Raw genomic sequence first — 128,774 nt, 5'->3', positions numbered from 1 at the left:
TAAATTATGAATTACCAGACCAACTGTAATTATTTACTCATCCCTAATATGCATATTCTTAGGGATTAAGAGTTATTTTTTTTTACAATGTTCCGAAAAGGAATGTTGACGAAAACATAATTAGCTCTTGATTACTGAGAAAAACATTCTCCTAATGACCACCATGAGCATACATTACGAAAAGTGGATTAAGATCGCAGCGCGATCTTCGCACGGAATTGTCTTAGAATGCCGTCTGTGAGCAGAGTGGGGCCTCGAGTAAGACGATTTATAATGTCTCCATGCAGTTGAAGTTCTTGGAGGACCTCAGACACTTTCCGGGAGTAGGGAGGAAACCCTCTGTGTCTGTCAATCACCTTAAGTCGGCCTGCAAGATAAAACCAAGTCCATCAATTGCTTACATAGCAAGAAGATGATCAAGTTCCATCAGTAATTCCCAGGGATCTAAAAAAACCAGGAGGATCCTGAACCACCTCAAGGAAACCCTTGCACTCATTATGATTTTTTCTGATGAGAAGACCTTTACCATTGACCCAGTCTTCTAAAAGCTGAATGATCGAGTAGTGACATTTGGGAATGTTGCAGAGGAGCACTGATATGTCTCTTACACCAAACACACTGCTTCAGTGATGATGCTAGGCCTGGTTGCATCCAACAGAAAGACCATAAATCCCGTGTGGTTCCCTTTAAAGTACAGGATGATGGCTGATGCGTGCGTAAAAATTCTGGACAGCAAAGTTCTCCCATGGATCATTTCCACCGTCGGCAACTCTCCCAACAAAGATGGAGTACCAGCCCACACTGCAAAGAAAAAAAAATCCCAAGAGTGGCTCCAGGCCAACATTCACTTATATGAAAATGACTTCTGGGCCGCTGCAGAGCCCAGATCTCAACTATCTAGACTATTCCATCTAGGCGCACCTGTAGTCCAAGTCCTGCATGAGACGCCACAGCAGCAACTGCGTCCTGAAGACCTCCGTAAACAAGGCTTGGGCCTCCATGAGTGCCGAGTACATCAACAGGGTCTGCAGCAGCTTCTACTGCCGCCTGGAGCTCACCATCAATTCTGAGGGCGGATATATGGGCTAAAACTTGTTCTTTGGGTTGCAATTAATAATTTATAAACTTTTTTCCTAATTCCTAATTCCCCCAGGATCCTGTCATGGACTTCAATACTTTGTGTGTCAAAATGGGGTAATAATAACAGTTGGAATTATATTTTTGGAAGGGATATATATTATCAATAGTGGTCGAGATTTTTAACGTGCAAGTTGTCCCTGCTGTAATCTTAAACAACCAGTGGGGGTCCGACTCGCAATTTTGTCCAGGGTTATTTTCCTATAATAAATCAATCAATCAATGATTGATATACAATTGATAATGCAAATGAATCTGTCATTTACAACGAATATATTGGAGCACTTATGTACCTGGTAAAATCCTGACCGGCATTTCTATATTCTGAGGTTGTCTCTGTCTATAATTATCACCAAATATGTTAATTACTTTTTTCCGGCAATGAGTCCATTCGGGAAAATGAGATTGGGCAAAGTGTCTTAAAACCGGTTAAGGTCGATATAAAAAATTTAAGGGCTTAAATGGGCTGTAGGAGCTATATCTAAAAATTCTTTAAGGATGATAAAATGCAGGGACATGGCACAGTGAATTTGAGGAATTTTAAAGTTTATGCAAAATAAAATCTTGTTTGCACTTAATAAAGTGTCATGTGCTAACTTTTAAATTATGTCTATAGAATTCCAAGACAAAAGGGAAAGGAAACATTTGGAAAATACAAATGGCCACTAGGGTCCTGTAATTTTCTTGCTAACAACTGTTAATAACTATATGGAGAATAGTGCTTAATTATTATATACATTAAATGGATATTTTTGATATCAAAGTAAGGGGTCTACGTAATAAAGCCTTGAACATTTTCGCCGCTGGTTATTTTGCCACATTACCTATTCGCTGCCATTTTGTACTTTTATATTATCAGTTTGAACTTTACTATTGTATTAATTATTTAATGGTTATTTTCCTTTTTTCTTTTTCTCTTAATCAAGAGTAAAGTTCGAACCGATAATATAAAAACAAAAAAAGTGGCAAATAAGTCATTTGGCAAAATCTCCTTGAGGCAAAATTACCGGTCACGCAAAATAAGTATCAATGATTCTATGAAATAACACAAATTCCAAATGAAGACTCATGATTGATATAAATTAATGAACTAGCTATCTGTGTTGTGCTAATGATTTTTTTCAAACGCAATTTCTCTCCAACCAGTTATAAAATAAAGCAGATTCTGAAGGCTTGATGGATTGTGATTTATTTTACATAATACAATCTTCTCCGGCCTCGATTACAATCTCTATACGAGGCCAAAAACGAGTACAGGTATTTTTCACTTGGTCACTGGGCAAATTGTTAAGTGGAACCCAAGGAGGGATCCATACCCTTCCCAAATATTTGGGACAACTTATTCGTCATTGATTCCATTTCTTTCCAACTGGAGCAGTTTTGAAAAAGCTATTTAAAAAAAAATCAGCTTCTTAAGAGTCTAACAGAGCACGCCAAATTAGCGGCTCAAATAGCTTAGACACCATGTAAAAATAAAACTCCTAATAATACTTTTTTTGTGCTCCTAAGCTGTTTTAAATCATACAAAAATCAACTCATAAAAATTAATGAAAATAGTTGAAAGAAAAGTACACTACATCTTTACATACATTTAATCAGTGTATCTCAATAGGATCAATTAAAGGAAAATAAGGAGTGTCGAGGAGGTGATCGTAATAGTGGATCATACTACTGTGGTAACAGTAATAGTCGTTAAAGGGTTAATGGAGATGGAAGATATGGTGGTAGATGGGGTTCTCAGAGGACAGGAGGAGATCGCCGTTGGGGAAGCTTAAGTACCAAAGACTAGGGATATTTAGATTTGGACTTACTATTCCATTCTACAAATCCTATTGTCCATTACTTGAACAACAAATGTATGAGTCATGCTTATCAAAGTATTTTGTGTCCAAAAATTTTTATTCTTTACATTTTTCCCCTATGATTATAGAGGGAAGAAAATAAAGATATTTTTTGTTTCAAATAACTCTTCAAGATAAATACGGAGGTGGTTGAAAAATTTCCGACACCAACGTAAAGATGGCAGCACTCATTAATAAAGTATGCATCAAGTATACTTTTTGCAATTGTAAAAAAAATCAAACAATAGCAGCCATATAAAGGATTGTTTGGTTAAAATTTGACACGTCTCAGCCTATTCAACTCGAAGTAATTGAGGCATAAACAAAAAAGTCTTGTGAATAAGTATTTTGCAAAGCAAAACGCCGAGTACTATTTGGACGGGTTACAGAGATGGAAGCATCGCTGGGAGAAGTGAGTAGAGTCTTTCATTGTAGGTGGGAAACTTTTCAGACAACCTTCGTATTATTTATGTAATAGTTTGTGTGTTACGTATTATCCCTCGTATTATTTCAGAGTGAGATTATTATTACTTTTATTTAATTTTCAACTTTCAAAAAGATAGAGTACATATGGAAATAAATATTTTTTCGTCCTTTATGTATTTTCTGAAATTTATTTCATAAATTAAAATATTTAAACAAATAAAAAATAAAAAAATAAAGGAAAATAATATATAAAGAAAAAAAAAAGACACTTCAAGCATATTAATAAATGAAAAATAACTCCGTTAGAAAGAGCTTCAGTGTTTAAAAAATTGTTTACTATCTTCATCAGAAAAATGGCTTAAGCATAAAACACTTTCCGGTACTATGGAAGTAAGGGTGAAATTGTTTTACTAAGATAAACGTAAATCTGGCTTTTGTCGGACCAAGAACGAGACGAACAATCATTTTCTCTTTGAATGCGAGAAGTTTTGTCCGATATATAATTCCATCGGTGAACTTTTATAGCAATATTTGATTTTATATAACATGAAGATTTCTTAACCTATTACTCCGGGAAAAATGGAGTAGATTATTGACAATGCTATCAAGAAGGCTCATCATATTTTGTATACAAAATCTGCTCCCTCAGACTTTGATATCTCTGGTGTTATATCCGTTGTGAAACTTCACCTTCATATTTTAAAAGGAAATATTCCTTTTATAAACAAACTCTACAATTCAGAATTTCAACAAGTTTTAATTCTATTTTGTGTGATGTATGCATTTTTGTATATTTTATCCCTATGATTAAATTTTAGTGTCTTTTTGTTTTTTGATGACGTATGTATATATGTAGGACTTTTAAAAGAAGACAGGTTGAGATCCCTTTTATAAGTTATTTGAGAACTTTGATGAAATACATTCGGCTATGTTAGTAATTCTACTTGGCGTGTTCCTTCATTGGTGACCACAATTTTAATTGCAACGTACACTTTACGTTACTCGGGCGTTCAAATTCCAAGCCTGTATGAGGAGGATCCGGGGACAGGGTTCTTGAGAGCAGAGTTCATTTTCAAATCTCATAAGGTAAAGGAGCGTTCTGACGATCTAAACATTTTCGTATCTGTGCTTCCCTAACATATCCTAAGACATATAACTTCTTTGGATGCAAATTTAAAATTGTAAGTCCTGAAACAATTGGGCATCTCACCTCAAGAACGGGTAAGGAGAGCCGTTGTTTTTCTCACGGACGAATGGATATTGGGACGGATTAAAGATTAATTAAATTCCAATTAGCGGATATCGGAGGGCTGACGTCAAGTCTTTGACCGTGAGTGTATGTCCTGTTAAAAAAACAAGCCCTCAGTGCACACAAAACTTATGGAACAACACCATATAATCAGAATCCCGGTAGGCTAAGTACCATCAACGTCGACCTTGTTAGGCCACTGCCTCTTTCAAAGGGATATCAATTCTTATTAATGTTTTTGGATAGGGTTACGATATAGACAGAAGCACTTCCTTTAAAAGATATTAAAGCAGAAACTATAGTGAGTGCCTTTTTCGAGATTCCCTCAGACCTTACACTCATATAAGGGAGCACAATTTACTGGTTCCCTATGGAAACGCTTGCTGTAACTCCTCGGTATATATAGCTTTTTCACCACATCGTATCACTCTGAGTCCAACAGCATTATTGAGAGATTTCACAGGACTTTGAAGTCTTCTCTCGCTTCGAAAATGAACCAGGAAGATACATCTTGGGTAGACACTCTTCCATTCGTGATGTTGGGCCTTCGCTCTGCCATCCCAGCTATTCCAGGAGCAACAGATTATCAATTGCACAATGTTTTAGGTTCAGCTTCGAGGCCAGCGTTATCTGTAACCGAACGCACTGGTGCTTCTAACGATTAGAGCTTTTTTGAGAGCTTAATGAGATGAAACTTGCTCCCCAAAGTGTTATCCCTGAGAGTGAGGGCCGCGTTGGAAGCTCTTAAGAAGTTGCATTATGTTTTGGTCAGATAAAAGCCGATTAAATAATCCATGGCTCCTATATATTTGGTCCCTTTTAAAGTCTTGTCTAAATTGGACAGACCCTTAATCTGGACATGAGACATCGACCTGACTTCGTATTAATAGACAGTTTGAAACAGGCTTTCAGAGTTATGAATATTCTTCCTTCATAAAAGACCGAGTCTAAATGTTAAGAATCTGCATCTTAAATTATATTCTCTTATTTTATCCATATTTCGTTTTATCTTTTTAATTTATTCGCATTTAACTTTTTTAATTATTTTACACTGAATTTAATGGGTCGTACTTGACATAAACTCTTGGGGGAGTATTTTATGACTTTTCAGACAAGACAGTTTGAGATCCCTTTTAGATGTTATTTGAGACCTTTGATGAAATACATTCAGTTGCTTTTAGTAACTCTGTGTGTCGTGTTATTGATTTCGATAATTTTAGTTTCATCTGATTATTGAAGTGAAATATTGATGTCCAAAAAAATAAAAAAATAATAACTTATGCGCTATGTTCATTTTTTTTTGGATCCTCCATCATTGTTTGGGATATGCTTTTTGTTGAGAAAAATATAAATTTAAAAAAAAAATGTGAGCCCAACTCATTGTAATTCAAATTTGTGTATCCAGATTTCATCAATGGATGTACATAATTTTGACACATGTCTTTTTATTTCATTATAATTTTAACCGCCTTGTCGCCTCTATCCGTAAAGTATCTTCTTAGGTATATCAACTTTCAGAAAATATATTATTATTAATGTATTTACGTATCTATTTATTTGATTTTTTAAAAGATATCACCTTTCATTCTTAATTCCCGAAGAGAATAGAAAAAATAGATTGCATTTGTTGTGACATTTCAAATGAATCAAAAATTGCATTCATTTTATGCCTTGAAATAATAAAGAAAAGTCATAAAATGCAATTTTGTGCTTCTTTAATTCTTGTTTGCAGCGATATGCTGAAATGAGTTATATAGAAGCTTGTAAGAAGTTGTAGAGTTGTGGTAAAATAATGCTATTGAAATCTTGGGAATTTAAAGAATGTTTGGAAGGAGAGCAGCCTAGCTGTCATGACGTTATGTTAGATTACTTACATGCACTAAATATAATTAATTAAAATATTTTTATTATACATTTGATTGGAAAAAAATTTCAAAAATTTTATATTTCAAATTATTTCATATTATTTTCCGAACAAATAACACATATCCATAAAAAATTAAATTTTTTGGAAAAATATTTCAAAAATGTAATTTCTAATACTAAATTGTGTCAAGAAAAATTTCAAAACTCATAGCTATTTACAGAAAATTAAATATTTTTGAATTATTTTTTTTTTAAATCAAATTAAATTTAGTCCCTTCAGCCACCCTCTACGGGCGGTTAGTTTATAAAAATGAGCGAAATCAGTTTAGTTGAAATAAAAAATTAAAATCGGCCGCCATTCAGAGGATTCAGTTTTAAAGTTATGTGACTGAATTTTACAAGTTTAATTTAAGTTCCTTTTCTGAAATGATACAAAAGAATATAATCCTGATATTTCATTTTGAAAAAAATAAAAATAGCCTAATAAACTACTTTGGGTACTCAAACGATCAGAAACGCTGTACTGACCTCCAAATCGAATCAAATAGTATCAAAGCTCATTCCTAAAGATTATTTGCAAGTGATGAAAATAGAAAGAATTACTGGTATCATATATACACATATCTAGAAATTAAAAACAAATATTTGCTGGAAATTAGATTCATAACGAATATTTATATATTTATAATATTTGTAACGTATATTTTGGGATTGACTTGACCAGAAATTCAGGATTAATTTTTGGAGAATGCTTAAAATTTGCACTTGCATCTAATAGGACTAAAATTATAGTTGATTTTAACATCCCCCTTACTAATATTATATATTATTTCCTCAATAATAATAAAAAATAAAAAAACACTGTTCATATTGACAATCCTACACATTTAAGAAATAAATTTAAGGCATATTTTGTACAGTTTTAATTATATTCTTATTTTTTAGTATTACACATTATCTCTTAATCTTAAGATTTAAATGTATTTAGTTAATGACGACAATGTGATTTTTATGACAAATGTCTTGGGAAGGGATCAAATATTCTTTCTTTTTATTTCTAGAAACAGAAAATATTCTAAAATAATGAAAAAAACACGAAAATGATATATTAAAAAATATTCATATATTTATCTTGTTAAATATTTAATTATAAATATATTTTTCAACTGAGTTGTAGCGGATATATGCTAGGAATTTGAGACCAAGTGGAGAGGGAGAAAAGAATAGACTCAAAATACATTTGAGAAACTTGAGGTTTGACATTTTATTTGAGTTTCTTCAATGGATGGGAAGAGTGAACCACCACGAACAGGGATGGATACAGCTATTTGATGTGGCTTTTTATGACCATTGGATACCCCGTTTGGATTCATGTGATTATAGGAATGTGTGTCAATCATGCTAAAGGAACTGCATCTCCTTGGGTTTTGACGGAAACCAAGGGATACTTCTTTGCAGGGGCGATTCAAATTTCGACTCTCTTTAATTTTCTTCCATTGAATGGAAAGAGCGTTCCATACTTCTCCATTGAGAAAGCAGAAAAGAATTGACACCACAGTACCCTAATGTAATACAAATATAATCAGTCTCCCTTCATAAATATGTACCCTTCTTACTTGAAATGCAACAATGGTGTTGAGAAACAAGTCGTAAACAAACTCATTCGTAGTACCCTTGTCAGGCCTAAATGGAATGAGAATATAATGCAATCCTAGAATGGGGAAGAGAAGTAAAGTGGTTTTTGCGATTGTCTTGGCTTGATGATAGTACACGACTCCGTTGACGGAATGAAAGCTTGAAAGAGATGATAAGATCCTTTTTTAAGAGCATGTTCATAATTAAAGAAATTAAAAGTAAAGTACAAAATAAGTCTATATAAAAAATGTTCCCTACTCAGGATGATTCATTTTTGTTCGAACGATTCGGAGTACATTGATAAAAGATGCTGCGTTGAGAATTACAATGATTGAGATTGGAATGGAAAGGAAGAGTTGAGAGTCTCCATAGACCATCCAGCAACTAATTGGAATATAATTATGAAAAGATGAAATTAAGATTCATGGAAATAATATGTGAAGTGAAATAGTTTAATTAGCGATGCATCAGTCTCAAAATTCTGACGTCCCGTTCTAAATTTTAAGGACGCAAAAACCATCACAAGGAACAATTTTTGGAAAATGAATTAATTAAATATCTACCAGTGATGTCATCATAAATAAATAATTCTATAAGCCTAATTAATTAAGCTTAAATAAAGAATGATAGCAAAATATTTAAGTGCTTTAAAGATACTCAAAGTTTTACTACACTAATTCAAATGGTAAAGGGAGATATTTTACTATAATATTATTAATAATTATACTTTTTATAAGGTGTTTTAAAACTTAGGGAAGTTTTTCAAGGACAAAACAGTACATGACCGATTTTAAGTCCCATATTAAGGATTGATACAACCCCTAAGTTTTTGTTTATAATATGTCCTCCAAAAGAATAAATAGTGGGCTGGAAACACCTTAATAAGATTAAATCATACATAAACTATTTTTGAATCCAGTTAAATTTGTAATATTATATTACAATGATTTAACATATTATTATTTTTAATAATTAAATTGATATATAGAATATAGTTTGACTTTAACTTTTAAATACTTTTCATAGATTTTGTACATTTGTGGAATTAAATATTTGAATCTGACTTGAAACTACCATTTAATTACAGTAGGTAAGTGATAATATCTCATTTAAAAAAAATCATATTGTACAATTTGAAATAAACCAACGGTATGTGGTTTGTTAATCCACAAACAAACTCATTCTTATGTAGGTTGCTGTTGTATTATTAGAAGATAGAATAAAAATAAATAGAAATTATACTTACTGCTGATTCTCAAGTGGAGAAAAGAACCGATATAGTGAGTAACTGAGTACAATTGGCAGAGGACCCAACCAGCCAATCATTTCTATCCACCATATACTGGTAATAAAGAAGAAAAGAATGACGGATTTATCTAACTCCTAAGAAATTGTGTACACAAAATCCACCGTTTGGAATGTTCATCACCCGGAACTTTCATTGTGATAAGATTAATATTTGTAAAATCTTTGTTCAAGAGAAATAGATGTGATTCCATATTTTATTTTATATTTCAATAAATAAAAATATCAATGCTGATTATGAATAAATATATATTATAATTGACTTCATTTGAAGTTTCGAGTGTTTGAAACAAACATCAATAAAAATAACACAAATAATTCCTTACCTGAGTAAATAGATCTCATCAGCTATTAAGTATGTATAAAAATGAAAGGTATATTGAGTAAACCAACTGTGTGTTTAAAAACTCATTTAACGCATACTAAATTGCATTTTTGAAAAGGGTTTTAAGATCTTTTATAGCATCAAAATTTATTAAATATATGTAAAGCATCGTCAATCATTAATATTATCTCCATTGGATTCAATAATGACTTCTAAATGAGGCTGGAAAGTTATTCAAACTTTAGAAAAGTAGTCCTTATGAAGTGTATTTATCCTTTGTTAACAAATGACATGAAGTCTTCAATATCACTATGGCGTATTTGAAAGCCTCTGGACTATATTTACCACCAGAAAGAGTAGTCCAATAAGCTGAGTTTAGGGGTCTGTTTATGGATATTGCAAACCGTATATCAGCTGATCTCTAGCTGATCAATGATTCTAGTTGCAACTTAAAAATCTTTTTAGCTCTTTTTTGAAATTAGTTACAAATATGTTTAAGCTCATATTTTAAAGATAAATTCGTTGTTTCTATTTTTTATTTACGCAGTAATATCATAGAAGATCGATAGACCCATCAAAAAACAATTTGACAGGTGTCAAAATACTTTTTTAAACCATGTAACCAATCTAACCAGATAGCATATATTTTCTATTATTATAGTTAAATTTATTTAATGTGAAATGATGTTTTTTTTACTATGAAAATTATCAGCACAGAGAATAATTTATTTTTTGAATATTAAAAAATAAAACAGATGTGTAGATAGTGAACGGAAATTAATGATATTCAATAAACCATTATCTAAATATTGATTTTCTTCATGGTGTACTTTACGTGAATAAAGATGTACTAACATTGGACGTTCCATAATTATCTTTCTTACAATTGTCATCCAATTTTTTGGGTGTTTTTTGACAACTTTTTCAAAGTTTAAAAAAAATAACTACTAGAACTGATAGTTGGCTATCTGTAACACTAAAGGTGCTTGATATTCTCAAAAAGAGTGGAGCAATGCGAAATCCATTCAAGTTTTCACCACTTCCCTGCATGAGATTGCATATAAAAAATATTTATGTGGTGGGACAATCTACTCTGTGACCAATCGCATAAAAGTTAAGAAGGCCCTATAACAGAGTCATTAAAATAGCCATAACACTAAATAGTCGTAAATTTTTCCATACTTTAATTGGTTAAGGTGTCAAAAGTGACACCAAGCTTAAACTTGCAATTAAAACTAAAAACGAGATTTTTTTTTAATGAGATGTGATTTATTTTCCAAGATAATTTCTCAAATATTAATTCAAAAACACCAAGATTAAAAAAATGTATAACTGTCATGACATAAGTCAATTTATTTCCGATCATCACGAACAAATGTTCCACTTATGCCCCTCTAGTGTGACTCAAGGTTAATAGAAATACAAGGTGAGGCCATCATGTAACTGTGCTTGCTAGAATTTTCAATATGATGTATTGTACCGAAAGTGAAAAGTGAGTGGAATTTCAAATTTTTTAATTTTAGAAAATTAATTTTGAATTCTTTTTTTTTAACCCTCTGTTAATGAATTAAGTAAAACAGATAACTAAAAATAACACTTATTTAATTTCATGATGAAGAGTTAAAAGATTATAATAATTACGTCATTTAATTTTTGTATCTATTTTTTATCCATTCTCTCCATTTTGCAATCTTAATTATAAATTAAAATGCTGAAAATACTTGTATCCCTATAAAATAATCTTAACAAAATGACAAGATTTAATTTTTTATTCTTACAGGTAGTAAAAGCATTAATTTTTACATTGATATCCATTAGTTTTATGAGTTTGTATCTATTATATAAAATACAATATTATTAGTTTCAGGAGCTTACTGAGCATACGGCCTTCTGCTGCCAACTAAAAAAACCATCATTGCCACTAAGTAAGGTTAAATTAATTACTCAGAGAGCTCAGACACACATCTATTTATAGTACTAATTTTGTGGAAATTCTATTTCTAATTAATAAATTATATCTTGTTGAAGTATAAAATTAAAAGTGTTCAGATTTATCAGAATAGACCACTCGGTAAAATGTAGATTCAAAAACACTTTTATTAATGCTGAGGTGTATAAAATCCCAGTTCACTAAAGAGGAATTAAGATAATAATATCAAATCCGCGTTTTATTTGAATAAATGCAGTGCCTTTTTTATGTTTTTTTTTCATAAGACCTTTTTTTAAAATAAAATGTTGATTAATTATGATAAATCTACTCTCTGCAGGGTCAATGCAAGTCTCTCTATTACTCCACCTAAAATCGGCCCTGAGGTTAGGCTTCCATTGGTATCGAGTACATTGAAAAAAGAAGCAAGAACTTTCAATCACATTTAATCTGGATGATAATAATATCAATAATGAATACATTGCTTGAAATGGAATCTCCATAATATCAAAATTGATAATAGTTATTAATTATTTGGGATATTTGTATTCGCTTCATTTAGTTTGATGTCATTAATGCTATTAATGCAAGGTTAGTCGGGAAAAAATTTCAGTTCTTACTGAAAATTTACAAGCATAACGGATGACGTCATTAGGACACCAAATACAGGTGTATAACGATGAAGAAAAAATTGAAAAACCTAAATGTAGCGTTAATAATTAAGGAGTCAATGATTTTTTTTTTTTGAATGACTACATTTTTTACATATTATGTATTACATTTACCCAAACAAATTTGCCCATTGACGTCATCAGAAAGAAATAGAGTTACTTAATAAATCTGCAATATTTGCCCTGTGATTTTCTAGTTGCCTAACGTTGTTCTGACAACATTGGATTTGATCATCAAAAGATAATTATGCAACAGTAATGAGTAACTATGACGTCACATGATATGTTATTAAATGAGTATTTGTAGATTGTTAATACATTACCGGTTATCATTTGAAAATGCAGAATGTAAAAGAACTTGTAAGTACAGACCCTCGCAAAACATCCAAAAGTAGTTTAAGACCATAAGGTAGGTTTTAATAATATGTACTGAAATACAAATCACCTATATTTTGGGAAATAAACATATAGACTATTGTGATATATTATAGTAAAGTTTAAATTCTCACGTGATTATCTGATATAAAGACAGGATTTTGTAGGATGCTATGATACCAAATAAGCCAAAATATGTTACTCAAACAGTTTGACATGAAGAGATTCCGATGCATTTTGACTCGTCCACTTTTTACCAGTCTACATTATATTTATGAATATTTGTTTGAGCGTATGTAAGTACAGCAATACCCCGTACAGTCCGGCAAATTATGAGACTGTTTGAATCTGAGTTGTTTGATATGAAGGGGATAGAACTCTAGATATATGGAATAAAGACAGCAAAACTCCTTTTCCTACATGAGTCAATTTTTTTTATTAAATAAACTAATATATGATTGTAAAATAGGAACCGATTATATGCCATTTAACATTTTTAGCATATAAAACTACAGATTTCAGCAAAAAATGGCATTCTTCACTTTTTGTATTAGATATTTTTATCTTAGCAATTTTCTTTGACAAAAATTTCATTTTTAAAGTTTTAAATAAAAACTCATTACTTACAGCGAATATCGTTTAATATGTATATTTCCAAAGAATTACGAACGAAAAATGTAATTAAATACAAATTATGGACTAAGAAGAATCAATGACTTAAGGGGAGGGAAGAAGGAAAACAAAATGACGTCGATACGTCTTCTATGTATCTAAAATTCCATGGCTCAACTTACAATCAATCAAAAAAAAAAAATATATAAATCAAGCAAGAAGTACTCTCAAGTACATTCTTTTATCCTTGTGAATGGTTAGAAATATGCACTGTCCCTATTTTGTTGTTAACTTCATTGAAACTTAGACTAAGAATGAAAAACTTCATGAAGAGTTTTCTTTTTTATAGGTACAAATCGTAAGCTGTTGCCAACATTTTTTACGGTATGTGTCTTTTTAAACTCGTTTCACATTGCTTTCAATCAATAAATTCCTCTTGAAAAACACTTTTGCTGAAAGATAAGCTAAAAATCATCAATTATCCATCAAAAATAGGATCTAATCTAACACTGGTTGCCTCGACATAGGGAGTCGCAAATATGCATAAGCATTTAAGTTATGTGATTTAAAAAAATATATATTTCAGGCATAAAATAAATCTGGATAAAGTCCACTTTTTATCTGAAAAATAACAGTTTTCATTTATCCAGATTTGACTGTTTATCAAATAAAATTGATCAATTATAATGATTAATTTTTTTCACAATAATTACAATATAATTTTGTGGTTATATTTTTGGTGAAGACAAAGGGCCGTTATGCAACTGTCTCCGATCTTCTTTAATAATAGGTATACCAAACTCGGATTAATCAAATTTAAACTAAAAGGGGTATTGCTGTATATTGCTGTAAATGAAATTACCCAAGAGAATGAAATAAAATGAGAGATATGATGAGGAATATTAGAGACAATGAGAGTCCAATTGTCATAAAAGTATTCAGTGATGTGTGATACTGCATATGTAGAAGCGGAAGAAAAGAGTATTTTAAAAGGGTGTCTATTAGTTAAGACAATGTACTTACTTTGTGCTCTTCAGTGTCTATACATTCCGTATAGTTTGACCAAGATTTATTCGATGAAGGATGGATCCACCAGTGACCATCAGGGTCACAATATCGTGTTGTACTTCCTGTATAACACAACATTTCAATTGAAAATGTACATATATAATGTATGTAGTAGGTAAATAATATATATATATTCTTTAAAATAATGTACGAAATAAAATCATAAAAACTTTTGCAATAAATAATAAATAAATGTAGATATGAGTTTTTGCAAAAAAAAAAAAGTATATACAAATATATATGAGCTATAAAGATCGAAGAACAAAATTATAATCTTACTATATGTTTGAAATGCTAGGATAGGAAAATCAGGACAACTATTCTCTGCAAAATCTCCTGATTCTGTCGAAGGCCAACACGTCCACCCATCAAAAGCTGTTGGGCACATGAATTTTGATTTCTCAAGGATTTTTGATGAGTTGAGAGATGCAATACATTCTTCTAAACGTTTATATATGTAAGCCTCCATTGTCACATAGTTTGATTGGTATGAAGAATTTCGTTCTAGTTGCTCTCGAAGAGGATCTAAATGTTCTGTAAAAAAGATAAAAAAAGTTATTTCTATAATAATTTCTATAGAGTAATTAAATGTTGTACTTTATTAATATCAATGTTTAAAGGTACCAATAGCCAATATGCTGAAAGCAAAATACCCTTTGACACTAATGTAAATTAATGACCTTTTATAATATTGTTATCATTTTTATTATTGAAATATTAATCAAATAAAAGATGTATTTTTAACACCGATATTAAGAAGCCATTGCAGAACAAAAGATTAGGTCTATGACCTTAAATATTGTTTGTCAAGGTTGTTTTTTTAATAAATAATGTATACGACAAAAAAAATATATATAAAATAAATTTGCTGTAGACACCAAATTGATTGCATTTAATCCTTAAATAAATTTTATTTCAGATCTGGTTGCACCAATTCGATTTAAATTAAAGTTAAAATAAATGCACAGACGTCATAAAGAATTAATTTAAATTAAGTTAAACTGGTACAACAGGGATTTGTGGAGCAAATTACAAGTTATCCCTCCTACTTTTTCAAAGAAAGGTGTCAAATTAACATATACAGAGTGGGGACCCAAAAATTGCGGTAGCACTTAATTACAATTTCATCCATGTTATATTTCATTACACAAATGAACAAGAGTTGAAACAATATATAAACAAGTTTTGTTTTTAGCCTATGCCTCTAAGTGTAGAAATATAGGAGCATCAACAAAAAAAGGCAACATGTGTGCCATCTCGTCAATGTCAAGAAAGCTGTTGAGTCCATTTACATCTACGGACTATAACATCAATAAGTCAATTTAGTAGTGCTCCCTTCAATAAAACAAAGAAAAACCATCACTTCTGCAGCAACAATATAGCAGACTTTTGGACTGTATACATGTGGATCTCCTCCACCCTTGATCGCGACCCCCCTTGGAGATAAATATATTTGTACAAAATGAGTGTTCCCCTGTGTTGTCATTCAATACAAATTCTTTTTTTTAGAAACAATCTTTGTGTCAGTTTTGACATTCAAACACTTCTTTCCCACACGAATATTACTTCTAAACGCACACTCTCTTATTAATAATCACATATTTACTAAAAAATGAGACAAAGAATAGTTCTTTAAAAAATCATTAGAATAACACTATATTAAATCTATATATGGATTGTATACACATTGTTTATATAGTAATACTAAAAATTGCATGTGACTTTGCAATTAAAACGTACACACATGCAAAAAGTTCCTATCAATCCCTCTCAACCCATTTACAATAGAACCATAAACCTAGAAAAGTCAGTCTATATATACAGGGTGTTTTTTTTAACAGTCCCATAATCAATTTAAAATTAGTCATATCTGAATGAGCCGGTCGACAAATTTTGCCAATAAATTTTTAAGAAACAGTTATGTTAAGTGACTACTTTTGACCTGGATGACCTTTTTCGAATGCTTATCCCAGGAAGAATTAATATCAGTACCGCAAAGTAGGTAGATAAAACGTCCAAATTCGAATCCAACTCTGACTCCAGTATTTTGAATGTCACCGAGTCAACTCCAAGACAAAATTTTATAATAATATATTTCATTGGCTATATAAGCCCTATTGATATAAATATATATTTAGTTAATAACTATATGTAGTTATTAGTTATATGTAGTAATTAATGGTGACTGTTTTATGAAAATATTTGGAATCTAAGATATATACAACAAATAAATTCAAAAGTTATATTAGTTATACCTATTTCTAGTTTATTCATAGGTTTCTGAACATCATTTATGCACTCAAAATCAAGGAACGAGAATAGACTCAACCTTTCATTGCAAAGTTAGATATTACGCTGATGACAGTTAATATTTACTAGACTAAGTAATGAAATAGTATGGCGAGTGGCCACGCTCTATGCAACATAATAGTTAAGACATTGGAGATGTTTGGAAATTGTGATTGTATAGACTTAATATCATGTATAGAACACGTTTGAAATTTCTTAATTAAACTAATAAATTAGTTTGAACTTTCAAGTTTCATAAATTGCCTAAAGTGCCTAATGCTTATAATTATAACCATTCAGAAAAAAGAATAAAAATACGAACACTCAATGTAAGCCTTATATTATATGTAAATAAGTTTTATTTATATAAATTATGAAATTTTTTGTAGCCACAGTCGGAGTCAGTACACATTTTCCGACTTCCTACTCTGAGTTCTACTCCCCAGTCCTACTTAGTATAAACAAAAATTGTTGTTATTCGTTCTGGAAACAACTTTATTTGCCTTTCTCTGAATTATTCATTTCTTGATAAAACCATATTTCATGAAAATAGAGACAAAGTCTTGGTGTTACATAAAAGATTTAAAGTTGCTTTTGCACCAAAATTGCACTTTCAAAACGGTACGAGTAGGCGGTCCATTCTGTGGGAAGCTAACCCCTAACCTTTGTTTTCAAAAATTCCCATTATATCTCTTGGTTTATTCTCACATTTTATGGAGTACCATATTTGAGAAGCATTATGACATCATTTCTCTATCTTTTACCTTCCATTTCGCTTCTTTCGTACATTTAAGGGGGAAAAAAGTTAAAACATATTTTGATTGCATTGAAACCACAAATATTTGTTATAATGGCAACTGAAGTATCAGTCCTCATAAATACTTCCAGTGATATTCCTAATTTCAAATAGGGAGACGTTTAAAAAAGCCACCTTGCTCATACAAATCTATTAAATTAACTTCTTTTCATATAAAGGGATTTTAGTCAAAGAGATAAACAACTATTTATGAAGGCAGATCTATATTGAATATATGGCTCAAAAATGTAAATTTTTATATTACATATACACAATATTATATATGTACATATAAACAACCATATTTAACAAATGAAGACAAATTGAAATCGTTTAGAACCGTATTGTTTTTTTCTTCATAATGTATGTACTACGAGTATTATTTTTTATTATAATAAATAACATTTTATTAAAGAAATAAGATGAGGAGTTCAAAATATTTGGCCTTGCTTTTTTTTCATTTTTTAGTTTTAAATAAGACTCTTATTTTTTTTATTGATTTATTATATCCATATAACGTCAAATTTAATGAAAAAAGGAATTGAGTAGAAAGAAGCCCTAATTTTGACATTCCGTAATGGATATTAATATGACATATATGTGATACTATAGCATAGAAATGCACAAAGGAGTACATATCATGTTTACGTTTAAATTTGTGTACGATCATATATTTTTCTCAGGAATAATTTGACTCCATAAACGATTTTTCATAAAAGTATTATTATAGAGCTATAAAAATATGCTCTTTTAAAATTAAAAAAAACCAAGATTTAAATTCCGAGAATTTATTCACGCGTAAAATTTTGAGTTCTTGGCATTTTGTTATCATAAATAGCACTTTCAATCGTGATCATTTTTCAGTATTAGAAAAGAAACCGAAAGTGAAGGATGATTCAGCCGAGGATGATTGTAGTAATAATTTTCTTTACGGTTTTAAGTCTTTAAAACCTTTTTATTTATCTGTTGTAGATCTAATAAATGATAATTTAAAGCTCTATACATTCATAAGCAGCGATATTATTTATTTTGGATGGAAGGTAAAAATATATAATCAAAACAGTCGGGAGTAGTCCTCAGGGTTATATATATATATTAGCATGAGGGAGGTTCTTTAATTTCGGATTTTTTTTGAAAAAATTTAAAATATTCAATTTTGTCGAACAAATCTGAAAAATCCACAGCTATTAAAAAATCTAATTTTTTGGAAAAACATTTCAAATTTTCAATTTTTTTTTTTCAAAAATCAACAACTATTTAGAAAAAATAAAAAAACAATCAAAATAAATTGCAAAAATTAAGTTTGTTTCATTAATTTTTTAAAAAATCAACAGCTATTCAGAAAAAATAATTTTATTTAAACAAATTTCAAAAATTAAATTTATTACAACAAGAATAAAAATTTAAATTTATTCACAATAAATTTCAAAAATTAAGTTGAAATTTTTTATATTTCAAAAATCAACCGCTATTCAGAAAGAAAAATTATTTAAAAAAATTATTGACAAATTTTTTTTAACAATTAAGTTTCAAATAAAATTTTTCTTGTAAACATCAAAAGTTTCTTAATTTTGTTTTTGCTTTTTGGGGAGGGTTACATCCCCTCCAGCCCACCCCTGCAGAAGCCCCGGTTGTGGAGGATAAAACCATTTCGCAATTTTTTGTGAAATGACAAAGATTTTTTGTCCCTTTTCATTTTGGAAAACCCCGCCTAATCCCTACATTTTCAAGCAATCTTGTTATAAGTATACTAAATAAATGTACATACAATATACATGCATGAATTTCTAAAGCATATATCCATAGTACAAATGTATACATATATAAGTAAATACAAGCTAAAGAATATATTAGCATCAAGTAATTTATTCGTATTTGATCCTAGATGAATTGGGCTAATGAATCCAAATTTTGCTATATTAAAAAAAAAAAAACTGTTTCATTGTGTGATGTATACAATTACCAAATAGTTTATAATAAAACTCCCAAAAGTCCATTTAGAAGTGTGAAGTATGCTTTTTTTGTAAGTACATAAATTGGAGGAAATACGTAAATGATCCCAGACAGATTGTGTATATTTGCTCACGATAAATATTGAATATAGGATTGGGATTCTGTGACTGGCTAGGCTCGAAAAAAAATCCCAAATCTGAATTTTTTCGGAAAATTTAAAAAATATATAAATATTCAAAGAAAATGATTTTTTTAAAAATTTAAAAAATTACATATTTTGGAAAAAAGAATCAAACACTTATTGCTTCTTAGAAATTTTTAAATAATGTTTTGAAAAAATAAAAAAATCGGAGAAAAATTTCAAGCATATAATTTTAGATATTACCTTTTTTTTAAAATCCATAGCCTTTCAGGGTAAATTTCAATTTTTTTTTTTAAATAATTGAAAAATTAAATTTTTTCCTATATAATTTCAAATTTTTTTGCTCTGTTGCATGAATTGCTCGATTTACAAAAAAATCTAGTAAAAAGCAGAAATTCCTTAATTAAGGGGGCTACACCCGCTCCAGCCTACCCGCTGGAGACGTTTCTGATTACAGACCCATTTTCAGTGCCTAAGACTTTTAAAAACTATAATGTTTTGACGTTGGGGATGGTCATCTTGGGGCTAAACTCACCCTTTTTCTTCCCTTTGAACAAGGTTTTGTCTGTTTATATAATGTATCTTAATGTTAAAAACTACCTATACATTATTGCTTCACTATTGAAGTATAAAGATGATAATTGAATATTGGGAATTATAATTAAAATAATTTTTAAAACTCGTGACCCTTTGTTCATGGTAAAACTTAATGTCCTCCCAATTTTAATCTGTGGATCTGAGATCTGGATTCCATCCAAAACTACCTTATTAAGTCCTTAGAAAAGGTGCAAGTTAGGTTTGTGTTGTTTTTTCCTTGATTGGGAGAAAACGACAACTACGAATGCCAAATCAAAAGTACTTTGTATCACAGAAGTGCTATTAAAGATGTTATTACGCTCAACCAAATTTTAAGCAAAAATATAAACCTTTCTGTCCAACCATGGATACTAAAAAAAAGGCTTCCTCTTCCACGAAACGAGACTCTCTGCTCATAACACCATATATCTCTCAAAACCAAATATTGACATTTTTAAGCATCGTTTTTAGATAGACTAGTCTTTGGAATTCTATACCTTTTTGCTTTCACCAGGGAAGTGATTTTTAGTTAATTCTTTTTTTTGTGTTACACATATGTATACATCCAGGGTCGACGCAATATTTTTGACATTAGATATTATTGCACAATTTGACTCTTTGGTAGCAATAAATTATTGTAGCATTTTTCCAAAAACATTGGGCCAGTTGTTGATAATACGTGGTGTTGACAACAATTGAATCGAATGACTTTAACCCATCCAACCAGTGGAAAAGAATAATTGCAGTTATGATGATTCGTGCCTGTTTGAAGGACTGTGACTTCATGAAGTGTGTGGAACACAGTGAAGACCATTGTCACGTTTATTTTAAAAATTATGCATTTGTATCTTAAATGCATCACTTTTACTAAGAGTGATCATTTTTATATTTTCTAAACACTAAATATAATTTGACCTTTATAGTCTTTGATTATCGCTGCTAGTCGAAATGAATAAAATGATGATATAATATTTAACAGAAAATACATAATAAGATTTCTGAGGTCTATGGTTTTTTTTTAAGCAAAACCATTTGATTATACGAGTCAAAGTTTTTACAGGAATCAAATGTTTTACCATATTTGTCAATAATGAAAAAAAAAATATATTATAAAAACTCAAAAAATATATAAATAAAGTTTCAACTGAATTGGCGAGTCTCCTCAATACGAGTAAACATTCTGAAATTTGGTATGGAACAGTCTTTAATAGTATTACAAATCTTGAAGATACCCTCCCCCCCATTATCGATTTCTCAAATTGTGATTTTTGATCAATTCTAATAAATGCATTCGAGGTGTGTTCATATAGTAGGGTTACTTTTCAAATTTTGGGGGTATCGTATATTTAGTATACTAAATTTTTTTGATTTTTTATGTTAGTTTTATTCATTCTTTAAAGCTATATAATATGTTTTAATTTGTTTGTGAGAGGTAGAATGGGTAGAAGTATTTTGTGGTCTGGACGATTTTTTTACTATTAAAAAACATGGATAAAAGAATTTGCATCAAATTTTGCGTAAAAAATGAAATTAAGTGCTTCAAAATAACTTGAAATGTTGACTCAGAAAAAGAAACATCTTCCATGTTTTTTGTTTTAAATTGAATATCTTGCAGTAATAAATTTCTCCGTTAAGGATTAATTAACCCCTGAGGAAATTCATCCGAAGTTGACAAAAGTGTATGGGGATAGCTGAGGCTGTGGGGTTATCAAAAGAAAGGGTGCTAATCGTCATGCATTCAGAATTAGGGACGCGAAAGCTCTGCATAAGATAGGGGCTTCATTTGTCACAATGTATGAAATTTTTAGTAAACCTTCGAATATGAATGGTTTTTATTAAAATAGAGATTATATTCTGCTGTAGGAAGGAACTTCGTAAAAATAACTATATTTCACAATGAAGCACAAAAATACTCCAGGAGCAAATATGGGTCAAATGGAGCAGGTTATATATTTCCTGGTATTTCAGGGGTCAGTAGGAGGGAAAATTCAACTGACAAATTTCTCTTTATGAGAGGAGAAAAAATTCCCGCCTTTCCTTTGTATAACAAACAAAGCCTTTAATTATTTTCCATGCCTCTTAATGAATTAACTCAAAATACATTCCCTACTTAAGTATATTATCCTCATTTCGTAAATAAATAAGCTCATGACCCCTTTATCAAAATAATTTATTCATGAATAATATTAATGAATTAAGCATAATTATATAAAAGTAAGATCGTCACAAAGGAAGTAATGATAAGATTCAATTTATTTATTGATATTTATTATCCTATATAATTAACTTATTACTAAACAATAACAATAATAAATGTGGACTTTCGCCGGCGGGAAAAATTGTGTTGCATAGTGTTATTAGTGGAAGAATTGCCTTTAAACGGGATCCTGGGAAACAAATATTTAACTAACAGGGTTCCAAGAAATATTGAAATACCGGTGTTAAATTATAAATAATATGAAATTTAATTATTTTCTTTTATCCTTTAAGACGAAATAATAAATTTAAAGCTTGTGCAACTCATAATATATTCTCAATTATCAAATTGATCATTTGTATGTAATCCTTCATAATCCGGGGAAAATAGGATCCCAAGAGAGAAATTCTAGTACAAATATATTTATAAAAATACATTTGCTTGATTTTATGAACTCCGAGTTCGACGAAGATTGAATCTTATAACTCTGCATCAAATCCTCAGTTTTACTATTCGTCTTTCACGTACAAAGGATTACTTTATATTAAAAGGGTGGCCCATTGAAATCTAACCCACATACTAATTCAGTAATTAATAAAGGCTGAGAGATATAAATTAATTAATATTTCGATATATTTAATCATAAACAATTATGTAAATAAAAACTTAAAACTTGAGCTCTCTAACTGACGTACATGTCAAGAAAATAACCCATGAACGTCATTGACGCTGGGCGTCTCTAGGACCACCATCTACGCCGTCAGCAATTCCAAAACGTTGAAGTGAAGAAATAAAGAGCTCTGTCAAAATAGCCAAACTGGACTCGTCCGAGAGATCTCGGGATTTTCTCATCAAACTGCCCAGAAAGCTATAAAAAAAGTTGGTGGACAGAGCATTTTGAGGGCGCAGAGGTAGTTTTTAAACCAGCAATGAAAGAAACCTATCTACTCCGTCACAGAACTCTTTTGAATGAGTGTCATGAACTCTTTTTTTACTCTCTTGCCCCCCACCCCTACAGCCTTGATGCAACCCCTCTACTACACCTTTTGGGTGCATGTCGAGAGAAAGGCCTGCAGTGTCTATCATCGAAACACCGAGGCTTCATCCAAAATGAGTGTCAGGTCTTCTGCTGCCGACTGGAAATCATCATTCCCGAAAATGGTGGCTACATTAATAATTAAGAGAGCTCATACACACATTTATATATAGTATTCATTTTGTTGAAATTATTTTGTTAATTATATCTTGGTATGGTTCAGACTTTAATGGACCACTCAGTAGATCCTCCCTTTCTTAAAATTAAAGAGTAAGGATAACAGCATTGGAAAAAAAAACTGTTCAAGGTGGAGCTACAAAAGCGTTCCAACTCCTCCAATATCATATTTATTAAAATTATACTTATTTCCACCTCTTTAAGCGTCGAATATTAATTTTTTTTGGGGCTATCCTAGAAAAATAATTTGAAGGACCTTTTACTATATTAATCAACCTCTTATGCTCATTTTTTCGTATTAAATAAGCATAAGAGGTTGAGTGAAGACAATCTAATATTGCTTAATGAAAAAAACTATGTAATCTTGGAGAAACGTGACTTTTCTATTGGTTTTGCAAAATGTAACCCACTTGAATATTTTTGAATAAGATATACATCACTTTTAAGAGCACTTTGTTGTGTAAATACCTGCCGAAAATATTTATTAACCTATTCAATAAATTTTTCCCCTAAGATTGAGATGGTATGTTCTTCATTGATTGTATCTCAAAAAGCAGGAAAATAACGTTATAAAACCCAATTTGTTAATTTTTTTTCAACTAACAAATCTTAAGTAACTTTGAAATATTAATTTTTTGAAGGTCGTATTTTTTTTTAATTAAAAGTTTATGTCTTCAATTAACATCAAACTATTTCAAGAAAAGAATCTATGTTTCCTAATATGTTTTTGTATTTACAAGACATTCTCTCCGATTAAGAAAATATATATAAATAATTTATTAAAAATTGAATTTCAAAATTAAATCTACAAACAATATTTCATGTTTTTTTTTCTGTAGATCTTTCTAGGTGAGAAATAACACTAAATCATTTACAAAAATATTTTGACCAACAAGTATTCTGTATGACAAGATTTTCAGGAGTATTATTAGACGGAAGCCTCTCATCATTATCACTATTGATAATTATATTTAAAAACTCATGTGTTTGGAATCTTAAGATTTTGTAATTTGTGGCAAAAGTATTTTAGCTTTGTTTCAAGATTCCATGGGAATTATTCAAATGTCAATTTTGTTTTAAATTTCCCGTTACTCTCACTGACTGTTTCAAAATCTGGCTCCCTCAAATATTTGATCGTGTAGCCATTACCTTGATTGCATCATATTATGTATATAGTTTTCCCTCCTAAAAGAATGAGTATTATTTGTATTTTTATCTTGCCTAATGAAGGATGGATTTTCTCTATTTATTTCATAACGGTCTAAAAAAAAAATGAGTAATTTATACACAAAAAATGTAAGAATGAGAGATTGTGCTCAAATCCTAATTCTAGTTGTCCATTTTGAGTTTAAGTTTGAACCTGTTTTTGAATGGTCAAGAAATTTATAAGATACAAATACTTTTATAAATCGCTTACCACAACCCTCCTACTTTTACTTAAAAAAATATTTTGCTGAATCCGTCTGTAGAAATACAATTAAATGAAAAGTTATAAAAGTCAAAAATTATATTTAAATAGGAATTAAACACAAATACATTCAGTGATGTATTTTGTGAAACAGTTTAATTTATTTCTACCTACCTAATTTAATTATGTTTCCTTGGAGATATTTTAATTAAATATAAATATTGGAATGCACCATTTAATTTATTTATCGTCAAAGCTCATTGAATTAAGATTGATACTATAATTAATTAAACTATTTAATTAGTTCTGGAGCCCTAAAAGATTATTTAGGTAGTGAATATTAATTAAACTCCATTGTTATTTTATATTGAATTAATACCAAGTAATGGAAATTCTTAGTGTACTAATTAAATACTATAAACTTTTTGGAAATTAATTTTTTCTTTTAATTGCTTTTCTACAATTTACTCTAAATTATTCTTATTTATTCTACTCCTAGAATATGTTAACCCGTCCCAATTTTAAATATTAAAATGATCTACTCATCGGGAATGAATTACTTTTTTGTTTCGATCCTGGTATTTCATTATCAAGGTAAGAGTCCACTCTATTCCCTATGAGGTCTCGTAGTTTCCCTTCTATTAATTCTCCTTCACTCGTCCGTCGAGGAATTTGGAAACCAAATTCAAACATCTGTTTAGGTGGATGATCAAGTTGGAACTATTTTTCCTTCGATTGCCTCAATCTTTTTTTACATGGTATGCCGTCATGAAATTGGCATTGAAATCGGAAACAAATATGATGATAATGTTGAATATTTGCTTACACAGCCGCATAAAAAAATGGAATCACTTAAAAAATACAAAATGGAACAAAAATCCTACGAGATTTTTGATGTCCACATTACTATGTATTAAGAATAAGTAATAGGAGCCTAAAGAAGTGTGTTGTTTTTATCCTTTTTCAGCCTAAAAATGAAAATATAGCGAGTTCTGAATAAGGTAAACAATCAACAATAACACTTTTACATAAGTTTGATTAATTCTACTCTTAATTATTCTTGATTGTTTTAAGGCTAAAAACTGACTCTGAAGGATAACAGTCCCAAATAACTACAATCTCAGGTATTTCAGAATTCAGATGACTGAGAGAAAAACTGAGATCCATTTTGGTTTTTGCACTCTTAGATTATTATTGTCCTCAATACAATTGTACAAAATCCCCTCGCCTTAATTGTTCCCCTGTATTATGAATGCAAAGGTACATAAAATAAGTGAAAAAATTATTCAATTGTTTCACTGAAGCTTATAATTTCATAATATTTAATTACTACTTAGGATAAATGAAAAAAAATATTGTTAAAATGTTACTATTAATATTGGGGGGGAGGGGGCTTCACTCCCCAAGGAAAGTATTTGCTTTAATATTTGAAGGGAAGTAACGGAGATTCAAGAAAAATCTATTCTGTTTATGGTAAGACTTTTTGAACACTTGAACATGTTTCTATATTGGCTGCTAACATAGGAAAAGCTGTATAAAATATGACCTAAAAAGCTGTTACTATTATTATTTATTCCTTTCGGAGGGAACCTCTTATTATAAAGTGTAACCCCCTAGTGAGTGTGCTCATGAAAGACGGAGAATAAAAATGAGGGGTTGTTTCGGAGTTATAAGTGTAACGCATTTTTGTCCTCGTTGTATAACTGAAGATCGCTCTTGAAGCAATTCCTGCCAAAGCCTTTGTTCCATAGCTTGTAACTAATCCAATGAAACGTCATGACAGCTAATCTGTTCTCCTTCCTATCATTCTCCAAATTGTAAGGATTATCACACCATGTTTAGTTGTTTTTTTTTACGTAGCGAAATACTTTAGAATTTCCAATAAAGTACTCTAGTGTGAGCGTAGACATAAATGATTCATTGTGAAATAAAAAAAAATTAAAAAATTCCCCACTTTGCATGATAAAAAGGCTTTATATTTATAAATAGGTATAAAAAACTATATGTTCCGTCATAAAACGTATAGTTTATTTTTCTTATACTACTATCCGGAGTATTTTGCATAATCTTGGAGTCATTAGGCGTAGAACAAAATGCATACAAACTTTGATTTAATAATATGACCATAGATATGTACTCAACTTTAAAATATATAAATAACACGCTGAGCTTTAGTTACTCCAGCTCTTTGCTATGTTATTATTTCTTAATCAAGTATTCACATAGTTCTAAAATATTAAGGAAACACTCAAAAATCAGGCCTCCACATTCAGACACCCTATGTTATTTTAAAGTAGACTAAACCTTAGTTTTTCTACTTTTTTTGTAATCTGATGAATGAATATAATCTACAGGGACAGTTTTAAGGCAATCACAAAGGTGGGAAAAAATGATGTTAATAACAACTCTTTCTCTAGAGTTTCTTAGTATGATGTAGTACACATTTACTCGTTCAATGTTTTCGAATCAAGACTATGACAATATTTTTCTATTCAACTCATGACAGGATTGATGATTTTCGAATTATTAATAGAATGGATTTAGATTCTTCAAATGATGATTGCTTCATATATATTTTTTTTAAATAGCGCGTTGAACGTATGACTATCTTTAATATTAAGATAATTTGATATAATCCTTCGATTAAATAAAAATAATAAAAGCCAGAGTAACATGTTCAATAGGAAACTCACGGGTTCAGCAACCTTTAATAACTATCCCAATACATTTTTCTTTTTTTGTTCTTCATAACTCCTAACTAAGGATGGTGACGCCCACTATCCTTGAGGGATGTATTGGCAAACTTCTAAATTTGAGGGACACGTCCAAATTGGACAAAAAGGTCATCACAAGGAAAAATCGTATAAAAAAGATATCATCATCGATTTTTACTATTAACATAATAATAAATCAATCTTCTATCATCTTAATATGCCTCAATACACTTTAATTAGGCCTAAATCAAAAATAATATTCTCGTGTTTTAAAGATATTTAAAGTTTGATTAAGCATATTCCAATATTAAATGAAATGATGTAGCTAAACGGACAACATTTTACGGAGAAATTATTCTATTGAACTCAATATGTGTAGGTTTTTATCTCAATTTTTCCTAGAGAAAGAAATATACTTATTGTACATGTAATTATAGACTTCAAAGACAACTGAGATACTTGACTATAATATTAGTGAAAATGATGCCATGTTGATGGAGTTTTAAAATTTGTAAAGTTTTTCAAGAAACGATAACAGGGACAAGGCAGAACTGGAATGGAGGTGGGGGGGACCGATTTTAAGTCTTATATTAAGGACATCCTTGGTGTTTACTATAAAGAAATCCTCGTGCCAACGTTGATTTCAAACACTAATATCTCGCTAAACACTTAACCGAATTACTCCAATTAACAACAAATGATTATGTTTTCCTAAAATATGAGAGTTTAATAATTTAAGATAAAACTTGACCTTAAGAAGAAAATTAATGAACATAAAAAAATTTCTATTGTTCACATCATTAAAAAATGTGTCAGAGGTCAAAATTGAGTGCATCCTTCCTCTCCCTCAAAGAACTGGAGCAAAGACACCGTCCATGCAAGGTCAGAAGGCCGTGTACTAATGTTATATCTAGCTGCGGCTCAGCTTCTGCTACTCTTTATTCACAGATGAGTTGGGGTTGGCATTGTCACTATTGCAGACTCAGCAGTATTTGGAATTTACTTGCACTAGATTATGTAATACGGAGGGTTGAAGTGTGGGATCTGGGGTGGCTAGAAGTTAATGAAAAAGTCATTAAGAAGACTCCTACAACACTTCATACGGAATTGTTGATGCTTGTGAGTCAAGAATGGCACCTCTTGAAGCCTCTTTGATTTCTCCCAATCAGATTTGACTACCTTTGACACAGTTGACCGGTCTAGGAAATTCTTTTTTTCGAATTTGGCCATGGAAATGGCTGGGTTTCCCTATAAAAGTGTTTGTTATCTTCGAAAGTTAGTTTAGCTGCCTTACCACTTTCATCGATCCTTGAGACTGCATCCAGGCGCTTAAGAAGACAGTAGATGATCTAACAGTTGACCCCAAGCTGCTTGACAATGTTCGAGATGTCACAAGTGTCGCATATCAAAGTTGTAATCGCCATCCTTTTTATTTTAATCTTTGTAGAGAAGTGAGATATATTTGTTTGCAATATCTCGTTTGAAAGATAACGACAATCACCTTATCATTGATGACCAACTCTTTAATGTATCTCCTTATACCTCTAAAAATTATAGTTAAATATATGAAGCAAGTACCATTTAAATTTTGAAAGGTTGGACTAATTATGAGGGGTTTTCCGAAAATATTATGTAGCAATTCACGTGGAAACTTGCTAGCAGTTAAAGAGGATAAAAAATTGCCCTATTCTTCTTTTATGCAAGATTGATATTTAACAAAATAATAGAAAATGCTATACTGTATATATATTTGAGCAACTAAAAATATGATAGCAATAAATTTGGAATTGTATGCAGTTTTCTACCTGCAAATTTCGATAGTATATACAAATAGGTATGATCAAAAATGGATATTAAAAAAATGAGAACATAAATACATATTTGCATATTGTGTCGGCGGAATATACTTTTTCTAATAATATATAAGCTCATATATCCATTATCACGTGAAAAGTAAAATAATTGATAACTTTCATAAGTAAGTTTCATGCATAGAGAAAGAAATATATAAAGGAAATAAGATGTGCGAATGATTGAGCAAAGATATCAACTAACAGAAAAATTGATTTGTAAATCGTTTCCTTGATATAATAATCGGCAATTCCAACCAGGACTAGAATGGGCACTGGGTAGATCGTAAAACCTCCGCATAAAATCAAATTGAGTTATGTCAATTCTCATTTAATCAAACAACATTTTGGCTGTAATAGATTGCATGAGATTGTACATTTGACGGCATTAATTCTCTTAAACATTTAAAACATATACTTAAATTTTCCTGTATCTATTATTTACCTTATATCCTTACTATGCCCAACTGCCAATCAAAATCTCTTTGACGTCATTATGTATGTATTTCTCTATGATTGAATACAAGATGTATCCTAAAAAGACACATTGCAAAAGAAAGACATATTCATTCTAAGGACAAATATACATATAAACAGAGATATCGATAATGACATGTCCAACAGCATCATCATTTATTTAGGCTTTATTTGACGTTTCTATTATAATAAACAAATCATTTATTTTTAAATATATTCATCAAGATTTTATTGTATCCCGAAAGCTTTCATCCAAAAATAAATATGTATTAAAATTGTGACTCGGCGCTAACCTTTGCCTAAATTCATTTTCCCTAAAAATGACCAATAACTCCTGCTGTATGTTATTATTTCAAGTTTGCTATTTAAAAAACTTTTTTGACCTTTTGTTTGACCTTGACTTGTTTTTTTTTATAAGAAAAGATATTTATTGCTTATATTTTTACCTACAAAAATATTTGAGCTCTTCATTTGCTTCAAAATTACGGTCAATTATGCGTTTAAAAGGGTTACCTTGACTTATCTCAATGTAATGGTCCCTTACTGCTAACAGTTATAGTTTTCCTAAATAGTATAACCAAATCATTTTTCGTAATCCTTTATTTTTTTCGTTAGTGGACCTAAAAAGATGCAAAATCATTTGCGAATAATTGGAAAATTCTTCATATATATGAAATTATAACTAATTAATTATTCACAGCTTAATATGAGATAATTCTATTTCGGCTAATTAAAATTTAAAACACAGATAAAATTGGAAATAAGATGAAAATTCTCATAATTTTATTTAAATTACATTAGAATTAAGGGCACAACCTTTTAAATGTTTACCATATTTGTAGTGACTCTGTAAAATTAAAGTATTATTGTTAGGTTTTAATCTAGGAATCCTAGATCGGTCTGAGGTCGTTTTAAATTTTTGTTGGACCGAATTAGTTCTGAATTTTTAAGAAGCTTGGTATACATAGGTCACATAGAAAAACTCGGTTTAGCATGGTCCCACAAAAAATCATTCTGGATCATACCGTACACACTATTTCTGTTCAAATGTTCCTCCGTTTATTTCTAAAAGAAACCCATTCAGGCTTTCATATCTTTCTATTCATCCATTTATTTTTTATGAACAAAACGATGACCACATGATCAATTTTTATTAAATTTATATGGCTACGAAAAAACTTAGATGCATTGTTCGCGAGATGATAATTTTGTGATACCACAGATCTCAATCATTTTTCCTAGTTCGTATATATATTTTTTGGTAGAATTTACCATGTCAATTTGTATCAGTTACATAATTAGTTACGGAATAATTAATGATACCCTCAGGGTTCAAAGCAGACAAAAATTATTCTTCTAAATTAAATTAGGAGAAAAATAAATCATCTGGCCATCGTCTCGCTACAAGGTTTTAGCTTTGGTTCTTAAGGTAGAGTAGACCAATAAAAGGAGTGAATCAATGAATACCGTTCAAAAATGAACGGAAAGCATGAACCGTGCGCATTACTTATCTGGTTTAGATAGGTCTCATATAAGAGTTAATTCAGTTCCTATATATGAATAATTATTGATGAAGTTATGTGGAAATTATATGACTAACTTATGACGTATTGAAAAGTTAATGTGCATTTAGAAGTACTGATATAGAGGTTAAAGGTGTTTAAAATGTTTTTAGGTTCCTTGTTAAATAAAAATAACGCAAACATCAGGGGGACACCAGGGGGGAGAGTGGACATTCAATAGAAGGAGATACTCTTTTTTTTCCTGATTGGTGTAAAAACTGTCAGCGGCCATTCCTATTTAAAAGGTCATGGAGCTGTTATATATATTTAGTAGGCATAATACTAAGTTTAATTGTTTAAAGAAGTGAAATTTCTTTTTCGCTAATAATATTGTTACAGTTTATTTTATAGAATCGTGATTAGAAAGAGTTTACTTAAGTAATTGATATTTAAAAAATAAATCATGTTCTCTTTAAACTTTAAATTTATTCTTAAATATCAAATTTTAAAGTAAATTATTAAATATACATAATGTAACGATGTATTTTGTAGCAGGTTTATTATTATAAAAAACACAATTTGAGCTCAAGAATCATGAAAGAAGAACCATTATAAGTTGCTTCAATAAGTAGTTTCTAATTTTTGGTCTGTCTGCTTTTTCCCTCGAGTCCTTCAGTTGGATCTAAGAAAAAATAACTTCGGTTCCTCGTATGAAATCAAAAAAAGAATTGTAGCGTAAAAATCGGTTCAAGGCCGTGGTCTCGATGAAATAACCGTTAAAATGGGTCTAGATAAAATCCTTTCAGCCTGAACCAAAAAATAATTGTTATTGGGTCGAGTCTCAACACAAATACACATTCTTATCTATTGTGCAGATTTTATACCAGGGATAAAAAATCATTTACTGGATCTTAACACTATATAAAGATATACAGCCTTCTTAAGATAATGGTTGGATTAAACAACCTTTCCATCTACTTTCATAATCCCCACAAAGACTTATAATTATCCAATATAGTCGAGAAAATTCCTTTTCATACACCAAGCCTTCATTCTTGTGTATGACAACAACTGTTTTAGTTAAATAATACGCAGGTTGCTTCTTTTGTTATTATTAAAAGATTGCAGTTATTTAATTTGATTTTTTTTCTTTAAAAACTCAACGCTGTCCAGAAAAATAAGAAAAAAAAACTTAGACGTTTGGACAAAATTATCAACCGTTTCCAAAGATACAAAAATCAATCAATAAGTTTATAAACAATAGATATATAACTTTAAAACAAAAAAAAAACCCCACAAATAATGAACCTATCATGGTTAAAATTAGTCACCAAGAAAGATGACTTCAATAGAGCTTGAGTAAACTAAAAATATATATATTGTCCACAAGATGGGCTAAAAGTCTGTAGCCTGAAGATTTTTGGTGAGTAATATACCCTTATTTTGTTTTGCATTTATTATCATTCAGAGGATTGTATTATTTTGCCGTAAGAAGGCGCCACTCACTTTCACATAGTTTACTATAAGTAAACATTGTTCATGCCCAATTTACCACGTGGTAAATGAAACTTTTGGCTCTTATTTTCAAAATTATGGGTGCAAAATACAATTATTTTATAGAATTAAAGAAAAATATTGATTTGTCTTCCATTGATATTTGTCCATGAGTCATTTTTATTCACAATATAGTTGTGTTTCGCTGAGTCCGTTCAATTCGACTTGAATCAATGATTTTTCGATTTGACTGAAGTAGTGAGTCGATTTTCAAATCTATAAGGGACAACAGCACAAAAGTCAAAAATCTCTATAGATAAATAAATAGTGATAAAAATCAAGCCGGCTGAAGAAAAAATGAATTGTAATTGTGCTTTTATAAGTTGGGTTGATTTTATCACTAAATCTCATTAAGTGTTTTGAGTTGACGCTTAGTGATTTTCTAATAAATCACGATTTCTAATGAGGTTCTTCTAATCTCTGGTGAGACAAACTATACAATTTCTAGTTCAAAATGAGAATAGTTCAATTCAAAATGATATAGTCCTATTCAAATCATTTTATCTATTTTATCATTTTGAACAAGAGTATTTCCAGTTTAAATTGGACAACTCCCATTTTGAACTGGACTGTTCCTTTTTTGAATTGGGATTTTCCCATTTTAACATGGACATTTGAATTGGAAATAGTAAGAAGTATTGGCTCTTTATGCTCTTAAATCAAGACTAAATTTGCTGTAGTCCACATGAAAAGTAGTTAACTTATACCCAAAGTACGCACTGAGAGTTTGGCATTGAATAATAATGAACTATTGGGTTATAATTATTCGTAGTTACATAACTTTTCCCTTCTTTTACTAGTCTCATTTATCGACTGGGTTCGACTTAAGTCTACACAACACTACTAAATATGTCACAAAAAAATATTTTACAAAAATCAATTCTGTAGGTTCTTTTCCCACACAAAAAGGTTTACATACTCAAAACTCACTCAAAATAACCTATAATAATTAATTTCACACATTATCAGGAAGACAGATTCCCCATTTTCTTCACTACATTTAATAATAAGTTGTATATATTAATTGCACTAAAAACCTTTTTAATTGCATACTTAAAAAATGCAATAAAACTTTTTTAATGAGTTATAGTACTATAAGTAAGAAAAATTACAACTTTTTACAAAAGTACAGAAAATCCTAATTCACTAACAAAGGATTTAAGTTTTCTTCTTCAGTAAGAAACTCTTGCAAGGAGACCCTGTAGCCTAGACAATTCATAACTTGATAGAACTTTAAAAAAAAGTATTTTAGCACAAGGGTGATCTCCTATGAAAGGGTTAGCCCGCATTATCCAAAGGATTTCGAGAAAATGGCTTCCATAGCCTTATTATTAATGGGCAATATAACTGTGATTTTTTACGGGTGTGATAAGCTAAATAAAGCCCAAAACATGGTTATAAATCCCTAATCAGGATTTACTGTTCAAATAAAAAGGGAAATATAATTTTTTTTTTCTTTTTCATTTATTTGAAAATCTCAGTGTAAAAATAAAATAAAATTGCACAAAATTATGTTATAGATACAATATAACGTTCCACAATTCAAAGTTTCAGCAGATCGCTATAAAACCAAAAACCACAACATAATAGCATGTAATATAGAATATAACCACAATGACGAAATATATAACTCTAACAAATAAGAAAACAATCATACGCACAAGAGGGATGGAGTCTAACCAGACTCTATCATTCAAAAGGATTAGAAAAAAAAAATCTAAATTGGCTATTAATTAAATCATCCAAATCGGATGTCCACAGAGTTTTACCAAACGCTCTGGTCAGGTAAGTTTTGCAAGGATAGAGTCTGCTTTTTGATGCGATAAAGTCTTGGAATTTCATAGCAACTAGCCAGTGTTTTTATAAAGTTCAAGCCTATATTCATCGTTAATGTTTTTCGCCTATAACTTTCTCACAGGTTCCAGGATTACACATTCGTAAAAGAGATGGATGAATGACTCTGTGTGCTTCTTACAAATTGTGAGAAGCTTATTTATAAATACTGCAGATTTGGCTTGATCAAAGATCATCTACTTCTCTCTTATTGTTAAGTTCTGAAATTTATTCAAAACATATATCCACAATGTTGTTGATTTAAGACGCGTGGAGCAGGAGGACAGAGAAAGAAATTTCTCAATTTAATAGAGAAACACCTATACTCAAAATTACTATCAATCTACGAATTTTCAAGGTTATAGGATTCCCTTGAACTGATTTTCTAATCAGCACCCCCCTCTTTCAGTCAATTTTTTTATCGGTACGATCTTTTTACCATTACACATTCCTAAGAATGGGTGGGTTGAATAATATAAAAACGAAGGAAAGAATAAATGTTAGCTAGATCGTCTAATAATAAGTTCTAGCCACACAACTCTTACTTTAAACTTTGTTTCTTTGAAAGATGTTATGATGAAACTTTAGCAACTAAAATAATATAGTTAGTAACTACGTCATTTCAGCTGTTGTAGTTAAAGATCAATAAGGACCAGTCCTGAACTGATAGAACTGCTATCTCTTTTATTTTTTTATAGACCGATCCAACAATATCCCTTGATTAACAATGACAATTTTTTTTATGAGTATTATTAATATAAAATAGAAATACTTAATAGAATGCTTTACGAATTCGTTATTTTTGAAGACACACTCCAAACCATTAATTGTCAATTTAGATATATTTTAAGGAAATCTTATCCTTTAAGTGTGAAGGACCTTAATGCATTACTTTATCATACTCTAAAAGACAAAAATAATTAGAAAGGGACGATTTTTTTAAAGTAGGTACATTCATTTTGTATTAAATTCCTCCTACAAAGTCCATCTATGTACAGAAACTACTTAATTAGTTATTATCAAAATGCATTTATATGACAAGGGTATTCTTTGATACATTTATCCATTCCTAGTTAATAGTGGCGAGTTTTGGTCTGAAATCCGTTATGATATTTAGTGGACCGAATTAATCTTGTCTATTAAAGAAGGTCTCTCTGAAAAAGGCCACAGAGAAAATATCTCTCTGGATCAGTTTCATTTAAAATTCTGTCTGTTCCTATTCTAAAGAGGAAGTGTTGATTACCGTACGTTGACTTTGGAATGAGGTCATTGGACAAGCCTAGATATAAGGATTTTGAAATTTTATAAACAACAATATACTTTTCCCATTTCTCTTTGGACTCATTATTTGAGGAGTATCAAAATATTATGATACGAGTGATCATCGATCTTTAGAATAGTTAAAGGTCTCTAAACTGATCGAAACTACAAAAATCAAAACCTTCATTTTTCAAATACTTTAGAACATTAAAAAATGAGCAATCCAACAATGCTAATTTCAGATGAACCAGAAAATCTTGCTTGTGGTATATAACGCTCACAGATGCCTCTCTTTGTATTCTGCTTTAAGAATTTACAGACATTTTAAAAGTAAATGGGAAGAAAAAGGAAAGCTATGCTAACTAGAAGTAAAAGTTAAAAAAAATATATATAACTTCGTTGTCTTCTCCATGAGACAGAACCTCCTACCATCCATAATGTTATTCAATAAACATTATTCTTTCAAAAAGTAAGCCTAATACAAAAGATTATGACATTGCAGAACTAATTTTTTAAGGATGTTATTCACTCTTGAATGAGGTATATATATATCCGTGCACGGAAAATTGCCCTGGAGAAAATTGCTAGTAGAAGATTGCCCTGTAGGAAAATTGTCACTGAGTAAAATTGCCCGTATTTTGTACAAACTTCACGATGAAAAATGACGCATAATAAACCTTCAGTAATTCAGAGCTTGATATTATTTATGACAAATACCTAAATATATTTGTTTGTTCCATCCCCCAAGGGAGTACTTTCAAGTGCGTCTAATATTATTGTAATATAGGAGGGGTGATAGGACCTCTTAAAATATGATTGAATACTCTACGCCCTCGGATTGGCCAGTGTTCCGGGCTAGTATGGGATTGTTAAACACTACAGCCCATTCATCCAATACATTCAAGGAACCCTTCTAACACAAAAAAACTAGTTCCAAGCTCTTGGGTTGCACAGGGTGCTTGAGGGTATCACTAGATCCTTAAAAACCACTACCGAAGCATCAAATACATCCAAGAAACCCCTTTAATGCCTAAAAGTAGTTTAAGCCAAACACGAGGGTAATTTGGTCTTTAGCAATCCCAGACTACTCCCAGGCCAACCGAAGGCGGAGGGTATTCTTCCATATTTTAAGAAGCCATTGAGAAATGGAAGAAACAAATATGTATAGATATTTTCATAAATAGTTTTAAGCAAATATTATAATGTGTTATTTTTTCATCATGAAGCTTGAAAAAAAATATGGGTAATTTTCTCACGGGCAATCTTCCTTGAGCAATTTTCCACAGGGCAGTTTTCCTAGTAACATATATATATATATGGCAGCACTGTGTTGTGATTGGATGCACATTTAAAGGTATTCTTTTCTTTTGCATTAGCGAGTAGATTTTAATCAGTGTGTAATGTGACACCCTTGTATTGATAAGAAAAAAAAACACGAATATATTATGCTAAAGTATTAATTTCAATCAACTTTTTGTTTAATAATCAACGTTGTGCCCTAAAGATAAAGAAGAAAAATAAGGGAGTTGAAGGTTATTTGTATCTGGAGACAAATAAAGCCTTAATTACCATCATCCCATGGATATTATGTGGTAAAAAAGGTTGGTCAAAATTACTTTAAGAGAGCACAATGAGGTAACGGTAGGTCATGTCAATTATTCATGAACATAATTTTGAAAGAAACACTGGACATTGTTGATGACGTCAAGTGTGTTTAAAAGCTGTGAACATTGACAAAAGAACTTCCTATTTAGTTAAATTTATTACATAAATCCTATTTGTAAAACTCCCAAATAAGGATACGGTGAAAATTGGTCCATCGTATGAGATTGTGATCGGGACTAAAATATCAGTCCAAATCGATCTAAAAAAACCCTTAAGTGCAAAGTAAAAAAAACAAAAAAAACAGTGTTTTGAACCGAGTCTCAATACATCTTTTAATTCATTTTATATTTATGCTTATACTGAGGCATTTTATTCGAAAACGACGTTTGATTATGTTTAAAAAAATTACACATTTAATATCCCAAGTGAAGCCTTTTCATTCAAATGACAAATTATAATCTTTTGATGGATATTTGTGACACACGCATTAAATTAACCATTCATTCATATCTTTTTTTAACATTAATGCCACTTTTGTGGTAAAGCCTTAGTTTATTTTTATATATTTATCGTAAAAGCAAGTAGATACATTATAATATTAATATTTCAATCTTGATCCTCTCTAATATTATAACATTACAAATTATGTTTCTAATGTTTCAATATTCAAAAGGCGTTTTTTACTTATATAGTCATTTTGAAAATGCTTTTTTTACCACATTCTCTATTTATTCAGTGATTCAGATGTTTTAATTTTTAAATTATGTTGCTAAATTTCAGAAGTTTTAATTTCAAAGTTATATTATTGAATTTGAAAAGTTTCATTAAAGTTCATTTTCTCAAGTGATATATAAGAATATAATCCTTATTTTTATTTTTGCGGAAAAACAAATTGTAGTCCCATGAAATACTTTGAATACTCAAACAAATCCAAATCATTTTACTGACCTCCAAATTGAATGAGAAATAAAGATTATATTCTTATATATCACTTGAGAAAATGAACTTTAATGGAACTTTTTAAAATCGCCAACATCACTTTAAAATTCAAACTTCTGAAATTCAGCACCATAACATTAAAATTGAAACATCTGAATTTCTGTGTAAATAGAGAATGTCTTGAAAAAAAGTCATTTTCAAGGTCAAAAAACGCCCTTCGAAGACGGAAATTATAAAAACATTATTTTTTGTTATAATACAACAGAAGATTAAATTAAAAGATCACCCTAGTAAACACAGTATAATAAAAATTTAGAAGAAGTTGACCTTTTTTCTGCCCTTAAAACTGTATTTTATTAACTTAAAATGTTATAAACATTTCTTTAAGCATAAAAAGGCTTTAATAAGCACACCATTAGCGATTTTCTTCTTATTATTTTTAAAAAAAGATTAAAAAATACAGATTTATAGGTTAAAAAGTAATTTGGGGGTAGGGGAGTTATGGCTAAGTTTTTTTTCCAGAGTGTTTAAAAGATCATTTTGCATAGAAAAAGTTGGCCTAAAATTTAATTTGCTCATTTCCATGAATTCACGCCACCCCATCCCTACTACTATTAGTATAATCATACCCATAAAACCAGCATGAGAATAATTCTTCAAATTTTATAGTCTTTATTTTTTGATTTATATTAAGCAGAAGAGTTCTTAATTAATTTTAAATTCGTAATATCCTGGGCAACTTATAATGGATTTAAAAAAAAAATTAGGCATAATATAGCAATAATGTATATTTCAGAGGAAGAAGATCCCGCACAGCCCGACGACCGATAAAAAAATGAACCCAAAAAGAAGAAAGAACACAAGCATCAACCGTTTTTCCTTTTCTAATTTTTAAAAGTCGTTTATCCATTACAAATAGGTCAACTCTACTTATAGCTAATACGTGTAACTCCGTCGACACAGTTAAAGGAACATTAAAGAATTAAAAATCATGGGTCGTTTGATGCATCCTTGCTAGTATTGCTCATCAACAATGAGGAACAAACAATAAAAATCCTCGTCATCTAATGGTCTTTTGTTTTTAGATCTGGAGCTTGCATATCTTATAATGTCTTTTAGTAAGATTCATCATTGCCTATTTATTACAATTTTATCAAATATAGTTATATCCAATAAATATTGATAGGTAATATTGGAGAATAAATTTCTTCAGTTAATCATGTCACTAAAGAAGATATCTTTATAAATACAATGTATGTATAATTGACATATATCAAAGTACTTTCTTGTTAAGACTTTCTAAAGCTGTTTGGATACTATTCTGAGAAATTATTATCCATTAACAATCCTATTATTTTCTTTTTAATATACTGTATATATGTAAATGATATCTGTATAATTGAAATAAAGTTTATTTTCACCAAAAATATATATTTCAAATAATCTAATTAACTAATAAACATACTTGTATAGTTATACTTAAAAACAAATAATCCATTTATCAAACTTAACAAATTAAAGTGATATTATGTATCCCTAAGTTTTTCTTGGAGGAATTTGGCTTAGTATTTTTTATTTTATTTTTTTATATATCCCAAATACTGTGAGTCAAATTCCCTCCAACTACTTTTTGACTTCAAACAAAAATGTCTAGAGATTTAAATCCTGTGATTTTTTTAACTGGTCCGTTTTTTTTAGAATTAATAATCTGAAGAATAAATTTTCTTTTCCTTGTCAGTTGTCATTATTATTTAATTCCTGGGTAGTGAACTTCCTTTACTAAATAGGTTCAATTATCTTCAAAACCTTATTAAACATTCGTATGTGCCCATAAAATACGGAGTGTAACCTTGAAGATTTGTTGCAGAGTTATAATCTTAGTCCTTGTTGAACTAAGATTATAATTGGGGATTGATATTGGAGTAATTCTAGCAAAAATATTTGTCTCTATCCTTCTCCCATGCCACTACCGATTGTAGCTGATCTCCTCCAAAAATTCCTCAAATTGTCAGGACTACCACATTGATTTTGGTTTCCTTTTTTTAACATGCTCATTATACACAGGATTTTCATCACTGCTAATGCCCCATCAAATACTTAATGGATTAACTATGATAAATTAACCTCAAATAATTGTACTTTTCTACAAAAAAAAAAAAAGTTGAAGAAGAATTTGAGTTAATATTTGAATTTTTGAAGAAGAATCATGGAAAAAAAAATCCTCCAAAACTCGGAAAATGAGTCAAAGCATAGGTTTCGGAAGAGTGCTAACTTAGTCTATGCGCCAACTAGCCCCGATTTTCCTTAGTTTTAATTTAATGGAATCCAGATTTCAAAATGTTAGCTTTAATTATCAATTTATTGAGTAAAAAATAGCTCTGGCAATTAAAGTTACTCATGTGATACTCATCTTTGTGCAATTATGATTTAGAATTTTCTGACACATACAAAACGTAGTCTCGAGCATATACTTTAGCCTTGTAGTTGTCATCACTAACTCGTACCCATACAGATGATCACACTCAAAATAAATAAATTATATAAAGGTATGTGCTAACTTTACCATCAAAAATCATCCTTTTGAGTATTTATTTTGAACACCTTAAGATTACTAAAATAATTCATCTGCTGTTGGTAACAAATGTTTCTGAACGATTAGCGAAAAAAGTTGATGCAATGTGCCAACATTTTATATTTCCTAATGGATCAAACAAAGTAATTTCCTGGAGAAGAATACAATGTATCAAGAAATTTAGGAAGTTTGGGTGATTTCTTTTTGGGATTTTTGAAGACAAAAAACATTTTGAAAGAATTCCATTAAAATTCAAATGGATTTTATATTTTCGTCCTAGTGTCTCAATTTGATTTTAGTCAAAGGTTTTGCACTCTACCGCCTGCCCATTCTAGCTTTAAAAAAATACTTTTTATGAAACTGAAGGTTTTTTCTTTGCATAGTTGTATTAATTATAATAAAGACCAAAGTAGTCAAATGCCTCCACAAATAAAACTGTCACTGTACAATTCCTATTATTAACTTTAAAACGGTTATAATATTTCAAATTGTAGTAAAATATGTATTATAACGAAATATACTCGTAGATATATATATTTTTTCCCCCGGATATTTCATCTCTGTTCTTATACATTCAACTACAGTCAAATATCTATTTCAATATAAACATATAAATGTAGAAAAAGCTAACGAGTTCAATATATGAATTACATTATATCTATACCTACTATGATGACTATTGATTTAATATGATTGACATATATATAAATATATATTAGGTATTTTATCATATCCCTCCCTAAATAAATTGATGAATGAAGTTTGAAGGTCCCACCTGATAATCAAATATTTATTTGCTTATAAATAATCTTCTTGATTAAAAAACACAGATTATACGACTTCAATTATTGTGATACATTCGCTCTTGGACCGTAGAATTTAATGTATATTTTAATCAATTTTAGGTTTTATGAGCGGTACTTAATGCCATTTCTTGATCGTTGAAATGTATCAAATGTCATTAAGACCGAAATTCATAATAATCCTTGACAGAGGCTAAAAAAATATAAAAGTTTGAAAGTTGCACTTCTTTTTGTTATTACTACCTTACTATTATTATTTTTTGTTCTGAAAGAGAGAAGAATAAGTATAAAATAATCACTAGTGTTGAAAGACAAAGAGTAACTCTTAATTAAGATTTATTGTTGTGTTATAAGTATAAGTCCTTGTTACACTCGGAGTAGAAGTGTAGATCGACATCCCTGTAATTCCTGTCTATATCATTGCTAAACACAGAGTGTTTTTTCCCTTTCATTTAGTTTCCTGCTCACAGCCAACTAAAGGAAACGTCATAACTGATAAGTTTCTCTCCTCCTATCATTCTTCATCCTCTCAGTGTGACCACGTTAATTTTTGATATCCTTTTTTTAAACCAATGTATCCCCTTTTATTTATTCCCTTCATAACAATAAGGAAAAATGCAACGTTCTGCTTTAAACCACTTGAACAGTTTGTGTAAAATAATATATTGCAATTAAGAACAAAAATTGTAATAAATTTGCACTAACATAAATACACTATTTATAAATAATGTGTCAGTAGTCTCGTTAAGAAATAAAAACGTGCTTAAGAGTAGTTGTTGAATTACATCCGAAAAATTTATAAGTAGAGGTCCAATAGTTTATTATATATCCCTTAAAATAATCTTTTAGGCTCCATTACTTGTCGAACTTACTAGAATAAATATGTATTTAGTCGTTCCATATTGATACGAGCTGATTTTTGAGTAAGAAAAAAATAATATACTAAAGGGTGGTACATTGTTCACATCGTTACTTTCATTGTATATATCGACCTTTGAATAAAAAACAAAAACATTAAAAGGTCCCAAAATCAGTTTGTAATTAGCTAATTATTACCAACTATTGGTTAATTATTCAATAATTGTTGGAAATTGTTCACAGATTAACAAGAGCTAATTAGAATTCAAACAATCCAAGTTCATGCTCTTGATAAGGAGAAAAGAAGCAAAATAATAACAAAGCTGTCAAAAACACATAGAGTTTTAAAAGATATGTTTAGGAGAAGAGAACCTGACCTTTAATGATGTTTCATTAGATTAGTAACAAGCAGCGTTTCAAGGAAGAAAATAAACACAAGTCCCACTTTATGTCGAGCAAGGACATAGGCAGGAATGATGCCTGTGTACATCCTCCATTCTACACAGAATCCAATAGGAACTTACACCTCTAACTCCCATAATAATATTGTTAGAAATGGTAATTAAATGTTCTCTCTTGAAGGAAAGCTCAGCTTCATAAAAAAAAAAAAAATAGACACTGTTCAGGTTCCAACAACAAAAACTTGCACGCTTAAAAATACTTACAATACCAAACATTTTATATATTTTAATACAAAAATATTCCGTTTTCCTAAATATGAGATTATCTAAAAAGAAATAAAAATTTAATCATAGCATAAGATTCGAAGAAATATAAACCAAATTTTAGAAAAAAGACATCTGGACAATATAAAACGCTCTGCTTTTTGTCCTTTCTCTTTCTCAAGATAAAACAGCCCCTAGCTATAGGATAGGACGGGGGGGTGACGTGGAAGTCACTTTTGCTTATCCTTTGGTTCAGGACAACTGGTGCCATCCCTTAAGTGGCCTTTAGGCTTTCCAAAAAATGCATTTGGTACATGACAGGTTCAAGAAGAGCATCTTAACTTTCATGACGTTTTATTTAGATATGCTACAAATAACTATGAGAGAAATGAACTAAACATAAATCTTACTCCTTATCCTGCACTTACCAGTAACTTGTACTTGTACTTGTATATATAACTATATTTTTTTTTTCAGGAGTCCATAGCCATTCTCAAAAAATAATTATTCAAAAATCCACAAATGTTCAAGAAAAGTTAAATTTTTTATAAAAAAAACTTTCAAAATCCATAGCTATTCTCAAAAAAAAATTGAAGCATTAAATTTGAAAAATAAAATTTTTAATAACAAAATTAGATATACAAAAAAATTTAAAATTTTTTGAAAAAAGTTTAAGTAATATAAATAAATTTAAAATATTAAATTGTTTAAAATTTTTTTGAAAAAAGTTTCAAAAATATAAATACATTTCAAATATTAAAATTTCTAGTGAAAAGCAAAACCCCATAATTTGAATGGGAGAGGGGCTACAGACCCTCCAACCCACCCCTGCAGATGCGCCTGAAAAATTAGAGAGAAACTACTCCGACCTTGGTTTTCAATGATAGTCTAAGTCCAACAATGACTTTCTTTTATAAGTAACACACCAACAGATCCTCCTGTAATACAAAATTCGAGTTGATGTCTAGGATCTGAGAAAGTTGCAAGAATCAAAAGATACTGTCTTCAAGACCTACTCCCGTTTCCGGCGTCTAGTCGTGGCCGTTATGATACCAAAGGTTTTTGTATTAAATAATCACATTTTTTTATTCAGCTTTAATTTTACATTGGTTTTTATGACAATCCGATGATTAGTTTGGAAGAAAATACGATATTTTAAAGATCGTTTTGGTTGTTAAGTTGAGTTGAGTACCCTATAGTTCATAGAGTGAAACAGAGGAACCATATAGCAATGGGGTGGATGTTCATTCAAATCAACAAAGCCGCAAATCTACTCGTACTTACTGAAGTTATTTTCCAGCACCCCTTTGGAGTAACTCTATGCTCCCTTTATATTGCACTCCAATTAGTTTGAGAAGCCCTGGATTTGTCGTTATCAGAGTTTAAGGAATGAAAGAGTAAAAATTATGTAAATCAATATATCAGATAATTAGTTAAATATATGACTGTAATTTATATCCAAATTGATATTCTACCATATTTGACACCCCACCTCCCCATATTTTCATTCAGACTCCATAAAATTTATGAACCATTGTTGTCTAAACATATTTTTTTTTCTGTTCAAAGAACACATAATTTATACAAACACATTCTAAATTTTATTTTTTTCATTGACTAGAAAGCCCATAAAAATGCTAATGTGAAGTGGAAATATGAGGAACTCAAACTGAGATGTATATTCTTTTTATTAATTATTATTATGTGTAAATAAAAGGTGAAAGAAAGATTTTATTTTCGATGATAAAAGTGAGTTTTTTCATTGACTTTGGAACGATAAGTTATGCTCTTAAACATGATATAAAACCTATTAACATTTAAAATATTGATATCTTTTTAAGTAATGAAAACATGAGGAAAATTTGTTATTTTATAAAGTACCTAAAACAAAGTTTATCTGTATAAATGTATGTTTGATCGAAAAAAAGGTTTATTTGATAAACCTCATGATGTTTTGCACGTAGCATCAAGGGTATATCTAAGGTGCACTCTATATATTACTTTTATTTAACAACCAACACGATTTTTTTATATATAGATTTTCTCCTTAACTAATCGTTCGTTTTGAATAAAAACCAATACTAAATTAAAGGTAGCTGAATCAAATTTTAATTATGATTATACTTTGGTGGCAATAATGGTATTGACTCGACTATATAGGTCTTGATGAAAGTTGCCATTGGCAGATTTCGGTATTCCTTCCGGACCTTAGACATCATCACGGATATTTTTGTTGCAGGAGGGTCTGTTGCTGTGTCTTTTAAGTGCAATCCACACAAAGAAGTCCACGAGGTTGAGGACAGGTGACCTTGGAGGTTAAACACTGTGTCTAGAATGACAACATGTTATGTGACATGGAGCAGAATCATTATCACCTCCAGACTCTTCCAGTTCCTTCCTGACCCTCCATAAAAAGGACCTGTATAGGGTTAAGAAGTTTACAACATTGTCTCGTTTGTTGAGGATCTCAACGAGAACACTGTCTTTTCAACGATTTGGAAAAAATACTTCGTTGATCAATTCCATTTTTTTAACTGACGCCATATATTTTTGGGTATCCTCCAAAACAACAAACAAACAACGCCAATCTATGCTTGCACAGCTGTTACAAGTACTCAAGGGTCGTTGCAAAACAAGTCAAACTAATGAAATATTACAAGTATTTTGCTTGAATCATCATGCGTTTGTAGATAAGGCTCACGACGTAGCAGTTTAGAGCAAGAATTTACAATTTGCAGCCCACGGGCCGTATTGAGGCCCACTTAATGTTAAGTGCAGCTAATTCTCACTTCAAAAATTATTGCTTAGAAAAATTGTCACAATATCATCAACACGCGTAGAACGAGCATATTTCATTGAAATATATTTCCCAAATGAAGGAATTTTTGAAAAATTATCGGTCTGGGGGGGAAATTGGATTTGACCCTTTTGTATATTATCCTAAATTTGAGATATATATGTATATGGTAGTTTTGTTTTATTTACAAATGTTTATATGTTTGACATCCCTGCTCTAGAGACTAAATTTAATCATCATTCATATTAATTTTTTCCAGTAAATGTATTATTATTATTCCTTGATTATTGAGCAGATAACATCTATGTATTGAGTAACTATATCTTATTGTGGAAAACGGTGTGTAACAATGATAATTTCATGGATACTTATCTCTTATATATTTTTTTAAAAGCTTGGCTCTTCAACGACGCCTAATAACTCTAGGTAATGCCGGATACTACCGCTAGGGACAATATGTACTAAACGACTACTTCAAGCAGGTGGCTTTTTATTGTATACACCAAAAATGATGTTTGTTTTTTCATTCTATCAGTCTCTCAATCAGTTCTAATATTGAAAAGATAATCCTGCACCAAAAATTATAAGTGGTGGTTTTTTGTAATTTTAAACTATGATTAAAATTATAAATTATTCAACATTAATAAAAGTTTTTAATATAAACACTACGTAGGCTGCTATATATACTTCTGGCCTAGGGTACACTAAGTGTTGACGTACGACCATCTTTTGTGTTGTTTACAGTGACTTGAAAAAATAATTTGGCAAAAAAATGAAATTAAGTAGTGAACATTTTCGTGCTATCAATTTTTACAACTTTCGACTTGGATTATAACGACAAGAGTGCATTGATGAACTTAAATCTTTGTCTGGGGATGAAGCACCATCCTATAGCACTGCGAAAAATTGGTTTAGGAAATTCAACCGTAACCAACACTCGCTCAAAGACGAATTCCGTGAAGGTCGTCCAAAAACGGCTGTTGTGTCTGAGAACATTGATGCCGTGCGTGGAGTGAAAATACAAGAACCTCATGTGACATACCGTGAGATAGAGGTATCCTTGGGCATTTCTTCCAATAGTATATATTTTTTATTGCATGTATACCTGGCCGTAAAAAAGCTTTGTTCTCGTTGGATCCCGCACCATTTGACAATTGCTCAAAAGAAGGATCGTGTCGATTGATGTAAAAAAATGTTGAAAAAATACGCTTGTGGTACTTCAAAAGATGTTTATAAGATAGTCACAGGTGAAGAATCATGGATCAATGCGTATGAGCCAGAAACAAAGCAGCAATCGACAGTGTGGGTCTTCGAAGACGAGCCAAAGTTGTTAGTGGAAGAAGCTCTTCGAAGCAAATGGGCGCCTGTTTCTTCGACGAAACTGGTCCTGTGGCGACTGTTCCACTTGAGCATCGTAGGATGGTCAACTTTGAGTGGTACATCACAATTTGTTTGCCTGAAGTCTTAGGAGAAATTCGATAAACTAACCAGAGAAGAATAATCATTGTTCACCATGACGATGCGAGCTCTCACACATTAGCTCAAACCAGCTCCTTTTTGACCGGCCAAAACGTCGTCATCCATCGTATGGCCCAACTTGGTAATCAATGGCTTCTTTTTATTCCTTTACATCAAGAAAAAAATGCATGGTCAACGATTTTCGTTGCCAGAAGATGCTGTTAAAGCGTTTAAAAATCATGTTTTGGAGGTGTCTCAATCGGAGTGGAAAAAGAGATTCGACAATTGGTTTGAGCGCATGCAAAAGTATATAAATCATGCTGGTGAATACTTAGAAAAACAAAAAAAACAATAAAACCATTTTTGATGATAAATAATCACATTTTCATTATTAGGCCAGAAATATATATAGCAGCCTACGTAATGAATTAAAATTTTACCACTAGCAAGAAGAAAAGAGTGCACCAAGTAATTTCAAAAACCCACAGCTGTTAACCAAAAATTTCAAAGAATTCACAACTCTTAACAAAAACTTAATTTTTTGGAAAAAAACATCGAATTTTACATAAATTAAATAAATTTTTTGAAAATAAATTTCACATATTAGATTTTTTGGAAAATATTTACAAAATTTATATTTATTTTGCAAAAATATTTCAAATATTAAATTTGTTATAAAATATTTCACAATTCACATTTATTTATAAGAAATCATATTAGATAAATTCTAAAATCTGCAGCTGTTTACAAAAAAATTCAAAAAATCACAGCTGTTTACAAAAAATAAAAGTAGAAAAAGTTTTATGGCCATCCTAACTTCAAGAACTGGAATTATCAATCACCCAAAAACAAAATGAAAAAAGAAATTTTACTCCATAAAGAACGATATACCAAAATTAAGAACTTCTAAAATTAAATATAAGAAAATTTTGATCATAAATAAGAAAGTGCTAATTTTTATATACCAAAGAGTTGTGGTTATTAAAAGACATTTTTGATAAAAAAGTGTGGTTATTTTATCCTATGCAAAATGAAGATTTCTAAAAAAAGAAGTGGATGTTCATAAATAATTCTAACCATATTTGAGTAGTTGGTAAAGAAACAAAATATTATGAACATATTTTAATCCTTTGATAAGGAAGAACACTTGTTATGTGCTTACAAGCAGGAGAGGAAGTGATGACGTCACATAATCAGTTACGTAGTCAACATTACACATTTCTAATTTTTTTTAACTATGATATTAAATTCTATAGTGGAGTACGAGTAATAAGGAGTACCGTGAAAATAACTATTAAAACTCTGTTCTACTCGACTCATAGGATCAGTCAATTTTCAAGTTCGAAAAAAAAAAATCCCTAGTCGTCTTCATATATTGAGTCATGTTTATCAATACACCTCATCATATGCTTTAGGTCCCTAAGTGATTTTCTAATTAATTACAATTTTCAAATTGATTCTTTTAATCTATGATGAGACAAACTAGACCAGTGTTTCCCAACGTGGGGCGCACGCTCCACCAGTGGGACATGCGCAGGACGTGCTTTTTGAGATTACTATACTAAATCACATAAATAAATAAACAGACAAAAACGATAATGTCAATTTTAGTTTTGATTATCATGTTTATCAAAAAAAAGTTCCGATAGCTTTAATAAATGTCGGTGCATTTATTAGACTAATAGATTTTTCTACCTAATATTTAATTAATTGCTACATAATTTTACTCTGCGATGACGTCATCACTACGATAGCATACTACATACAAAGTGTAAAACCTTCAAGGAAACATCGTTATCAGAGTTTTTGTATTATTATAGATATACCAATCCAACTCGGCAATGATATAAATTCGATTATAACTATGAATAGCCTACTTTGTTAATTGATTAATAACTTTATTTACTTCAGTAAGAAACCCTATGCATAAAATGAGTAGTGCAGGTAAAAAAAATGTTCGTTAATATTCAGAAGAATATTTAAAATCTGGATTCATCCCTGTTTTACATGATGAATAGTCGCCTTTCTGCCTCTTATGCCAACAATGTTTGACCAACAAATCAATGAAACCAGGTCGTCTTTGAGTTGCATTTGAAGGTGAAACATGATAGGTATGTAAATTCAGATTTAAATTACTTTAAGTCATTAAAGGAATAGTGTATAAAAAGATTGACCATAAAGTCTCCGTTTACTAAGCAAAGTGTTAGCGTCGGGCGTACTCTTGAGGCTAGTTATGAGATATCTTTTCTCATTGCTAAATGTGGAAAAAAACATACTAAAGGAATGGATTTAATAAAACCATCAACATCAGTATTTCTCAAAACAGCATAGAAAAAGATGACAACGTTGTTAAAGCCATGCCTCTCAGTAACAATACTGTTCCTAGAAGAATAGATGGAATGGGCAAAGATATTGAAATACAACTTGTAGAATAGTTAAAATCTGGAAATTTATCACTGCAAGGGGATGAATCTACCTTGAGAGACAGTGAAGTGGTATTGTAAGCCTATGCAAGATATATTGATAAACGCGAATTTGCTGTAGAAATAAGATTCTGCAAATCATTAGAAACCGCAACTTCCACTGCTGATATATATGGTAAACTAACTAAATACTTACACGTCAATAATATACCTATGGAAAGCATAATATCCTTTGCAGCAGATAGTTCCTGTTATGATGGGCAAGAAAAAAGGCTGCCTTAAATTGATGAAAGAATATAATCCAGAATTGATTCTTGTGCACTTTGTTAGTCATAGGGAGAACTTAGTGACCAAAAATATCCTTTTAATGAGATACCACGCTCAGTTATAAAATGTATTAATGCTATCTAAGCTAATACAAAATGTGAGCGTCTATTCAAGCAATGTGAAAATGAAAAGGGAGACTATGTAAGAATATTACTTCACACTGATGTAAGGTAGATTTCAAAGGGGAATTGCTGGAAAAGATTCCTGGTTTTATATGATATTCTTAGTGTTTTTTTAAGTGACAAGCCTGAAATGAACCACCTGCTAACCGTTGATGGTAAAGCATTTGTGAGTTATTTGACAAATATTTTTGAAAAATTGAATATGTTGAATAAACAACTTCAAGGATCAAATAGAACTCTTGTGGATGCAAAGAAAAGGATATTTGGGTTTGTTACATTTATTGAGGTATGTCAAGAAAACATTTCTCACAAACTTTTTGACCAGTTTCATTGGCTAAAAAAATGTGAGGTGACTGATAATGCTGTACTTGTCATTGTGGATCATTTGAAAATAATTGCATCTGATTTTAAAGAACGATTTTCTGATTTCAAATAAATTAAATTTCCAATATGGGTGATGCAGCCAATGCTAGTAAATATATCTGATGTTTCGATGTAGTACCAAGAAGAACTCCCGGAGATGCAAAATGTCAAGTCAGTTAAAACTTTATTCAATTTAAAAGGAGAGATGACATGGCTTTGTGATGAGACAGAAACCAAATACCCACATTCAGCCAACTTTGCAAAAAAATTGTTCTTACCCTTTCCATCTTCATATTTAGATGAATTTTGCTTTAGTGCTGTCAATGGCTTGCTATTAAAACAAGAAATCAACTGGATATCACTAAACAAGGAAACTTGAGAATTAAATTGACTAATTGGAGCCTCATATAAAATTTCTTTGCTGTAGAGATAATGCACAAGGATCTCACTTACCTACACCTTTAGGTGGGCTCAATTTTTATGTTTTATTAGTTCAATTATTAAATGGATCAAAGTATTACAAAATAAATTTCAGTAAAATAATTCTACTGCTGATTTCAGTTCTTTGTTATATGTTTGGAATCTTTATTTATTGAACTGTTTTTTCGTTTATATTCTTCTCTTCATGAATGCTATGATCTTTGGAATTTTCTTCAGAGACAAGTTAATGGTTTTTCCTTACTGTGATTTACAGTTAAATTTGAAACACCATAAATCAAATATTCCGGGGCATTAACATTTCCGAAATGCATTTGTGGGGCATGGGTTAAAATCGGTATAGAAAGGGTATGTAATAAAATACACAATCTGATACTTACTTAATAACATGAATCATTTGTGATCAGAACACCAAACAAATAAGTCGGCAAAATATAAACAATAGGATTTAGGAATAAATGTTTGTTAGAAAATCGAACTGCACCAATTGGAGGTCCAAAAAGCCATTTTTACTGGCAATCGATGTTGGATTATTAAAAAGAAACTGTTTCAAAACGTATACACTTTCATACGCTGTATTATTGGTTGAAATTTGTCAACAAACAAAGACAATGGAGTTTAAAAGACACCCAATTGCAAATCTTATCCACGCGCATCACTCTATAAAAGAAGTCGCATATACTGTGAATGCTTTTTGAAGCTTGCTCATAAGATCAGGGAGCTCTTGAACAGGGGAGAGAACCTCTCCAGGAAGAAAATATGTGGAGGAAACAACAATTTTGTTACTGAATACTATTTTGGGGCTGCAAACTTATAGCCCCCTTCATAACCGGACTGTTTGCCACTGCATTATGGAATATGGGGTTTTGTGGAGAGCAAGGCCTTCAAAGTTCCCCACTGCAATGTTGATTTTCTATAGATATTTGTTGTGAAGGAGTGGCCTGATATATCCAATGACTACGTCATCAGGGTGTGCAAGAGCTTTAGAGCCAGACTATAGACAAAATTTGGCCACAGGAGGAGAACATTTTGGGAAATAACTTTTGATATTATGAGGAAAAAAAATACTATGTACATAAATGCTGTTCTTGATTAAGTTGATTTATAGCTTACTTTAAAAAAGGATAATAAAATCTGTTTACGTACACTTTATTAGTGTTGGATCTGTCTAAAAAAAGACAAAAGTCAATTCCTGATTAATTTTTTCAATCCTAGCACAGATCTTTATGGTCTTTTAGTACTATGTCATTTCAGAGGATTCTATTCAATTTGTGTCTATCTAGACATATAATAATAATATTATATAATCTAGCTACGATACATTCTTTTCCTCAGTCCTAGTATCACCCAATAATAGGTTCTAAGACTATTGAACCTGGAAAAAAACCCCGCATGGTCACTCTGCCAAAATCCGTTTGGATGAGAGGACACATTGCAGAACAGACACATTGCTGAAAGTCCACTTTACCTAAAGGACAATTTGCCAATTGACTACTTTGCCAAACAAAATAATGAATATATTTTATGATGACTCATGCTGCAATACTATTTAATTATGATTTTCATTTATATTAAACTAATTTTGAAAATAAAATTTTTAATTATTTGCCACGAATTACAATGATAATGTGTTGCTTAATTAATAATAGATTTATTTCTTTAAATGAATGCTTCAACAGTCAACTCTTACCGCTGTAACAAAAATCATCACAGCCGCCCAATAAACAAATTAAAAAGCGAGAAAATGTTTTCAGAAGAAAATGAGTAACTCAATCAATGGATTATGTGAATGAATCAATCGTTTGGATTGAATGTGATGGAGCTCCTATGTACCTGGTTCAGATGTACACTCCTCCATCCTGAGGTCACTTTTGAGTCTATAGTTTATGTAGTCTATTAGATAGTTTCATAGTATTACAGCATAAATCATCATTAGTTTTTTTTTTGCAGAGTGTTTATTCAGAAAAGTGTCTATTTAGCATAGAAGTCATTTGACGAAGTGATCATTCGGCAAAGTATCTGTTCGGCAAAATGGCATTCGAAAAAGTAAGTTTCGGAAATAAGATTTCTGCAACGTTTCCTAGAGCCGAGAAAAAGATGAGCCCGATTACAAGAAAAGATCGATCAAATAACTTAATTTTTTATCATTGGCGAATCAACTCGGCTTGGTTCAGCTCAACTCAAGTCAACACAACACAAATTAAAACTTGACATAAATTTTGTCCTAGTCATAAGAGATTGCTTGACAGAAATTTTCTCAAAAATAAAAAAAGCGTTAAATGTATGATTTTAAATAGTAAACTCATATATAGACAGTTTGAAAATAACTTCAATGGTTAAAGAAACCCTTTAGAAAAAGGAATAATTATTTTGCCCAAAATCAAATATAAATATTAAAGAAATGTAAAGAAAATGTCATACACTTTACACTTTAAGTGACTCCATTTCTCTAAATGTACATTTATTTTGTTAAAAAGTTTACCTACGTTCAAAGAACCTTGACAGTGTCTTTTTAATTTTATTTTTTTATTAGAGCAAAACTCATAAAAATACGTTTTAAATACCTTTTTTATATTTCTCCTCTTTTATGAAGAGTTGCAAATAAAAGAGAAGCAATTTTAACGTTATTTTCATTTATTAAAAAAACCAAATACACATCTGAGAGCTGTCAGTCACAAAAACAAAATAAAGTTAACTTCATGTCAATTTAAACTGATGCATATGAAAAAGAAAGCTATATAAAATAAATGACTTTCAGAATTATTTGGTACTTAGGATCCAGGGCATTTATATTTAGTAGTTTTTATAACTTTATTTCTAAAATTAAGTTTTACTTGTTTACATAAAGGGTAGGTATTTTAAATCCGGAACAAGTTTGTACCTCAATATCTTAGCAAATCTGAGATTTATGTTTATTAAAATGTAGTCATCAGATTCAGTTGTCAAAATTGTATAAGAAAAAATACAAAATCCTTGGAATGCCCTTGGAATACATACACTGTGAAGCCATTATTGTGTGCCTTTGTACCGGATGGACGCTCAAGCACGCAAATAACTCAATTGGCAAGTATTTTAAAGAGCTTAAATTTATGTTAATAGATCTGGTGTGTTATTTTTGATAAAACAGGAAAACTACAAATAATTGAGCAATTAAATTAAGAAACATATTTGCAATATTTTAAACTAATAAATTGAATACAAAAAAAATATGAAAAGGAAGATTATTTACTCATAATATTTGGGGCAGTACAAGAGGCCTAAAAATGACGAATTTTTACCCAACTATATCATTTTTCAAAAGTAAATTGGACTGAGAGACATCAAACTTTGCCACAAAGGCAATTTTTTATTGTCCCAAAACGGAAAGGTCTTAATACCGGAGGAGAAAAATATTAAGCCGAAAACAGGACGGTGTATTGGTTCGTAAGTACAGTTAGTACTCATACAAGAGATTACATTTCCATTTTGAGAAATTCTTCGAGATGAAGCAGTTTAGGAGAAACACGTTTGTCTAATTATTCCACTAGGGCCAAGAAGCAAAACCCTTCGAAAAATAACTGGCTACCCAGAAACAGCATCTGGAGGGCTGTTAAGAAGCTGAAGACCTCCGCCAGCGTTACCAGGAGAGTTCAGGACAGGTATCAGTTAAAAAAAGCAACTACTAGCTTCAAAGCAGGCGTGAAGAAATCCATCAATGCCTTACCAGGTACTTCCATGTCTGTGCTGGCAAAAAAGCGTTCTATGCATCGCTCCAACTTCAGCAGGGCTGTCAAAAGCATAGTTTTATACTCATACAAGATGTTCAAGGCCCACCTCTTGAAATCCGTCATGAAGGAAATATGATTGAAGAGGTGCATAAAGATCTTGAAAAGCTTGAAGTCGATGTCAACGCCTCAAATTCTTCTAAGCTTATAAATTTTTTAATGTTGATCGATCCAGCAATCAACAAAATAACTGTCGTTTGGTTAAACAGAAGGATGAGGTCATATCCACTTTCTGGACCAAGAATATAGACTCTTTCATTGTCCTGTGCATCAGCAACAGCAAAGGCGACACCCTGATCCACTTCTTCAAACAGGGGAAGATAGTGAACACTGAGCTTTACCTAGAGGTACGAAAAGCAAATTGAAGGGTTTACCTGTTCTTACAGGATTTTGCAACTGCTCATGAAACCAAAGAGATGGAAGCTTGGTCGACAACCAATATGGAAGCCTTTTTGGGACCCCCAGACCTGGCCCTCCAACTCCCTCACCTAAATCTCTTAGATTTTCATGACTAGGTGTACTTGAAGAGGTACACCTTACACAATAGTGTGAAGTCCTTCAAGGCAGCCATCAAGCGTGTGGTTGCAGAGTTCCCCTCCCAAGCCTGTTGTGGATTCTGTGAAAGAGTTGAAGGAGTGGTATTACCATCTATGGTTGAAATAAAACCAAAAAAAACAAGAAAACAATCAATGCATATTTTCAGGTTTTGGGTTAGTTCAAAGTTTGCTTTATTTGAAGTGAATGACCCTGTAATGTACATATTATTGTAAATACCATTTTTTGACCGATATAAATACATTTATTCATCATTAATTGTTTTCCGAAATTACAATTGAAGGTATGATGGAAATATGTGTTTCATTTTCAATTATGTCTTGCATACATACCATTTTATAATCTTTGATTATGTATCCTACCCTATGCGTGTTTCTTTCTCATTACTTCATTTTTTTTTTTTTTGAAAAAACAAACAAACAAAAAAAAATAACATGATTCTGTACATGTAGTGTTTATTTATTATAGTTCATCTTTTGGAGGTGAATTTCGATGTTGTATTTTAAAAGCTAAGATATATAATTATTTATTTACCTACAACCTTTATAATAAACACATATATGCATTCACTGACCTCAAAAACAATATACCTTCACAACATGAACCAAATAAAAGAAGGAGGAACTGGGAGCAGTTGCAATATATGGGAATTAAAAACAGCTAAATTTAAAACAATAGTGTCTCAAATTATCAGAGCTTTGCGACTTGTACTCCTGGATTTCGAATTGATTTGGATATTTTGAAGATATAAATAAAGACTTATGACATGATTTGGACTTTATATACATTTTTTCATGTATATAAAGTACTCTCTAAGCCCTGCTTCCCAACCTTTCGAATATAACAACCCATTTTATAATTGGAAATGAGGAAGTATCTAAATATTGAGTAAGTAGCTACGTATGAGTGTGCTCATAAAAAACGAAGAGTAACTCTAAGGGTCTGTTGGGAATTATCTTCCATATTATTCAAGAAAAATTGGTAAATTCGTCGAGGCTTAATAACTCCAGGCCATTCCGGGTAATAAGACACTAGTTTGACGTATAATATAAATAAATTACATTATTTACTTAATAGTTATTATTGGGTACACATAGCAAGACTGTATGAGAAATGATATCAAAATTACATCAATTTAAAAGAAAAATAAAAGATTTGGTTTGTATTAGGGGTTGTTTAATTTTTGTAGCGAAAGGAAAAGCTCCAAAACTACCTAATTAAAATCAAACTATTTTTTTCCTTGACACTCATACAAATTTACAGCTTTCTAGTGACGGTACATTTTGGATACAAATATTTTTGGAAGATACAAATTCAACATCATGGAAGTAGAACAAACAATTTATTTCAAGAACCTACTTACCTATGTTGTAATAGTGTGTAACCTATTATTCAAAACGTCAACGTTAAAACATTCTATGAATGAGTTTTTTTGTGCTTTTTCGAATTCATTTTTGTGTTATTATTTATTGTTTTTTTTGCACTTTCTGTAAATTTGAAACAAGGGAAAGAGTTTGATAAACATTCCTAGAAATAGTATATGTACCTTTTGTAAGATTTATGCGTTATTTCAAATGAACTGGGTCAACATAAAAACAAACTTGAACAAAATTCAAAAGAAAGATACATTTTGTATACATCCCTGCCCAATATTTAATTGATATTTTAGAGTAGGTTTGCCCGGCATTGGTCGGAACATTAAGAAATTAAAATCAATTAAGAACTCTTCTTCTTATTACAAAACAAAAAATAAAGACAATAAACTTTTAAGAGTTATTCTCATGTTGGTTTTATGAGTATGAGTATACTAATATGAGGACATTATTGTCACTCTTATTTCACGCATTCAGGAAGTAGTTGCTTTATTCTGGGTTAGACACCGAAGTCCCAGTCTAGCAACGGATTCCCTGAGCACCCAGGAACCCTAATAATATTCCAAAATATATCCCTGCTCTCTGGTTCTACAGTTGAAGTACAGGGCCAAAATATAGTTTAAACTCTACCGCTGCCATGTTTATAGGCAACAAAAAACTATTCTAATATGCTATAATGCACACCAGTCCCCAGGTTGTGCAGGGGAACTGCTTGGCTCCATTCAAGTTAAATTTCTCCACCACCTCTTACCTGAGCATCATGGAACCCTTTGATATTCCTAAATATACCCCAGGTCTCAGACTGTGAAGTATTGGGCCTTAATGCAGTTAAACGGCACTGCCTTCACATTCTAAGTATCAAGACACCCTTCTACTATGCTAGAATACACCCCGCCCACGGTTTGTGTATATGAACTGTGTAACACTGATCATAAGAGATAATAAGTCGTCGTGACGTCTAAATTATTTTTACAGAATAGTGTATAAGTATTCAGTTTGCATGAATAACGAAAAGAAAGCTGGTTAAGGACAAGCCTCACCAGCTTAAATTGATTATATATATGATATCAAACTTCGGTTTAAAATTCATATAACGCACGATCAAATTGACTAAATTTGTATCTAATATGTTTGTATAAAAATTTGAACAAACATAATTCATGTTGCTAACTTGCTGGACAGTTTTTGAGTGACTTAATATTGTATTTGACTCTTTAAGAAATCATCTTCGGTTTTTTATTTGAGTAAAAAACTCATAATGCATTTTTTTCTGTTTCCTCAAAAAAATCCAGGCTTGCTTTTATGCTATTGCCACACATATTTTGTTACCAAAGGTAGTTATTTATCGCCTTCCTTGACTGTTAATGTTAGAGTACCGTTGATCTACTTTATGGCGTCAAAATTTGTCTGTCTTGCCTAGCAGGTACGGTACATCATAATAAAAATTCTGGCTAGCCCCAATACAAGATGATACAAACTTGTATAAATATTAATCTTGGTTTATAGAAATTGACAATAATTTGTCGAAGGGATCACCTCAGTTCAATTCTTCCCTCTCCGATTTTGATGAAACTTGGTACAATTCAGGCATGTGGGTAAAACTAACTCATGTGAAGTGTTATCCCATTTGTATCAATATTCCAGATTTGGCCTTGAAGACCTTGTGACCTTGAATGAAAATGAATGTTCATAATTGAAGTTCAAGGGTCGTAAAATATGAAAAATTTGACTGGCATCTCTAAAATGACATCTTGATTTGGTTACTTTTTTTAACCCTTGAACTTTGTCGAAAAATAACGTAAATATAAAAAAATATACTATTTCATTTAATTGATATATTATAGTCAACAGTATAAGCTTTAATTTCTATGGAAGAACCGCGTTAATGTCACAGTCTTCAAGGTCAAATCCAAGGTCAAATTATAATTTACGAGGTGATCACCCCTTTTTATATTCCAAGTTTAAAAATGATACCAGAATTGGTTGTGTAGGCTTATTAACTTTTCAATGATATTTCATACATCGATATCAGTCAAGTGGTTGGGAAGATATGGGATCTTAAAATTTAGGGTCTTGGTCAAATTTGTCTAAAAATTCAAAAGATCATATCTTCTAAAATATTGATTCTAATGAGATAAAATTTCCTAGGATTCAGTTTCTACCCACAAGCATCAATTGTACTAATTTTTATCAAAATCAGAGATTTTATATTACAAATTATGATTTAAAATGGAATGACCCGAAGACCAGATACGGGAAACTGTTTATGAAGTAAAAAAAGAAATTAAAAAACTATTTCGTAGAAAAATAATTCAACAGTGCTGGAAGGTATCAAAATTCCATGCAAATACCCTAACAAGATTTTTTTTATATTTGCAATGTATATTTTGGGATTGACGTAGCTCCATATCAATTCATTTCCCAGATTGTAACAAGATTAATTATGAGTTAATATGTACAATGTATATATACATACATACCATTTCATAGTACATTATAATTGAATTCTGACTTATTTATTCTATACTTTTCTTATAAACAAAGCTAAATTTATTATTGGAAGTAAATCAATCAATATTAAAATATCATAAAATATAAAACTTGGGGTTTGATTTAGAATGATTAATTTGTTCCAATAGAGTTTTATTCATCTTTCAATGTTGAGAAGAAAGTTAATAGTATCATAAAAAAGTTACCATTTAATTATAGTTTTAACTTCTTATGATGATCACCCTCAATGAACTTTGAAATTGTATTTATTGATGCTTTGATTACTTCTTCTAAAAATATAGTTTAATATATTCCTGAACCTCTTTTGGTTAGATATGATTAATTTTCTCATCATATCAAAATATTTCTAGTCATAGTCATTCTTCTGTCAATGGATTCATTTGGTTAGTTTGAGGAGAACAATTAGTTTTAAAATTCTATTTGAATTAATTAAAAAGAGGTAAGTTGGGAAATATATAAGATATCTCGAGGATTTATTGATTCCAAATCAATATAAAGTTCCTTTATTTTAAGTACTAATTTGCTGTAGTAAAGATTTGTAGATGTTGCCAATCATTGGAAAGTAGAGTGGTTCTAATTGTTTGAGTATCCCAAGTATTTTGTTGGGCTACATTTTTTTTTCCAAAATAAAATATAAAGATTATATTTTTATTTACCCATTGAGAAAAGGAACAATAATGAAATTTAATAACATTATCTGTGGAAATTTTCACTTTTTTAAAATATGTTTATTTTTCTAGAAACTGAGTAAGTTATAAATTTAATAGTAAATAGTAAATATATATACTTTTCGGGAATATGAAATATGTATTGAAAAAAAGAAAAAAAATGTCCACGGTCTGGAGTCTAAGATTACCTGGAGATTAACTCTTCACCCTTTTCATTCTCACCATATTTGTCCTTGAATTTAGGTCCCCACTAATTTCATTCTTAAATAATTAGAAATTCATTAAGAAGAGATGCTAAATTCAATTGTACCATTTCTTGCTTTTTAATATTATATTTATGAATAATTTATATATATTCCATTTCCAACTGGATTTGAATAAAATATGAAAATACCATATTTTAATTAAGAATAGGTTAGGTTGGTCTAGCTAAATTGAGTAATTCTTTAGAGGCTTATAACGAAGAAACTAGATATGGTAGAACTATATTTTTTATTATTATTTGAAAGATAAAATTTAATTGCACTCTCCAACAAGACAGAACACGGACCCGCAAGGCCAGAAAAGTGTAGTACGTCTTGCCTAAAAAATGCCCTCACTTTTGGAGCCTGGATTTTGGGACTGCAAAGAGATTGGGCATGACCCCATGCAATTTTTATCCCTGGGGGATTGTCGAGCCTGTACTAAGTTTCATTCGTTTGTGGAAGTTTTGAAAAAGTCCATTCCGCGTACAATGGCAAAGATTGATCTGCATGAGGTCGCTCAGGCATGCCAAAGTTTCTGGGACGCACCGTGTGGTTGAAGTGATAAATGAAGCTTAAAAAAAAAAGGTTTTACCACATCTCGTTCATTCGTTATAAGATTTCCCCAATTTATCTGGACGACACTAGTGTCCCTCTGGGTCCCAAGGATCTATGTTTATCAACGAATAAACTCTAATCCTTTGTGGTTGTTTTTATAAATTTGAATAGTGTTATTATGATCATAGATATCTCAAAGCAATCTACATTCAACAAAAAATGCTTTCAGATTCCCTTTAGGTTTGATGGGGATACAAAAACCTCACTCTTTCAGTAGATTTCCAATTTTTTTCTCCCCTGAAAACACAAAAATAGTTTATATTTACCTCATATAATCATTCATTTCTTGAAAAGCCCTTAAAAATATTTTTAGAAACATATCTAGATAATATTTTAGGCAAAGGAAATACAAACAAATCATTCTCTTATTCGCCAAGAATCTGTTTCTTTTCTTATAAAACTTATTTTATCTTATTTTTGACTCTCTTTCATTGGGACAGTTGATTTTCATATTCTAGTTATATATATTATAAATTCTTTCAAAAGAAAATAATGTTGGGTAGAAAATACAATGAAAAAAAAACACATTTTAGTAAAACTCCTTTTTCTTTGTAAGATAACTGAGTAGGGAACCGTAAAAGAAGTAGAGTTGGTCTATTGATGAATCAATGTCAAACATTCTTTACATATTCAGAGAGTGTTTCAAAAGCCTGAGGAAAGGGAGGAACTGATCTTCAATCCCTGTAAATGTTTCAAACTCTAACACATCCACTTCAAGGCATCGTTTGCTTATGTTTGAAGATGGGAGGTGCGTAAAGGAAAAATATAATATAGCGATTAGAAAAAGGAAAAACGGTTGAGCGTGTGCTCTTTCTTTTTCTATGTTCATTATTCAATAGTTCGAGGTGGTGTCAGCATCTCCCTCTAAATGAAGAATTTTCACCCGTCTTTGGTGTAAATTGTTTTTCAAATGCATAATAGAATAAATATAATTCTGATATTTTCTCTGCGCTAACACTATTTAAATGTAGAAGGTTTTTATCACAGTAATACATTTTCTCTCGGCCAAAATCATATAATGGGCAGCTAATATTAACAACAGTCTTAATTAAGTAATACCATATGTATCACTCCTGCTTTCTTGTTGCACTCTTACACAAATTCCCATCTCTACTTATATTATAGTAAGGACCCGGAATAGTTGAACACGGTGAATAAATCCTTTTTCAAAGGTTTTCTTTCCTTTTTGGAGGCAAGAGCGGTCCCAATTCACAGCATAAATAATTAATGAACTGTTAGTATGATTGATTAATATATAGAAAAAAAGGGGTGCAATCCACTTGCACACACAAAGAAAATTAAAATAATAATAAAAAAAAAAGAAGCATATTTAAAAGGAACACAATTAACAAGGAATACTAAGTTCTAAAGGTGTAACTTCGTTAACCACATGGTAATATTGTAACTGTTTCTGGCTCTAAGGACAATTGAAACATTTCAGTGTGGTATTTGAAGGAAATTTGTGTAGAATCTATTAATCGAAAAAATTCTTAAACATATCCAATCAACTAAAAACGAATGTAGGCTTTTTTTTTGGAAATTTTAACGTGTCTAAGTAAAACCAGCTTCCAGTAATTGAGCAAAAAGCAAAAAGTTTTCAAACTACAAACAAAGTACGAGAAAATAGTTAAGCATAATTTTTCTGAATAACAAACAGTTAAAGTGTTTTCCATTCTTACAAACAATTGTATGTTTATAGATAACCCGCAAAGGTAAATAACACTAGCTGCTATCTAAAATTGTGATAATGCCATTCAGAAAAGTTAGCTATATGGGATGGCTTTTGCGTACGGTTCAGACGTGCCATCAAAACTAAGAATGGGACATTCGCTAAAAAATACGAAATAAATTTGATTATACAAATAATTTTGATGCTCCGATTTTGAAATAACAATGTTTCAGGTATGGAAGAATGCTGCGGCGAGGAAATAAATTGAGTATACACTTGTTCTTACAAAAATAACATATATTTTAAAACTGACGCCCTATTAACATTTATTGTACATGAAATTTGTTCAAACTTTTTATTATCAAATGGACGCCCCCCAAAACATTTTTTTGGAAACGAGTTACTTGTCCCAGAAAACTCGGTGTTCAGGGATGATTGTCAATTTATATTTTTTAGGAGACTATGTTTTATAGATCGTTCAAAATAATATTTGAGAAAGGCGCAGTTTGGTCAGAAATTTTAGACAAAAGATGAATAATTAACAATGGGGTTCATATGGATGAAGCTTGAGGTAAATGCCCGACAAAATAATTTAATTACCTCAGAATATAAATGATTTTTGGAACAATAATTCCAACATTAACTGGAGACTTCTCAAAAAAGTGTAAGAAATAATGAAGTGGCAGGTACCCGTCGCTGGAAACAAAGATTGACATAACTATCAGATACGGCAATTAAAAGAAAGATATAATTTGTAGACAAGATCTTCAACAAGGGGATTGTTTTTTCACAAAATGAGATTTGGAAAAAAGATATAACTTTGATATAGGGTAGGTTTGAAAAAAAGAAAAACAGGATCTATGGAATGTTTTTCTATAACTTTTTGAGCATGGTTAAAAATAAAAATCTTAGATATTTACTAGTTAAGATTGGAACAAGTCGAAACTTTTTAATAAAATCAAAAGAAGAGAAACTGGTGTGAGGTTAAATGCTTTGGTTCTAGAGATAGTCAAAGATCTGGGGAACACTCTGCTCAACCTTCACAATTATAGATAAAATATAAATAGTTAAAAGACCTGGGCTCTGGTTAGTGACTATGTGAAGATTAATGAAGAACAGCTTGGCATTTTTTATTTGAATGTGAGCATATAGCAAATATCTGAGATCAATAAAGGTGTGTTGTTTATTTGAATTTTAAAATTTTATTAAATACTACTACCATGATTATATAGGCCCTAATCAAAAAGAAATTAATTCCAATCCACTACAACGCCGTTGTATGATAATTATGTCCATATTATTGATAAATGCATTAAAATAATTTTATAGGAATGTGATTTCTTATTTTTTGTTTTAGTTTTCATGTGCAATTGTATTTGGTTCATGGTATAATAATAAGTTGAAATATGAGATGTATTCAAAAAGTAAGATGACTAATCAAATTTTGCGGGAAAAAAACATTTGGTATGCTCGATTTTTTGATTTTTTTATGTTAGCACCCTTACCAAGAACATATATTTGAGCTATATAATATGTGTAGTTTGTTTGTGAGAGGCATAATGCAAATATGCCGATGACAAGCCTCACTCCGTACGCCTAAGCTCGTCAACAACAAATGATAATGTTGAAGCCGCGAAGACAATTGTTTTTGAAAAACGTCAAATCACTATCAGAGGAGTTACTAATGATATTGACATATCGGTTGGCTCGAGCTGGTATAAATTTATCGAACGTTTTGTGCATGAAATGAGTGTCAATTAAATTTGTTATGAAACTGCTTAATTTTGAAAAAATGACTTATCGCCTTTTTTAGCTACAAACAACACCAGAGCCATGCTTCAGCCACCGAATTTAACGGATTGCCCCCCATGTGACCTTTTCTTGTTGCCAAAACTGACGAGACGTATGACGGGAAGGAGATTTGCAACGATTGAGGAGATAAAGACTGCATTCGTGGTCATGGCTACACGGAAAGTGCTTATGAGATGTTCTCCGAGTTTTGGAAAAAGCGTGGGCACAATTGTATAGTATCTGAGGAGGATTACTTTGAAGGAAACCACATAAATAATGATGAATAAATATATTTTTTTTTCCTAAAAAAATTAAAAGTCCTCTTACTTTTTGAACACACTTCGTAAAATTGTACACCGGTACAAAAAAGAAATCCAAATATTTTCCACGAATTGAAATTATTAAGTGCAGAATTATTGTTATATTTGCTATTTATATTTTCTTGGTAAATTAAGTGATTGGCTTTTTTTCAATTTGACAAAGTTTATAATTAGTTTCATAACATCATTGAATGAAACTATTAAGAAATATATATATAAAAAACTAAAAAAACATATAGTTAATTAAGGATTTAGTTTTTTAAAGCTTTAACGTTAATAGAATAAATGGCTTATGACTTATTAATTGGAGGCTTATGAAAGTTAAGCGATGTGTTTTAGTAGATGATTTTGTATATTAAACCCTAAAATGCATTACAAATATGTTATTATGTAGAAAATCTCGGAACTGCGTGAAAAGACAAATTCATTCATATTGATTTGGATGGATCTTTCGTACGAAGCATTTTGACATATAGATCCACATAGATCCATCCTTCCCATTTCCTAGTAAATGACATTTTCCCATTCAGGTATCCAATCTACACTCCTTCAGATCCTCTATTCAACTTCATGTTAAAGGGGATATCCCCTCTTTGGAACTAATTCTATAAATCTCATCTCCTCTAATAGAAGGATCGTTCACTGTCCAGATGTTTATTGACTTGAAGGAGAAGGCGGTTTTAAGGGAGTAATATCTGTGCCCTCTGACTGACTCCGTCTCTGGAAGAAATAGAGTGAGATATCAATGCAGTGGATTTTTTTTCAATATCTGACCCTTTATGAACTGTTTGTTCCTCTTTCTAGATTTTGAATCTTAGTCGAGGGATAATGTCAAGTCACCAGCGGTGCTCCGCTTCAACACATAATGTTATCTGTTAGGGAAATATCAGCTGTTCTATACTCCTTGACTTGTGATTCCTACGTGGCTAAGAAAACTCTAAGGTTTCATCAGATTACGGGTAGTGATTTTATTAATTATTCTACCAAACGACTTTAGATTTTGGAATCCACGCCATGTATTTATCGTAGTTTTGCAAGGATAATTTTCACTTATTTGTCTCTTTGTCTTAGTTTTCCTGTTTATTCGGAAAGAGTTTTTTTCCTCGTTCAGATGGTAATGGCAAAGAAGTTCAACCCTCAGAATCTGTATCTTTACCGACCAAGGACTGAATTACGAATAAAATGGAAGAGCTGATATCGTTTTGGATCAAGATCTTTGAAGAGAATATTAATATATTTTATTCATAAATGTTTCTTAGATACGTATTGACGAATGATAAAGTTGAATAGTGTTCTATGTATGACAGTAATTTCAAAGAGGTTTTATTAAAGTTACCAAACATTTTTTCCTACGATAGTCAATATAATTTTATTGAGGACTAATTACTTTATAGATAAATAAAGGGAACGACAACAGAAACCAACATCAATCAAGAGTTTTTCTTCACACAATTTATAGATAAATTTAGATAATATGTTTATCAGAGACCTCTGATCTCTTGTGCAATGGATCAACTATCGATGTTTTAATCATTTATTTTATATTTCTAAGCAATTTTGAATTTCTTACAACTGACTCATACTTCTTATCAATTTTACGATTATATTTTTCTCCATAGAATGGGAATATTTAATAAATATATGATGATATCCAGATGGGCCTTCTAAGTTTATTTTTGTATATTGAAATTCAATTCAATTTATTTATTTAACCTATATTTTTTTTCATTCACTTAGAATTATAATGATTTATTTTAGAATCGACGGGTTAATTACAATTTAGTTTATTTAAGTTTATTCGATTACTTGTTTTGGTATTATATCATTACCAAAGATTGATCCCGTCATTATTTATGATTTCTACACTATGCATACAATTTTGAAATTTAGGAAGATGAGGTGCATTAGGAAAGTGATAATGAGGATTCCAACCGTTCTTCAAAAATTTGATTCAAAATTGATAAGACTATTTTTGAACCTAAGATTGAGAGTGACAATGAAGATCTAAATAATAACACTCCTTTTAAAAAAAAATATTTACTAGAATATTTGATTTTTACTTGGGTTATTTATTTTATCATCCAAAAATTACAACAATTGCAACTATAAATTATGCTATGATTTAAATATCTAGGAATATATAAAATAGTTCAATTGTTATGCATTGTACATGATAAATTATTATTCTATTTTTTATATATATAGATGTATGTTGTTCCAAAATAAGTCTATTGATTACTTTTGATATTTGAGTTTAAAATATATGCAGGAAAATAACAACCTCTCAAACATCAGAATGAAATTTCATGTTACTCCAAGGCATCTCTCCATCCCCTTCAACTAAATGAGAAACCAGAAAATTCAAGTTGAAAAATTCTGATATCAAATTTAATTTGATTCTTAGCATCCAGTCTATCTCAATTTTGAAAGTCTGAAGTATTTTTTAATACTGTACAACTCAAATCAAAGTTGGAGAATTTGACAAGATTCTCTATTTTCTAGACTTGCAGCATGATATGATCGCACAATAAAAAACTCAAGTCTTGACTTGGACTCAAAAGTTAAGACTCACGACTTAACTTGGACTCGGAGTCATTTCAATTATTTGACTGGATATAACTACAAGTACTCTTAAAAACATCTTTTATTTTCTCTGAACTCGATAAAAATGTTCATTCACTTGGATTCGTGAGCAAGGACCGGAGACTTGACTCGGACTTGCAGTATAAGGACTTTTGCTCACCATTGCCTGACATAGAGCCTTATTTAATTTTCTATCCACCCTTTGATTTTTTCTCAATCATATCTTCATATTTAATTTTCTCTCCAGTCTTTGATTTTGTAAGCTATTCAAAGGATAAGGTAGAGTAAAACTTAGCCAATCAGGTGATAGGGCAAAAAACAATCGTTTTCCCATTACATCTCTACCCTAATGCCTTAAAGAACTCGACTTCTTTCTTAAAGACTCCATGAAAAACGATACAGACAATAGGAAAGAGTCATTAGGGCAATGAGGCATAGTTCTACTTTGCTCTATGCTACACCAAAAATTGACCTAATCAATATTTTCTTTTCATTCAAATTTATTCCCTTAAAAAATAGTTAAAGCATTTATTAAAAATATAATATCATAACGAAAAATATTATTAAAACCATTTCATTTCGTTACAATTAACGTTAATACTAACAGCAACATTCCCAAGCGAAAAAAGTCTTCCCTGTGCAAGAGCTCTTCAGATACTAAAAAGGAAATGCTTCTACGAACTGCTGAGACTTAGGAGTAGTGAGGTCAGCGCCTTGTGCAGAACAAAACGACAACTTCTGTGTCATGTGCCATGGAAAGGGGGGATCAGCCAGGTCAACGTGTTGCCCAGAAAAGAAAGACAACTTTCTCATCACGTGCGTGCCAAAGACATAGAGGTACAGGGAAGTCGGCGCCTGATCTCAAAAAGGCAACCACTTGATCATTGCGTGCCCTAGAGATAGAGGAGCAGTGATGTTATTTGCAGTTGTTACCTAGAGTATCAATCGCAGAAAATAAGAAAGAGTTCAGAATAGCATTATAATTTCTAAATGTCCCATGCAACGCTGGGCCACATACTCTAGCAATTTATGAATAATGATTAGCTTAAGAAAAACAACACGCACACTATTCAGACTGGCAACTAGGAAAAATCTCAAATACATTTTAAGTCCTATATTCTAGAACCTTATCTATCAGTAAGGTAGTAAATTTTAAGCGCTACTGGTATGTAGGAAAAAAAAAACACGAAAACATGACATGGTAACTATTACAATTTAAAAAAAAATGTTTGGGAGAATAAAATATAAGCTGTCTTGTACGTGGTATTAGAATGCTCTGCTACGAGAAGCGGTTAATATTCACAAATCTCACCATGTATCTAGCAAAGCCATGGCACAGATACTTCAATATCGATCCTCAATTATACTCCAACACCAATAAGGACTTACATATAGAGTAAGCGGCAACATAAGTTCCTTTTTTCCAAAAGACAATAAAACAAGTTTTATTTTTAATGATAGTATACATTTGAAGTTTTTGTTTTACAAAGTTTTTAAAATCATATCAGATAAGTCCTCCATTGTCCATACAATGAATAAAACTTATTTAAACATCTGAAATTTAAAAAAAAAATTGTACTCTTTTAGATAACTTTTCATTGAAAAGTTGGGGAGTAGTACTTATTGTTTACAAAAAATGAGAAATTAAATTGGCGACATGTCTGATAGTTGTGAAAGAGTAGATAGTTAGTCATTAGCAATTCAGCAAAGGTATTAAAAATGTTGGCTTTTCCGGAATAAATTCGGATTCAAATACAAAATTCGGACAAATTATCCTAATGTAAAAATCTTTTATGACAACAAATCTGATGTTACTAATTTTAACTCTCTACCATAGTTATCTCTGGAGTTTCTTTCGTTCAAAGGATTTTTCACATTTCAAATTATGAAAATGAATTAAAGAAACGTTTTTACAATAGGGTAGGTTCGAAAACGTGGAGTATTAATTAAAGACTATTTTTTTATTACTTTGAAAAAGTTTAGTGATTATTTTCTATATTCTGCTTCCAACATTCTTTTTACGTAAAAAAGCTATACTACTCAATTAGTCATTTCATCACCATGACCGGGCAACGAGCATAAAGGCAACACATCTCAGATCTCCTAGATCTCCTGGAGTTGATGTGATGAAGATTACGGACATTGCTAAGTATTCTAGAAGTCGCGTTTTTAAGTTGCCCGAGATGAGAAAAAAAAAGGATAAAAAGTCTTAAGGATGTCAGGAAGTGGAGGGCATAATTTAAAGAGAGATACGAAGTTCTTGTTAAGTTTGGAGAAGAATGTAAAAGAGGATACCACTAAGTTGATGAATCACCTCGCCAACGACTTCTCTGTGGCTCCTAGGACTATTGGGAGGGCTATAAAGCACATTAGGGGACGAGGTTCTTTCACAAGGACCCCACACCACCTTCTAACAGAGGGAATGAATGCCAGAAGGCTCAAGAAGTGCAAAAAAATACTCACATGGATGAAGGAAATTGTGGAAAAAAAAAAATTGGACAAGGAGATTTTCACAGTTGATCAATTCTACAACTACTAGAACAACCCCTGGCTTGCAGAAACAATACAAAAGGTCCAAGAGGATAATTACACCAAGATCGAGCCCATGCAATGGTCCTCGCTGTTGTGGATTCTGATGGAAAGAAGATTCCTCTGTTCTTTTTCAATGCCGGACAGAAATTGACCAGGGTGCCGACTATAAGCTACATATGTACACCATCTATACATGGCTGAAGACCAACTACGTGGAGGGTAACTATGTGTGGACTCCGGACTGCGCTCCCTCTCCACGTCTGCTATGTAAAAAAAGTTCTGCACAGATAAAATTGCTCGATTCTGGTCCAAAAAGAAATGACCCCTTTCTCACCAGATTTGCACCCACTTCACTCCTTTTCTATTTTGGGTACATTGGAGATGGAAACCAACATGACCTCACACCCAACTGTGCACTCACTGAAGTCTTTCATAGCTGCTGCATGGGACAACTTGTCAGAGGAATTTGGCCACATTACGTCAAAAAAGTTTTGCAAATACCTGTTCTACATGTTTGATTATCATTCTTTTTTTACTATTATTGAAATATAAAATTATTGATGTATTTATAAATATATCTCTCGAGTCCACTTGCTCTACCCTGCGGTTTAAAAATGAAAGAATTTAACAGATTATCATAAATTGCACCAATTAAAACTCAGGAGCCAAATTGAAGTTAGAAATTTTTTATAAAATATTTATTTGTCAAACCATTTTTTGGTAATGTTTATTATTGACAACAAATGCACGTTCCTAACTACTCCAAATTATGATAGCAACTGACTTTAATTTTAAGAAAACTTTAAATCTCCCTTATGGAATGGAAATCCACCCATCTCACTACTACATCTACAGCCGGAAGGTTACACATAATTATAAAGGAAATTATGCTACCTCATGCAAGTAGGATCATATTTTTACAATTCTTTCTATAAGTATAGATTACCATTGAAATTGAAAAACTACCTTGATCCATTGATTTATTTAGTGATTTAAATAAACATTGAACATTACAATCTATACTTATATGTATATGCGTATGTATATAACTATCAGTAATGATACGTCAACTCTTTATTTAAGAATTATAAATGAGTTAGTATTTTTTCCTTGAAGCTATGATTATTTTTAAAATTTTAAATATTTATGATTTTTTTACAACTTAATTGATATATTTAGAAATTATTATTTGAAGTAGTATTCATTCATTTTTAACATGATTATATATTATTCATTATTATTATTTAATCTAAGGCATGAAGTTCAAACAATTTTTGTTCACTTTAATGCATTTAATTTAATAATAAATGTATGATAAAATGTGGGGCCATATATTTTTTTAAGGGACGCCATAAGCAATGAATCATTTATCATATTAATATACATATATTATTAATGTAATAATATTAAAAAAAAGGTTACTGAAGTTATAAAATATAATTTATAGTTGTTATTATATATAAATAAATCCTCAAACAATTAAGTAATGACGCAATTGGATACCAAATGAATGATGAATTATAGCAATTTAAGAGAAGTAAGTAATTTTTTAGAATTGGTTGTTGCCTGAAAAAATTGAAATATTTTATTGGTTTCCGGAAAAGTAATCACGTATTTTTTACCTTATTTCAATTTATAAGAAGTGTTACAATCATTTGATTTAAATAATGAATGCCCTGTTCTGTTCAATAACTTGTTAGCAGCAAGAATCCAACTTCATATTGCCCTCCTTGTAGAGGCCCATATCTCTATTGGTAAAAACTTGGATAATTGATATTCACATGCCTCTATTGATAGGGGTTCCCTTAGACAGGAACAGGTGGTAATCACATGGATGCATAAAACTTCCCATCCGAGCACACAGAGTTTCAGCCGCATCATAAAAGAACGCCTTTATACTGTAAGTCCAAATCGAGTCTCAAACCTTTTCTTACAGGTCGAAGTACATGAATACTTTATCAAGTCCAGTTTGATTCCTCAAATTTATTTTGAGCCCATATCAAATCTATAGATATACTAAAGATAAGGTGTTAAGGCTTTTCTCATGTTCAGTATAAATATATTTCTAGTCCAATTCAAGTCTTTGATTCTGTGATCAATTCTAGTTTTACCACATTTGTTATCTTGTTTCGAGAAGTTTATTTGAGATTTAGATGGAAATTAAATACTGTAAGTCACAACACAACCCCTCCAAAAGTTAGGTATCCGCAAATGGTTCTATATAGACCATGCACATGGGTATTTTACAAAAAGTGCTTAATATTTCCTTACATTATTTAACAAATACGAATAACTATTTTATTACATTACTATAAGGGAACATTCACAAACCACGCGGGAGGGTCAACTGAAAACCACATCAGCATGAGTAATATGCCAAGATAGTATTAATATGGAGTAATAGGAATCGGGGAACAAAATTTGGGAAAAATTGAAACAGGATCAACCTCTTTCGTTCTTAGAAAAAAATAGTAACTTTTTCTAAATAAAAGAGTCATTTTAAAATTAGAAATAAAAATTTTTTTACTAAAAAAATTAATACCATAAAAAAACCAAATAAAAAGAGTTAATTTAAAAATAAAAATCATTTGATAAATAAATTAAACAAAATTGTATTTTTTTTGTCCATATAAAAAAAGTCAAAAAAGGCCGCACATTTTAAATCATATCTAAATTACCTAAAAATCTACACTGGTACTTGAAGTTCTCCAACGTCTTAAAAAAGTTGACATGCTGATGACGTAACCCCTTCAATTTCTGGCCTTTCCCCACTAAACAAAATTGTCCATATAAAATATGCAAGAGTAAAACTTTTATTTCTGTAAAAAAAAGTAAACGAATTTATGAGCATGCCCTCACTCGAATTAAAAATCCAGTGAACACCTCTGTAAGTGTATGTAAATTGTCCTTAACGACATTTTTGTTTACATATTGTAAGTATCGAAAAGTAAGAAATGAAGAATCACTATATTGCTACCGAAAACGGACCGTACATATTCGGATCATGACAGAACTATTATAAAATTTCAGAAAATAAATCAGGAATTCTTCCATTGACGGAGGGGGAAAAACCCATATTTGTAAATGAAAATATACACGTTTTTAAAACATAGGTTTCAAACACCCGCAACAACTGATAACGTCCTATAATTCTTTAAAAAAAGCAGGAATAATGAAATGGTTACTATTAATTTGTTACTTTGTCTCAAGGCAACGGAGTAAGAATTCATTTTTCAATAAGTTTACATAAGGGTTGAGCTTATTTTTTAAATTTTCTGATGTCTTTTTCTAAAAGTGACCGTCTTTTTTTTGGTATAAATATATCATATGCAACCGTTTTGAAAAAAAATATTATGAGAAACCATTCAATATTCCACTCTAGTATGCACTCTGAAACATTGTTTCTTTTCAACAGAATAAAGGTAAATCATTTGTTTTACACATTTTACCACCTCTATCCTATATGAAAATTACGATTGCTTAAAAAAATCCCAAAAAATATTTTGTGTGTATTTTTTTAAAGTTGTTATAGCTTATGCCGAATTTCAACATTCTTTATAATTATGTGTTAATGAACCTTGTGTCTTAGGACATGCAATATTTTTATGCTAGGGTTTTATTACTACAGGAATGTGGAAATTCCTCAATTGCAGTCGGTGCTCAGAAGTACATATTTACAGTGAGAGTACTTTTCTTATTATGTATTAACAAAAACGTGTATGTATGGATCACATTTTCGTTCTTTGGGGGTAAACTAACGAATGAAAGAACCCGTCAACCTAAATTTGGCAAGTGAATACTTTTAAATGAATATATACATATTATTAATACGTATGTATATTTCGTACATAAATGAACAAACACATTTGTTCAAATAAAATATTTATGGCTGTCCAACAGTATTAAACCTCTTATTTTTTTATTCAAGGTATTATTTTGGCGACAATTTGATTGTTTGTAACGAAATCTAGGTTCACTCCTTCACTTCTGATATAAAAAATACAATTAAAGCTACTTTTATTAGTCAAGATGTATCCTCTAAGAAAAACCGTAGAAAATCTCTATCGTGCTAGTAAATCCCCCCACTAATTATCTAGGATTTTGAGATCTTCAATTAGTCTCTGTTCTGTAACTTATAACATCAAGAAGATTGGAAAGACTGAAAATATTGATGACAATCCAAGAAGAGGACGCCCAAGGTCAGATAGCAATCCGTAAAACACACGTAAATTTAAATCAAAAATTTACAAGAGCTTCTTCCGATCAATGGCTAAAAAGGCAAAGGAGATAAATGTTGTTAGGACTTCGATGAGTGGATTCATCCATAAGGATCTTGGGAAGGGTTTCTACCAGGTTTGTTACGGTCAGTATGTCAAAGATGATGCCTGGATAAAAAATAAATTAGATTTGAAAAAAGTCAATATTTACAAGGTAAGAAATGGGACCTTAATCATGATCAAAATGGGATTCCTAGGATCTCTGAACTACACGAAAGTAGATTAATAGTCGATCTCTTATGGATTGGACAAGGTTTCAAGTAAAAGAGACAAGCTCCCCTTAGTTTTTATCCCGAAAGGTTTCCGTATGAAGACGAGTGATTACATTTCACATGTTATGCAGATGGGATCCTCCCACGGTTTGAGGCTAACTCATCAAAAAAGTCGAATTTTCAGCAATACGGAGTTCCAATACATACTGGCCTTCAACGCCAAAAGTTGCTTAAAGCAAAAACTCCTGTCTGGGACAAGTCTATGTGACCCCTTCAAGTCCAGATCTTAACCCCCTTGACTAATTTGTGCAGTGCTACACGGAGTTGAAGGAATACACTCACCAATATCCAAATTTGGAAGATTTTCATTTCAGAATTGATGCAGAATGGGCTAAATTTCCCAAATATATGGTACGGACAGCGTGTGAAACATTTCGATAAATAGGTGTATTTATCGAATAAATTCTAAAATATAAATTGAAGTAAAATACAAATTCTAATATATTTATTTTTAGTTTTTACTATCGAAAAAAGCTGAAATAAATTAATAATACAGATATAAACCTGAGTTATTTATAATTAAACTTTTTCTAATATATTATGCAATTAATAAATACTGGACAATTTGTTGAATAACATTTTCTCTACATTTTATAAATAATAAAGTTAATGACAATGTGAATTAACTCGTCTAGGATGTTTTGTCCCCATTGTTCGTATAGTTTAATTGAAAAACTTAGATCATATCGTGGCTGAGAGCCAAAGTATACTAACTCAAATGTTTACTTTACAGAATAAAGCATGGAAACTCCATTCTTTCATCAGGAATAATATTGTTTTCTAATGTTTACAATAAAATGGATCTGAGAAATTGATTTCAACACTCTAAAATTCTCTTTTTTCAGTATTAACATTATATATTACACTTATACAATGAGATATGTTAAATTACATTATTTGTTATAATTTTTGAGTTACAACAATTTGTCCCTCAACCCTCGATCTGCTAAAAAGTTGTGGACTTTACACAAAGATTACGCTGCATAGACAAACATTTTTTTGGCCATAAGGCATGCAATTTTATTTAACATTTAACAATTCAAAAATATTCCAGGAATTGTTGCAGTTTTTTTTTTTTTCAGTCATGACTTGTATGATGTATTTAAAGTATTTGCCAGCAACTTCAAGAGTCCTGACAATACTCTATATTTGAACCACTTCTCGGGTGGTGTCAACAATATATTTTTAATTTCTTTAATACTTTGTTTGAAAGTCCTTTCAATATTGCGACGACTTGGATAAGATATAAAAGGAGTAAGAGTTCACTGTATAAATAATTTGTGAGGCTTGTCAGTAGTAAACATGCTGATTTTAATTCTAAAAGTAAGTGCAAGCTGTTGTACGGGTGTATATTTTCTTAAAACTGATTCATAAAATTAAAAATCCATTCGACGCAACGACATCAGCTGCAATTTTGAATCCGGATCTGTAGTACAGCTCACGTTATATGTGTCTTTTATGGGCATCTCCCACCGCAAGGAAGTTTCAAATTTTTAAATATATCGACTGATCCATCGCAAAAGCCTTTGATTCTGGGCAAGAATTGTCCAACCTATAAAAGTGTTTTTGAGAGGCTACGGTTTGGGCACATAGAATAATCAATATTATGTTTCTAAAGAAAAGCAAGCAAGAGGTCGGCCTAGTATTTGTGGTTTTCCCACAACTTCCTAATCCAGTAGGATTTAAGATATTTCTACATGTCTTCAATGGGTATGATGTTCAAACCTCCAAGCTTCAAGGGATTCCGCATTCCTTGAAAGGATATGTTTCTCTTCTTTATTAATTTCAAAAAAGACTCCTGAACGGCGCTTATTTCAGAAGACATTTCCGCACAGAAAGGATTTAATCGCAAAAGATGAGGGACCTTTGGTACAATATACGTATTCCATGCACATATTTTATCCTAAGTACGCAAAATTAAGGATTGAGAAATGGTTCGTGGTTTTCTTAATTTTTGAGAGAATCTCTTAGTAATTCAATGTGGTAGAGTTAACGACAATCCAAGATCCCAAGATATAAATATTATAAGTAAATTTAAAAAGTAGACATGCTTTGGCCATAAGGGTACTATATGGAGACAAAAATTCTGTTTTTTACTCATTGATGAAAAGTCCAGACTCCTTAGAATAACTCAATATTAGATTTAAGAAGGTTCTAACTGATTTGAATGTAAATAAAAGGATTCCCTAAAACTATAATTTTCATGTCATCAGCGTAGCAGATATATTTTAAAGTCCTACTATTAATTTGTCCAAGAATATAATAAATAGTGTGGATCCCCTTGGCGGACACCTTTTTTTAGAATAATGTACTGTGTTGTCCGTAGTGTATCATTGTTTTTGATCTTGACAAAGTTACTCAAACCATTCGAATAATGTAGTCTCCAAATCCCTTACAATACAGCGTCGAAGCCATGAATTAGTGTGGCAGTGCATCGAAAGCCTTAGCAAAGTCAACTACCATTATTGATAAGCTATTGCCTTCTTCTAAAAGAGATTGCAAAGTTAAAGGAATAGATTCTATTAATTTATGCTTCAAAGAGCCGTATTGGGAATCGTGCAAAATTTTCTTCAGAACTTTGTTTTTCGATTTAAAAGTACGTATTAAAAAATTTTGTACAAACAATTTTGTAGATGAGAGGACGTAAGTTTTTAATATATCTTGTATCCTTTCCTTTTTCAGGTATTAAAACAACTTTGCCATCTGATGCGTATTCTAGAAAATAATTAACGCTCATGACTTTATCATAAAACTTTAATAAAATAGGTGCAAGGTGAAAGATTTATTTTTTATTAATTTCAAAAGTAAAGCCAGATATGCCTGGAGCCTTGCAAGTGTTTGCATTAATTTTAACTGCATTTATTATCACTTGAATAGTTATATGATTTTCAACAAGGTTGTTATTGTGGGCTGAGACAACAAAGTTATTATCCAGATCGTTTTTAATTTAGACACAAAAATTAGCATATTTGTAAGTGCATCTTGAACATTTGCTTGTTGCATTGCAATCGAAACAGGTAAGAGGTAGAGTAAAATTCTTTTATTTCTGCACAGATAACTTGATGTTCTTCAGCTATTTCGCCATCACGTAACATATTCTTTTACATATTTCTTCTCTTTTCAAGATATTGTAGCATTGTAGCCTTGATCTCGACAAGTCCACAATGTTGTTCATTTTCAATTTTATTCTGGATGCTAAATCATATATGTGATATATTTGATCTAGTTTGTATTTTTTTTTTTCATAATCGGTTGCATCCTGTTAATTTATATTTCCGATAGTTTCTATGCTTATAGCTATAGTAGCGGCAAGGAAGTTGATCCTTGATAATACAGGTCAAGAAAATTTGTCGTAGGAGTAAAAAGTATGCCCATAATCGTCAAAAGCTTTAGCCGCATCGTAAAATTGTAAGATTTGATAATAGAGGAAAGCACTGCTTTGGAGCGTGGATGGGAGTTTGCTGTAGGATTACTAGAGTCCCTGCTAGCATTTAGTTGTATATTAAAATCTCAGCTAATTATTGTAGACTTATGAGATAATAAAGGTAAAAGTTTGTGACCAAATAAATCAGGTCAATCAAAATTGGGCCCCTATAGGCCAAAAATTTCAAACTCAAGACCAAAATAGCTGCACGATACCTTCATTAGATTACCATCCGATAAATATTGTATTTTTGGCTTCAAATTCTTATTCATTAATAATGCAGCGCCACCTTTTGTGTTTGAGTTGGTTTCATAAAATGAAGTAAAAGTTAAATAAATCTCCGGATTACAAAACTGATTTTCAAAGCATTATCTAGTGTCAGAGAGTGTGTTTAGATGTTTGGATATTCGAGATGTTTTATGTGCCTAACAATAGCGTACTTTCTTCTGGTTTTATGAGATAATAACAATTAAGGTCAGGAAAGTAATCATGATTGTCTAAGCTGCTTTTCAGGTTGACTATCAATATTTGTTGATATACTAGAAGCAGAAGCTGTTATTTTGGGATAGGACCCAGACCTCAGTCTATTGGGTAATAATTTAGCTTTTGAGAATTCACGGGAAACTCTTGTAGAGTTTTTAATACTCAAAGGACTTCTGATATTATTTTTTGCCGAACTCTCCGTATTAGTTGCAACAATCCTTCGTTTATAAGTTTCTGGCCGTACATTAAACTTGAGAAGATTCTCCAAAGCTGGGAGTAAAAGTTTCGCATCTAGTGACTATATGCTCATTGTTTGTTCTGCTCTCGTTGTGTAGGTTTGGGGGTTCGTCATCTATGTATGGTCTGTTTATTTCATCAGTTGCTACAGTATCTACTTTATCATTTGAGGCTGAATTTTCTTTAGAGTTACTTTCAGTTTAGGATGATAGGTTGTCTGGTACTCTTTACACTTTTTCAGAGTGAACATCGTTTTCATAAGATATGGTTTTGCATTCATTTTGCATTGGTCTTTCACCTATTCAGTATGTATGGTTTGTTGTTTAGGATTGGTATTAGTTGATTCACTGATATCTATGTGATCAAAAGGTTTATTTTCCTGTATTATTGCAATTTTCTTGAGAACAACTAATCTGTATTCAACAATTTGAACTCTTTTTCCAGTATAATGAATTCTTGAATGTCTGAATATATATATTTTTTTTTTGCATTGTTGCCGAACTCCACTAAATCCCAGATTAACAAGATGGTCCATAACCGGTAAAATCGGATCAGAGGACCCTTCCTGTCAACTCCAACCACTAATGGTCGAAAATTTCGAAGTCCAAGGTTTGAAAAACTTATTTAAAAAAAAAATAATGTGAAGGAGTAAAAACTCACGATCCCCAAAGGAATCCCGGCCATATCATTCTCGTTGCATTAAAGGAATTACAGATCAGGCTTTATTCGCGTTAATGTGAACTCATCAAGAGCCACCTCCGCTATTCTTGGTGAAGTGTAGACAAATCTGAAACGCGCCACTGAGATAAGAGTCTGGAGCTTCCATATCACCTTTGACGCCAAACAAAGCTATTTTTTTTATTAATTTACCTCATTTTCAGTTAGTAACAAACTTCAAAAGACCAATTTTCATGATAATCTGTTAGTTTGTGAGTGATTGTGCTATAAGTGAGGCTAATTTTAATATTTTCAAAATAATGGAACCAAAACAGTTTTTTACTTTAATTTTAGAATATTTCTTGATGGAAAAAAATACCATTCAAGCTGAGCAATGGCTTGAAAAGTGTTATGGGGGCACTTCTCCATCAGTCAAATAAGTTTTTTTATAATATTAAAAAAAAGAAAAGTAATGCGTGTTTTCTTTGTTTAGCCCGGGACTTTTCAGCCAATTTGTTATGTAAAGGCAAAGTGAATACTTAAACTGTTTAAGTAACTTGCCAATAAAATTTGGCTATTTAAAAAACAAACAAATAAACATTTAATATACAGTACATTTTTTTTTTACAAATAAATCAAAAAATTTATTTTATTAAGAATAAAAGACTAAGTCATTTTAGTTCATTTTTAAGATCATGATATCCCAAAAGAGGCCTTCAAAGGCGAAAAAAATTAGTGTTCTTGTAGAAATTCATAATTTTTTTAATGAAAAACAAAGAAGAAGAAACAAATGTAATATTTCAAGCTACTTTTGTCACTCCTAATATTTGGTTCATGGTCTCTTTTGTCCTCAAAATGGGCTATAAAGTTTTTGCTTAATTTGATTATTTTGTTGTAAGCTTTCAATACACTTTTAAAAAGTTTGGGTACCTCTGCTAGTGTTATTTAAAAAAAACTGATATTAAAACTATTATTTCCACATCATTTAAAAAATTTTGTTTTGCACACTATATCAACATTGTTTATAAGTCTTATAAAAAACAATTCCATTTTCCAATACAAAATATTCTTTAAAAATAATAAAAATGACTTCAATTAAACAGTGTGATTCAATAGATAAAAATAACATTTAAAAAATAAAAACAATTACCTCCAATAAAAGATGCCATTTTAATATTCCAAAATACTTCTGGATCCGAATCCTTAATAAGGTATTCATCTGAAACAGCATTGGGCCGTATCAATATCTCCGGCATTGTTATTTGAGATATTTTCTGTAAGGAAAAACAAACAACACATATTAATAAATATGATTAATGAATATTTTTTTTCTATGTTTGAAGTTCATAAATATACTCGACGTATTATTGAAAAAAATATGATTATTAAACTTTTACTGTTGTTTTATATTCTAATACAATGTGTTTTCACCAATGGTAGGAACTTTTATTTATTTTATAAATGTACATAAAGAATTAAGTGTTCAGTAATATCACCACAAACATATTTTCTGAAAGACATCTCGCCGAAGGATATGCTGCTGCAACATGGTTTTCCCGTAAGGTCAATTCGTCAAATTTTATCATGTATTTCTTATTGATTATTTAACATATAAATTAATGTATAACCTGGTAATTGATTTTTCCTGTAGGAACTTTGTTGTTCAGTATGTCGTTACCACAGTGGTATCAAGGTACAGCCACCATTATTGAATTATAATATCTGACACCCTGACATTTATAGAAATAATTCTAATTCCTTTGAATCTACATTTCATTAACAATACTTTTCAGTACGCTCCAAAGACATTAAATCTGAAAATATACAATTCTTTGTTTATCTAAATAATGCCTCGTTTAGGATTTAAAGTATATCTAGCAACTTTTAATCGAGGTTTTGTGAATTTAATTAACTATTGTTTCCTTCCAATTCCTTGGATTATTCTTTTTTTCAGTCCGAGGAATGAGGTGTACAACGGTAGAAGCTTTATACCAACAAACTGTTACCATTATTTTTTAGCCAAAGAACATGTTTTAGACAATATAACTGCCTTCAGAATTAATGGGAAGCTCCAGACGGTGTTGGAAGCTACTGTAGACCCTGTAAGTGTACTCAGTGGTCATTGATGCCGAGGCCTCGTTGACAAAGGTCTTCAGCGTGCAGATGTTTTTTTGACGTCTCTTACAGGCCTTAGAATCCACTTACGCTTAGATGGAATAGTCTAGTAGGCTGAGGTCTGAACTTTCCAGCGGCCAGAAGTCCTATGCCCAGAAGTGAGTGTTGGCCTGGAGCTACTCTTTGATTTTCTCTGCGGTGTGGACAGGTGCCTTATCTTGTTGGAACAGCCAGGTAGAATTTCCAACGATGGATTTGACCAATGGAAAACTTTTTTCCCAGAATTTTGACGTACTCATCAGCCTTCTGCCTACTTCCTACAGGGAACCACACATGATTAATACCCTTCACGTTGGATGCAACCAGGCATAACATCATCACTGAAGCAGCGTGTTTGGTGGTGAAAACATATTGGTGCTCCTCTGCTACATCCCCAAATGTCACTACTCGATCAATCTACCTGTTTGAAGATAGGGTTAAAAGTAAATGTCTCCTCATCAGAAAAAATTACAATGAGTCCACAGGCTCCCTCGAGGTGGTTAAGTATCTTTTTTGCACGCTCTAAACAGACTTTTCTCCGTTGTTCTGAGGAAAAAGGCCGGCGAATACACCACAGAGACTATTTTCCTCTATTTACTAGAACACTTGGCACAGTTGATGGGGAATTTGGCATTTTTTGTAGGCCAACTTCAGGCGGTTGAGGGTTTCCTGCATACTCCTGGAGAGTGTATGATGTCCTCCCCGACCTTCAACCGCATGGATATATGGTAAATAGGCTTACTCAAGGCCTAACTCTGCTCCCACAAGGCCTCCTTAGATAATTAATTCTGGAGGAACGCTGGAATCTAAAATCTTCGTCTTGTACTATGTGCTAATGTTGGCGGCTAAAACACTGATTTTCTTAGCATTTGACAACTAATTATGTGTTGTACATCATTAGTCATCGGAACAATAAAAGAAGAATTACACTTAACCTTCTTTATAAAGATAATTAAATAATAAAAGTTGGCCCGGTATTCATAATATTGTGGCTATTTTTTATATAATTAATGCAACCTCATCAAAACTGATGGATACTATTTTGATCCCTAAAATTCGCGTAAAATAATTAATATTTCATATAATTTTGATTAAAAAATGCAAACTTAATGTTTCCACTATAAGAATAACAGGTTATATCTTATTGAAACCCCAAACTCTTGTTGTAATATTGTTTCAAAATCAGGGATTATTCTTTCTCAATATCTTATAATCATTCAAGATTGTTATGCATTTTATTTCATATTTACAACTGCAAAATGAATGTAAAAATGATACGAAATTTAAATGACGTAATTATTATAATCATTCAATTGTAATTGAATAAGTATATTTGCAGGGTTTCTTTTTTACTCAGTTCACTAACCGGGTTATAAAAAGGATGTTCACTAATGGAGAGTTAAAACAGTTCCAAAGAAAATCCTTTGGACGCCTCTGAAAGAGAATAATAATTACCATTAACGACAAAATTATCTCATATTTTTATTTATAAGCGTATCGATATTAATTCTGGTATCGTCACAACACTAATACTTAAGTGAAAATTGCTGAAAACTACTTTCGTTTTTAAAATGATCATGAAAATTGTTACAATCTAAGAATTACATTGTGTTCATTGAACCACTGCTCTAAAAAAAAATTAATTGATGGTTTAAAATAATGCATTTTTCTGCAAAAAAAGTTCACTCATTCTCAGTAATATATTTTAAATAAGGATTTAGATTAATTATGAGGCAAAATTCCCCTTGAAATACAGAAATATATTATCTTGAAATAGGGAAATATCTAATAATTCTAAAATGCAAAAACTCTTAATTAATTAAGTATTTATTAATAAATTCAAACAAAACGAACTTATAACAAGTTAGACTTGTGTTGAAATGTCCTTCAAAGAGATGTCTTTTGGCAAAAATGTCTGTGACGATATTATTTAGACCCCAATAGTTCAATATTCTTTTTAAGGATTAGATATATGTGCTGAAAATAGGAGAAAATGCGTGTTTCCCTTCAATATCAACGGAAAATCTTTTGAGGACTGTACAACAAAGGATGAGCTTGTAAATGTGTGTGCAACTGCAAAAGATTGGGAAGACGAAGGACTAGATTTCTCAACTTGTTTGGAATGTCCGAAAAAAGGTGAGCAAAATGATTTCATAGGAAAAAATTCAAACTCTTGTTTTCATTTGGTTTCTTTAGGAGAAAATGTCACAACAAAAGAGGGATCCCAGACAACACCAACTGTTAGTTCTTCTCCATTAGGCAAGTCAACGGTCATGTCCTAAATGAAAATATTATTTGAAATAATATTATTAAATTTAAGCAGAAAGTAACTCCACTAGCGAAGGGTACGGCAATAGTTCCTCTGATAGCGGTGTGTCAAGTTTTTCCACAGAAAAAACATCTCCAGCAGGTTAATATCAGTTTTTTTATGCGTTCATTAAAAGTTGAAATATTATACATTATGTTGCAGTTGGAAATGAGACAACGGATGGTGGCCAACAAAGCAACGAAACTTCAAGTGAAAAAACAACTTCCCCTTCAGTTGTATCTACTCAATCAACTCAATCAGAAAATGAAACAATAACGGAAGAATCAGGAACAGACATTTCTTCAAATGAGACATCGACCACTCCCAATAGAGGAACTTCTGAATCGAGTGAATATAATTTTTATTTTATTTTGTATTCTAATAGTTGTTTTTTATCTTTTGAGTTGGAGGTAGTACAGGTCCCGAAGGATCTGCCAACGTTCTTCCCAGTGAACTGGGAAGTACATCCCTTGGCGATTCAATTTCAATTGGTAAATATCATTCATAAGTTCATTGAAATATGAAATATTGACAATTATGTTTAATCAGACAATCCGACAACGGATGGTGGCCATGCAAGTAACGAAACCTCAAGTAAAGAAACAACTACACCAACAAGTGGATCTACTGAATTTGGAAAAGAAGCAAACAAAGAAACCAGTCTTTCTTCAAATGAAACGTTCACTACTCCTATGAAAGGCTCTTCTGAACCACGTGAATATAAAACACTTCTTATTTTGGGTTACAATAGCAGTGTCTTATCTTTTGAGGTGGGGGAAGTACAGGCCCCGAAGGATCCGCTAACGTTCTTCCAAGTGAACATACTAGTACATCCGTTGGTGGTTTAATTTCAATGGGTAAGTATCACCTTTCTATAAGAACAATAAAAGTAGAAATATAAAAAAAAATATATAAGGAGGAAATGAGACAACGGATAGTGGTCCAGGAATTAACAAAACCTCAAGCGAAGAAACAACTCCATCGTCCAGTGTATCTACTGAATCAGGAAAAGAAACAAGTACAGAAGAATCAGGAAAAGAAACAAGTACAGAAGAATCAGGAACTGCCCATACTTCAAATGAAACATCTACCACATCAAGTAAGTATAAAAGACTTCATTTCTTGTGTTCCAATAATGATTTTATCTTTTGAGGTGGAGGTAGTTCGGGTTCAGAGGGTTATGGCAACAGCACTATCCCAATAGAAACAACCAGTACATCCGTTGGTAGGTCATCAAAATGTGTTCAACATCAGCTTTTTAATAGTTCATTGAAATTTAAAAAAACAAACAAATTCTTTTTCAGCAGAAAATGAGACAATGGATGTAGGTCCAGAAAGTAACAAAACCTTACATGAAGAAACAACTACACCTTTAGGTACATCTGTTAAATCAGGAAACGAAACAAATACGGAAGGATCTAAAACTACGACTTCCTTAAATAACATGTTCACAACTTCAATCGGAGGCTCTTCTGAATCAAGTGAATATACAATATATATCTTATCTTGTTCTGAATATAATTATTTTTTATTTTTACAGGCATAGAAGGATCCAACAGCAGCACTCCTCCAAGTGAACTGACGAGTACATCTGTTGGTGGTTCAACTGGTAAATAACAGCTTTTTATAAGGGCAACGAAAGTTGAAATATAAAAATTATGTTTTAGCAGAAAATGAAACCACGGAGGGTATCCCAGAAAAAAACAAAACCTCAAGTGAAGAAACAACTCCACTTTCCGGTGAATCTACTAAATCAGGAAATGAAACATATACCGAAGGATCAGAAACCGGCCTTTCTTCCAATGAAACGCCCACCACTCCCATCGGAAGCACTTCGGGATCAAGTGAATATAAAAGACTTTTTTACATTGTGTCCCAAAAGTTGGATTTTATTTTATGAGGTGGAAGTAATACAAGCCCCGAAGGATCTGCCAACGTTATTCCAAGTGAACTGAAAAGTACATCCGTTGGTGGTTCAATTTCAATTGGTAAATATTTGTTTTTTATAAGTTCATTGAAAGTTGAAAAAATAAATAAATGTTGCAGCAGGAAATGAAACAACGAATGGTGTACAAGAAAGTAATAAAAGTGGTGAAACAACTCCAGCTTACGGATCCACAGAATCAGCAAATGAAACGAAAGAATCAGGAACCGGCCTTCCTTCTAATCAAACATCCACTACTCCTATCAGTGGCACTTTTGAATCAAGTGAATAAATAATAGTTCCTATCTTTTGTTCCAATAGTTGTGTTTTATCTTTTGAGCTGGAGCTAGTACAGGCCCAGAAGGATCTGCCAACGTTGTGCCAAGTGAATTTACTCGTACTTCCATTGGTGGTTCATTTGAATTAGGTAAATATTAGCCATTTTATGTACATTGAAAGACAAAATGCTAAAAATTATGTTTCATCAGGAAATGAAACAACGAATGGTGGACAAGAAAGTAACCAAACCTCAAGGGAAGATACAACTGTATCTTCATCTGAATCGGGTAAATATCAGCTCATTAATGATGCATTGAAAGATGAAATATTGGTAATTCAATTCTGTTTCTGCAGGAAATGAGACAACGGAAAGTAACAAAACCTCAAGCGAAGAAACATTTACTCCTTCAAGCGGATCTACTGAATCTGGAAATGAAACAAATACGGAAGAATCAAGGACTACATCTTCTGTAAATACAATTTCCACAACTGTCATAGCAGGCTCTTCTGAATCAAGTGAGTATAAAATAATATATAATATCTTGTATTCCAATAAATGTTTTTATCTTATAAGATGGAAGTAGTACTGGTCCCGAAGGATCAGCCAACGTTTTTCCAAGTGACCTGACTAGTACCTCCATTCGTGGTTCAATTGAATTGGGTAAATATGAGATTTTTATTGGTGTATTGAATGTTGAAATATGAAAAAAATGTTTGAGTAGGAAATGAAACAACGAATGGTGTCCCAGAAATTAATAAAACCTCTGATGGAGAAACAACTATAACTTCAAGTGGATTTACTCAATCAATAAAAGAACAAAGTACAGATGAAGTTGGAATCGATAGTTCTTTAAATGAAACATCTACCACTCAAATCCGAGGCTCTTCTGAATCAAGTGGATTAAAAATACTACTGATATTGAGTTCCATTAGTTATCTTTGAAATTTATAGGTATAGCTAGCACAGGCCTAGAAGAATCTGCCAACAACACTCTCACAAGTGTAATGATGGATACATCTTTTGGTGGTTCATTTGAGTTAGGTAAATCCCAACTTTTAATACCTAGGTCCATTAAAATAAAAATATTGCAATTCTGTTACAGGAGAGAATGATACAATGGATTTGGGGCTAGAAAGTAACGAAACCTCAAAAAAACAAGCAACTACACCTTTAGGTAATATTTATCCTCATTTGAGCTACTTTGGGTATTAAAAGGATCCACTATTCAATTTCAGATGGACAAGATATATTTAATACGACTCTGTCAAATATTGGTCGCCCAGAATTTATGTCAACTTCATTTAATCATTTAAATAGATCTAAGAAGGGTGTTACTACGTTGAGCCCAGGTAAATTCAGTTATCCAGGTTGGTATAGTTGGATATTGTTTTTATTTATACTAATATTAATAAATACAGACTGTCTTTTCTAAATTTATCTATTGAGGAACGTTAATGTTTAAATATTTTATCGGATTAAAAATATTTATTTTCAAAATATATATAAACAGATAATTTATTTACTTTACCCATTTTTCGGCTCATTTTTTTACATACTAACATACTGTTGTCATGTACAATATCTTATTCAGTAAAGGAGATGAAAGGACTTTGCATAATTAAAATCTTCAAGCCTCAACAATTTTCCCTATAAAAGAGAAATGATTTTTCATTTTAAAGTGTTTATTTATCACGGAATTATCTCACTAAAACACAAATAAAAAGGGTATTTAGTTTGTCAACTGTTCATATATTATTCTTTCATAATCAGTGTTCGGAATGATGATTGGATGAATTTGAATTAACTCTTAATAAGTAGTGAACAATTCACAACAATGATTGAATAATAATTCTTTAATTTTTGAAGAGTTGGTAAAATACGAACTTTTTTTAAGCTTTTTTCTGTTTCTTTTTGGAAGAGTGGTTGATTGTTGCAATAAATGTTGTATGAGTAAAAATACCATGTCAAATTATATTTTGGAAGCAAGAAAATTACTCACGTGATATTCTTCGTTTCCAAACAAGAATCATTTTTAGTCACAGAACCTCTATAAAATTTGAAAGGTAGGATTGTTGAGGTACGAAGATTTAAGTATTTAAAGTTCTTCAGGCAGGTTACCACATCTGTGATTCGTTTAAAAACAATTTATTTTTAATTTTGCATACTCTGATTTTCAAAAACATTTAAATTGGTCTTGTTCGGTTAATGGAGAGCAGCACCACAAGGCTCAAAACATTCGATGATGTTTAGTTATACAAGTTAAACAACTTAATCAATAAATTATGAAATCAACTTGGGTGTTTGTTTTTTTTGTATATAAAAATCGACTCACTACCTTTTGAGTCGAGTAAAAAAATCACAGACTCAGGTTGATCGAACTTTGTTGATGATCGTTCACTTAGTATAAAGCTAGTGTTATTTCGATCATTTCTTACATTCATACTTGGGTTATTTGTGTATTATTATTTTTTTTTTAAATATTTCTAAAGGTACAGCCGGATTGAATGAAAGCACTACCACTCAAAGTAGGATATGCATATATTAAAAAAAATATTTAAATACACACATTTTTTTCAAAAAATAATCCTTTTTACAGTAGATGGATACCAAAAGTTCAAAATTGAAAAGATTTCAAGTAAGGCTTCTACACAAAATCCTAAAATATTTTATTTAGAGATGTGAAAAGTATCGAAATCCTGGAGATCTTATATTTAAAAAAAAACTTGAGCTATGTCTCACAATTAATAAATTGCATCAAAAAAAAAAAAAAAAAAAGAAAAGAAGCTTCAAGTATCCTTAAAGGATAAGGTCACATACGAAAAAAGTTTATTTACAGTTTTGTGATTCGGGAAGCCAGTTGTATTTTACAGCGTTCCAAAATGGAATTAAAAAGAAAAACTCAATACATTCTTCAGTAAAACTACGACCATGGGGAAAAGTCGAAGCAGGCGGTGAAAAACAGAATATTACTGTTTATAGACCAAACACAGTATCGAATACAACAGCAAAGTGGTGGTCCACACGATTATGTTCTGTTAATATGGAAGTCAAAAATGTCAATAAAATAATGGAAATCATTGCGTTGGACCAGGATGTGATCACTTATTTCATTGCCAGGAACTGAAGATTATCCATTTAACCGTTTGGAGCCATCTAAATCGGATAATCCTATCTGTATTAATTTTAAAAATAAAACGCTCAGAACTTTCTACTTCACCTATTACATATATTGTTGATGGTTACCATATTAATTCAGGTGTTTTTTCCCTCACTCAGGTTTTGACACTTTTCACATATCTAATTTTATTTGTATGTAGACTTGTAGAAAATATGACCTTAAATGCATTTAAGATCTTTTTGTGTTGTAACGTGAACAGTGTTTTTTTACAAAGCTGTTGTCACGATTCTTTAATTCTTGAGGAGGGAACATCTATGTATAAAGTGCTTGTGCCCATGAATGACGGAGAGTAAATGTGATGATCGGTTGGGAGATATAACTGTAAGTCCTTTTTATAATCATAGTAAAATTGAGATCAATATTTCCTGCACACATTCATGCTAGATACGCAAAAATTAAACTACTTACTGTTGACTAGATGTAGAATATGTATTTGCTACAAACGGAGTTGAAATTATATTTATATTCTTTTTCTCATAGTTGCATGTATTTAATTTAATAAAACGTCATGATAGCGAATGTGCTCTCCTTCCAAATATGCTTCCAATCGACAAGGTTAACATTTTTTAGGTTTTTTAACATTGCAGTTGGTCATATTTGATACATCTCTAATGTTATAACAGAAATTAAATTCAAATGATCAATTTATCCTGATTTTATTAAGAACTGAGTGAAGAATTTAACGATCAAGGTGAACACATAATTCAGATTAAATGTATTGGACAGTGTGGAGTACAAAATCTGACGGAAGGAAGACTCCTCTATGGAATCCCTCCATCCCATTTTCGTCGTCAATATTATGCAGGTTTTTTATTTTAAAAGGTTTATTCACTGTGCTCATTATTGAATAATTTAAAATATTATATATCATGTCTTTAATATTATCCGTAAGTAAAGTTTTTCCAAATTTTTTTAAACTTTTTTTTCTCATATCAGATTATTTCTTCATTGTAAGTAATAAGAGTAGGAACTAAAAAGCTCCTAGTTTGTAAATAAAAAACGATAATTATTATTCCTTTGTAGTAAATCAAGAGAATATTGTCACGATAGCTGCATGAAGAAAGAAAGTGTAAATCATCAGTAATTTCGACAGGCAAATCGATCGTTGGAGCTGGATATAGATTGATGTAAAATACTCATCGAACTATCTAACAGTTGGTTCCTTCTGGGAGTTATCTAAGGATTTATTAGTCTATATTGGTATATGTACATATTACATTGGTGAATAAGTCCCTGGCCTAACTACCAAATGGCGCCCCTAACAAAATAACAAATATTTTTTGGAAGTACAAATATTCAAAAAGGTTACTGTGAAAATTTCATGACGTTGGTTTATTATTTATCAAGTTACAGTCGTTTAAGTGACGATACTTTTATGATTCTTAAAACGATGGATTCAAAGAAATTTCTTGTGTTGATTTATCATTGCTTTTTGATGGAAAAAAACCCGTTCAAGCCCAAGCTTGGCTTGAAAAATGTTATTCGGACTCTGCTCCATCAAAAACAACCATCAAACGATGGCTTGTCAATTGGCAACGTGGTCGTACGGACACTCATGATGCTGAACGTCCTTGTCAGCCAAAGGAGGTGGTTATACTGGAAACCATTGAAAAAACCCTGAAAAATCATCACGGAAAGTGTAAAGATAGCTAACACTCTGAAGTTATTAAAAGTTAGTGTTTACAACGTCAAGCACGAACGTTTGGGTATTAAAAAGTGGTTTTCTAAATGGGTGCCGCGTTTGCTGGCACCTGAGCAAAAGCAACCACAAGCAGATGATTCAAAGAGCTGTTTGGGGATGTTCACGCGAAATACGAATGAGTTTTTGCGTCGGTACATCACAATGGATGAAACATGGATTCACCACTTCACTCCAGAATCAAAACAGTAGTCTGTTGAGTGGTGTGCAGACGGAGAAAGCTGTCCAATGCGTCCAAATAATCAAACATCGGCTGGGAAGGTCTGCATTTTGGGAATTGGATGGAATTTTATTCATTGACTACTTGGAACATGGAAAAACAATCAAAAGCGACAATTATATCGGTTTGTTGGATCGTTTGAAGGCCGAAATTACCTAGAAAATACCTTATTTTAAGAAGAAAAAGGTGCTTTTTCACCAAGACAACACACTGTGTCACAATTCAATACAGCCGCAAAGTTGGTCAAATAGGGGTTCGAATTGTTACTGCACGCTCCTGTATTCTCCAAATCTGGCCCCAAGTGACTTCTGGCTCTTCGCAGAACTAAAAAAGATGCTCCGTAGAAAGGGATTTGCCTCAGATGAGGAAGTGATTGTCGAAACTGAAGCATATTTTGAAGGTCTAGATAAATTGTTCTACACCCATTTTATCGAAAAGCTAGAGAAACGTTGGAATGATGGTATCGTTCTAAAATGAGATTATATTGATGAATAAAAATGAATTTAAAAATGTGGTTTTCCTATCTAGGCCTGGGACTTATTGACCGATGTGATACATATAGAAGCCTATCATTGTCTTTTATTCTTTAAAGTGAACAACTCAAAGAAAGTAACATATCTCAATATTTATTGCTCCTCTGAGAATAAATATAAGTCTTCTATATTTATTAATTGCTAAAACATATGAGTCCTATATATACAAAGTTTGTACGGAAGCTTATGTATTGTTATAAATTTCTTTCACTCATTTTCCTTATAAAGTATAAATATAAAAAAATTGTTTTTCAAATGCTTTCCCTTGTTACGTTTTCGCCTTTTACCGTTTCCCACTGATACTGCCTTGAATAAAAAAAAAAAAAAGGGAACACTACTTCTTCTTTTTTATAAAGGTTTGTCAGTTGGTACCAGGTGATATTGTCCTCAACAAGCTTATAAATTCTTGCCCATGAGAGATATTTCCGGTTCTAGCATCCCGTAGAGAAGATTTTCTCTATGTTCTAGGAAGGTTCGCTGACCAATTGCAACATTTGCTTAAGTTATAATATATAGATCATCGCTCAAAATAATCCTAATTTGTTTAGCAAAGGAGAAGACCTCAATCTTTTACTTTTATAGACAAGTTCCCCATCTTGATTAAATACTATAATTCTAGTACAATCCTTAAACCCATAACCGTTTAGAACATGAGCATGTAATACCTATTTTGGTTATGATGATGAGTGTTCACTCAAATTTTGATCTCCATCCATTTCCATAGAATACAGCTTTACTATTTTTTTTATATTTTCATATTTTTTGTCATTTCTGGATGACAGTGTAAGTATAACACTTATTTATACTCAATAACGTCATCCTCAGCTTATTTTTCAGAAGATGTCGAATTCAGGATGACGTCATCGATTATTTTAAAAGGAATAATGATTAAACAATAGAATTAAATGTTGGCCTGAAAGGTTCAGGGCATGGGGTTTTCGGGCTTGGTAAAATAAGTTTTGCAAAGCTGGTTTTCGTGCTCGGGCCTAGTGTGAATTCACCTTTAGTCCAGATTAGTCTAGAATAAATCACTTAAGCCCGAACCAAAAAAAAAAAAAAAAAAATCGGTTTCAGATAGAGTTTGACAACTACTAACAAAATATCCAAACTCCATAATTATTTCAATTTCTAACATTTTTCAAATGTCATAATCAAATAATCTTTTTTTTATTTAATTTTACTGATATAAATCATTGTAAATTTGTTTCATATAAATATATTTTTTCCCCGATTTAGCTTTGTATATTTTAGTAACCCATAAATTTGTGATAAATATTTGGTAAAAAAAAATGTGTAAAGGTAAAAAAAAAAGTCCAATAAATACTGTATATATAGAACGTTCACCTACAAAAAAAAGTATGGACACGTAATTTTAATGGAATTAACCAAATTATATATTTTTTTAGATTTCCCCCAAATAATATTAATAAATATGTTTATTTGTTGCTTTCATATCTCAATAGGCATATTTGAAGTTACACTAGAAGTTCAAATTTGTTGTCATGCCCAAGTTACTAATACTTGACATAGTTTCAAAACAAGAATCTATCTTGATATGGGATACAAGCCCCTCTTTCCAATATTTATAATGTGGTCAAGGCCAACAAGGACATTTACTTGTCCTCTTTGAAGACTAAGCTGGCACTGACATGGATCCAGGAGTAATTTCGAGAAACCTCAATCTGCCCTCACTGGGAAAATTTTCCAAATGTATTGACTGAACAATTTTTGGCTTATTTCTTTTCCAAAATGCCTTGCATTGGATTTTGCCATGTAAGTTATAGTGGGGAGAACAATCCCAATGCTTTTTAAAGAGTCAGCAAGGATCAGCTTTTTCTGGAGGCTACTTGGGATGGTATTCTATAAATAAAGTTGTTTCCACTCGGTATAAGTAAATTGCACTAGCACACTAAGCCTGGACATCAATTGAATGGCTAAAGACGAAAATACATTAATTTTGACTTTTGGAGAAAGCCTACCAAACTCCACAGATAAAATCCATGCAATAACTATCTTTAGTTAAGGTTGAAAGCAAGTACCTGCAGGACTCAGCATAACAATGTTAAAGCAATCCATCATCTCAGCAGTTAGTCATTTTCAACCCGCATAAGTAGCTTCGGCATGTCTCTCTTTTTGGGGTCGTTTGGAAAAAAAACCCTGGACCAAAATGAAGGAGACGTTGAATAAAAGTCTTTTCTCTACATCTTTGTTGTAAATTTTATATGTAACTTTTAAAACAAAATCATCATAATAAAGTTATAATTTTTATTCTCTGAGGATAATTTATTTGCAACAGTATGTAATAACAAACTTTCAAATTATGTATACCGTCAAATGATTATGTTGGCCAGGCTCTTCATTTTATTTTCAAAGATATTAAATATTTACAAATTCAAATTAAAGAAGTTTAATGTCGTATTAGTATAAACGAGCATAAATAAGTTTATTTACGATCTAAAATCGATTGAAACATAATTTTATATCATGACTTTATTTAATTATTTAATGAATTAATAAAAAAAAACAATGAACCATCAAAATATCAAAAGTCTCTTTTGGGTTTTTTTCCAGCTGTCCATTTGTATACTTTAACGTTTTATATTTAATCTATACCTTGATTGGTTGAATTCAAATTGAATCTTGTTGGTTGCAGAATATAGCCATAACTAATAGCTGTATTATAGAAGGAAAGAGTTTTACTTTAAGAAATGTTATGCCCTGATTTCATATAAGCTTTTGCTGTAAAAATTGATTCTGTAAAATTTATTAATGTAATTTACAAAACTCACTCTACAACAGCAAACATGAAACCCTACAATCACAGGACCCTCAAGCAGCCCATATTTATCTATGCCATACAACTACTGTTGATAAATAAACGGTAATTATCGAATAAATTCAATTTGTATGAACAAACTGATTTAACTTGTATTACGTAAATGAAAATTTAAAAAAATCAAAGGGTATCACCCAAATAAAATAATCCAAGCGAACCAAATGAAGTCAATAAAAAAAAATCGAATACAGTTTAAAATACTAAAAACTAAATTCAACTTATTATAAAACTAGAAAAAAATATATGTAAATAAATTGATTCAAATAGCTGATCAGAAGCGTGAACACTACCGCCTTTGAGAAATCATTTCCTCGAAAATGAAATTAATGTAGGTCATGGACAACGCGCTCGAGATAAATACTCTCTTGAACTCCATGTGTGTAGGTTTGTCCCTATGTTAGTTGGAGTAATTGTTATACTTTAATATTAAGTTTATACTTAATCATTGCAACTCCGTCTAAACAATTAAAGGACCATTAAAAAACAACATTTTCTCGAACCTATTAATCAATGAGATGAGTTGCTTATAGAAATTCCTTAGAACAGACTCCTTACAGCGATAGAGTTCCACTTAATAAGATGCGTAGAAGTAATTGACTTCCTGAGAGAATTGGTCTTTAAAGTTTTTTGGAAAGTAGTTTTTGTTTTTTTAATGTTATATGTATGTTTCAAATGAATACATATGGGATGGTCACCAATAAATGAGTAGAATAATTTTCAAATAGAAAGTCTATTTCCATCTTCATTTTAATTTTTTTCTTGAATGTGATAAATGTTTTGTATATATTTTTGTGAATAACAAGAACCATAGTAAAGAAAAGAAAAAATAAACCTTATTTAAAATAATGAGAAATTGAAAGAAAAACCACTCAATTTTGAGTTTTTTTTTTCAATCACTAATTTTTTTTCGTAAAAGTGGGATAGGGAAGGAAAATGCCCCTATAGGTCCGGTGCCACTACTAAATTTCTCCACCATGTGATAGTTGCAAATTCTAATAAAATTAAAACCCTAAGGCTCGTACCCTGTACACAATGTGTCCAACAGTTGAAAGGAACGATGTAATAGGCTAATTCCCATTTATTTCGGGGCTTTCCTTTTTTTTAGGATTCAGAGGTTGAGAGGTAGAATGAAAATGGTTATGTAAAACGAAAAATTATTAGAATGGTTCTTTGTAAACAATTTTATTTAAAAAAAATATATTGATAAGATTCAAGATGAGCAAAATATAAATATTATTTATTATTTTCAAACACAACGTAACTTCTTATTTGCCCTGTTGGCAATGATTTATTACTTGATGAATAAATAATACTTACTATGAATTATGAATATAAACAAACTGAGTAGCTTTTTTCATACTTTTTTACATTTCTATTTCAGTTAACAAATACATTACACAATAAAATCTTATGGAAGAAAATACAAAGGAGTCACAGCAAAGTAGTATTATTTCATTTTGCAATAATTTGTGAGCAACTAAGCACTTTATTATTTTTGTGTAGTAAGTATAAGAAAATACAAATAGGTTTGTAGAGTTGATAAAAGAAATAAAAATTAATTGAATTGTAGAAAATATGACTTAAAACTGTGCTGTACTTTTTGTTGTTGCAATCTGAGGAGTGTTTCCTATTTTCCAAAGCTGTTATCATTATTTTTTCATTCTTGTGGAGAGAGCATTATAGTGTAAATTAACCAGATATGGGTTTGCTCATAAAGGACAATAAACAACACTGAGGAAATATGATGAAGTCGTGGCAAATCCTGTTATTGAATAAAGAATAAATTCATAATAATTGGCAATCAGTTATCTCAGATTATTTCTTTATGATTGAACGTCAAGTTCAGAGATACAATTAAAATATCAGTATGATATGGTAATAATATAAACTTCCCATTGTATGTATATTGAATTTTTTGTTACTTGTTGACAATAAAAACAGATGCTATCGATAATAAATTGGAAATTAGTTTCTATTGTTCCAATTAACTAATTAAGTATCAATTACGTTCAATGAAATAATATATTGTTTGAAATGAAAACATTCACCAAACTTATTAAAAAGAAGTATCTCACTATATCCCAAAAGTATATTAATTATATAATTTTGACTGGGATGTTTGAGCAATGATAAACTATTTTTAGGATAAATGTTTAATTTTTTAAGAAAAAGACAGTTTGAATGTCACAGTATCACGAAATAATTTTATTGCATCATGCTAGAGAATGAAAAAATCAAGGCCATTATGATGAAAGGAAAAAGTCACTCCATATTTCAAACATAAAAGTGATTTTGGCCTCTTAAATTTTTTGTTTTTATTAAGTTTGTACCTATTTCGTTTCACCTGTTCACTAACTTTAATCTATCAATATTGACAAAATGCAACCTTAAGAGGATGGGCTGTCTTTTTGATAAGAAGTTTGAAGCACTGGGACGAGTTCTTTCTGACTTGGTCTTAGGGAGATGGGTCTAAAGGCCAGAATGACAATTGGCAAATATTTTATTCTTTTTTGTTGGTGCAGTTACTGAGATGGACTACTGACTAAAATATGAAGTCTTCTATACCAGTTTATCGCTAAGTCAGTAAGAAGACTAGCTCTGGCATTCAAATTATAGCTAAAGTTGCAGAATACCATGAACTAGTCTGTTTATTGGTGTTAATTATATGTATATTAATTTTCTACGATATGAACTGACATGTATTTGATAGTCTCCTTTATACTTCTGTATGCATTATCAAATTTATGCATGTACCCCAGTAAAAGGGAGTCGTTTTTTACAAAAACAGTATTTCAGTTAGCTTTGTGATGCTTGGACTCATTTTGCAAATGGCTTATAGTTGCAATTCAAGATAATTGAGCTGTTTGACCTATTATAACTCCTGCAAGGTCCTCTGTAAGAATAATTTCATCAGTATTACACGTCATTGAACAGAAGTAATGGACTGCAGAGAAAACGTACATAGATATATATTGTATGTATGTCTTAATGGAAAACAGATGCCCTTCATTTTGATCGAGAGTCAAGTATTATATTCCAGCTAAAACAGCTTTATTGATAAATATAAAAAGGAGACCTACTTTAATATTACTATCGTTATGATTACTTTTTCCAATTCATACTCTATATTTATGCCACTTCCTTTTTTTGAGAAAGAGAAGGGCAAATGAAAAAATAAAGATAAGCGAAATGAGACCATTATTCTCAAGGAGAATCCAACATGATTTAGAAATGATAAGTTCATTTACTTTTAATTATATCGATATGTTTACATATTACTTATGTATATATTAGGGTATCAATCCATATTTAGCCACCAGTAACACATGATCTAAAAAATAAGGGACTTCACGCATAATTGTTGCTATTTTTTTTTAAATTTACTGGATTTTAATTTTCTAGCAACCTTCAAAAGATAGCGGGCAAAATTTCATGACTGTCTGTTCCTTCGTTTGTGAGTTCTTGTACTAAGTGATACGCTACTTTTGTTATTTCCAAGGCAATGCCACAAAAAAATAATCTTCTTTTAGTTTTAGATTTGCCACTAAAAGTAGCCCAACAGATTCAAATCTGGGGATAAGGGAGGCCGTTAAAAAAATGGAGGAGAGTTTCAAAAAAGGTCCATATTTACTTCAATGTTGTGCTCAATGTAAACAAAATATTTTCTTTTTACTTGAAAAATATGTAATACGTTTAGAGCTAATACCCTATACGATTTGCATTCCAACTTTGACAAGCTGTGCAACTTTGTATACTAATACAAACAAAAAATCAAATTATCACTCTTTATGGAATGACACACTAATATATACCAGATGTGTAAATATGAAAGTGGACTTTTTTTATGGAAAATACACGTTTATTGAATGAAAATGGTAAAACATATTTTATTCAATGTATTGTCGCTCGTTATTTATAAATTTTTCACACATGTTTGACAGTTTATGGATACCAAGCCTAAAAGGCTGTTGTTCTTGTGACCTATATCGGACATCTAGCCATTTTTGCACGTCTTCTTAAGAGATGAGGCGCTTCTGAGCAAGTACGTATTTCATTGATACAAAAAGGTAGTCATCGGACGGAGCCAGTTTTGGTGAGCAAGACTGGTGTGAGCTTATTTACCAACAAAACGTTTCCATCGATTCCTTGACAGATTTTGTTGTGTGTGATAGGGACTACGATGAATCAAAATCCCTTTGGTTGCCTTTTTTTATATTCCGATCGTTTTTCAAAGGAATCATTGTTAATATTTCTGTCATTCAGAATTCGAAAATGTTTTTTTTTGTCGTAAACACAAACTAGTGAAAAACATTCAGTTACAATTTCTCTCCTCAAAATAGAGTGGCCTAGGGATCAATATCCTACAACATTTGTCTTTTAATTCCTATTAGAGACATTGGTCTATTAAAAACATCTGTTAGGATGTGATGATTAGAGTTAATAATCATGAATATTTTCATTTTTTTTTCAATTGAGCTAATTTTTTTATTTCGAGATGCTTATTGTTTTTGCAAAATACATTTTCTATTACCTTGAAGTATATATTGTGGCCTAAATGCCCCATTGGTGAAAAATTGTCTGATTGTACTTGTATAATTGAAGGAATGACACACAAATCTTTTAGCTTTTCAAGGACTTTAGTGGTTGAAAGGGAATTTAGTTTACTCCACTGTTATCTTTATTATTATGCAAAGTCTGACTTAAAGTGTGTCCATTATTTGACGCCTCCTTTTTGAGTGTGCACTTAATATCTTAGAAAGTTGCGTGACAACTTTATTGGATAAGCAAATAAAATAGGGTTATTTTTATTCGCCTCTAAAATGATTATATCATATTAAAATGTTTGAAATAAAATTTGGTTATCAAAAAAACAAAACATGGAAATATCCCTTTTACAAATATGTAAACAGTATTTATGAAATTGATTCTTCGTCAAGGGATAATATCATATTAAATCTCCAGTATAACTCCATGAAGTTAAACCAATTTTAGGAATCTTGATTAAAAATGATAAATATCTTGCTGCAGCTGCAATCAATGTCGTTATAAGATTTTTTATTCTGATGGGGTCTGCAATATTTAATATTTCTGCAATCAAGCTTTTGCAGCTTGAAATAGCATTTTCAATTACTCAATTATTAGCATTACGGTTAATGAAAATTAATTATGAAAATCAACGAGAAAATACCTCCACCTTTGTTTATCACTTTGATGATCAATTGTCGGTTCTTTTGGGGTCTAATTAGTTCTTTAAAGGCTTCTTTCTCGTCTTGGATGAATACAATTGGGAGGTGTTCCGATGAGTTCACCTTTGATTCTGGATAGATATCCTTTGACTGCTTTACTGTATCCATTCGGAAGATTTGATTTATGTACCTTAAAAACACGTGGTACATCCTCATTATCACTAAAATCTTCTCCTTCTTTTTCACGTTTGTTAAAGAAGAACTCACGCCATTTGCGGACCTTAATAACTTTTGGAAATCAACGAGTATATCAACAGGGTTCAATTTTGTTGCCTAACATCAACCAAGAGAAAGTGGAAGAACGCCATTCGATCCCCGTATTCTTGGATAGATAAAAAAAAGTTTGATACATTTTTGGCATAATTCTCGACAGCAAGGTCAACCCACCTTTTATTTTATTTTAAGGTCTCTTCAGGGCAGATATATAGCTCAATGGAAAAAAAAATGACTGAAACAAATGATTTTCTTCTTAATTGCCTTCTCAGCGATCCAGGGAATGACTGTTGCCTTATATAATATCTTAGGAACAATTAGCAAACTATAAAGGTAAATCTATTTTGAAGATTGAAACTTCTCCATTGGTGAATGGAAGAACATACATACTTTTTTTCTGAATGTCCAGTTTAAATAAAAGGTACCTTTTGTATCCCATACACTTCCCAATATTTCATCAGTGTCCTCAATTGAATGGCTAGCAATTTTTATATCCTTAATTGGGCTCCATTTACCAATAGGAAGAACAAAGGTTTATTTATAGATGATCTCTCATAATTCTTGAAGTGATTTACAATCATCTCAACCCACTTAGGTAATTGACACTCATACTTAGCTTCTAACATCAATGTGAAGTTGTTGGCATACATATTAATTATTTGTCTCGAGGTCCCAAAATTCACTTATAACCCCTTGAATTTTCTTATAATTGAATCTCCAAGATCTTTTAGTGCAGTGACGATTAATAGGGGACAAAACAACAACCATGACGGCAGATCTTTCTTAAAGTAATAGGGTCACTTTCAACATCACTTATCGAAATAGTTGACGATCCATTCAAGAGAAGAACTGAGATTTAAGTATTCCTTTGGATGAAGTCTTTAACTGCTTTCAAAATATGACCGAATCCAATGTTTTGCAGAAGTCCACAGCTATAATTGCACCAAAAAGGTTCCTTTTTGCATACAATTTCAACAGCAAACTGTACATTTCTTGAAACGTCTGTAATCTTTTCACCCCTCTTGAAGCCTCTTTATTCTTTGCCAACTTGGAGTTCAAAATTGGCTCTATTTTACGGGCAAGAGCAAAAACAAAAAATGCAATAGCTCTCATGGAGCAACGTGATTGGTCTCCAATTGCTATATATTGCTGATATTAGTAGCCACCCCTTTTTTAGGAATTAGTAATGGCCTCTTATTATGGATTGTGGAAGAAACCCACGAATTTCCATAGACTTCCCAGTTCAACTAAATAGGGAACAACCTCATCTACGCATTGGGGGAAAATCTTCCCAATAATTCCATCTGGACAAAAAGCTTTTCCAAATTAAAATCCTTTTTGATATACATTTTTGAAGAAGATAGAGTCTTTTCCAACTCAGGACTAGATAGAACAAGGAACCAGAGCTAATTCTACCAATAAGGACTTGTTCCTACTTCTAAAAGACACACTTTACTTTGGGTTAAAAGTTCTAATTATATCATATAAGTCAAGTTCCATGATAAGTGTGGTCAAAATTTGAAGAATAGGTACTAAAAGTTTGATTGATATAGATCTACATTAAGATCACCAATTAACAAGAGATTATATTTTTCAAATAGTAGATTAGTTATGAATTACAACAGATAATTCAATTAAAATAATTGTCTAATGAATATTGTCCGGAATTAAAGGAACTTTTTAATAAACAATTATATTTAAAAATTTAAATTATAACATAAAAACATTAAATTAACCCCTTAAAAAAATTATAATCTTTAAAACATTTATTATTCTTTAACTTTATCCTGTATAAAAATTCCATTATTCCACGCTAAAAACAGTTATTGTTTGTTTAAAAATGGGGCGAAAAAAGATTTTCTATTTATTACTTAATTATGGTTATTAATAGAGATTATGTAAAAAATGTCCAAATCCCTGCGAGTGAAATAGCTTCAACTGAGAAATTTTTTTGAAAAGGAAATAACATTGGGACACAATAAAAATACTCTCAGAGATAATTATAATCAGTGGTACTCCTTCCTTGCCTTTGAATGTTCCAAGCAAATTATATCTGTCAGTCTATAAAATACTCATTTTGAACAATGAGCGTGTACAGACAAATCTCAGTGTGTCATATTAAAAAAGGAAAGAGGTGTAAAAAAAAAATAAAAAAAATAAACTATGATGTTTAGCAACGAACATGTATAGTTAAGCTCAGCCCGTCATACCGAGTGTTCTATTAAAATCTTAAAAAATTAATAATTAATGAAGTTTAAGTGATTGAAATTAGTTCATATTTCCATATATTAAAGCATAAAAAATAAGTTAAGTTACAAAACAAAACAAACCTGAGTTGTTGAGCTAACGTACAAGTCGAGAAGATGCCACTTGAACGGGATCATAGAATTTCCAATTGCACACGCCAAGAAGTTGGGCGTCTCCAGGATCACCGTCTACGCCGTCAGCAATTTCGAATAGTTGGAGAGGAAGAATGCCTCTATCAAACTGGACCGCAGGAGTTCAAGAAAATAGCCCAGGCCAATCCCCTTAAGTCAATGAGGGTCCATGCAAGAGATCTGGGGTTTCACACTAGACTGCCCAGAGAGCTATAAAAAAAGTATCTGGAAAGAGCCTTGTGAGGATGGAAAGTACACTTTTGACACCAGGAATAAAATAATCCCATCTCCTTCGTTGCCAGATTCTTTTGAACCTTTTTTTTCACTTTTATCCCCCTACAGGCCTAATGTACATCGGTAGTGGGAGCCAGGCCTTTTGTTAATTAATAAATTATATCGAGTAGAAGTTTAAAATTCAAAGTGTTCAGATTTTAATGGACTACTCCTTATTAAAAAAGAAAAGAAACCGGAGTACATTTATATGTAGAGTTGTAAATCTTAAGCATTTTTTAGCGTGTGAGTTTTTAAGACGTTGATATCCTAAGCAATGCTTTTTATATTCTCAAGCACTTATCAGTTATCCTTTTTTTCATTCTTGAGAAAAGAATATTTCAATATTGAGTAACAACAAAAGAGTGTGCTCATGATAGTTGGGGATTGATACTGAGTATTTTTTGAGTAGTTACCTTTTGAATATAGGAAAGCTAAAACATTAAGTTAAATGTTTTTTACATTTAATAACTCCAAGCAATGCCGGATACATCCGGTAGTAATGAATAAAATCACTAATATCTTGCAAATTATGGTTTATTATATTATGATTTTTATCAACCCTTCCATATTTATAATTGACTCCTCAAGAGGGTGCAGGGATGTTGCTTTCTGTAATGAATATATGTACGTATATTAAGTACAGTGTGGGATGTACCACGTGTAAGATATTTATAAAAGTTCCTATTTCATATCAATGACTTACAAATACAAATATTTTTCAAATTTATGCTCACGAGAATTGCAACCATTTTTATGTTACTAGTATTTTGTCAAGGAAATATATCAATAAGTAGAAATACGATTAAAATCATCGTGCATCACATTTAAAAACATATTGTGCGTCAGGAAATGCATCAAATTAAAAAATTAGTGACTCAAAATGGAGTGGAAAGTAGTATTTATTTTATCTGAAGTGCTCTTTTGAAATTCAATCTTATACTAAGGTGCATTTTTGTTTTTCAAGGATGTTTTATGATGTTAAAGTGTATAGAAATATTCAAATCTTTTTTTTTCTTTTTCGTTTATAATTAATTTTATGTTTTGTCTTCATATTCTTCTTCGTTATATAAAATGATCATAAAACACTTTTAAAAAAGTGTTAGGAATTAATTCATCTATATGATGAAAATTTCACTTAAATACCAAAAAAAGTTTTTGGAAGATAAATTGTTTTAATTCAATCAAAGGTTTATTATTTCTAACTTAATGTATATATAAATGAGAATCGTTCGTATTTTTGTAAAATATTTAACAGTTAGAAGAAGAACTACAAAATGCTACTTATTTTACTAAAAATATCCTTTTTTTTTGGTTTGATTTATATACTTTTTGGAAAACACTTTTAACAAATATTTAAAATGAAAGCTATCTACTCTTGTCATAAAGATGGTACCAAACCCATAAGTGCTTAAAATAAAAACTCACATGTCCTTTTTGATTGCATGCTTTGTCCTTCATTGATCAGTACTATTTTCAATTTTTGAAAGCTAAATTGAATGACGTTATGCAATAGTTATGCTCTGAAGAAAATTATTTACTGGATGTTTTGTTTCAGCCGTAGATTTGGCTACTCTTCCCCCTGAAAGATTGTATTCATACAAGTTAAGTTTTATGAAAGTCAGTCCGTCATATTAGATACTTTTACAACGATAAAAACTCCTGCTCTTAAAAATAATTTATTTATTTTCCTCCTTTTACTTCAGCGTGGTATTAGTAAAGTATAATATACTTGTAATCTACTGTAAGTAGTGTTGTACAGTTTTTATTTATTCGGCCGAGTCCAGTACAGTCTTAGTACAAATCCATGACCAGGCTTTACTTATATTATAGGATATTAGTAGAGGTATTTGATGATCAGAAAATTGGAAGCGGTTGTTAATGACCCACCTTTTGATCATGCATTTCATTTGCACAGCCTGTGCGTGATGTTTATTATAGGATATTAGAACGGGTCTGAATGCTCAAAAAAGTGGCAGGGATGGGTTTTGATCCAATTGGTTCACTTGTACAACCCATAGGTCGGAGTATATAATGGATAATTAAAAGGTGTTCTTGATACTCAAGATAGCAGAGGCAATAGGTTTTTGATCACTCTTGTGGACAAGCGGTTCCCTTACATAACCCGTGGGTTGTGATATATTATAGTATATTAAAAGGGGTCCTTCATACTCAAGATAGCGGCGGTGATGGTTTTGATCTTCTTTGGAGGCCACCTGTCTACCTGCACAACCTATTGGCTGAGGTAAATTTTGCAAAATGAAATGAGGTCTCTCATGACAATTTCTTATCTACAATATAGATTTCAATGAAAATGCACTCAATTATCAAATTGCTGGTAATGAAATTATATCATAATCAGATCCATAATGATGAAATTACTGCAAATAAATTGTTTAACAATCCAATTGCCCATTTTACCTAACAATGTAAATTAACATAAAATGACCACATTATTAGAAATTTTATAGATTTTATAGGGATTTTTGCACATGACCGGCTCTAATGGGTATTATGCAAAATGCCCGATTTTGCACATAATTCTCGTAACATATTCGTTCATATATAAATATATACTTAGACGTGTACATGCACAATGGATGTGATAACCCGCCTTCGGTTATTTAATGAATTTTATTATGTATTGGAATAATTTAAAAAATATTTCACTGCTTCTTGATAGGAAAAAATAACTGTTCAAGCTAAGCAATGGCTTGAAAAGAGTTAAAAAATAGATACAAAATATTATTCATAATAATAAAAAAAAAACAATTTTTGAACAAAAACATTTCTGTGTTTTCTTTTTTAAACCCCGTACTTTTCAGCCCATGTTTATGTAACAACTACAAAGTGTCGGAAATTACTCGTGTTATTTCTTGAAGGGAGGTAATGGAGGGTTAAAATTGAAGTTTCCAACAAATTCTTTTGGAAATTGGTTCATTTTGTTGGATAATTTTGTTAGCTACTTCTGCATGACCTATCTTTTGACTTATAAAACAATCAGTGACGTCAGTGAAAACGTTTATTTAGTGATATAAACGTTGATTGTTTAACAGAATTTTTTTTTTTATAATTTGACAACATAGATTAATAATCATTTGTGGATCAATTAAATAGAAGCCCATTTAGTTGTTAACACTTAATACGGATATTAGCATAAAAAAATAGCTTATGAAAGTCCTGAATTAGATATATTCCCTACTTAGTGTATAATAATTTCGATTCAGTGAATTTTCTTTATGAAATACATTTAATATCTGTAACTTGAAGTCCAACATTAGCTGGTTCTACTATACCCTACGAGGGAAATATCATTTTTTTTTATTACATATATCACATTGCCATTTCGAGAGTGAATTAAATCATACATTTTTAAGGTTTGCATATTGCAGAATCTAGTTGTACAAGAAAAAGGTACAATCATATCATTGCGAGCTTGAATTTACGTTGTTTTCATTATAAAGAAGGCATAAAGAGTTTTTTTATCTTGAGAGGTTGAGAATAATAAACAGGTTACTATGCTTTCTTTTTGTGGTGTGATGAGATCTACACCAGCTATAGTTAAGGAAATCTTTCTCAATGTGGAACACGTACCTTTAAGCATAGAACGACGAGAAACGTCAACCCGTAGTAGAATTGAAGTAGAAATTAGGACAAACAAATCCAAAGGAGGGGCTTGGATAATGCGAAAAGAGTTGAAATCAATCTTACACTTCCTTGGAACACCAATATAGATTACTGAAAAGAAAGCGAACATAATATTTCACTTTAAATAGAAAAGCAAGGATGGATGATTACTTCAAAAAATTTCAACTTTTAAACAGATAGTTCAAAAATCGATGACAGAGTTGAATATGGTTAAGAGCATTACATATAAAGATACTTGGTGGGCTGTGGTAATTCAAAATGACACAAACCTGTTTTGCAAGCAGAACCTTTGGGCTATTTTAAATCCTCTCCATCAATTGGAAGCCATTACTTTGATAGGAGAAAATGAAGGCTTTTTCAAGGATCAACAAGTAAGGCTGATAGAAGAAATACAGCTATTGAATAGGAAGTCGACAATAACTTGGTAATATGGTCATTGGGATTGCACAGGTAATGAATATGCAGATGTTCTTGCCAAGAATGGGGTAAACATTCTTGAGGACGGAAGACTTGGAAACTAGAATGGATAAAAGACACAACGTGTCCCCATGTAAAATTCTTTTTTTTAGGGCACTAGTTTGGAGTGGACACTTTTTTAAAACAGAAATCATATATAAGAATTATAATTGCCTTCATTACAGGGATCATCTAAAGAACATGGAAAGGGTAGAAAATGCATCATGCAGACTGTGCAAAGATACCATTCACACTCCTATTCATTTATGGGCAGAGTGTGTGCCCTAGAGAGTAAAAGGAGGAAAATATTGAAAACTGGGATAAATAAAATATACATTTTACTGTGTATGAATGCTCTGGATGATACTAGCTATATTAATGACGTTTTTTAAAACTAATGCTATTATTTTATAGACTATTTTAAGGTATTGCTTTATGTTTATAAAAGATCGTTATAATATATGTGGTTTTAATAAATGAAAATATATCTCCGTCTTAAAGTGTATGTAGCAGGCTTGTCATATTTAATTGGGGTTTTCGTGGATATCCTATTGAAGTATCCTTAAGGCGAGTAGGGAACCTCTTTCTATCTTATTTGCATGTCATGAGTACTTTTTTATTGAATTCTCTGCAGTTTTTTATTGGATGTAAAATAACACAACAATTCTTGCATAAATCAACCAATATTGTTTTTTTCTTCGATATTTATTTTACTAACAGTCTTTATAGAGACATAGATAAATATATCATAAGTACATGAGTACAAAATCTTTTGTACATGAAGGAAACAAAGCATAATCAATTAAAGGAAAAAAAACTTTCCTACTTGAAAAATAATAGAGTTATTCTTACAACGTGGCTTGAATAAATTGATGAATTGATTGAATGCATGAATGACTAAAGAACGAAATTTATTCTTGTAAGAAAATCTAGATAGACAATTGAAGGACATAACTGTTTATGGAGTAAGATAAAAAAAAACATGTTATGAAGCACTATTTTTTTTAAATGAAAAACCTAAAACTTACTAATTTTGATTATTAAAAAAATCGTTTTCTCTTTATGTTAGTGCTATAAATATAATGTTCTATTGTCCTGTTACATCTTTAGTGTCTTAGCTTTTGAGACAGCTCTTATCCTCAGATTATTTCCCTTCTAATCCTAACACCACTACATTTTTGGGTGTATAGCCACCACAAAAATATTTTTTGTAAGGTGTTGTAATTTATTATACTAAAATAATATTTTTTTTGCTCAATAGTTTTTTTTTTTTGGAAACTTGAACAGTGTTTTTTATTTTCTAAAGCTCTTATTAATATCCTTTCATTCTTGAGGGGAGACTTAATTATTAAGTGTAACCGCCAGTTTTTGTGTTCTCAATTTTGGAGCTAAACATGGAGTAAGGTTTATTATAATTTCCTTCCTTTCATTTAGAATCAACAAAATTTCCAAATGGTCATTCCACACCAAAACGACCATAGGAGATATGAATATTTCATCATTCGCTGATGTTATAACTGGTTGTAAATACTAATGGCATATCTCTGGAACTAAAGAACGAATTGATGTAAACTTTTTGGTACATTCATAGTGAAGTAGTATCTACATCCTGTAAAAAATGTGCGAACTTTAGTTTTTATGAAAAATTTAAATTCCAACCATACTTCATCTAAGATCTGTCTTCCAGAAAATGTTTTTAAAAATTAAAAATTACTACATATCTTCTTCATCCCTTAAACTTTATTCGTATTTTCTGGATGAATAATGAATAAATCTTTAAAATGTAAGTTTAAAGCGTCGTCAACAAAAAGATTTTTAACATAGTTTATACATGAAGGAGGAACATACATTTGTGGAAATCAGTAATCGAACGCTTGCCGATTTTGTAAGTTTGCCCAGTTATAAAGATTTTGTTATAGGAGTGAGGTCCAGAGACTGCCTAGTTATTCGGTGTGTGGACAAAATGTCGTGTGGACAAAATGTCGACAGACAAAACGTCAAATAGACTTAGATTGATAAGTCTAAATGTCGATTATAAAATAAAGGGATTCTCCATGTGAACCCCACCGCCACAACTTACAATTATTCCCCGAATAGCCCCCAAAATTTGAGCCTCTTTTGGGTTTCAAATCGTTTTGGGAATTGATGTTACTCGAAAGCAGCCCTAACTTCCTGGATATAAGTTGAGGTGTCGGGAGTAGGCTTTGAAGGTATCTGGTCTGACGGTGGTGTGTTTCCTCCCTTTTTGGGACCGGGTGGCGGTATGTTTTGGATCATTTTTGTGCAAGAATAGCCGATATACTACCAATTTTTAGGGACATGCCTTGAAGGATAGGGGGGTTGTCTCTCCCTAGATTTCCTCTTTGCAGAGAGACACTCCCAAAACATAATGTTTCCACCCCTATTATGCTTATTATTTTATTTGGTTCTTTAAAATTTATTTATATTCCTTCCCCTATCCAATTTGTTGTCCCGATGAAAATTGATTGCACATCATTACTTTATTTGTATCTCACAACCTTTGCTCAAAATATAAAATAAGAAATGCTAATGTCCGGTTGAAATTGATGTACGACTGAGGAACAGATTAAATGAACACTTTAAAAGATACTAGATAAATAACCCAAAATCAGTTGTTAGTAGTTAAGCAATTCTTCCTATCAGTGGAATTATTATTAAATAATTTCTGGGAATTGTTCAAAGCTTATCTACAGGGAATTTGAATTCAACCAATTAACGTTCAGAACTTTAATAATGGGAAAAGAATTAAAGCATAGACAACTAACAACAAAATATATATTTTACATTTATATTCTTGTGATGTTATAGCTAATATGAACTTAACAAATATCATAAAAAAAATATATATACATATATAATAGTTTCCACCAATTAATATTTTATTTTAAAAAGTGGTCCATTAAAATCTGAACTCTTTGAATTTTCTATTTCAACGGGATATAATTTATTGATTAATAATAGAATTTCAACCAAAAAAAAAACTATAAAAAACTATAAAACGATGTATGTCTGAGCTCCCTCAACCATTTATGTAGCTGCCTATAGCAGGCGAAAGAAGAATACATGACACTCGCTATAGATAAAGTCCTCTGTCATGGCGTCCTTGTGTTGGTGGACAGAAACTTTGAGGGCTTCGGTGTTGGATGACCGACACTGCAGGCTTTCCCCTCTACCTTCCACTCAAAAGGTGTAGTCGAGGGGGTTGGCATCAGGGTTGCAGGGGGCCAAAAGCGTTAAAAGGAGTCTTGGAAGGGAGGAGATAAGGTCTAATTATAGTTTCCAAGGTATTTACCCCCTTTTATATTCCAAGTCGAAAAATGATACCAGAATTGGTTTTCTGGGCTTATTAACTTTTCAATGATAGTTCATATATCGATATTGGTTAAGTGGTTGCGGAGATATGGGATTTTAAAATCCGGAGCGCCGGTCAAATTTGTCGATAAAGTCAAAGCTTCAAAAGATCCTATCTCGTAAGCTGTTGATCCAAATGGGATAACATTTCACACAAGCTAGTTTTTATCCACAGGTCTTAATTGTGCTAAGTTTCATCAAAATCAGAGAGGTTTGGATTACAAATTATATGTGGTTTTTTTTGGGTAATTTGAGATGGAATAACCCATCAGGTGATTATTGATTAATTTTTCATTTAATGCTGAATGTATTGAAAACAAACACAGTAAATGAGAATTATATTTATAACATCACAAAATATCATTAGCAGCACTCCCTTGCCTTGTACAGTCTCTCACTTAGTTATTTCTAGCTGTTGGAAAAGGGGAATGCCACTACAAATGTTGTCTTATCCTTGACTTGCGCTATTTCACGGGAAAAAATTGATTCTTAAGCCACAAATTACATAAAAAATAGTGTTTGCAGATTACCGACTAATTGGAAAAATGACCGACTATTTTGGTGCATTTATGTTTATAATCTTCCTCTTTTTTTATTATTATTATAAAGTCAGTCAAATACATAAAATTATAAAGTTCTTTAAAATTACAAAAAATAAATTATGAAAGAATTGAGTTTTCTCCAGTTATTTAAAAGGGCGTGAAAGAGTAATTGTATGATGGGGAGAAGTTCCCATCATACTATAAGAATATGAAATGTAATGGGGTTGAATAGTCCATATATTTAACGATTGTTTTTTTTTCAGACCTAAGGGAAGAGGAGTGAGTCCCTTTTCATCTGCATGCATAAATTATCGTGAGAGTTTTGCTATAATCTCCTCCGTCTTTAAAGTCATTTTCTCCTCTCCTTGTAAGAGCAATGCTCCAATGTGACGCTTTGAGACTATTACTGATCTTATCGATAATGATACTCTACACTGTAGATGTTAGATGCCTCACTATATCACAAAAATAAAATAAATTGAACAAAGATTCCACAGTTTATTTTGTTTGTTTCTTTGCAGAAAAAATATTCATGGTCTGATATATTTCAACTTGCTGGTAAATATCAAAGTTGTCGCAAACCCTTACCGAAACCACTTTTTTTTTTTTGCTGTGACCACGTAGTAAAAAGGATTAAGTGAATTATTGACTGGTTGATTGGCTCTTCTTCCGTGTTTAGTGGTTGATTAGGACCTATGGCAATCAGTGTAGCAGCGATTGAACATTCCCAAGAAACTGCCATTTTATACCAATAATTAAAACTAGGTCTTTATTACTTTAAATACTTCATTAGGTACCGAAAATATTCCCTCTGTCAAACCATATCCAGTTGATCTTCAAACGGGTTTTAGATTATTTTTTTTGTGGTCTTTTTTTTATTCACTATTTCATTTTAATACAATTAATAATTAAATAAAATACCTAGAGGAATTGCATTATAAGGATATAAATAAACATTTTAGTTTAAAATAAGACCTCCAGGAATAGACCAATTCATCCTTTATTATTATTTTTTTTAAGTCTCAATGTAAAAAAATTCCATAAAGGAATAAAGTGTTCATTTAACAATACGGAAAGTAAAATAAAAATGAAAAGAATTAACAAAAATATTGAAAGAATGGACACAAATATTAAGAAAATGATAAAAGTTTCAGAGGGTATAAACCTCACTAAGTCAGAGGCAAAGTCCCATATACTCTTGGTATTTTGATATTAAAAGCAACGTATCCTGCGTATTTTTGCCAAAATCTATTTCCCTTTATGATCTTCCTCAGTTCAAATAATTTCGTTTATTTAGACTGAATTAAAAAAAAAATCTTTTTTGCCAACAACAATTTATGAGGCATTATTTGTTTATCTGCAAATTTTTGGGATCGCCTTTATCTGCCATGAACAAATGCACAAATGTTGCACGCTATACTTGACTCAATTATCCTTACTCGTTATACGTGTTGCAAACAAATGGTTTCATATAATGCCAATGTACCGGTTTTAACCATTAGGATATACACATATACGTCATGTGTACCGCATCCAAAACTCATCTATAAAATTGGACTATATGTGACTGATTGAGACCTAATTTGTATATGTGTCCGATTTAAAATTATCTGGTCGAAAAAAAATATCACGGTTTAAGGCAGGTTTAGGATTTTCAGACCAAACACATGGGCTTACGTTTTTTCATAATGATTTATCATTCCCTTTTTTTAGTTGTAAAATTTGTTAAAAAATACATACGACTAAATAAAATAATTGCATTGCGGCAAATGATTATAACCTATCTATACATAGTTAAGTACAAAAATAGCTTTTCCATATGTTTTTTCTGTATAGTTATTCCACTAATATTTTTCTTTAAAGCAATTAATGTATGTAACAAAGTAACAAAAGTGTTTGATCCTGAATAAATTTTTAGTAACAATGCGTCCTTCATTTTTTATTTATGAAGGATACTTTCACATCTCCTATGTCTTTAATTAAACATTATATGCCCTCAAAAAAAAAAAAAAAAAAAAAAAAGACAAAATTATACACCTGTGAGCAATCAAACAAAAAATCCCTTCAGAAAAATGGATCTGAAATATTTTATCAAAATTACATATTAGTTCTAATATGATTTATATGTATACTTTAACACATTTGTTTTTCCCCATATGATGCCATTCTTATTAAGACAGGCACACTTTTAAGTATTTACATTTTTTTTTAAACTAATGAGGCCGAATTTGGAAATATATATTTTTATAGATGTATATAACGTCGTCATATAAATAAAACAATATCTTGTCATTTTTTTAACCCTTTCAATGTCATGATATACTTTTACCGCCGGATGCAAATCACAAAGTTAGGTCCTTCTTCTTTGGCCTTGACGAGCAACAACCTTTTCTAAATACCTTTTCAGATCAAAAACCTGTTTATTTGTACATCCGGGTTTCCAATCTTGTAAATACTTAGGTTCAGAGTTGTATAAATATGTCATAGAAAGCGGGAGTGGCTTTTTTGTAGTTGGCAATCTGAACAGGTTTTATAATTTCTAAAGCTGTAATCTTGAAGATATAACATTTAAATATTAAGTAATAACTAATGTTTGCTTGAGAGTAGCAATGTGGATTTTCTTATAAGCTATAGGTAAAAGTTTCTGTGGTTCTAGTGATCAACATTATAGTAATTCCTTGTTATTTTCTTTGTTACTAGATACGGTGTGGATTTGTGTTCAATTCCAGCTCTAACGGCTGCTTGCAGCTGATTTGATAAAATGTCAAGACATCTAAGCTATTCTCCTCCCAAACATTCTTCAAATAGTCTGGATTACCAATTGTATTTTCGGTTTCTTTTATTTTACATACTGGCTGGACATATTGGCGTTAGTATTTGAACAGTGGATGTATGTCCTAGCCTATGATACATCATCCTTCTACATAGGCGATGTTTTTATTTGTGTACAACACACATAACGTAAATTGAAAGAAAATTGAGGGATAGAGGGAGACGATAATCTGTAACTTTAGAAAAAAAACTAGTGTGCGCGGAGATAATTTTCTGACAAGATAGGTCTAAAAAAGGTGCATTTTTAAGTACATTTTTCTTTTGATAGAATATTTCATACATGACCGTGAAAGATAACTTGAGGTCAGAAGAGCTATTTGATCAAATCATGTAACAAAAGAGTCTTAAAAAAGAGAAACTATTTTTGCATTTAGACAAGAAATAATAAGCTAACCCATTTTGGTAAAGAATCAGTTTGTATAAATTTCAATTTGCAATTTTACATATACACCTTTTGTGCAAATCCTATATACGAGGGTCGCTAAAAAATTCAGTACCATGTCAGAGAGATAGCAATACTGGCGCATATCGACGATATGTTTAGTTAGTAGCATATTTTGGAAGAACACACACCAACTTTTTGCCAGATTGTTCTATTTCTTTCTTTTTGGTATTCGTTTGAATCGAGGAATCGGTCGGAAAGATTATAGCAATTGTCTTTTAGATTAGCTAGATATAATCATTATCGACTATCCGAAAAAGGGGAATAAAACCTCTCCTGAGGGTTTTCTTTCCTTTTAGAGGAAGGACGGGCCTAATTCACAAAACAAATTAATTAGTGGACTGTAATTCTAATTTCATTAAAGACGACCACACGCCACCTTCAAAGAAATACAACGACTAGTAATATATATATATATATACAGGAACTCAACTCGCTCGTGTACATAATAAGAAAAAAACGGCAACAATATTCAGAGGAGACATACAAAAAAAATGAATATAAATGATACAGGGAAACACCAATATAACGAATCAATTGTTACGACTTCACTATACAAAGGGTAAACATATTACAGGTACATATTATTCATCGTTATTGGATCGTTTGAACAATCGAGCTGAAAGAAAAACGCACAAGATTGCACCACAATAAAGCCATTTTCCATCACACCTCAACAATTGTGTCGCAAATTAAAGGAAATAGGGTTCAACTGGAGATGCCCACAGCCCCAACAATCCCACACACCTTCACTCTTCTGTCATACATCACCACATCAAGGGTTTTATCTATTGTTTCTGGAGTAGTAACCTCAACAGAGCGTCAAGAAAGTTCAGGGTCACTTGTGTCTATAAATTTTGAAACCACTTATAAACTGCTCTAATCGCAAGTATAATGTTTATCATGCTTCTTTTTAGTCTCCTAAGACGATTTGCCCTTCATAAAGTAATGTTTAATCAACACAAAAAAAATTTGTTGTCTATTTTTGAAAATCACTCCACTTCCTCGATTCTAACGAAAGCCAAACAGAAAGAAAATGACCAATCAGCCTGAAATTTGGTGTGTGTTCTTCAAAGAGATACTACTAACCAAACATAACCTAAATATGCACCAGCAGTGTCATCTCTCAGACTTTTCAAATGCCCCTCCAACAAGTAAAAAGTTTATCCTGCAGGACGGATAATTATTTTCCAAGCTTTGATATTATTATTACTTTTGAATCGAAAGCATAAATATTAATATGAGGCTTATAAACACAAAAGCAAGATTTGACTCCGGATTACATTTGTATTCTTTGATTGTATTATTGTTAATTTCTAATAACAAATTATTTTCATTATTCTTTTGAATTGTACTTAAGAATTTAAACATTCATCATCATTAATTTTTTGAGATCAGCTAGATATTTTTGAAATTTTTTTACTAAAAATTTAATTTTTTCCTGATAAGGTTAGAATTTTTGAAATCTTTTTAGACAAATTAATTTTTTGTGAGTGGTTGTGGATTTTTGAATTATTTACTGAAAAAAATTAATTTTTTGAGAATAGTTCTGGATACTTCACATATTTTCATTCGATTGATTAATAAATGACTATGCTAAAAATATTAAAATTTGCAGAAATAAAATTCCCAAATGATCTGTAAAGTCCTCTATACACCATACAACCATATTTTTCATGGTTAAATTTTTAAGTAAGTATTGAATAAATTATTTGAATAATAATTTTCGATTTATTTCCTCAATAATCTGCATTATAGTATAGCACTATTGCGATATAAATTATATGGATGGAGTTGTTTTTTTTGATGAAAAGGGAAATTTACAAGCGGAGGGTTAAAAATGTTTGCAGTCCCCATCTAATAGATAGACTCCCAATTATTGGCTATCTGTTTTTTGTTTGCAAATCAATGGCTGGTTCTCGCATGACGTCATCCTTGTTAAATTAGGTCATGTTGGAGGCATAAATAGCAAAATTTTATAACAATAAAAGCCCACGTTTCTGTTTAAATAAGGGAAAGGGGAGTTATTGCTGTATATTTGGATGTAATGATAGAACTGACAAACAAAAGGACTTATTCAGCCTTTACCATCTATCATAAACATATGTTTCTTTATAAATATACCTCATACCCTAGCATGAATACAAAAAAAACATAAAAAAAAACAAGTATTAACATCATTATAGATTCATATTTACAATGTATGGACAATAAATAAACTATTACACACGTACATTTGCAAGGACCAGATGCTTTTTGGGTCCAATTATCCTACTTTTCTTGTCCTTAATCGATCCATAACAAGGGATTTTCAGTACCTAAGAATTATTTTATTTAAACCAAAAATATATAAGGATGTTTAAATTTTCACAAAATAAAGTTTTTAATGATTTTTTTTTGTGAGAAACTTGTTAATTGTATTATTACTATATATGTAAATAAGTCATATTTAATAAGTTCTGAGCTCATTTTCATTATGAATTTTATCGTAAATCGTTCTAAAGATTTCTACGTCTTGGATTGTACTTAATTTATCCAGTCCTCTGATGGTTAGGCCTTACAAGGACTGCGGAAAGCTCAATAATATTTCGCTTCATGTCATCTCTATCCTTTATTATTTTGTATCCATCAACCTAAAAGAGTTGACGAATGGGGGGAAAAATACGCTAAAGGGCTTGTTCTTTTTGTAGCTTCAAAGAATAATATTGAAACTTTTGTGTTAACAAGGGGACTGGACTTTGCAATTATTAATTATATAGTCATTTTCACCAGCTAATTACTACCCTATCAGCAAATATTTATTGTAATTAATAATTTGATTGTTTTTTTTAAAGTTTGATTTTTAGAATATTAGTTAGAATTCTACCACAGAGCAATAAATAACCATAATGTACAAGTTGTTAGGTACAAGTGACAACTTTTACAATTAAACTGTACATGTTGCAATTTGTTCGTCTTAAAACACATTATTCAATTACAACAATGTTTATTCTAATTATTAATTGATACCCTAATTTATTTTGATACATTAAAATTACTTGGTTTTAATTGATGTATGAGTAATATAACTGTGGTCATTTGAACTGTATAATGCACCACGGAATTCTTATATTTTAATAATAGTTAAAAATGACACCATTAATATGTCGATCATCCATGGAATCTTCCATCTTTGCATTACTCCTCATCCCAAGTACTGTAAGTCCTTCATTTAAAATTATTCATCGCATTCTTTGGTTGCTACTTGTACAATTTGCTTATTCAAGTTACAACTTGTACTAAACCGCAACTTGTACAGAACATATATATATATATGATAAATTTTTTGTTGGGGGCTTCATATACTTTTTGGGGCTTAAGTAGCCCCCTCCTCCCAAAAATGTCTAGTTACAGTCAACAAACTCAAGTTTTTTAAATTTTAAATATATGTATCATTTTTCATTGAAAAAATAGGATCAACTATCAATAAATCCAAATAGCAAAAGAGGAAACGACATTTGAACATTTAGTTAATAATTAATCAATTTAAAAAAATTATAGTATACAATTGTTACATATTATTCCAATACTCAAATCATAGTTAAGGATCTATTTTTCAAATCCACTAACTCTTTCTAATTTAATTATTATCTGGGAAATAGCCATGATATCTTTTATATTTACGGATAAGATTATTTCCGATTTTCGGATGTATTGTTAGAATAATTTATGATTAGGTAATGAAGTGTTTTTCAACACGCAACAGAGAAATTACAATTATCATTTAGGAGGAAAAAAAGGGTTTTGTTTTCGTATTAGTTAATTCCACCGATAATTTATTGGCAGGAATGGGATTATGTAAGAATTTGAGGAGAAGGAGGGAGCATGATATATGGTATTACTAAATTAAGACCCTTTTTATATCAATTGCCTATTATATAATTGAGGGGGGTAAAAACTGAATTAATTACTTCTATAAAGAGGAGAATCTTCTCCATTTTAAATAGCTTTTGTGGAAGGAAAATATTGTTATTATATTTCACTTCATATATTTTTTATTATGCATTTTTAAATAGATTTCACCCAAAGATAAATGATAGTTCTTATTTTAGAGGGAGATGTTAACACCCTCAAGACCTATTAAATAATGAACAGAAAAAAATCAACTATTTTATTATCCTTTTCTCATCCACTGTTAATCCCTCATTTTTTGGTTGAAATTTGTATAATGGCTTAGACAAGTTGAATCTTGTACAGACATCGTAACTTGTACACAAATTATGTATTTAAAATTGCATTACAAAATTTCAACTTCATTGGTTTTTTTATTTGTTATGCGTATAAAATTAAGCAAATATTGTAATTTAAGACCCTTTCACAATTTTTTTTTAATATTTTGTTGCATACTTCAAAAAGGAACAAAATATGTATGAATGCATCCATCAGATGAGTGATTTACGAACTACAATCCAAAACGCAATGGTCTTTTAGTCAACTTTTGATCATAATAATCATGAAAATGGGCTCAGAACAGGATTGAGTTGTATATCTTCAATTTCATTTTTTATTTTACAATAATAAATTATTTGACATAACAGATTTTATTAAAATTGGATGAAAAAAATAATGTAAATTTTCCGTCGAATGTCCATATATATGCTGTGTTCGTATTGTCATTTGTTACAAGCTACATCATGTATTAGCAGTGGTGTTGTTAGCCCCTTTTTTTAGAGGGGGGGGGCTGAGCCCCTCTTAGATTTTTATAATATCTTATATTTATTTGAAGGTATGTTTTCACATACGGAATCCAAAATAGTCGAACAGATTAGTTTCAAATTTAGCAAGTAAACGTATAAAATAACCATGCTCCTATGATATTTTTGGTCTTCTATGCCATTAAAAGCCTGTTTTTGACCGAAATAAATAAAACCTTCTTTTCCTTTTCTATTTCTATATCGCTCTCCTATTCTCTGTCTCTTCTACCTCTGTCTCTTTCTACATTCCTCTCTCTGTCTCCTTTCTTCTACCTTCATTCTTTGGTTCTATTCGCCCTTATTCATCTCTGTAATATGGGCTCCCTCTGCTAGTATATTGAAATAAAATAACCCTATTTATATTAGTAATTACTTAACGGTGTTGATAATTTTTTTAATGATGAAAGCTAGCAACGTCCCAGTGGTTAAGGAAATTTTACAAGTTGCAGCCAAAAAAAAAAAAAAAAAAAGAAAAGGAATTTATAGAATGAGAGTCCCCCTCCTGTAGTGACTGAAACCTTTGTCACCTGGAGTATTGAATTTCTTAAATCCGTTGTTGAGTATGAACCCTACTCAGATCTTTAGTCAGTTGCTGTCTGGTAGTAGAAATAAAGAAGCTTTGATTCCAATACTATTCCAAATGATTTTCACCTCCCTTTCACTACATTTATCAAGTTAAGGTTTTGATGTCTGTATTATTTATGTGTTCTGTAACTGTAGTTGTAAGAATTTTTATGATATATTTTTAATTTTCTGATCAATAAAAATTCCTTGTGGGGATCAACAATATTATAATAATGATTACATTTATAACTTTTCAAATATGAGTTACTAAGTGATAAGCATTTGTGGCACATTATTTAATAACAGGGTCCATTGTTCCATGACTTCTAAATATCTTATTGCATAGTAAAATCATCAAATATCAAGATGAATGAATTGCATCAATTCGGAGTTGTTGGTAATTAAAAAAGGCTTTATGATTAGTACAAATCGTTACATGTAAAAAAATCGCCGCTTGCACATAGCATATGTATGTCAACTATATAAACCCAATTGTGTATGGGGCTTATGAAGTACAGTGCGCACGAGCCAAACTGTTACGCTCCAAAAAGTATAGTAATTTGAGAATCCAGATGTTTATACAAAAAACTTTTATTGTAATTTCACGCAAGAATAGAGTATTTGCCCCTTTCCAAATGAGCAAAAAGAGGATTGAAGTCCTGGATTGATACAAATTATGCTGAGATCTCCGATGGCAACAGGATGGTACTCCTAGCTACATAAGCAAAGAATTCTAACAGTGGCTACCTGAGAATCTCTAGGATTCTTGGCCAGCACCCATATGTCTTCCATCCGCACCAGATTGTTCACCATTGGAAAAATGAATATGGAGCATTGTGGAGGGGAAGGTTTTTACTAATTCCTAGAGGAATGTGGGCCACATCTAAGCTGCAATGTATACGGAGTAGACCAAGATAACAGAATACTATGTTGTCAATGTCTACATTTGCATTCAGACCTTGTGTAGAATTATGCTTGATGCTGGAGGATCACATTTTGAATAAAAAATAAAGTTAATAGTTTGATTAATAAATTTAATAAAGTATTAAAGTTATTAGATCTATTTTTCACAAATTATATGTTTTTCAAGGCTTCTACGGTAAACGGCAATTTTGCTCGCACACATAGTATACGTGACGTTTGTGAATTTGTTTCCCCCTATCCAAGGATCCCAAAATCCTGTATTTAATTACCTTATAATTTAAGCTTCTTTTATCAATAAATAATCGATAATAAATGCTCTCCAACAAAGTACCTAAATATTTTTTGTGATGGAACTTGACTACAAAACAATCTCATACGTTTCTTTTTTCTTTTTTATTCCTTTACGTCATAAATATTTGTATATACTGTACGTTTAACGCATGAAAGAAGCAAATAAGAATTATGAAAAAACCCAAAAAATTCAAAATAATAACACAATGGAACATTTAGATGGGGATTTGTACAAAGGAATTGAAGACAATAATCGAATTTATGTATGAGTGCAGAATCCAAAAACTGATTTAAGTTTTTCTCTCAGTCATTTGAAATATTTGGGATTATAGTAACTCGGGATTATTAGCGTTCAGAGTCCTTTTTTACCCATAAAACAATTCCCAAATTAATAGTAGTTTTGGAATTGTTTTAAAGGTTTTCAAACTTATATAAAAGTGGTTTTATTGATTTTGTATATTGTTCTGAACTAAATATTAAATATCATAGTTTATATTATAAAAAAATATTCAATATTTTTAATTTAAAAACAGTTCTATTTAAAAAAAAAAAATTATATCTAAGGATTTTTGTTCCATTTTGTAGTGAGCCCAAATTTTTACGGGGTATACTTGCAAATACAGGGTGGACATGGTAAATCCAAAATAACTTGAACGGGTAATTATGATACTTTTATATGAGCTAGAAAAATTATTTTATGTTTATTTAAAAACCACATTAAATGTAAAATGATTATTTATAATGTAAGCCTTCGTTCTTAATCACCATTTCTACACGGCACTTGAATGCCTTGCATGCCCTTGATACCTTTTGCAGGGCCCTTGCTATCTTTTGTAGGTTTAGGTCCTTCATTGTATTGACGATGGAAGCCTTCAAGGCAACAATTGAGGCATTATTATTGTTGTAGGCGATCCTGTCCACCCCTTCCCATACGTAAAAACCACATTGATTGAGGTCTGTGCTGTTGGCAGGCCAGTAGAATAGAAGCCAAAAATCTGGCAAAAAAAAAAACCTCTTAGACAAACTTGACTGTATGAACAGGAGCTGAATCTTGCTAGAATGTATATGGCTTCCCATCAGTTACCTCATTTATTCACTGGATAACCACATCCTTGGGAACGTCCCTGTATACCTCATTGGTCACCTTTTGGCCCTTTTGGAAGAACTGTGGGGGGCATAACTTATCCTTCCGTGCTGGTGACCGCCAGGACCATACTGAAGCCGTATTCTTTGTTTCTATGAATGGTTGGACCTCATCAGGGTCCAAATAGATCCATCTATCGTTTCTATGGTAATTGTTGGCGTTAATGCAGAAGATTTTATCGTCCGAAAAAAAATGCACGTAACAACCTTTGCACTTCATTTGGGTAATAAAAATTTTAACTTTGCTGATACTTCTGCCTGATTCTGCATTGTTAGCATATGCATTGAGGCTGTGAACCTTGGTAAGTAACCCAAGTCAATCGTGATGACATTTTTTATAGTCATTTTGCTCATGTTACGGGCCTTGGCCAGCTTAGCAATTGGCGTGTCTAGATGAGTGTCAATTGATAGTTTCAAGTACTCTATTACCCTTTTAGTCCAGATTTTGTCAGATCTTGTTGAATGAGCTGCTCTCTCAGTCTTTCCTTCCTCATCAAAAGCCTTAATCACGTCATAAACTGTTGATTTTGGATATTTGATGAAGGAAATTATCTCCTGAGCAGAGTGTCCAGCGCGGTGAGCTTTGATGATAGAAGTTCTCCATACTTTTTCCAAGCTTGAATGACAAGATAGTCAAAAAACCTTGTTATTAAATTCGATAACTAGCACATTTAGCTTACCGGAAGTATTAAATTTTTTATCATGTAATCTATACCTGTCTCATAATTAGCCGTTAAAGTTATTCCGGATATACTTTGTCCACCCTATAGTTAAAATAATATTTTTTCCTTGATTTCAATGCCCATTTTATGCCGTCGTGTTTATAAAAGGAAGATCAGGACAATTGAAGGAATATACTTTTAATTTGATCATCTAGATCAAGAGATGTTCGAATTTGGATGCCAAATTTCACGAGGGCGACTGGAGGAGAATTCATCCGAAATAAAAACTACCGGACCCCATAAGGGAGTAGATTTTACTCCTTCCTTGGGAATGAGATACTAGGATCGAAACAATAAAGGGATCCATTCACGATGAATAAATAATTTTAATATTTCAAAGGGAAATGAAAAGTACGAATATATGGTTAGGACTAGTTTGAAATGTGTTATTTCTTCTTTAAATTTATAAAAAAAACTTTTAAAAAAAAAAAAAAAACACCTTTAATTATCACAATATTTACTATATACTAATGGGAGGTCGTTGTTTCCTATGATCCCAAAATTTATAAAAATGTTTTCCGGGATCTTGTATTAACACAGTTTCCGGGGAAGTGAGAAATCCCCAGACATTAATGAAAACATTCTATGTCTTGATTTTTTTCTAAATTTTAATTTCGTGAATACGAAAAATTTCCTGAAATTTTTTTAGGCCCTGGAGCAAACTTCGACCTTTTATCAAAATTATAATTATCCCTATTTGTAATTCTTTGGTCATATTTTTGAGCACCAAAATATTACAAAAAAAAACTCTTAGGCTTTTTAATTAATAGCTTTTTATATCTTACCTTTAAAGTACAGTTATTTTTGCTTCTTATCCTTTTCCTGAAAGCGCTTATGTATTCGAAAAGGCGTGGAACTCACTGAAATAGAGACTCTTAATCATCTTCCTATCTATCCTTTTCTCAATAACACTTGAAATACCAAATATATGTAAGTAGAGTCAAATCACAATTTATAATAATACACAGAGAGACTTTTTAAAAAGGTACTCCAGAGTTCTACTATATGAGTGACGACGGTTGCTTTTTGCTTACTGATGAGTCTTGACTGCTTTTACTATTGCTACTACTATTTATTTATTATCATAAAAACAACAACTTCTACTATGTAGTTTTTGCGTGCGCTTAACAAAGAAAAAGAAAAAAGAGCGGGAAATATGCTCCCGAATAATTATGTGTGTATGCCTTTTATCAAAGGAACGATGCCTTTTTCCCCTTAAAAAAATATGCAGGAATTTGTGACACACAAAATGTAAGTATTTATCTACAAAGGTGCATTGTTCCTTCTCACAAATGAGCATCATTAATGCTCATTAATTAAGGCCAATTAGTATGTTTGTTTCAATTAGATAATGAGGATATTATGAATAATTTTTGTCGAATTTGTTCATAATAATCTTTAATATAGACAGTATCCCAACTATAAGGGGATTAGTGGCCACCATACCCCTCAACTAAAATATCAACATAGTTAAAATGTATTGTTTTTTTTTGTAAAAAATGCATAAGTGACTACATTCTAAGCTTTTGATTAACAGTCGCTTATTTTTAAATGTACCAACACGGATTTTTTGCTAGTGCTATGTCAATCCTTATTTTGAACTGAAAACTGCAGTCCCGGCCAGTTAAACTCTGCATATTAATCGTAAAACTAATAAATTTCGGTTATTGATCACCTCCCTCAACTTGATTTTTTCTTTCTATTCAGTTCTAGTATTGACAGTCCCGAGGACCAATAGGATTTGTACTAAGGCTCGGCTGGACGAAATAAATAAGAAGGGATAAAGCACTACCTACAACTACCAAGAGGTGTACATAAAGATAGCATATCTATTATATCCTTAAAAAATATACATTGATTTACATGCAGCAAGAATATTTTTTAAGTATTTGTGTCCTTAACTATTAATCAGTGATAATTAGAACTATGGGATAATTAACATCTTAATAATAATTAACAGTTGGCAAAAGGAAAAATAGAGAAGTCTAGCTTCCATATGTTTTTGTTTTTTTAAATGTTTCCTTTCCCTTTTTATCAGTCGAGATTGCGAGAGGATAAAAAAGCTCATCATGATATTCCTCATCATTATACAATGTAAATATCTCTCCACCCTTTTCTTTTAAAATAGAATGGAAAAATACAGACAATAAGTTGGTAGATTGTCAATTTATTTGAAATCTAAGTGACAAGGTGACAATGCGAAGAGCTTGTGATCAATATATTTCCAAAAAAAAAATTAGCTACATTTTTTGTCCATTAAGAGTATTGTTAGTGTCATGAATATTGCTTTGTACTTAATTACGCAAACTCTATGATTACGCCGTCAATTGAATTAACAAGATGAATCCGGGAAAAGGAAAGGGAAAATTGTATACGTGACGAAAAAAATGATGTTATCTGTGATGTAATAAAAAACATCTGCCAGGGAAACAATATTTCACGTAGTCAAGGAAATCTCTTCAAGTTGACAAGTGTGTTTCGACATTTTGTTTTTTTGTCATATTTGGTACGATTCTTCAACTATGGACGAGACTTGTTCACAGATAGCTATCTGCATGGAGCTCTTTCGTGTTCCACCTTATCAAATTTTTAAGAATTAACCATTAAGGCCAAGAGCAGTAAAGAAATTGGTAACGGACAAAAACTTCAATGCTTACGGGATAATGCTTAGTGATGTCAAAAACTCCTAAATGTATCACTTCTGTAGTGTTGTCTCTGTCCTGTCATATCAGTTCTAAAAGCTTATATATTCAATCCTTGATGGCGCCACTTAATTTTATTTATTCTCTGTTTAATCAGTTCTAGTGCTAAATGTCCCAAGGACCGACAGTCTTAAAGACTAGTCCTAAAACTGGACTGAATAAATAAAGACCCCAAGAATACTACACTTAGGCTCTATCCAGTTTCCACATAAGAATATTCTTAACACCATAATGATTATCTTATATGTAGACTCAAAAAATTCGTGTCAACGCAATGAATAAATTGGCTTCATTGTTGCCATTCAAGAATGTTGTTGTATATATGGAGAATCTTATCAAATAAATAAGTAACTCATATTATTAAGACAACTGTGATCAATAATTGAATTCTATCGATGTATATATTGTTTATAAATCTAACATCTTCAGACATTTTTTGTTTATGAGGTTGTTTTTATGACTTGGCTTTGATAAGATAAGTACAATATCCATAAGACAATGAGTTAACGGCGTTGACATATTTTTTCATTCTTTGTCTTAAAATATCGCTTCCTTTGAAACAAATCACTTGCCTAGTACTATTCCAAAGCGGAAAAATATGTTGGGTTGTACCATGTAAACAAGGTCTCAATCACTCGGTTTTAGACAACATTAATTCCATAGAAACATATGTAGCGAATCAATTACGTTTATTATGAGTTTTTATTTATTTGTTTATATATAATTTAGGACATTATCTTGAAACATACTTATTTTTTATTTAAGAAAAACATATTGCCCAAAAACTGGGATGGGCAAAGATTTCAATAAGAGGGGCACACTATGTAAATTTTAATTTTTGGAGAACCCTATTCAAAAGAAAACGTCTATTTAAAGTTATATCAATTTACATAGTTAATATAATTAAGTATTTTTATTGACATAACTTTTTGAATATTATATAAAAAAGCCAAAATATTAATGATTAATTAGATAAAGCAATGAAGGATAAGCGTTGTTTACATATTTTAGTTTGTTTACAAAATTGACATTGTCTTGCAGTAAAATAATACAACTTCCTGAACAATCACATTATTTCATATAATTTGCGTCAACATAACTCCTTTAAAAAAAATCGATCAAACAAGCTTTATAATTGATTTTTTTTTAAATTTTTGATTGTTTACGAAAGTAAACAGTAAAAGTTTATTTTTACACAGTTTTGAAAATCATATCATAAAGGTGGCATCCCTTATTGTCCATACCTTGAACTTTGGTATTTTTATATCTAGTGATTTTTTTGTTCCTTATAAAATAAGTTTTCATTGACCTATTTTAGAGAAACAGTTATTTAAAAAAATTAAAAACACGAAATTGGATTCCAAACCTTTACAACTATTTCACTGTACGCCCCCGGCCGTTTTTAGTCACACACCTGTTGTTGTTTTTTTGTAAGGAGGAAGGTTGAGATTAGTGATAGGACAAATAAAAACAATAATAATATCCCAATGCTGATTCTTTAATATTTTAAATATTAGTAAAAATTACAATTTTGCTATCAGGGGTGTCCAAAGGATTGTTTTCTAGGGGGGGCTTGGATTTTGGAATTTTTTTGTAAAACAATTCAAAAAATTCCAAATATTTAATTTTTGAAAAAAAAAATTCAATATACGAATGTATATTTAATTTTTTTTCAAAAATCACCAACTATACATACAAAATTAAATTTGTTTTAAAAATAATTTTAAAAACATATTGCTTTTCTCAAAAAATTATTATTAAAAAAATTCGAAAATCCATAGATGTTTTCAAAAAATTTCAAAAATTCACAGCTATTCACAAAATATCATATTTTTTGCAGAAAAATATTCAAAATCTAAATGGGTTAACAAAAATAAAAAAAATTGGATAAAAATCCAAATATGAAATTTTCTAGAAAAGAGCAAAAATTCCTTAATTTTTGGGAGGTCTATTTTTTTTCATATCTTAGTATTGTAATAAATATTTAAATACAATTAATAAATAGATTCGGAATTGCAAACTAATTATTATTTTCTGATGCCCATCCCGATTCCAGGAAAAACACCCTATTTTCCGATTTTGATTAATTGTCCCATCACTAGTTAAGAAGGTCAATGAAGATTCAATTTACAATCTTATAAAAAAAACATCAATAATTTCTAAGTATGATTTTTTCAACTGTCAATGTGTCCCTTCCTGCTTTTCTGAACGTTCATGATTTATACTCAAATTACACTGTCCAATAGGAAAAATGGTACATAAACAGTATATGCTTTATTTAATAGAATTTGATCTCCTAATTCCAAATATGCCTTATTTTCTCTCATAGCCTCGTGACCTTAAAAAAAGGCATACATTATTGTTATTTTTGGCTATTTTTAAGGTTCAAAGCTGTTTTAAGCCCTCGGTGTTGAATATAAGGATAAGTTATTTTAAAATATTTTAAAGCTGAATGTTAAATATCTTCGTTTAAAGTGGAAAATAGGGGATTTTTGTTCAGAGGCTCATAGCTTCAAGAGGAATAGATTCAAAAAGCTTAAAATTATTGCATTTGATAGTTGAAAGTCTGAACTTTACTTTAAAAAAAAGTGTTTCTCCAAAAACTTTCTATATTGTTGTTAATTTAAGATAAGGCAACGACAATATTTAAAGGAAACAACTCATTTTTTAATTAATCTCATATAAAAAGTCTATAATTATTCGTATGCCCTGCTAGAAGAGATAGAAAGAAAGGCAGAGAAGAAAAAAGAGATAGACACAAAGAGAGATAAAAAGAAAAATGATTTGCTTCGAGGACTCCCTTGAATGTCCATTTTTTGGAATCCCATACTCACTACGGGTATGCAACGAGTCCTCTTATGTCCATAAAGCTTGAAATAATTTATTTATAAAGTTTGAGACACGATGCTTAATGTTACAACAAATTGTATTATATATTTTTTTCTTTTTCATCTATTTTCGACTTTAAACAAATATAAATCGAGTTCAAAATATGATGCAGAAATTTTAAAAATGGTTTTATAATTTTTAGCATCCGGTTTAAAAATATATTTATATAATTTATCCCTAACTTCAACACTGGCCCTTAAAACAGCTTTGAACCTGAAAAATAGCCGAAAATAACAAACAATATATGACCTTTTTCTGAAGGTCAGGAGGCTATGAGACAAAAATAAGACCATATTTGGAATTAAAGTATCAAACTTTACTAAGTTGAGCATATGCTGTTCTTGTGCATAAAAAAAGTGTGATTAAGTTGGATAGTGTTATTTATTATTAACTTGTGAACATATATTTTTACGATTAAAAAGAAATTAGTATAATAGTTGGAGAGAATGACAACATAATTGGATATTTGCATCCTCTTTTCCGACAATGAAAGGTTGAGAGATGAAATTAATATTACTATCTATTTTATTAATGTATATTTATGACTGTTTTTATAAGGAAAATCCACTTCAATTACATAGTGTTAACACTTCAAAACAAAATAATATTTACCGACCCAAATGTGTCCTGCAACCAGCAATTTGCCCACTTATCCTCCATTCAAAAGTGTTTATGAATATTAAATGCTAAAAAAAGAAAATATTTGAGTTTATGAAATAAATGAACTC

General features: G+C 31.0%; 2 protein-coding genes across 3 annotated transcripts; one reads left to right on the top strand and one right to left on the bottom strand.

Moving 5' to 3' along the window:
- Window positions 1-7,620: 7,620 nt before the first annotated feature.
- Window positions 7,621-123,522, bottom strand: LOC121123751 (calcitonin gene-related peptide type 1 receptor). 2 transcript variants are annotated; one of them, XM_040718886.2, is made up of 11 exons: window positions 123,241-123,522; window positions 80,698-80,821; window positions 14,717-14,971; window positions 14,393-14,499; window positions 14,232-14,323; window positions 12,892-13,018; window positions 12,706-12,827; window positions 9,401-9,496; window positions 8,413-8,538; window positions 8,136-8,334; window positions 7,621-8,081 (listed from the first exon to the last, which is right to left on the bottom strand). In XM_040718886.2, the coding sequence occupies exons 2-11, from the start codon at window positions 80,801-80,803 to the stop codon at window positions 7,749-7,751; spliced, it is 1,563 nt and encodes a 520-aa protein (XP_040574820.2). In that variant the 5' UTR covers window positions 80,804-80,821; window positions 123,241-123,522; the 3' UTR covers window positions 7,621-7,748. The 2 variants fall into 2 exon arrangements, with proteins under 2 accessions (XP_040574820.2, XP_040574827.2); XM_040718893.2 differs by having other exon boundaries at window positions 8,136-8,313.
- Window positions 83,824-91,044, top strand: LOC121132086 (uncharacterized). The gene is made up of 23 exons (XM_071890556.1): window positions 83,824-83,837; window positions 83,898-83,941; window positions 84,022-84,111; window positions 84,172-84,357; window positions 84,414-84,500; window positions 84,559-84,723; window positions 84,780-84,866; window positions 84,926-85,108; window positions 85,163-85,234; window positions 85,314-85,490; window positions 85,550-85,618; window positions 85,677-85,853; window positions 85,911-85,997; window positions 86,056-86,217; window positions 86,274-86,360; window positions 86,422-86,499; window positions 86,567-86,728; window positions 86,787-86,873; window positions 86,935-87,108; window positions 87,165-87,254; window positions 87,316-87,387; window positions 87,449-87,562; window positions 90,794-91,044. The coding sequence occupies exons 1-23, from the start codon at window positions 83,824-83,826 to the stop codon at window positions 91,042-91,044; spliced, it is 2,715 nt and encodes a 904-aa protein (XP_071746657.1).
- Window positions 123,523-128,774: the final 5,252 nt, after the last annotated feature.

The sequence above is a fragment of the Lepeophtheirus salmonis genome, chromosome 1 (assembly GCF_016086655.4).
Source record: "Lepeophtheirus salmonis chromosome 1, UVic_Lsal_1.4, whole genome shotgun sequence".
Classification (NCBI taxonomy): Eukaryota; Metazoa; Arthropoda; class Copepoda; order Siphonostomatoida; family Caligidae; genus Lepeophtheirus; species Lepeophtheirus salmonis.
Note: the sequence above shows the minus strand (reverse complement) of the source record. Positions and strands in the feature narration are given on the sequence as shown.

Coding starts and splice junctions, on each gene's coding strand:
- LOC121132086 (XM_071890556.1), top strand. Junction 84,501..84,558: donor TGGCGATTCAATTTCAATTG/GTAAATATCATT, acceptor ATGTTTAATCAG/ACAATCCGACAACGGATGGT. Junction 84,724..84,779: donor GAAAGGCTCTTCTGAACCAC/GTGAATATAAAA, acceptor TTATCTTTTGAG/GTGGGGGAAGTACAGGCCCC.
- LOC121123751 (XM_040718886.2), bottom strand. CDS start 80,803: ATGCCGGAGATATTGATACGGCCCAATGCTGTTTCAGATGAATACCTT. Junction 14,972..80,697: donor AATGGCATCTTTTATTGGAG/GTAATTGTTTTT, acceptor TCTTTTTTACAG/AACATTTAGATCCTCTTCGA. Junction 9,497..12,705: donor GCATTTTCAAATGATAACCG/GTAATGTATTAA, acceptor CTTTATTACCAG/TATATGGTGGATAGAAATGA.